The sequence below is a fragment of the Andrographis paniculata genome, unplaced genomic scaffold (assembly GCF_009805555.1).
Source record: "Andrographis paniculata isolate CXL003 unplaced genomic scaffold, ASM980555v1 Contig71END, whole genome shotgun sequence".
Classification (NCBI taxonomy): Eukaryota; Viridiplantae; Streptophyta; class Magnoliopsida; order Lamiales; family Acanthaceae; genus Andrographis; species Andrographis paniculata.
Genome location: NW_026137608.1, coordinates 4,804,822 through 4,949,000, shown reverse-complemented (window position 1 = coordinate 4,949,000; position 144,179 = coordinate 4,804,822). Strand labels below are relative to the sequence as shown.

The 144,179-nt window shown below is 32.8% G+C and overlaps 6 protein-coding genes and 1 non-coding gene across 9 annotated transcripts; 4 read left to right on the top strand and 3 right to left on the bottom strand.

Moving 5' to 3' along the window:
• Positions 1 to 54,342: 54,342 nt before the first annotated feature.
• On the top strand, positions 54,343 to 57,765 carry LOC127265090 (strigolactone esterase D14). Its single transcript, XM_051294773.1, has 2 exons — positions 54,343 to 54,866; positions 57,157 to 57,765. Exons 1-2 carry the CDS (start codon positions 54,484 to 54,486, stop codon positions 57,587 to 57,589), a joined length of 816 nt encoding a protein of 271 aa, XP_051150730.1. The 5' UTR covers positions 54,343 to 54,483; the 3' UTR covers positions 57,590 to 57,765.
• Positions 57,766 to 58,572: 807 nt separating this feature from the next.
• Positions 58,573 to 79,378, bottom strand: LOC127264687 (dnaJ homolog subfamily C GRV2). 3 transcript variants are annotated; one of them, XM_051294186.1, is made up of 22 exons: positions 78,529 to 79,378; positions 76,381 to 76,614; positions 76,091 to 76,178; positions 75,767 to 75,975; positions 74,968 to 75,069; positions 74,820 to 74,882; positions 72,340 to 74,586; positions 69,357 to 69,719; positions 68,027 to 68,167; positions 67,146 to 67,538; positions 66,498 to 66,992; positions 65,481 to 65,704; positions 65,041 to 65,385; positions 64,034 to 64,328; positions 62,568 to 62,984; positions 62,150 to 62,495; positions 61,735 to 62,075; positions 61,224 to 61,652; positions 61,006 to 61,130; positions 60,561 to 60,684; positions 59,734 to 59,802; positions 58,573 to 58,946 (listed from the first exon to the last, which is right to left on the bottom strand). In XM_051294186.1, the coding sequence occupies exons 1-22, from the start codon at positions 78,982 to 78,984 to the stop codon at positions 58,800 to 58,802; spliced, it is 7,653 nt and encodes a 2,550-aa protein (XP_051150143.1). In that variant the 5' UTR covers positions 78,985 to 79,378; the 3' UTR covers positions 58,573 to 58,799. The 3 variants fall into 3 exon arrangements, with proteins under 3 accessions (XP_051150143.1, XP_051150142.1, XP_051150144.1); XM_051294185.1 differs by having other exon boundaries at positions 61,735 to 62,078; positions 78,529 to 79,377; XM_051294187.1 differs by lacking the exons at positions 74,820 to 74,882; positions 74,968 to 75,069; positions 75,767 to 75,975; ... (1 more) ...; positions 76,381 to 76,614; positions 78,529 to 79,378 and having other exon boundaries at positions 61,735 to 62,078; positions 72,340 to 74,173; positions 74,302 to 74,492.
• Positions 79,379 to 82,694: 3,316 nt separating this feature from the next.
• LOC127264706 (blue copper protein-like) lies at positions 82,695 to 85,373 on the bottom strand. Its single transcript, XM_051294207.1, has 3 exons — positions 85,089 to 85,373; positions 83,934 to 84,347; positions 82,695 to 83,189 (listed from the first exon to the last, which is right to left on the bottom strand). The coding sequence occupies exons 1-3, from the start codon at positions 85,264 to 85,266 to the stop codon at positions 82,831 to 82,833; spliced, it is 951 nt and encodes a 316-aa protein (XP_051150164.1). The 5' UTR covers positions 85,267 to 85,373; the 3' UTR covers positions 82,695 to 82,830.
• Positions 85,374 to 97,809: 12,436 nt separating this feature from the next.
• TRNAF-GAA (transfer RNA phenylalanine (anticodon GAA)) lies at positions 97,810 to 97,883 on the top strand. The gene has a single exon. It is a non-coding gene; the product is annotated as a tRNA-Phe (tRNA).
• Positions 97,884 to 99,268: 1,385 nt separating this feature from the next.
• LOC127264893 (probable inactive receptor kinase At2g26730) lies at positions 99,269 to 104,216 on the bottom strand. Its single transcript, XM_051294472.1, has 2 exons — positions 102,673 to 104,216; positions 99,269 to 100,388 (listed from the first exon to the last, which is right to left on the bottom strand). The coding sequence occupies exons 1-2, from the start codon at positions 104,015 to 104,017 to the stop codon at positions 99,718 to 99,720; spliced, it is 2,016 nt and encodes a 671-aa protein (XP_051150429.1). The 5' UTR covers positions 104,018 to 104,216; the 3' UTR covers positions 99,269 to 99,717.
• Positions 104,217 to 128,689: 24,473 nt separating this feature from the next.
• On the top strand, positions 128,690 to 130,608 carry LOC127264944 (uncharacterized). Its single transcript, XM_051294552.1, has 4 exons — positions 128,690 to 128,804; positions 128,927 to 129,276; positions 129,809 to 129,879; positions 130,327 to 130,608. Exons 1-4 carry the CDS (start codon positions 128,727 to 128,729, stop codon positions 130,338 to 130,340), a joined length of 513 nt encoding a protein of 170 aa, XP_051150509.1. The 5' UTR covers positions 128,690 to 128,726; the 3' UTR covers positions 130,341 to 130,608.
• Positions 130,609 to 136,954: 6,346 nt separating this feature from the next.
• Positions 136,955 to 137,784, top strand: LOC127264927 (RNA-binding protein involved in heterochromatin assembly dri1-like). Its single transcript, XM_051294525.1, has 3 exons — positions 136,955 to 137,277; positions 137,396 to 137,466; positions 137,582 to 137,784. Exons 1-3 carry the CDS (start codon positions 136,955 to 136,957, stop codon positions 137,593 to 137,595), a joined length of 408 nt encoding a protein of 135 aa, XP_051150482.1. The 3' UTR covers positions 137,596 to 137,784.
• The last annotated feature ends 6,395 nt before the right edge of the window (positions 137,785 to 144,179 follow it).

Genomic DNA, 144,179 nt, shown 5'->3' with positions numbered 1-144,179 from the left:
AAATTACCTATTCGGGGTCGGGTCCTTGTTGACGTCCTAGTAGTTCCAGGGGCCGCCGGAGCTTGCTGGTCGGCCCCAGAGGTCGGAGGTGTTTGCAGCTGGGAAGCTTTCCTTTTCCGCATTGGGACGCTAGATCCGACTCCCGGGGCGGCTGTTTGTTGCTGAGTGCTGGTATGTCTAGCTGCCCCTAGAACCAATCCTTGGGGGGGAAGGAGTACGTTCAGCAACCGATCCTTATCAGGGGAAATCAGGGCCCATACAACCGACCACCATTCATTGAATGTATTTACAGTCTCAGGGTTGGAGCGGAAAGGAATATAAGAATTGGAAACTATATACGTGGTGAGCTGGGAGATATAAGAAGGGATTGAATTAGGCAGTACCCGTCGGTCAGGACTTTGAAAAATTATATGAGGACAAGCGACGGGTCCAGGGATACCTTGGCGGCAGCCGAACTGGCGCGCCATGAATTGAGGTTCGTAATTAAAGGTGTAAAAAGTTTTTTGCCCTTTTTAATCAAGTTTTTTACTGCTAAAAAGAGACCTGGGTTTGAGGGCAACGTCCCAGGCAAAAGGATAAGTGGGATGAGGACAAGGCTCAGAAGTTGGAAGAGGATTTGGTGCCGGAAAGGGCCAAAAGTGGTCGGGAGCATAACCCGCATATTTTTTATACATATAAAATCGGGAGTTATTGCGGGTATCTGTCAAAAACCAAAGTTCTAAAAACCAAAAAGGACCCGACGCGGCGGTGTCTAATTTTCTATTATCATTATCTGTTAAACGAAGGCTAACTCTAGTGAGACCTTCAAAAAGATTGGCTAAAAACAGAGTGCCGAGGGAAAAGAACCGACCTGACGCGATATGAATGGCCAGGTCGAGGTGAGAAGAAAGGACGCATTTAGAGGGGGAAACAATGATGTACCTACAAAGCCAAAAGAGAATGAAGGCAGTATGCTCCCGGTCGGTTACGGGGGTCCCTGGAGCCCCTTGCTGGTCAGTCGCGAACTTTGTCCAGCCCCATTCCTTCACGCCTTGTAAAGACCACCCTAGATGGTCTTCTGGTGGCTCCTGCCCATCTAGGGCTCCCATCACAGGGTCTACACCCACGACTGGGAGATGAGCGATCATCGCCACATCCATGAGAGTCGGACCAAAGGGGCCCGACGGTAAGAGAAGAGTCCCATTTTCTGCATTCCAGAAGGCCGACATAGCTAGGAGCACCTTCTCGTGCAGATTGATCGGCATGGTGGACAATAGAATCGCTTGGTCGATTTTTTGAGATCGCCATTGGGTCTGGAAGTGTTCTGATACCCGTCGATACCAAGAGCGATAAGGATCTTTTGGGTCTGTGAGATGGGTTTTGATGCTGTCTCGAATGCGAACTGCTTGGTAAGTAGAGTTGTTGACGGCCAAGGAATTTCGGGATTCCAAAACTTCCCTCATCCGATTTGAGTCTTCGGGAGTAGTGCAGTATGGTTGGATGGTCGGAGTTAGTACTTTCGAGGCTGAAAACGGGCCCTCTGGGAGGGTTCCGTCGAAGGGAAGGGCAGGAATGTATCGATTCGCCATGTTTAGAGTGGTTGAGATTGTGATTCACAAAGGCTCGTATTGAGGAAAGGAAGTTATTCAGGAGTGTTGCAGTAACTGGTGCAGTTGCTAAGGGAATTTTTCAAGAGGGTGGTGATTTATGAACTTCCAAACGTCGATTGATAAATGGCGTTTGAAAGTCCCTTGGCGGCGGGCAAGTTGTTACGTATGAAATTTAGAATTATGTTAAAAAGCCTAAGGAGAAAGAAAAAATGGGCCTGGCAATAGAGTTGATTGAACTGGCTGAAGGACACCGTGGGGAACTCAAGGAAAATAGGTTTATTTCTAAGGAAAATACAGGTCGGGAGGTCCTCAGGTCGGGAGGTCCTCAAGACGGAAAGTCATCAGGACGGAAAGTCCGCAGGTCGGAAAAACCTCAGGTCGGGAGGTCCTCAGGTCAGGAAGTCCTTAGGTCGGGAAGTCCTCAGGTCGGGAGGTCCTCAGGTCGAAAAGTCCTCAGGACGGAAAGTCCTCAGGTCGGGAGGTCCTCAAGACGGAAAGTCATCAGGACGGAAAGTCCGCAGGTCGGGAGGTCCTCAGGTCGGAAAGTCCGCAGGTCGAAAAGTCCTCAGGACGGAAAGTCCTCAGGTCGGACAGGTCGGGAGGTCCTCAGGTCGGGACTCTGCGGCTGGACCAATACGGTTGTAGATTGGCAGTCGGGCCAAAAGGGCGGAAGGTCTGTGGTCGGTTCAAAGAGTGAAATATAGTGATAATTTTGGTCTGCTGAGGACACGTGTCAGCAGGAGAAGGGTTGGAAGACGGTTGGAAAGGAGACGTTGTAACCGTTCGGGCGACGGTTTTCAGTACAGTTTCTTCAAAGAATATTTAAGGATTTGGATCATCATTTGGCAAGGCATCTTCAATCAACTTCAACAAAGCAAAGTCAGATTTGGGGATCACTACTTTAAATTTCAGTCTTTTATTTTCCAGTTTCTTTTCTGTACCATACAGTGTTTAGAGATTCCTAATCTCAGGCACTAATTAATCAAGTTTAAGGATATTTTCTATATCTTTGAATTTTACTTTATTTTTGTTGAAAAATTACATCAACAAAAATACAAACAAATAAGTTGAAAGTATATAAAATTTGTTTACCCACTATTTTTTTTGACACGATTTATAATATATATAGTATTCTCTCTCAAAAGTTAACATTCAACATAATATATTATTTTTTATATTGTCGATACGATTCCCTATATTTTAAATAAAAAATAAAATCAAAATAATAAACCCATAGCTAACTTGTCCAAACTGTTTAAACTGCTGATTACGATTTGTCAAAATATAAACCGAAACCAACGTTCTCAATGACGATTTCGATTACGGGATTTCAATTACTATTTATAAACCGTCGGTCGGTTATGGTTTGAAACATCGGTTTATATAAATTCATTTTTAGTATTTTTTCTTTTTTATTTTCTATTTTTTAAATTTGAATTTTATTTAATAATAATTAAATTCGATTTTAATTTTATTTAGATATATTTATTTTTTATTTATTATATAAAAATCATATATATAAATAATTAATTAGATTGTTACAATTAAAAATAATTAAATAATAAATTCAGTAAATAATTAAATTAAAAAATAAATAAAAATAATTATAAAATTATTGGTGTAATAGATAATAAAATAATTTAAATTAAACATAAGCATATAACAAAAAAAAATTACAAAATTTAAAATATAAAATAAAAATTAATACTACTATTATAGAATATTTTAGGTGTTTACCCTACTACACCCACACAGCCGCGCGTCGCACCCTGTCTTCTTCTTCTACCTTCCCCGCCACCGCCACCGCAGAATGGGGACGGCTGGTGATTCCGTTGGAGTGTAAAAAAGAAGGCCACCAACCGTCTGAATGAGATTGTCCAATAAGTCGGATCTTAATTCTGAAAGGGGATGGTTAATGGCCTCGGTGAATATAGTTTGGGCCTCCGCTGGAACCGGAACAGTCGATAGGATAGCTAAGTCCGAAGGCCCCTGCAGGTCTTACAGTTTCAATAAGTATTCCAAGGGAGGTGCAAAATTATTCAGATAAGATATGTGTCACCTCTAGGCGAACTGCTGTTAGTGAAGGGGGCAACAATGAAGTCGGTCGAGTAGGGCGGACAGCTGGTATAATAGCAGCCGACTCGTCGGCTGCTGCGAATGGTCGCTGAGGTGCCGACCTGGGTCCCTATGGAAAGTAGTATATAAAACAGTTAGTGTTTTTTAGAAAGAAACATTGTGGCATGAATTGGTTTAATCTTACCAAATTCACAGAAGTCTCCGAATCGGACGAAGAAAGATCTTCTAATTCTGGAGGTTGGGCTGCCACAGGTGGTTCTTCTGCCTGCCACTCGATTGCTGGAGGTAGCGCCGCTGCTGGCTGGGCGGCTGCAGGTTGGGCAGCTGCATCTAGGGCCACTGCAGCCGGTATCTCAGGAGCAACTGGGATAGCCGCAGCCGAGGCACTTTCGGTTTCCAGCGCAGCTGCATCCGATTGGACTATTTCGGGATCAGTAGCAGCAGGGATGTCGTCTTGAGGGTCAGCTTCGGCAAGGGCAGCTGGTTCTTCCTTCGAAATGGATGAGTCTGATGCCATGTGTGGCGGTCGACCCATCTGGGAAGTAGTCCCCTCGCTGTCTGAAGAGACCCCTGCTGCTGATGCGATTAGTGAAGGTGTCTGTGAAAAATTAGGGAAATGTTGTTGTTAACTACACCAGGGTTGATCATCAGAATCCTGAGTATTGCTGGCGAGAGGACTTACTGGTTCTATAGGCAGTGCTGGTAAAGATTGCCTCCTGGTCGGGCGCCTGGCCCGACCGCTCCTCTGTGCAGGAGGAAGAGTTTGCCTCCTTGTCGGGTCCTCCACCCGACTGCTCATTGGCAAAGTGAGAAGTGGAGTAGGGGTTTGGCGAGGAAGTGCCTGAGTCTGGACCAAAGGTATGATTGATTGGTCGGCTGGGGCTGGCGTCGTTTGTGTGGTCGGTGTTACCAAGGTCGGTTCTGGTGAATGAAATGAGTGAAATCAAAGTTACGATATAGTGAGTTGGTTCACAGTTTTCAGAAAAATTACCTATTCGGGGTCGGGTCCTTGCTGACGTTCTAGTAGTTCCAAGGTCCGCCGGAGCTTGCTGGTCGGCCCCAGAGGTCGGGGGTGTCTGCAGCTGGGAAGCTTTCCTTTTCCGCATTGGAACGCTAGATCCGATTCCCGGGGCGGCTGTTTGTTGCTGAGTGCTAGTATGTCTAGCCGCCCCTAGAACCAATCCTTGGGTGGGAAGGAGTACGTTCAGCAACCGATCTTCATCAGGGGAAATCAGGGGCCATACAACCGACCACCATTCATTGAATGTATCTACAGTCTCAGGGTTGGAGCGGAAAGGAATATAAGAATTGGAAACTATATACGTGGTGAGCTGGGAGATATAAGAAGGGATTGAATTAGGTAGGACTCGTCGGTCAGGACTTTGAAAAATTATATGAGGACAAGCGACGGGTCCAGGGATACCTTGGCAACAGCCGAACTGGCGCGCCATGAATTGAGGTTCATAATTAAAGGTGCAAAAAGTTTTTTGCCCTTTTTTATCAAGTTTTTTGCTGCTAAAAAGAGACCTGGGTTTGAGGGCAACGTCCCAGGCAAAAGGATAGGTGGGATGAGGACAAGGCTCAGGAGTCGGAAGAGGATTTGGTACCGGAAAGGGCCAAAAGTGGTCGGGAGCATAACCCGCATATTTTTTATACATAGAAAATCGAGAGTTACTGCGGGTATCTGTTAAAATTGTGGTTATTATTGGATCGGAGGATTGGAGTTTACTGCGTCCTGAGCAGAGTCGGTTGAGGGCTAATCCCAAATGTTTTTCGGATATTGGCATAGTGGGCGGAGATCCTAAGTTGAACGCGTTGGGGAAGTAAAGACGGGACCAAAGTTCTAAAAACCAAAAAGGACCCGATGCGGCAGTGTCTAATTTTCTATTATCATTATCTGTTAAACGAAGGCTAACCCTGGTAAGTCCTTCAAACAGATTGGCTAAAAACAGGGTGCCAAGGGAAAAGAACCGACCTGACGCGATATGAATGGCCAGGTCGAGATGAGAAGAAAGAACGCATTTAGAAGGGGAAACAATGACGTACCTACAAAGCCAAAAAAGAATAAAGGCAGTATGCTCCCGGTCGGTCACGGGGGTCCCTGGAGCCCCTTGCTGGTCGGTCGCGAACTTTGTCCAGCCCCATTCCTTCACGCCTTGTAAAGACCACCCTGGATGGTCTTCTGGTGGCTCCTGCCCATCTAGGGCTCCCATCACAGGGTCTTCACCCACGACTGGGAGATGCGCGATCATTGCCACATCCATGAGAGTCGGACCAAAGGGGCCCGACGGTAAGAGAAAAGTCCTATTTTCCGCATTCCAGAAGGCAGACATGGCTAGGAGCACCTTCTCGTGCAGATTGATCGGCATGGTGGACAATAGTATTGCTTGGTCGATTTTTTGAGATCGCCATTGGGTCTGGAAGTGTTCTGCTACCCGTCGATACCAAGAACGGTAAGGATCTTTTGGGTCTGTGAGATGGGTTTTGATGCTGTCTCGGATGCGAACTGCTTGGTAGTTAGGATTGTTGATAGCCAAGGAATTTCGGGATTCCAAAACTTCCCTCATCCGATTTGAGTCTTCAGGAGTAGTGCAGTATGGGCGGATCGTCGGAGTTAGTACTTTCGAGGCTGAAAACGGGCCCTCTGGGAGGTTTCCGTCGAAGGGAAGGGCAGGAATGTATCGATTCGCCATGGTTAGAGTGGTTGAGATTGTGATTCACATAGGCTCGTTTTGCGGACCAGGAAGTTAATCAGGAGTGTTGCAGTAACTGGTGCAGTTGCTAAGGGAATTTTTCAAGAGGGTGGTGATTTATGAACTTCCAAACATCGATTGATGAATGGCGTTTGAAAGTCCCTTGGCGGCGGGCAAGTTGTTACGTATGAAAATTAGAATTAGGTTAAAAAGCCCAAGGTAAAAAGAAGAATGGGCCTGGCAATAGAGTTGATTGTACTGGCTGAAGGACACCGTGAGGAAATCAAGGAAAATAGGTTTATTTCTAAGGAAAATACAGGACGGAAAGACCTCAGGTCGGAAGGTCTTCAGGTCGGTAGGTCTTCAAGACGGAAAGTCCTCAGGACGGAAAGACCTCAGGTCGGAAGGTCTTCAGGTTAGAAGGTCTTCAGGTCGGGTGGAAGTCCTCAAGGCGGAAAGTCCTCAGGACGGAAAGACCTCAGGTCGGAAGGTTTTCAGGTCGGGAGGTCCCCAAGACGGAAAGTCATCAGGACGGGAAGTCCGCAGGTCGGGAGGCCCTCAGGACGGGAAGTCCGCAGGTCGGGAGGCCCTCAGGACGGAAAGTCCGCAGGTCGAAAAGTCTTCAGGGCGGTAAGTCCTCAAGTTGGATAGGTCGGGAAGTTCTCAGGTCGGAACTCTGCGGCGGGACCAATAAGTCGGATGGTTTGTTAGTCGGGATGTCTGTAGCTAATCCAAACAAGTCAGATGGTTTGCAAGTCTGGAGGATTGGCAGTCGGACCAATACGGTTGTAGATTGGCAGTCGGGCCAAAAGGGCGGAAGGTTTGTGGTCGGCTCAAAGAGTGAAATATAGGGATAATTTTGGTCTGCTGAGGACACGTGTCAGCAGGAGAAGGGTTGGAAGACGGTTGGGAAGGAGACGTTGTAACCGTTCGGGCGACGGTTTTTAGTACAGTTTCCCAGAGAACATTTAAGGGTTTGGATCATCGTTTGGCAGGGTATCTTCAATCAACTTCAACGAAGCAAAGTCAGATTTGGGGATCACCACTTTAAATTTCAGTCTTTTATTTTCCAGTTTATTTTCTGTACCATACAGTGTTTAGAGATTCCTAATCTCAGGCACTAATTAATCAAGTTTAAGGATATTTTTTATATCTTTGAATTTTACTTTATTTTTGTTGAAAAATTACATCAACACATATATTAATATACACTTCACTTTATTCTATCACATCATTCAAATAAAAAAACAAATAATATTTCAAATTATCATACTTAATACTCTCCACCTAAATTCTTGTGCCAAACACAAATGTTACATGGTGTTTGTGACGAAATGAGTATTTATTTGATATGTTGCCCCACAACAATTCTTGTATTCTAAAAATTGAACTTGTGATCTACAATTGACAATACAAAAGCTAACCATTAGACAATACTTTTATTTTTGTTGATGTAATTTTTCAACAAAAATAAAGTAAAATTCAAAGATATAGAAAATATCCTTAAACTTGATTAATTAGTGCCTGAGATTAGGAATCTCTAAACACTGTATGGTACAGAAAATAAACTGGAAAATAAAAGACTGAAATTTAAAGTGGTGATCCCCAAATCTGACTTTGCTTTGTTGAAGTTGATTGAAGATGCCTTGCCAAATGATGATTCAAACCTTTAAATATTCTCTGGGAAACCGTACTGAAAACCGTCACCCGAACGGTTACAACGTCTCCTTCCCAACCGTCTTCCAACCCTTCTCATGCTGACACGTGTCCCCAGCAGACCAAAATTATCCCTATATTTTACTCTTTGAGCCGACCACAGACCTACCGCTCTTTTGGCCCGACTTCGTCCTTCGCCCGACCTGCTTCTTCGCCCGACCTTACTTGGGCCGACCTCCGCATCAGCCGCCCTCCGTCTTTGATCAAAGACCTCCGCGTCTGTCCAACTTCGCCTTGCCCGACCTTCCTATGACAGACCTCCGCGTCTGCCCGACTTCGTCTTCTATCCGATCTACGGTTTACCCGACCTGCGGACTTCCCATCCTGATGACTTTCCGTCCTGAGGACCTCCCGACCTGAAGACCTTCCGACCTGAGGTCTTTCCGTCCTAAGGACTTACCGACCTGAGGACCTCCCGACCTGAAGACCTTCCGACCTGAGGTCTTTCCATCTTGAGGACCTACCGACCTGAAGACCTTCCGACCTGAGGTCTTTCCGTCTTAAGGACCTACCGACCTAAGGTCCTTCCGTCCTGATGACTTTCCGTCTTGAGGACCTCCCGACCCGAAGACCTTCCGACCTGAGGTCTTTCCATCTTGAGGACCTACCGACCTGAAGACCTTCCGACCTGCGGTCTTTCCGTCTTGAGGACCTCCCGACCCGAAGACCTTCCGACCTGAGGTCTTTCCATCTTGAGGACCTACCGACCTGAAGACCTTCCGACCTGAGGTCTTTCCGTCTTAAGGACCTACCGACCTAAGGTCCTTCGGTCCTGAATTTTCCTTGATTTCCACACGGTGTCCTCCAGCCGGTTCAATCAACCCTATTGCCAGGCCCATTCTTTCTTTTTACCTTGAGCTTTTAACCTAATTCTAAATTTCGTACGTAACAACTTGCCCGCCGCCAAGGGACTTTCAAACGCCATTTAACAATCAATGTTTGGAAGTTCATAAATCACTACCTTCTTGAAAACTTCCCTTAGCAACTGCACCAGTTACTGCAACACCTCTGATTAACTTCCTTCTCCGCAATACAAGCTTTTGTGAATCACAATCCCAAAACACTCTAACCATGGCGAATCAATACATTCCTGCCCCTCCTTTCGACGGAACCCTCCCAGAGGGTCCATTTTCAGCCTCGAAAGTACTAACTCCGACGATCCGTCCATATTGCACTACTCCTGAAGACTCAAATCGGATGAGGGAAGTTTTGGAATCTCGAAATTCCCTGGCTATCAACAACCCTAACTACCAAGCAATTCGCATTCGAGACAGCATCAAAACCCATCTTACAGACCCAAAAGATCCTTACCGCGCTTGGTATCGACGGGTAGCAGAACACTTCCAAACCCAATGGCGATCTAAAAAAATCGACCAGGCCATACTATTGTCCACCATGCCTATCAACCTGCATGAGAAGGTGCTGTTGGCCATGTCTGCCTTCTGGAATGCGGAAAATGGGACTTTCCTCTTACCATCAGGCCCCTTTGGTCCAACTCTTATGGATGTGGCAATGATCGCGCATCTCCCAGTCGTGGGTGAAGACCCTGTGATGGGAGCCCTAGATGGGCAGGAGCCATCAGAAGACCATCCAGGGTGGTCTTTACAAGGTGTGAAGGAATGGGGTTGGACAAAGTTCGCAACCGACCAGCAAGGGGCTCCAGGGACCCCTGTAACCGACCGGGAGCATACCGCCTTTATCCTTTTTTGGCTTTGTAGGTACGTTATTGTTTCCCCTTCCAAATGTGTTCTTCCTTCTCATCTCGACCTGGCCATTCATATTGCATCAGGTCGGTTCTTTTCCCTTGGCACCCTGTTTTTAGCCAATCTGTTTGAAGGACTTACTAGAGTTAGCCTTCGTCTAACAGATAATGATAGTAGAAAATTAGACACTGCCGCGTCGGGTCCTTTTTGGTTTTTAGAACTTTGGTTCCGTCTTTACTTCCCCAACGCGTTTAACTTAGGATCTCCGCCCACTATGCCAACATCTGAAAAACATTTGGGATTAGCCCTCAACCGACTCTGCTCAGGACGCAATAAACTCCAATCTTCCGATCCAATAATAACCGCAATTTTAACAGAGATTCAAAGATATAGAAAATATAGAAAATATCCTTAAACTTGATAAATTAGTGCCTGAGATTAGGAATCTCTAAACACTGTATGGTACAGAAAATAAACTGGAAAATAAAAGACTGAAATTTAAAGTGGTGATCCCCAAATCTGACTTTGCTTTGTTGAAGTTGATTGAAAATGCCTTGCCAAATGATGATTCAAACCTTTAAATATTCTCTGGGAAACCGTACTGAAAACCGTCACCCGAACGGTTACAACGTCTCCTTCCCAACCGTCTTCCAACCCTTCTCATGCTGACACGTGTCCCCAGCAGACCAAAATTATCCCTATATTTTACTCTTTGAGCCGACCACAGACCTTCCGCTCTTTTGGCCCGACTTCGTCCTTCGCCCGACCTGCTTCTTCGCCCGACCTTACTTGGGCCGACCTCCGCATCAGCCGCCCTCCGTCTTTGATCAAAGACCTCCGCGTCTGTCCAACTTCGCCTTGCCCAACCTTCCTATGACAGACCTCCGCGTCTGCCCGACTTCGTCTTCTATCCGATCTACGGTTTACCCGACCTGCGAACTTCCCATCCTGATGACTTTCCGTCCTGAGGACCTCCCGACCTGAAGACCTTCCGACCTGAGGTCTTTCCGTCCTAAGGACTTACCGACCTGAGGACCTCCCGACCTGAAGACCTTCCGACCTGAGGTCTTTCCATCTTGAGGACCTACCGACCTGAAGACCTTCCGACCTGAGGTCTTTCCGTCTTAAGGACCTACCGACCTAAGGTCCTTCCGTCCTGATGACTTTCCGTCTTGAGGACCTCCCGACCCGAAGACCTTCCGACCTGAGGTCTTTCCATCTTGAGGACCTACCGACCTGAAGACCTTCCGACCTGCGGTCTTTCCGTCTTGAGGACCTCCCGACCCGAAGACCTTCCGACCTGAGGTCTTTCCATCTTGAGGACCTACCGACCTGAAGACCTTCCGACCTGAGGTCTTTCCGTCTTAAGGACCTACCGACCTAAGGTCCTTCGGTCCTGAATTTTCCTTGATTTCCACACGGTGTCCTCCAGCCGGTTCAATCAACCCTATTGCCAGCCCCATTCTTTCTTTTTACCTTAAGCTTTTAACCTAATTCTAAATTTCGTACGTAACAACTTGCCCGCCGCCAAGGGACTTTCAAACGCCATTTAACAATCAATGTTTGGAAGTTCATAAATCACTACCTTCTTGAAAACTTCCCTTAGCAACTGCACCAGTTACTGCAACACCTCTGATTAACTTCCTTCTCCGCAATACAAGCTTTTGTGAATCACAATCCCAAAACACTCTAACCATGGCGAATCAATACATTCCTGCCCCTCCTTTCGACGGAACCCTCCCAGAGGGTCCATTTTCAGCCTCGAAAGTACTAACTCCGACGATCCGTCCATATTGCACTACTCCTGAAGACTCAAATCGGATGAGGGAAGTTTTGGAATCTCGAAATTCCCTGGCTATCAACAACCCTAACTACCAAGCAATTCGCATTCGAGACAGCATCAAAACCCATCTTACAGACCCAAAAGATCCTTACCGCGCTTGGTATCGACGGGTAGCAGAACACTTCCAAACCCAATGGCGATCTAAAAAAATCGACCAGGCCATACTATTGTCCACCATGCCTATCAACCTGCATGAGAAGGTGCTGTTGGCCATGTCTGCCTTCTGGAATGCGGAAAATGGGACTTTCCTCTTACCATCAGGCCCCTTTGGTCCAACTCTTATGGATGTGGCAATGATCGCGCATCTCCCAGTCGTGGGTGAAGACCCTGTGATGGGAGCCCTAGATGGGCAGGAGCCATCAGAAGACCATCCAGGGTGGTCTTTACAAGGTGTGAAGGAATGGGGTTGGACAAAGTTCGCAACCGACCAGCAAGGGGCTCCAGGGACCCCTGTAACCGACCGGGAGCATACCGCCTTTATCCTTTTTTGGCTTTGTAGGTACGTTATTGTTTCCCCTTCCAAATGTGTTCTTCCTTCTCATCTCGACCTGGCCATTCATATCGCGTCAGGTCGGTTCTTTTCCCTTGGCACCCTGTTTTTAGCCAATCTGTTTGAAGGACTTACTAGAGTTAGCCTTCGTCTAACAGATAATGATAGTAGAAAATTAGACACTGCCGCGTCGGGTCCTTTTTGGTTTTTAGAACTTTGGTTCCGTCTTTACTTCCCCAACGCGTTTAACTTAGGATCTCCGCCCACTATGCCAACATCTGAAAAACATTTGGGATTAGCCCTCAACCGACTCTGCTCAGGACGCAATAAACTCCAATCTTCCGATCCAATAATAACCGCAATTTTAACAGATACCCGCAGTAACTCTCGATTTTCTATGTATAAAAAGTATGCGGGTTATGCTCCCGACCATTTTTGGCCTTTTCCGGCACCAAATCCTCTTCCGACTCCTGAGCCTTGTCCTCATCCCACCTATCCTTTCGCCTGGGACGCTGCCCTCAAACCCAGGTCTCTTTTTAGTAGCAAAAAACTTGATAAAAAGGGGCAGAAAATCTTTTACACTTTTAATTATGAACCTCAATTCATGGCGCGCCAGTTCGGCTGTTGCCAAGGTATCCCTGGACCCGTCGCGTGTCCGCATATAATTTTTCAAAGCCCTGACCGACGAGTCCTACCTAATTCAATCCCTTCTTATATCTCCCAGCTCACCACGTACATAATTTCCAATTCTTATATTCCTTTCCGCTCCAACCCTGAGACTGTAGAAACATTCAATGAATGGTGGTCGGTTGTATGGCCCCTGATTTCCCCTGATGAGGGTCGGTTGCTGAACATACTCCTTCCCCCCCAAGGATTGGTTTTAGGGGCGGCTAGACATACTAGCACTCAACAACAAACAGCCGCCCCGGGAATCGGATCTAGTGTTCCCATGCGCAAAAGGAAGGCTTCCCAGCTGCAAACACCCCCAACCTCTAGGGCTGACCAGCAAGCACCAGCAGACCTTGGAACAACTAGGACGTCAGCAAGGACCCGACCCCGAATTGGTAATTTTTCTTAACACCGTGAACCAATTCACTATATCGTAACTTTGATTTTACTCATTTCACTCACCAGAACCGACCTTGGTGACACCGACCACACAACCGACGCCACTCCCAGCCGACCATTCAACCGGACCTTTGGTCCAGACCAATTTGCCAATGAGCAGTCGGGCGGAGGACCCGACAAGGAGGCAAACTCTTCCTCCCGTACCGAGGAGTGGTCGGGCCAAGCACCCGACCAGGAGGCAATCTTTATCAGCAGTGCCTATAGAACCAGTAAGTTCTCTCATCAGCAATACTTAGGATTCTAATGATCAACCTTGATATATTTAACAACAAACATTTCCATGATTTTTCACAGACACCTTCACCCATCGCATCAGCAGCAGGGGTCTCTTCTGACAGCGAGGGGACTACTTCCCAGATGGGTCGACCGCCATACATGGCATCAGACTCATCCATGTCAAAGGAAGAACCAGCCGCCCTCGCCGAAGCTGACCCTCAAAACGACATCCCTGATGCTGCTGATCCCGAAATCGAAGGTGCCCCAGAGATCCCGGCTGCAGTGGCTCTAGATGCAGCCGCCCAACCTGCAGCCGCCCAACCAGCAGCGGCGCTCCCTCTAGCCATCGAGTGGCAGGCAGAAGAACCACCTGTGGCAGCCCAACCTCCAGAAATGGAAGAAGTGTCTTCGTCCGATTCGGAGACTTCTGTGAATTTGGTAAGATTAAACCAATCCATGCCACAATATTTCTTGCGGAAAACACTAACTGTTTCATATACTACTTTCCATAGGGACCCAGGTCGGCACCTCAGCGACCATTCGCAGCAGCCGACGAGTCGGCTGCTATTATACCAGCTGTCTGCCCTACTCGACCGACCTCATTGCTGCCCCCCTCACTGACAGCAGTCCGCCCAGAGGTGACACATATCTTATATGAATAAATTTGCACCTCCCTTGGAATACTTATTGACACTGTAGGACTTGCAGGGGCCTTCGGACTTAGCTGTCCTATCGACTGTTCCGGTTCCCGCGGAGGCCCAAACTATATTCACTGAGGCCATTAACCATCCCCTGTCAGAATTAAGGTCCGACTTATTGGACAAACTCATTCGGACGGTTGGTGGCCTTCTTTTCTACACTCCAACGGAATCGCCAGCCGTCCCCATTCTGCATCGGCTGATGGAAAGACTTACGGAGCTCAAGACCGAAGTTTTAGTCATTGGACTTCTGTCAGCCGAAACCCCCCAGCCTGTCTTTGATCAGACAGCACTGGAGAATTCTCTGGCTAAAACCCGAGAATCCCTTCAGCAGACTACTGAAAGGCTGGGCGGTCTCCTCAGCACGAAGGCTCAAGTCGATGATGCCATTCAGAAAAAGGAGGCAGAATTACGGGAGCTAAGGAAAGAACAGTCTACCCTGGATAAGCAAATTACCAATGAGCAGCGTCTGCTTGAGAGGTATACCAAGAATGAGGCTGAATTGGACCAAGAGCTGAAAACCCAAGCCCGATCCCAATTCATCATAAGATACCAGACGGCTGCCAATACCAGAAGGCTATCCAGGGATGAAATTAAGTGGACACATATAAAAACTGCCCTAGGGGCACTTTTGTAATACTTCCCCCTTTGTAACACCAATTGACTTAGTAATCCATTTTTTCTTTCTTCTCTCAAAACAAGGATCACCTTTAAATTTCCAATTTTGTAGGAATCGAAACAAACTCCTTCTTTAAAAGAACATTGTTTCTCACATTTTAAGAAACACATTCCAAGGCATATTTTGAAAATCAAAACACTTGAAGTGTTAACAAACATGGCGAATGACCGACCTCATGTTCCATCAAGCAACTGGGAAGGTGTCCTTCAACCCTTCTTTGTGGGTAATCACCCTATTGGAGGCCATGCAGAAGACTTGTTACATATACTCAAACAACTAGACTTCAAATTCCGATTCTCCCAACGAGGAAGAAGAACCATTCATCGCGTCATCCGCCTGATGGAAAAAGTCATTGAGGGGTACGAACCTCTTCGTGACATCCTTAGCCGCATTCCTGATCTCCATCATCACATGGAAATGATTGAAAATCATGCAGCAACCATACTTCCAGACCTTGGTTGGGATAATATATTTTCCAATCAACGAAAAGTCTTTTCAAGGTTGCGTACCATTGTTGACCGTGAACATCAAGCCATAACAGACATGCAAGCACGTACCCATCAAGATTTAGACGAAATGCAAAGCCAATGGGAGAGGTACCGACCAGATTTAGAAGATCTTATTGAAGAAGAACCAGAGCTAATATCCACTCACTGGGATGAAAAGTCTGATTCAGAGGCAGAAAATTTCTCACAAATACATGATGACTAACAGAAATGAACCTTTAAATAGGTTTGAACCCCACAAATGGGTTCCGAATAATATTTTGTTTCAGGCAGTTTTGTTATCTGAAAAGGCAGGATAATACCTCTTCAGATATTTAGCATTAATACAATCATGTACTCTTCTCCCTTCATGATTTACAATAATGAAAGCGCCATTCCCAATATCTTTTTGAACAATGTATGGTCCTTCCCAATTCGGTGACCACTTTCCCAATTGGTCAGTTTTCTTATATGTAGGAAGGATGGTCTTCCAGACTAGGTCTCCTTTTTGGAATGTCCTGTGAAGAACTTTCTTTCCGTAACTCCTTGCTCTGATTTCACTCTGTTTCACACTTCGACTTATCGCATGAAGTCGGTTAACATCCAAATCCTCCAACTGTTGCAACATAAGTTGTTGGTACTCTTTTGTAAGATCACCATCAGTAAACTCTGTTCGGCCAGATGATACTCGGATTTCGGCTGGTAAAACAGCATCTTGGCCAAACGTGAGTTGGTAAGGTGAGAACCCTGTGGCCGTATTTCTGGTATTCCTATGTGCCCATAAAGCCTGAGACAATAACAAATGCCACTTTCTTGGGTTCCCTTCAACCATCTTCTTTATAATCCCAATAATAATCTTATTTGCTGCTTCCGCTTGTCCATTGGCTTGGGGATAATAAGGTGAAGAATGATGTAATCAAACACCGAATTCTGCCAAGAAACTAGAGAACTTTTCCCCTGTGAAAACCAGACCTTGGTCGGTTGTTATAGACTGAGGAATACCATATCTGTAAATAATTTGATTCAAAACGAAGTCTATCACTTCTTTCTGATCCACATTTTTCAAAGCAACTGCTTCTACCCATTTGGTAAAGTAGTCAGTCGCGACCAATATGAAACAATGATGTTTCGATGAAGCAGGATGTATCTTACCAATAATATCCATAGCCCATGATTTAAAAGGCCATGGTTTTGCCAAGAATTGCAATTCGGTTACTGGCAGATGGTTTAAATTTCCATGTCTCTGACATTCCTGGCAGCCTTTGGCAAATTGTATGCAATCTTCAAAAATCTTTGGCCAGAAAAAACCCAAACGATGAATGGCCCATCTCATATTCAGACCTGCCCGATGAGCTCCACATATCCCACCATGTACTTCTGTCATTACCTCTAGAGCTTCTTTAGACCCCAAGCATTTCAAAAGTAGACCTTCAAATGATCTCTTATACAAAATTCCATTTATCAATTGAAAACGCAAAGCCTTCAATCGTGTCGCAACTGAAACACTTGCACCTGGATTCTGTAAATACGTGATAAGCTCTGTTCTCCAATCGGGCACTGTTTCACTGGTATCTTTGTGTCCGACTGTAACTAAGCCGTCGGGCTCCTGTCCGACAGTTACTACGCAGTCGGGCTCCTGTCCGACAGTAACTACGCAGTCGGGCTCCTGTCCGACAGTCTCCTGCCCGACCATCACTTCGCAGTCGGGCTCCTGTCCGACAGCCTCTTGCCCGACCGTTACTTTGCAGTCGGGCTCCTGTCCGATAGCCTCTTGCCTGACCGTAACTTCGCATATCGGGTCTGTCTTTCCTTCTATGCCCGATTTGACCTCCGACCACATATCCTCCAGAATTCCTTTACATGCCCTTTGAGCCAATTCACCAGCACGTTGGTTTTCTTTCCTCGGAATGAACTCAATTATTACTTCTGAGATTTTTGTCAGTAACCGACCCACAATGTCCCTGTATCTGCGAAGATGAGGGTAATTGCAAACATATTGATTGTTTACCTGGTTGACTACTAATTGAGAATCCCCCTTTATGATTACAGACTGGACCTTCCTGGCAATTAAAGCCTCCAAACCCAAAATTAAAGCTTCATATTCTGCCGAATTATGGGTCATGGCTTCCAATCGTAGTTGTAAGTTGATCTTTTGACCATCAGGTCCTTGCAAAAAGACCCCTGCCCCTGATTTGTTTCCAGAGGTAGAACCATCAAAGAACATCAACCATGTTCTGGTACTTATATAAGGCACACATCCGACCTGTAGATTATCCAGATATGATGAACAACTAAATGGTCGGACACTATCATAAAGAGAATACCCGACATGCGAGAATTCTGCTAAGAAGTCGGCTATTGCTTGTCCCTTGATTGCCCTCAAAGGGGAATGTTGAAGATCAAAAGGAGCCAATTTAATGGCCCACTTCATGAGTCTGCCCTTCATAGTAGGTCTCTGTAAAATCAATTTGATGAGATCCACCTACGATATGACCTCAATTCTTCTGGGCAGCAAATAATGCTCGAGTTTAGTGCAAGCGAAGACCAATGAATAACACATTTTTTCTGGCATAGTGTAATTCAGTTCTGGTCCTGTAAGGGTTTTACTGAGATAGTAGATTGCCCTTTCCTTCCCGTCATCACCATCCTGTGCCAATAAACAGCTAACCACTTCATATGTATTTGCCAAATAAAGTTTGAGTGGCCGACCTTGTTTAGGAGGCATCAAGACTGGAGGGTGAACCAATGCCTGCTTGATAGCATCTAAAGCCGTCTGTTGATCGGGACCCCATTCAAAAACATTTTTTCCAGCTTTCAACAATTTAGTAATGGGTCTGACCTTGCCAGCAGCATTGGAAATGAAACGCCTCAAATAGTTCACCTTACCCAAAAGACTTTGAATTTCTTTAACCGTCCTGGGTGGCCGACTGTCAAGAATGGCTTTAGCCTTATTGGCATCAATTTCGATTCCTCTCTCATGAACTAAAAATCCTAAAAAGCTCCCGGCTGATATTCCAAAAGCACACTTGGTTGGATTCATCTTCAACTTGTACTTCTTCATTCTTTCGAATGCCTCTTCAAGATTTCTTAAATGTTCGTCAAAACTGGAAGATTTAACAATAACATCATCAATATAAACTTCCATAGATCTACCAATTAAATCATGAAAGATTGAATTCATGGCTCTTTGGTAAGTTGCCCCTGCATTCTTTAACCCGAATGGCATGACAGTCCATTCATAAATACCTAAAGCCCCTGGGCATCTGAATGCTGTCTTAGGAATGTCTTCTTCTGCCAGAAATATTTGGTTATAACCTGCATAACCATCCATCAGACTAAGGATTTTATGCCCTGCTGCTGCATCTATCAGCATGTCGGCCATAGGCATCACATATTCATCCTTAGGGGTAGCTAGATTCAAATCCCTGAAATCAATGCATATCCTAATCTTACCATTTTTCTTGACCACTGGTACAATATTAGCCAACCACTCGGCATAACGGCAAGGCTGAATAAAACCCACTTTAAGAAGTTTTTGGATTTCTTCCTTGATTTGAGGCATCAGATCCGGGCTCATTCGCCTTGGAGGTTGTTTGTAAGGTTTACAACCTTCCTTGATAGGCAATCGATGCTCTATTAGACTTCTTGTCAAACCAGGCATCTCTGAATAATCCCATGCTAAACAATCAATGTTGTTTCTAATAACTTCGAGCATCATTGTTTGTTGCTCTTTAGACAAATAACCACTTAACCTGATCACTTTTGGAACCAATTCGGTTCCTAAATTAAACTCCAATAATGGGTCTTGTGATGAAGCTGTTGGTTCTGTTTTTTCTAATAAATCGGGCCAACGAAATTGTTCATCTTCTTGGAGGTGAACATCCAGAATCTCTTTACTATTTTCTGCTTTATGTAATAACTGCTTTAAATAGAACTTATTAATAAGAGAACTACATACTTCTAAACTTGTATCATCCATAACAAACAAATTATATGGGAATGGGTGTGGCTTTATCATGAGCCATACAATAAAGGTGTTCTTTTAATAGAACATCGAGTTCTGGCCAGTGACTTTATAACCCTTGTTTGGGTATTCCCTGGCCATATACAACTGAGACATTGGAGCCAAATGACTGGAATAAAACACTGACTCTTCAACTTGTTCTGTTACGTCGAATGGATTGTCATTCGCTTCCATTTTGAAGACCTGATTTCCTTCCCAGAACATTAATTGTTGGTGCAAGGTTGATGGCACACATTGAGAGGCATGAATCCAGTCTCTTCCCAGCAAGAGAGAGTATGTAGTATCTGCGTCCACAATAAAAAAAACAGTGGAGATCTTTTTTGGTCCGACTTCAATTGTGGCAACCATCATGCCTTCCGGCTTGGTCGGCTGCCCTGTAAAACTTGTCATTTCGAATTCCACAGGAGACAGATCATGAATTCCTTTCCCTAGCTTCTTGAGAGTCTTCAATGGCATAACATTAAAGACTGCTCCATTATCCACGAAAACCTTTGTGATTGGTTTCCCACAAATGTGAGCATTAACATACAGAGGTTTCAAATGGGAGATCGCACCCTCTGGTATAGGAGGAAACACTATCGAAGGTGCCTCTGGCTGAGGCTCGGAATCTGAAGTCTTTGCCCACTCTGTTTCCTCTAATTCATCATCTGCCAAGAATGCCCATAGAGGTTCGTCCATAGTATCATCTACCAGACTCGCCCACATCGGTTCATCTCTCATCTGATTAATCTCTGTCATTCGACAAGGAATTCGTGGTCCCAGACGAGATTTAACTGATCTTGAACTTTCCTCTGTAGTTACAACTTCTTCCTTTGTCTCACCCCGAGATTGAACCGTCAAAGATTCTATGCGGAATTCCTCAGGAGATGGATTGATGTTAATCCGTTCACAATGTTGGCATCTAAAACCTCTAATTATTTCGTCTGCCATTCCTTTACCTTTCCCCTGTCCCGACGAACTTCCTTTGGTATAGTCGGAAGCGCCTAATCCATCGTTCGGTTGCTTTCCTGGACAGACCCGACTGGACCGACCTTTTGGAGATTGCATGGCTGCTCCCTGCTCATTGGTCGTTTGTTCTGTAAAGACTCTAATAGACTGATCCCCTGCCAAGTGGTCGGCTGCTTTTTGTTCGTCGGTTAGTCGTTTTGCTGAAGGAACTCGTTTCCCATACTTTGCAGCATACCTGCGTTTGGCATTGCGAATCTGTGTACGATTCATACCTGGGAAACGAGGATCTATATCAACTGGTAAAGGCTTTTTATTTCGAGCCCAATTGTTCCCGACTGATCCTGTTTTTCTGGTCGGGTGGTCACGCACTAAAACCTTTTCTTTTACTTCCACATTAAAAGAACCGTCTGGACGGTCCCATTTTTCAGCGACTGGCCTTTCAACAACTTTGAGTCGTTCTTCCGGTCGGCCACTGTTTGGCCGACTTCCTTTTTTTGTTTCGGGGCTTGGCTGAGTTCGTTCCCCTGTTTGTCCATCATTGGCCGAACTTTTCCTTGTTTCCGAACTTGGTTGGATGTCAACCATTGCCGTTGTTACTTTCGGAAACGGTTGCTGGTCTACACCTAGAGTGATGTATTTGAGCCGACCTGTCTTGATGGCCTTTTGAATTTCCTTCCTGAAATGAGTACACTGACTTGTAGTGTGTGTGAAAGAATTATGCCACTTACAATATGGTCTCCCTTTGATTTCTTCTTTAGTGGCAAGTCTTTGCCCCTTTGGAATACGGATCTGCCCATCAGTCAGTAGGATATCAAAGATTTCATCAGCTTTCGAACTATCAAAGGTCGGTTGCTCCTTTCCTTCAGATCCTGGTACTGGCTTCAATTTAGGGCATACATACGGTTTTCCAGAAAGGATTTCGGCTGCCATCTCTTCTGACTGATTAAAATCAAAGTCACATGTTTCTGTTCCCATACTCGCCATATGTTGGCCTCTATTACGCCTGTTATGCTGATCTTCCTCTCTGAACAAAGACTCTAAACGTCCTGCCTTGGATGCAAGACTTGCCAAATCCTCAACGTCCAGGGCAGTGAGTGCCTTTCTTAAGCGAGTATGCATATTCCGGACCACTAAATTGGTCATCTCTTTCTCACTGATTACCGTAGGACATCGTCCCTTCATCAATCGCACCCTTTCTATAAACTGTGAAGCAGATTCTTCTGGAAACTGTCTCAATTCTAGTAAATCAGTTAAAGAAACAACTGGTAAAGGATTGAAGAATCTAGCGTGAAATGCCATCTCCAGTCCTTCCCATGTCTGAATTTGTCCAGGAGGCAGACTTACAAACCACGAAAACGCCGTTCTAGTAAGAGATAAACCAAACAGCTGTAACTTATAAAAAGGGTTATTGCCAACTTCTCCTAATTGTGCTGTGAACCGACCAACATGTTCTATGGTGGAAGATCCATCCTCCCCTGAGAATGCATGAAAATCGGGTGGTCGAAAGTTCCTTGGGAGAGGGTGTTCATTAATGATCCTTTCTGGGAAAGGTCTCTGATATGCAGGGCGGTTAGCCATCTGAGGAGTTAATCCATACTGATCCCTTAATATATGTGCAATCTCATCAGGGTCTACATGAAAGCGTTGATGATCAGGAACATGGAACGGATCCTGCACAGGAATATGAATAGGATCATGTATATATCCTTCAGGCCTGTCCTCCCTTGTATTGTTCGGCTGCGGATTGGTAACCCTTGGTCCCAGTGGAACATTGTTGGGAAAAGTCAAAGGAGATTTTCCCCTATCCATTCGGTTGGGATTTGTGGCACTTGGGAATGTACTATCCACGAATGATGGCCCTGCGAAATTTGCCTGTGGTCTGGACGGTGACACTCCTGGTGGCGTTTGAGTGGGTTGAAGACTAACCCTTGACAGTGCTTGATCTATCATGTTCTGCATCAGACTCTGTTGCTCACGCAACATGTTCGTTTGTTGCTCACGCAACATATTCTGTATAACCAAAGTATGCTGGTTGTTCATTTGTTGAACATAAGACCACCAATCAGTTGGTGGTTGTGGGATTTCCCCGGCATTTGGCACAATAGGTGGTGGAACGGATTCTCCCACCGGTGCCGAAGATGATTGTGGTTGTGAACCTGCCATATGGACCCTTCCGATGATTCGGCCGGATCTAAGACGTATGAAATTATCGCCGGAATTGGACTGAGCAATTGTGTCTTGCTCCCACTGTGGTCGCCAATTTGTTGATGTAATTTTTCAACAAAAATAAAGTAAAATTCAAAGATATAGAAAATATCCTTAAACTTGATTAATTAGTGCCTGAGATTAGGAATCTCTAAACACTGTATGGTACAGAAAATAAACTGGAAAATAAAAGACTGAAATTTAAAGTGGTGATCCCCAAATCTGACTTTGCTTTGTTGAAGTTGATTGAAGATGCCTTGCCAAATGATGATTCAAACCTTTAAATATTCTCTGGGAAACCGTACTGAAAACCGTCACCCGAACGGTTACAACGTCTCCTTCTCAACCGTCTTCCAACCCTTCTCATGCTGACACGTGTCCCCAGCAGACCAAAATTATCCCTATATTTTACTCTTTGAGCCGACCACAGACCTACCGCTCTTTTGGCCCGACTTCGTCCTTCGCCCGACCTGCTTCTTCGCCCGACCTTACTTGGGCCGACCTCCGCATCAGCCGCCCTCCGTCTTTGATCAAAGACCTCCGCGTCTGTCCAACTTCGCCTTGCCCGACCTTCCTATGACAGACCTCCGCGTCTGCCCGACTTCGTCTTCTATCCGATCTACGGTTTACCCGACCTGCGGACTTCCCATCCTGATGACTTTCCGTCCTGAGGACCTCCCGACCTGAAGACCTTCCGACCTGAGGTCTTTCCGTCCTAAGGACTTACCGACCTGAGGACCTCCCGACCTGAAGACCTTCCGACCTGAGGTCTTTCCATCTTGAGGACCTACCGACCTGAAGACCTTCCGACCTGAGGTCTTTCCGTCTTAAGGACCTACCGACCTAAGGTCCTTCCGTCCTGATGACTTTCCGTCTTGAGGACCTCCCGACCCGAAGACCTTCCGACCTGAGGTCTTTCCATCTTGAGGACCTACCGACCTGAAGACCTTCCGACCTGCGGTCTTTCCGTCTTGAGGACCTCCCGACCCGAAGACCTTCCGACCTGAGGTCTTTCCATCTTGAGGACCTACCGACCTGAAGACCTTCCGACCTGAGGTCTTTCCGTCTTAAGGACCTACCGACCTAAGGTCCTTCGGTCCTGAATTTTCCTTGATTTCCACACGGTGTCCTCCAGCCGGTTCAATCAACCCTATTGCCAGGCCCATTCTTTCTTTTTACCTTGAGCTTTTAACCTAATTCTAAATTTCGTACGTAACAATTTTTATATATATTTATTTGTTTAAATAAAAATAAAAATATTTATTTGAAAATTTTTTAATCTCCCGGTCATGGTCCGGTTTCTTGTCGTGCCGAGCTAGGCACAATCCGAAAAATTTTCGGGCCTATATTTTAGCTCTAAGCATAGTCTTTTGTGCTTAGTGTGTCTATTTTTGTCACCTCTAGCTCAAGAGATGAAATATGATGCTTACTATATGACGAACAACATATAAATTGGTATTGGTTCATGGTCATAAATAATAATCCGAATTTATTGGCATGGTCCGTGTGTGGGGATTTGTTAGACTATAAATATAGATGTATTCTCAATTTTAGGGTATGCAGTTACGTATTTCATAATAAAAAATTTTTCTGCAACGCTCTTACAAATAGGTGCTCAATTAGTTCTTCATAAGGTCATTTTTCAATACCTTTGACATCAGATTTATTATAAATATATATATTGATGTGATATTTAAATGTAAAATAAAGTTTTAATATAATATAAAAAATTTATTTGATTTGATATTTTTTTAAAAAAAAATTAAATAATAAAAATTTGATAAAAATTCGAAAAAAAAAAAAAAAACAAACAAACAAAACATAGCCCTTATCTTCTTCTAGCAGCAACATAATCTTGAAAGGATATTCCAGAAGACAGTAGTGTATTGTTTCCTTGCCGACCAGCAGACTTCCACCTCGATCCCCCCCAAGTAAAATACTTTTAGGGTGTGTTTGTTTGGGGATTTGGATTTTGATTTGGGATTTGAACAGTAAAAATTTTAAATTTGAATAGTTATACAACGTGATATAAATAGGTGTTGATGTAATGTTTTGAATATAAAATTAATTTTTAGTATAATATAAAAAATAAAAAATAGATATTTGATTTAATATTTTTTAGGGAAAAAAATGGAATGAACGGTGGATTGAAAATCCAATCCCCCAATCAAACACACCCTAAATTATTAACAAGTATAGAAATTGAATAATAAAAAATTAACTATAAAAAATGATTAAATGAAATTTAAATCAAACAAAGCCGTAATTAATGTCCAATTTAGCTGGGATACGAGATTTTAAATTTTTATAAATTACTAAGAAATATATTAATAAAAATAATTATAAATTAAAATTAAAATTATTAAATAATTTAATTAAAATAAAAAATATCTATAAATTATAAATTTTAAAATATATAATTATATTTTAAAAAAAATTATATGAAACAAATAGATATAAAAAGGATACAAATTAAATGTGATCAAAGGAGTATATTTCCGGCCGAGCTAATATAGGAGAGGATTATTACAGAAAAATAAATAAATAAATAAATAAGATGGTGGGCCCACGTGCAGAAAAGGAAGCGTCTGTACGTATTCATTTAAATAATAATAATAATAATAATAATAATACGACAAAAGGGACCTTTTTTGTCACAAATGGAGAAAAATTTTGGTTTTGAGATTTTTTTTTTTTTTTTTATTAAGGGTATGTTTTTTTTGCTTAAGTTTTCAAAATTTTATTATTTGAATCCTGTATTTTTTAAAAATATATAGTTATATATATATATTTTTTATACAAAATATTTTATCAAATATTATTTTTATATCAAATCTAAATTAAATTTTTTCGAAACTCATCAAAAGAAACACACCCTCATTTCTGTAAATAACCGTATCACTGTAAAATTATCCTTACTTTTTCATTATTATTACACAGTTATCATTATTTTTCACACAAATACACTCGCAAAGGCAAAAAAATCTTTTTACCTGTATTTATTATCCACTGCCAATATAATATCAATATTCCTTAAATCTCGTGTCAAACACCATCCAAACTATAGTTCTGGAACAGATGAAGTATAAAATTATCTTTCTTTTTCACTTTTCAAACATAGTAAAATATAATGTAAATGTGAAATAAAAAGTGTGTTTGCTTCTATTTGATTTGAAATTTATTTTAAATAATATTTTAATGTGATATTTTGCTATAGAAAATAATATATTCTAATTAAAAATCGTACGAACGGAATAATGTTGATTTTGATTTGAAATTATATGAAAAAACCCCTAAGTATGTTTGTAATGCTTTATTGTTTATTATCATTTAATATATTTATGATTGTAAGTGGTTTTATTCTTAATTTACTTTTAATTTACTATGTAAAGATAATATGAAGAATGATAATTGTAATTAGACGGAGTTATTGACTTTTATAATAAATATATAATTAATAATTTATAAATATTAATATTAATATTATAATGTTTTATATATTATGTCTTATGAACCATGATTGTGTAAAAAATCATTATACTTATTATTATTTTTTTTCCCCCAAAATATGGATTTGTTTGGTTTGGGATAAATTCAGTATTTTATAATGTAAAGATACTATTTTACTTGGGATTATTGTGCTGAAAATAATACTCTCTTTCTCCCATAACAAAGTATTTATTTTTTCATTTTAGTTCGTCCCATCACAAAGTATCAATTTTCTTTTTTAGTAATTGTACTATCTACCTAACATTGTCATTACCTTTATATCACACATACTAATAAGGTTATTTTAGTCATTTATACTTTATTCCTACTATATCCCAATATAATATTAATATTTCTAAAATTACGTGCAAAAAACAAACAGATATTTAATTTTGGAATGGAGAGAGTAATATATTATATTTAATAAAATTACATTACATTGTTATCAAAATATATATTATTTATTATATTATTATGTGCTATCACATATATATATTGTCTATCTCATATATATATATACAGGGACGGAACTATATGGCGCCAGAAGGGTCAACTGACCAGCTCTTAAAATATATGTATTTTTTAATGTAAAAAAATAAAATTATGTATTTTATAGTAATTTGTAATATAAAAAATCATAAAAATTTTATCCGTATGTTGATTTATATTTTTAATATTTAAATTTTATTTTTATAGTAAAATAATATTAAATTTTATATAATTTTATTGAATTTGTTTCTAAAACATTTAAATTTTTCAAATTTTTTTTATCTTTTGACGCAGTGTACTATGAATAAAAAAAAAAACAACATTAAATCAATAATAAAAAATTAATTTTGCTCCCTTAAACTTTTACTACTGATTCCGTCACTGTATGTATATGTACATATATTGACATGATAACCAAAGCAAATTGATTTCGTCACATAAGATAAGTCATATACAACACACCTAAAAGCATTGTCAGATAGCATATTTTTTTTTATTTAATACAATATGTGCATGTTAAATAAAAATCTACTCTGATCTCCCGTCCCATAAAAATTATATTATTTTATTTTTGTCCGTTTTAAAATAAGTGTACAATTTTCTAATTTAATAATTGTACTACCTACTTAATATAATAAATATCCTTACAACTTTTAATATATTACAAAAATGCTATTACTTTTATATTATACTATACTAATAGGGTTATTTTGTCTTTTTTTACTACAAACTAATATAATAATATTATTAAATAATCTACGTATAAAAAACAAATTGTACACTTATTGCGGAATGAATGGAGTAGAGTATCTTGTTTGTTTATTGGGTAAATTGTTTTTTTAGTCCCGTAATTGGACCCCCTTATCATTTTAGTCCTATAAGTGGAGTCTGTCGCAAATTAGTCCAATAAGTGAAATTTTCGCCGTTTTAGTTCTCCAGCGCCAGAGACGCCCGCGTGGCTCGCCGGAAGCTACGTATCCGCCAGATCAGCGACACCTGACGGACACGTAGATTTTATTTTATTTTTTTCATTTTTTTTTTTAAAAATTGATTTAAAATTTATTTTTTATTTTATTTGCGTTTTCTAATTTTTTCTATTTGGTCAAATTGAAAAAAATTTAAAATAAAATAAAATTTACGTGTCCGTCAACACTTGGCGGACACGTGGCTTCCGGCGAGCCACACGGGCATCTCCGGCGCCGGAAGACTAAAACAACGAAAATTTTTTACTTATGAGATTAGCTTGCGACAAACTTCACTTACGAGACTAAAATAATAAAACAGTCCAGTTTCTGAACTAAAGAACCAGTTTGCATTGTTTATTTTACTTGTGTTTATTACAACAAATTAACAATCAAAATAAGTATTGATTTACTCCAATCAGTGTATTGATCATTTTCATTTTTTATTTAGAAATTAATACAAACATTTCAAAAGTCGTTTTTTGTCCGCTTAGACGGCAGGAATGAGGAATATAAATAAATAAATAAATAAATAAAAACTGATGCTAATGATATAATTTAAAAATCATAACGACATGCATCATGTGGATGCCAACGGTGGACGCTTTCTAATAATGCAAATTGAATTTGAATTCATTAAAATTATGTTATTTTTAAATTCAGAAAATAAAATTAATTATATCATATAACGTAAATAAATAAAAATACATACATAATTTAAGCAATCATATTAGCAAATAATTGTGTGTATGTACGACTTATAAAATCTACATTGATTTATCTAACATGGAGTGAATCTGTATTATTTCCTCCGTCCCAAAATTATAGTTTGGGTTGTATTTGACACGGTATTTAAGGAATATTGATATTATATTGGTAGTGAGTGAAAAGTACGGCTAAAAGATTTTTTTATCATTGTGAATGTATTAGTGTAAAAAGTAGCGGTAATTGTGTAACAATAATAAGAAAGTAAGAGTAATTTTATAGTGATATGATTGATTATTTATGAAAATAAGACTATTGTTTTGGGACGGACAAAAATGATAAATAAAACTATTGTATTGGGACGGAGAGAGTATAATAAGGGTGCGTTTGGCAATTAGCTGATAGCTTTTAGTTGTTAGCTCATTCAATTAGCTATTAGCTGTTAGTTTATTCAATTAGTTGGTTTGACTAGCTGATTCAATTAGCGATTTGTATTAAAGTGTTTGGTAAAACAACTGTCTGACATTAGCTGTTTATACGTATTAAGAACATTGATATGTTATTTTTTAAAATATTTAATTTTGTTCATTTTGGTTTAAAATTTATGAGAATTTTTGTTATTAATTATTGAAAATTATAAAATATTTATTTTTAGTTTTATTATTTAAATTTGAGAAAATTATTTTTACTAAAAGATAATAATTTTTTATTAAAATGATATAAAATATAAAATAATAAATCTTTCGGATATATATTTATTATGTTAATTATTATTTTAATACATATAAATAAATTAATAACTTTTGTTTTTTCTATTTGATTTAGTTTTAAAAATTTATATATTTTACAAATAAAATAATTTATATTTAATAATTAATAATAGTAATTATTTTTAAATTTACAAAAATAAAAATATAATTTAATAAATTAAATATATTAATAAATAATTAATAAATACTGTTATAAAAATATATTTATATGTATAAAATAAATAATTAAATTTGAAGGGTAAATAAATAATAACAAAAATTAAAATAAAAAACTCTTTCAAAGCATTGGTAGATGATCTTTTTAGAAATTAGTTTTTTTGGTCCAAAAAACTCTTTCAAAAAGTTAATTTGCCAAACACCTAAATTAATGTTTTGACCGGTCAAACAGCTAAAAGCTGTTCAAGAAGCTAAAAGTCCAAAAAGCGAATTTCTAAAAAGCTAATTTACCAAACACCTAAATTAATTTTTTGACCGATCAAACAGCTAAAAGTTGTTCAATAAGCTAAAAGTTCTTCGTAACATTATTTCGCAAACACCCTCGTATAAAAATATATTTACACGACTAAATTATTTATAATAATAATAATAATAATAATAATAATAATAATAATATGCCACCCAATAAATTAAAGATGGCTCCACAGTGTGTATGCATTTATTATTCACAACTCCCACTTTGTCACTTCTGTCTTCCTTCATTAAACTCCAACCATTTTGTGACTTTTATTTTGCGTGTCCACTCGAATTTTATTTTATTTTTTTTAAAATTATTTTATTTTCATGTGTTGCTTGGATATGATGTTTCATGAGATGAAGTTATACTTCCTCAATCCCAAATTAAATAAGTCATCTGGAGTTTTGCAGTAAATTAAACAATAATAGTATTTTATTAGTTAGTGAAAATATGTAAGAATTTTTAATATTTTTGCCATTTAATTAATTTTATTTATAAAGTAATTATATGTGTAATACTATCTTTGTCCAGCTCTATGGGTCTCATTTACCTTTTACGTGTTGATCCTTAAATATTAATGATTATATGAAAACATAGTAAAAATCAAAGAAAAATGACAAAAATACCTTTATTGGTGTCTTATAATACTATTATAATGACATTTTTACAACAAATTATACAAGTAGAGACGGAACTACATTAGGGCTTGGGGGTCAATTGATCCCCAAGCCAAATTTTTTATGATTTTTTTAGTATTAAAAATATTAATTTTTATGTACTTATATACAAATTGCCCCTTACAAACTATCTAAATTCATATATAATTATGTCATTATTATTTATTTAAATTTATTTGCTAAATATTAAATAAATTATAATCCCCCCCCCCCCAAATTTAGATGCTAGTTTCATCACTGTATACACGTATAAAAATATTTTTAATGTTAATTACAATGACACAAAATGTAAATGAGACATTTAGAGACGGACGGAAGGAATAGTATATTTGTAATTAAAGTAACAATTAAATGTATTTTGATATTAATGTATGATTAATTTTTCTAAAATAGAAAATAAATACTTTGAAATGTGACAAGCGAAAAATGATATAAACGATATTTTGAATTGAAATAGAAAGAATATATTATTTTATAAATAAATTGTGATAGCTGTACAGTAAAAAAATAAAAATCGAACTCTAAAAAATAATACTCCCTCCGTCCCAATACAATAGTCTTGTTACTATTTTTTTCCGTTTCAAAATAATAGTCTGATTTTTTATAAATAATCATATTACTATAAAACTACTCTTATTTTTTTCATTATTATTACACAATTGCCACTTCTTTTTGCACTAATACACTCAAAAGGGCAAAAAAATCTTTTATATGTACGTTTTTACTCACTACTAATATAATATAAATATTTCTTAAATATCGTGCCGAACACAACCCAGACTATAATTCCAGTACGGAGAGAGAACTCTTTATTATATTTTATCTAATAAAATATGATAGATAAATCAAAATACAAGAAAAGATATTTGTAATAAATAAAATTTATAGTTGATATGATGGAATAGTCTAGATAGATGAGAGGATAGTTTGATTTATACGATTGGATAGGGAATGGTTCCTATTTATACAATTTAAATATAATTCATATATTTTGATTTATTTTTGCTTGTTCGTTTGACGTGATGTGAAATTTAAGGATGTTAAATATATATATATATATATCATTATTTTTGTATAAAATACTTTATAGTTTCTCTTTAAATAATACTTCATCTGTCGTTCAAATCTATATTTATTTTTCTTTTTGAATTATCATTAAAAAATATTTTTATTTTCTTTTTAAATAAAAAAAAACTACTACACTTTTGTACTTTTTTTACTCTAAAATAAAAAAAATAACAATTATTACTTATTTTTATTAAAACTCGTATCTGATCAAATAAGCACACATTTATATGACGGAAGGATGACGGAGGGAGTACTTAGTTTAGTTTTGATACAAAGTTTAAAGAATATATAGTATATATTTTGATATTAATTGATGGCACTCTTATATTTAAAAATTATTTTGGCTTTGATATGTAAATTAATATTGTTATATGATCATCTCATTTAAAATTTAAAAATCAAGTTATGATGTGAAATGATAATATAATGAAGTATTAAAATGGGGATGAAGAGAATGATTTTTTTATTTATTTTTCTTGAAAATATCATATCCACATTTCATTTTACTAAGGATATCAATTCTAAAATATATAAACATTCGTGGCTTAAATTTTCAATTATTTTAAATTAAAATCAATACAATTCTTTTAACCGAGTTTTGAAAAATATTATATTTTTACCTTCATTTTCGTCCCACTTGTTATGTCCATTTTTTTTTTTTTATTTCCGTACGTTTCACTTATTTTATCATTTTTTTTGAAAAAAAATTTATACACTTTAATCTCATTTTAAAAATTTTAATTTATAATTTTTTAAATTTTAATTAGGTGAATTACTTATTTTAATCTCAATATATAATTATTATTATTATACGATAATTATTTTTACTAATACATTATTAATTATTACTAATTATATCCCTTCTAAATTCTCATATCTACAATAAAGGAGATATGATAGTCAGGACGGAAAGAGTATTAATATTACTCCCTCTGTCCCATAAGTAAATATTCATTTATTTTTTGCACGTAATTTTAGAAATATTAGTATTATATTGAAATATAGTAGAAATAAAGTAGAAATGACTAAAATAACTTTATTAGTATGCGTCATATAAAGGTAATGACATTTGTGTAATATATTGTAAGTTGTAAGGATATTTGTAATGTTAGGTGGATAGCACAATTACTAAAAAAAAAAATGAAATGAATACTTTATTATAGGATGGACTAAAATGGAAAAATGGATACTTTGTTATGAAACGGAGGGAATATTACTATTTATATTGAAGATACTATTTATTATGACGGGACAAATTAAATATATTATATATATATTTTATCTATTTAAAAAATAAATAATTTATATAAAATATTAATCTTATATTCTCTCTGTCTCAATATGATAGTATTGTTTACCATTTTTGTCCGTCCCAAAGTAATAGTTTTATTTTTATAAATAACCATATCACCATAAAATTACTCATACTTTTTTATTTTTGTCACATAATTGTCACTACTTTTTACACTATTACACTCACAATGACAATTATTTTATCCATAGTTTTTATCAACTACCAATATAATATCAATATTCTTTAAATCTCGTGCTCAACTTAATTAAAACTGCTGGAGTATTATATATACAATTCAAAAAAAAACATTTAAAAACACAAAAGGTACGCACCCAAATGGTCATGCATGTGAGCTGTGGCCCATAATAATAATAAAATAATAATAATAATAATAATAATTATGAGATTCCTCCTAAATAGATTATTTACTATGGTGGATTATCCCTAAGAATTAAATAATCCTTAATAATAAACAACCTTTAAAAGTTAGGGACAATGTATACATATATTAATAAAATGATATAAACACAATATATTTGATTATTATAATTATTTTTTATTTATATATGGCAATATATGTCTTAGACTGAGTTGGAGCCATCGTGGTATATTTGGACATTTACCTAACTTGTCAATTATTGTGAGACAATTTTCTTCAATCCAAACATTTGACCACTTGATGCAAAATATACATACATATATATATATATATATGTCACATATGTGTGTGTCAAAATTGTAAGATCAATGTTATTGTTACGTACGAAATTTAGAATTAGGTTAAAAGCCCAAGGTAAAAAAGAAGAATGGGCCTGGCAATAGGGTTGATTGAACTGGCTGAAGGACACCGTGAGGAAATCAAGGAAAATAAATTTATTTATTTATTTCTAAGGAAAATACAGGACGGAAGGTTCTCAGGTCGGTAGGTCCTCAGGACGGAAGGACTTCAGGTCGGTAGGTCCTCAGGACGGAAAGACCTCAGGTCGGAAGGTCTTCAGGTCAGTAGGTCCTTAAGACGGAAAGTCATTAGGACGGAAGGACCTCAGGTCGGTAGGTCCTCAAGACGGAAGGACCTCAGGTCGGAAGGTCTTCAGGTCGGTAGGTCTTCAAGACGGAAAGTCATTAGGACGGACGGACCTCAGGTCGGTAGGTCCTCAAGACGGAAGGACCTCAAGTCGGAAGGTTTTCAGGTCGGGAAGTCCTCAAGACGGAAAGACCTCAAGTCGGAAGGTTTTCAGGTCGGGAGGTCCTCAAGACGGAAAGACCTCAAGTCGGAAGGTTTTCAGGTCGGGAAGTCCTCAAGGCGGAAAGACCTCAAGTCGGAAGGTTTTCAGGTCGGGAAGTCCTCAAGGCGGAAAGACCTCAAGCCAGATGGTTCGCAAGTCGGGAGGATTGGCGGTCGGACCCATACTATTGTAGATTGGCAGTCGGGCCAAAAGAGCGGAAGGTCTGTGGTCGGCTCAAGGAGTGAAATATAGGGAATTTTTGGTCTGCTGGGGACACGTGTCAGCATAAGAAAGGTTGGAAGACGGTTGAGAAGGAGACGTTGTAACCGTTCGGGTGACGGTTTTCAGTACGGTTTCCCAGGGAATATTTAAGGATTTGGATCATCATTTGGCAAGGGATCTTCAATCAACTTCAACAAAGCAAAGTCAGATTTGGGGATCACCACTTTAAATTTCAGTCTTTTATTTTCCAGTTTATTTTCTGTACCATACAGTGTTTAGAGATTCCTAATCTCAGGCACTAATTAATCAAGTTTAAGGATATTTTCTATATCTTTGAATTTTACTTTATTTTTGTTGAAAAATTACATCAACAAATTGGCGACCACAGTGGGAGCAAGACAAAATTGCTCATTCCAATTCCGGCGATAATTTCATACGTCTTAGATCCGGCCGAATCATCGGAAGGGTCCATATGGCAGGGTCACAACCGCAAGCATCTTCGACACCGGTGGGAGAATCCGTTCCACCACCCATTGTGCCAAATGCCGGGGACATCCCACAACCACCAACTGATTGGTGGTCTTATGTTCAACAAATGAACAACCAGCATACCTTGGTTATGCAGAATATGTTGCGTGAGCAACAAACGAACATGTTGCGTGAGCAACAGAGTCAGTTGCAGAACATGATAGATCAAGCATTGTCAAGGGTTAGTCTTCAACCCACTCAAACGCCACCAGGAGTGTCACCGTCCAGACCACAGGCAAATTTCGCAGGGCCATCATTCGTGGATAGTACATTCCCAAGTGCCACAAATCCCAACCGAATGGATCGGGGAAAAACTCCTTTGACTTTTCCCAACAATGTTCCACTGGGACCAAGGGTTACCAATTCGCAGCCGAACAATACAAGGGAGGACAGGCCTGAAGGATATATACATGATCCGATTCATATTCCTGTGCAGGATCCGTTCCAGGTTCCTGATCATCAACGCTTTCATGTAGATCCTGATGAGATTGCACATATATTAAGGGATCAGTATGGATTAACTCCTCAGATGGCTAACCGCCCTGCATATCAAAGACCTTTCCCAGAAAGGATCATTCATGAACACCCTCTCCCAAGGAATTTTCGACCACCCGACTTTCATGCATTCTCAGGGGAGGACGGATCTTCCACCATAGAACATGTTGGTCGGTTCACAGCACAATTAGGAGAGGTTGGCAATAACCCTTTTTATAAGTTACAGCTGTTTGGTTTGTCTCTTACCAGAACGGCGTTTTCATGGTTTGTAAGTCTACCTCCTGGACAAATTCAGACATGGGAAGGATTGGAAATGGCATTTCACGCTAGATTCTTTAATCCTTTACCAGTTGTTTCTTTAACTGATTTACTTGAATTGAGACAGTATCCAGAAGAAACTGCTTCACAGTTTATAGAAAGGGTACGATTGATGAAGGGACGATGTCCTACGGTAATCAGTGAGAAAGAGATGACCAATTTAGTGGTCCGGAATATGCATAATCGCTTAAGAAAGGCACTCACTGCCCTGGATGTTGAGGATTTGGCAAATCTTGCATCCAAGGCAGGACGTCTAGAGTCTTTGTTCAGAGAGGAAGAGCAGCATAACAGGCGTAATAGAGGCCAACATATGGCGAGTATGGGAACAGAAACATGCGACTTTGATTTTAATCAGTCAGAAGAGATGGCAGCCGAAATCCTTTCTGGAAAACCGTATGTATGTCCTAAATTGAAGCCAGTACCAGGATCTGAAGGAAAGGAGCAACCGACCTTTGATAGTTCGAAAGCTGATGAAATCTTTGATATCCTACTGACTGATGGGCAGATTCGTATTCCAAAGGGCCAAAGACTTGCCACTAAAGAAGAAATCAAAGGGAGACCATATTGTAAGTGGCATAATTCTTTCACACACACTACAAGTCAGTGTACTCATTTTAGGAAGGAAATTCAAAAAGCCATCAAGACAGGTCGGCTCAAATACATCACTTTAGGTGTAGACCAGCAACCATTTCCGAAACTAACAACTGCAATGGTTGACATCCAACCAAGTTCGGAAACAAGGAAAAGTTCGGTCAATAGTGGACAAACAGGGGAGCAAACTAGTCCCGGAAAAAAGAAAGGGAATCAGCCAAACAGCAGCCGACCGGAAGAACGACTCAAGGTTGTTGAAAGGCCAGTCGCTGAAAAATGGGACCGTCCAGACGGTTCTTTTAACGTGGAAGTGAAGGAAAAGGTTTTAGTGAAAGACCACCCGACCAGAAAAACGGGTTCAGTCGGGAACGAGTGGGCTCGAAATAAAAAGCCTTTACCCGTTGATATAGATCCTCGTTTCCCAGGTATGAATCGTACACAGATTCGCAATGCCAAACGCAGGTATGCTGCAAAGTATGGGAAACGAGTTCCTGCAGTGCAACAAAGAACCGACGAACAAACTGCGGCCGACCACTTGACAGGAGATCAGTCCATTAGAGTCTTTACAGAACAAACGACCGACGAGCAGGGAGCGGCCATTCAGTCTCCAATAAGTCGGTCCAGTCGGGTCTGGTCAGGAAAGCAACCGAAGGACGGATTAGGAGCTTCCGACTATACCAAAAGAAGTTCGTCGGGACAGGGGAAAGGTAAGGGAATGGCACATGAAATAATTAAAGGTTTTAGATGCCAACATTGTGAACGGATCAACATCAATCCATCTCTGGAAGAATTTCGTATTGAATCCTTGACGGTTCAATCTCGAAATGAGACGAAGGAAGAAGTGGTGCCTACAGAGGAAAATTCAAGATCTGTTAAATCTCGTCTGGGACCACGAATCCCTTGTCGAATGACAGAGGTTAACCAGATGAGTGATGAACCGACGTGGGCGAGTCTGGTAGATGATATTATGGACGAACCTTTATGGGCATTCTTGGCAGATGGCGAATTAGAGGAAACAGAGTGGGCAAAGATTACAGATTCTGAGCCTCAGTCGGAAGCACCTTCAATTGTGTTTCCTCCTATTCCAGAGGGTGCGAACTCCCATTTGAAACCCCTGTATGTTAATGCTCACATTTGTGGGAAACCAATCACAAAGGTTTTCGTGGATAATGGAGCAGTCTTTAATGTTATGCCATTGAAGACTCTCAAGAAGCTAGGGAAAGGAATTCATGATCTGTCCCCTGTGGAATTCGAAATGACAAGTTTTACAGGGCAGCCGACCAAGCCTGAAGGTATGATGGTTGCCACAATTGAGGTCGGACCAAAGAAAATTTCCACTGTTTTCTTTATTGTGGACGCAGATACCACATACTCTCTTTTGCTGGGACGAGATTGGATTCATGCCTCTCAATGTGTGCCATCAACCTTGCACCAACAGTTAATGTTCTGGGAAGGAAATCAGGTCTTTAAAATGGAAGCGAATGACAACCCATTCGACGTAACAGAACAAGTGGAAGAGTCAGTGTTTTATTCTAGTCATTTGGCTCCGATGTCTCAGTTGTATATGGCCAGGGAATACCCAAACAAGGGTTATAAAGTCACTGGCCAGAACTCGATGTTCTATTAAAAGAACACCTTTATTGTATGGCTCATGATAAAGCCACACCCATTTCTGTATAAGTTGTTTGTAATGGAAGATACAACTTTAGAAGTATGTAGTTCTCTTATTAATAAGTTCTATTTAAAGCAGTTATTACATAAAGTAGAAAATAATAAAGAGATTCTGGATGTTCACCTCCAAGAAGATGAACAATTTCGTTGGCCCGACTTATTAGAAAAAACAGAACCAACAGCTTCATCACAAGACCCGTTATTGGAGTTTAATTTAGGAACCGAATTGGTTCCAAAAGTGATCAGGTTAAGTGGTTATTTGTCTAAAGAGCAACAAACAATGATGCTTGAAGTTATTAGAAACAACATTGATTGTTTAGCGTGGGATTATTCAGAGATGCCTGGTTTGACAAGAAGTCTAATAGAGCATCGATTGCCCATCAAAGAAGGTTGTAAACCTTACAAACAACCTCCAAGGCGAATGAGTCCAGATCTGATGCCTCAAATCAAGGAAGAAATCCAAAAACTTCTCAAAGTGGGTTTCATTCAACCTTGCCGTTATGCGGAGTGGCTGGCTAATATTGTGCCAGTGGTCAAGAAAAATGGTAAGATAAGGATATGCATCGACTTCAGGGATTTGAATCTAGCTACCCCTAAGGACGAATACGTGATGCCTATGGCCGACATGCTGATAGATGCAGCAGCAGGGCATAAAATCCTTAGTCTGATGGATGGCTATGCAGGTTATAACCAAATATTCTTGGCAGAAGAAGACATTCCTAAGACAGCATTCAGATGCCCAGGGGCTTTGGGTATTTATGAATGGACAGTCATGCCATTCGGGTTAAAGAATGCAGGGGCAACTTACCAAAGAGCCATGAATTCAATCTTTCATGATTTAATTGGCAGATCTATGGAAGTGTATATTGATGATGTTATAGTTAAATCTGCCAGTTTTGACGAACATTTGAGAGATCTTGAAGAGGCATTTGAAAGAATGAAGAAGTACAAGTTGAAGATGAATCCGACCAAATGTGCTTTTGGAATATCAGCCGGGAGCTTTCTAGGATTCTTAGTTCATGAGAGAGGAATTGAAATTGATGCCAATAAGGCTAAAGCCATTCTTGATAGTCGGCCACCCAAGACGGTTACAGAAATCCAAAGTCTGTTGGGTAAGGTGAATTATTTGAGGCGTTTCATTTCTAATGCTGCTGGCAAGGTCAGACCCATTACTAAATTATTGAAAGCTGGAAAAATTGCCTTTGAATGGGGTCCCGACCAACAAACGGCTTTAGATGCTATCAAGCAGGCATTGGTTCATCCTCCAGTCTTGATGCCTCCCAAACAAGGTCGGCCACTCAAACTTTATTTGGCAAATACATATGAAGTGGTTAGTTGTTTATTGGCGCAGGATGGTGATGACGGGAAGGAAAGGGCAATTTACTATCTCAGTAAAACCCTTACAGGACCAGAACTGAATTACACTATGCCAGAAAAAATGTGTTATTCATTGGTCTTCGCTTGCACTAAACTCGAGCATTATTTGCTGCCCAGAAGAGTTGAGGTCATATCAAAGGTGGATCTCATCAAATTGATTTTACAGAGACCTACTATGAAGGGCAGACTCATGAAATGGGCCATCAAATTGGCTCCTTTCGATCTTCAACATTCCCCGCTGAGGGCAATTAAGGGACAAGCAGTAGCCGACTTCTTGGCAGAATTCTCACAAGTCGGGTATTCTCTTTGTGATAGTGTCCGACCATTTAGTTGTGCATCATATCTGGATAATCTACAGGTCGGATGTGTGCCTTATATAAGTACCAGAACATGGTTGATGTTCTTTGATGGTTCTACCTCTGGAAACAAATCGGGGGCAGGGGTCTTTTTGCAAGGACCTGATGGTCAAAAGATCAACTTACAACTACGATTGGAATCCATGACCCATAATTCGGCAGAATATGAAGCTTTAATTTTGGGTTTGGAGGCTTTAATTGCCAGGAAGGTCCAGTCTGTAATCATAAGGGGGGATTCTCAATTAGTAGTCAACCAGGTAAACAATCAATATGTGTGCAATTTCCCTCATCTTCGCAGATATAGGGACATTGTGAGTCGGCTACTGACAAGAATCTCAGAGGTAATAATTGAGTTCATTCCGAGGAAAGAAAACCAACGTGCTGATGAATTGGCTCAAAGGGCATGTAAAGGAATTCTGGAGGATATGTGGTCGGAGGTCAAGTCGGGCATAGAAGGAAAGACAGACCCGATCTGCGAAGTTACGGTCGGGCAGGAGACTATCGGACAGGACCCCGACTGCGAAGTTACGGTCGGGCAAGAGGATATCGGACAGGACCCCGACTGCGAAGTTGCGGTCGGGCAAGAGGATATCGGTCAGGAGTCCGACTGCGAGGTTACGGTCGGGCAAGAGGATAATGGACAGGAGCCCGATTACGAAGTTTTTATCGGACAGAAGTCCGATGGCGAAACAGTGTCCGATTGGAGAACAGAGCTTATCCTGTATTTACAGAATCCTGGTGCGAGTGTTTCAATTGCGACACGATTGAAGGCTTTACGTTTTCAATTGATAAATGGAATTTTGTACAAGAGATCATTTGAAGGTTTACTTTTGAAATGCTTGGGATCTAAAGAAGCTCTAGAAGTGATGACAGAAGTACATGGTGGGATATGTGGAGCTCATCGGGCAGGTCTCAATATGAGATGGGCCATTCATCGCTTGGGTTTTTTCTGGCCTAAGATTTTTGAGGATTGCATACAATTTGCAAAAGGCTGCCTGGAATGTCAGAGACATGGAAACTTGAATCATTTGCCAGTAACCGAATTGCAATTCTTGGCAAAACCATGGCCTTTTAAATCGTGGGCTATGGATATTATTGGTAAGATACATCCTGCTTCATCGAAACATCACTGTTTCATTTTGGTCGCGACTGATTACTTTACCAAATGGGTGGAAGCAGTTGCTTTGAAAAATGTGGATCAGAAAGAAGTGATAGACTTCGTTTTGAACCAAATTATTTACAGATATGGTATTCCTCAGTCTATAACAACCGACCAAGGCTTGGTCTTTACAGGGGAAAAGTTCTCTAATTTCTTGGCAGAATTCGGTGTTCGGTTACATCATTCTTCACCATATTATCCCCAAGCCAATGGACAGGCGGAAGCAGCAAATAAGATTATCATTGGGATTATAAAGAAGATGATTGAAGGGAACCCAAGAAAGTGGCATTTGTTATTGTCTCAGGCTTTATGGGCACATAGAAATGCCAGAAATACGGCCACAGGGTTCTCACCTTACCAACTTACGTTTGGCCAAGATGCTGTTTTACCAGCCGAAATTCGAGTGTCATCTGGCCGAACAGAATTTACTGATAGTGATCTTACAAAGGAATACCAACAAATTATGTTGCAGCAGTTAGAAGATTTGGATGTTAACCGTCTCCATGCAATAGATCGAAGTGTGAAACAGAGTGAAATCAGAGCAAGGAGTTATGGAAAGAAAGTTCTTCACAGGACATTCCAAAAAGGAGACCTAGTCTGGAAGACCATTCTTCCTACATATAAGAAAACCGATCAATTGGGAAAGTGGTCACCGAATTGGGAAGGACCATACATTGTTCAAAAAGATATTGGAAATGGCGCGTTCATTATTGTAAATCATGAAGGTAGAAGAGTACATGATTGTATTAATGCTAAATATCTGAAGAGGTATTATCCTGCCTTTTCAGATAACAAAACTGCCTGAAACCACATATTATTCAGAACCCATTTATGGGGGTTCGAACCTACTGGAAGGTTCATTTCTGTTAGTCATCGTGTAGTTGTGAGAAATTTTCTGTCTCTGAATCAGACTTTTCATCCCAGTGAGTGGATATTAGCTCTGGTTCTTCTTCAATAAGATCTTCCAAGTCTGGTCGGTACCTTTCCCATTGGCTTTGCATGTCATCTAGATCTTGATGGGTACGTGCTTGCATGTCTGTTAGGGCTTGATGTTCACGGTCAACAATGGTACGCAATCTTGAAAAGACTTTTCGTTGATTGGAAAATATGTTATCCCAACCAAGGTCTGGAAGTATGGTTGCTGCATGATTTTCAATCATTTCCATGTGATGATGGAGATCAGGGATGCGGCTGAGGATGTCATGAAGAGGTTCATACCCCTCAATGACTTTTTCCATCAGGAGGATGACGCGATGAATAGTTCTTCTACCTCGTTGGGAGAATCGGAATTTGAAGTCTAGTTGCTTGAGTATATATAACAAGTCTTCTGCATGGCCTCCAATAGGGTGATTACCTACAAAGAAGGGTTGAAGAACACCCTCCCAGTTGCTTGATGGAACATGAGGTCGGTCATTCGCCATGTTTGTTCACACTTTCAGTGTTTTGATTTTTAAAATATGCTTGGGAATATGTTTCTTAAAATGTGAGAAACAGTGTTCTTTTAAAGAAGGAGTTTGGTTCGTTTCCTATAAAGTTGGGAATTGAAAGGTGATCCTTGTTTTGAGAGAAGAAAGAAAAAAATGGATTACTAAGTCAGTTGTTGTTACAAAGGGGGAAATATTACAACAGTGCCCCTAGGGCAGTTTTTATTTGTGTCCATTTGTTTTCATCCCTGGATAGCCTTCTGGTAATGGCAGCCGTCTGATATCTTCTGATGAATTGGGATCGGGCTTGGGTTTTCAGCTCTTGATCCAATTCAGCCTCATTTTTGGTATACTTCTCAAGCAGATGCTGTTCATTGGTAATTTGCTTATCCAGGGTAGACTGTTCTTTCCTCAGCTCCCGCAATTCTGCCTCCTTTTTCTGAATGGCATCATCAACCAGAGCTTTCGTGATATGAATCTTCAGGAGTAGTGCAATATGGACGGATCGTCGGAGTTAGTACTTTCGAGGCTGAAAATGGACCTTCTGGAAGGGTTCCGTCGAAAGGAAGGGCAGGCATGTATTGATTCGCCATAGTTAGAATGTTTTGGGATTGTGATTCACACAGGCTTGTATTGCGAAGATGGAAGTTTATCAGGCGTGTTTCAGTAACTGGTGCAGTTGCTAAGGGAGTTTTTCAAGAGGGTAGTGATTTATGAACTTCCAAACATTGATTGTTAAATGGCGTTTGAAAGTCCCTTGGCGGCGGGCAAGTTGTTACGTACGAAATTTAGAATTAGGTTAAAAGCCCAAGGTAAAAAAGAAGAATGGGCCTGGCAATAGGGTTGATTGAACTGGCTGAAGGACACCGTGAGGAAATCAAGGAAAATAAATTTATTTATTTATTTCTAAGGAAAATACAGGACGGAAGGTTCTCAGGTCGGTAGGTCCTCAGGACGGAAGGACTTCAGGTCGGTAGGTCCTCAGGACGGAAAGACCTCAGGTCGGAAGGTCTTCAGGTCAGTAGGTCCTTAAGACGGAAAGTCATTAGGACGGAAGGACCTCAGGTCGGTAGGTCCTCAAGACGGAAGGACCTCAGGTCGGAAGGTCTTCAGGTCGGTAGGTCTTCAAGACGGAAAGTCATTAGGACGGACGGACCTCAGGTCGGTAGGTCCTCAAGACGGAAGGACCTCAAGTCGGAAGGTTTTCAGGTCGGGAAGTCCTCAAGACGGAAAGACCTCAAGTCGGAAGGTTTTCAGGTCGGGAGGTCCTCAAGACGGAAAGACCTCAAGTCGGAAGGTTTTCAGGTCGGGAAGTCCTCAAGGTGGAAAGACCTCAAGTCGGAAGGTTTTCAGGTCGGGAAGTCCTCAAGGCGGAAAGACCTCAAGCCAGATGGTTCGCAAGTCGGGAGGATTGGCGGTCGGACCCATACTATTGTAGATTGGCAGTCGGGCCAAAAGAGCGGAAGGTCTGTGGTCGGCTCAAGGAGTGAAATATAGGGAATTTTTGGTCTGCTGGGGACACGTGTCAGCATAAGAAAGGTTGGAAGACGGTTGAGAAGGAGACGTTGTAACCGTTCGGGTGACGGTTTTCAGTACGGTTTCCCAGGGAATATTTAAGGATTTGGATCATCATTTGGCAAGGGATCTTCAATCAACTTCAACAAAGCAAAGTCAGATTTGGGGATCACCACTTTAAATTTCAGTCTTTTATTTTCCAGTTTATTTTCTGTACCATACAGTGTTTAGAGATTCCTAATCTCAGGCACTAATTAATCAAGTTTAAGGATATTTTCTATATCTTTGAATTTTACTTTATTTTTGTTGAAAAATTACATCAACAGTTATATATAAAGGTTGGAGGAGTTGGTGTGATGTAATAGCTAATTTATTCAAATTTTGCCGACATTTTTTCGATCGAGTTTGTCGTACAATACTCGCCAAACATAACTTTCCCAACTAATGTAATTGCAGGTCAAATTCTTGTAGATCAAATGGTGAAATATTTTCACTTAGAACTATGACTTATGTTCCATTCTGGGTGGGCACGTGCGTGTAGGGTATAGATTTCAAAAAAAAAAAAAAAAAAAAAAAAAGAAAGAAGGTAATATTTCATTAGTTCAGTTTTAAGATTTATATTTACTTTTTGGACGTGGGTTAAGAAATATTGGTATTTTAATAATAATGAGTATATATAATACTCTCTCCGTCCACAAACTAATGTCCTACTTTCCTATTTGAGACGTCCAATAACTATTATCCTATTTTCTTTTTTTAAACACAAATTTTACATTTTTACCCTTCATTCATTTATTACTTTTAATCTCTACCATACACTTAAAGAGCAAATTTTTCCATTTATAAAAAAAAACAATCACCTAAAAAACTGTGTAAATATACTTTAGGACAATAGAAAATAGACGGAGAAAGTAGTATAAAGACCAAATTATTTTTACTTTTATATATACATCATAAGTGTATAATAAAGTAAGAGTAAAATGATAAATAAATGTTAAAAAAAATATTAGTAATTAGTGGTAGAGTCTACCGTTATTAAAAAAGGAAATATAAACTTTTGAATTGCACAGACGAAAATAGAAACATGTAAACATTATAAGTAGACAAATAAAGTAAATAAAATAATTGTTTGGTTTCTATTTGAATTTGAGCGGAGAAGTATGTCAGGTAATATGAAAAATAATATTTTTAGTTAAAACAATCATTTATATCATCTAATATTATATCATAGCCGATATTGATGGACTCTCATTTGTATAGATAAATAAATAAATGATATGTATTTCTAAAAGTTTAAACTTTTAGGTGAAACGATCATTTAAATAATTTAACAGCCGAGAAGTTAGTTTATTTTTATTGCTTTTTTTTTGGTTATTTTTCTTGTTCGTAATACTTCATCCATATTTTCCCGTCTCAAAACATCCACTTCGTTCAAGTAGTCTTTCATTCGTTATTTTGTTTCGATCAATACGATTCCTAACTTTTTCTTGAGAAAGCTAGAGAAACCCATCGTATTTTCGATTGGCTTGCACCAATAAGACGTCGAAGAAATTTTCGAGCGACAATAATTATAATATTTTTTATTATGTTTATACCGATGGTGACAGTTGATATTTTTTAAATAAAAATTAATACATATGATTAAAATAAATTTTAAAATATGTATTTAAATATTTTAATTATTATTATCTCAATAAAAAAATATATAAGTACTCCCATCTGTGTCCAATTTATCGTATTTACCTTTCTATTTTCGTTTGTCCTGTCACTTTCTTTTTTTTATAATAGAATTATATATTTTAATCTCATTTTAATTTTTTTAATATAAATTAGACTAATTAGTTAATTTAATTTTAATTTATAATTATTATGATAATTAGTTTCATTAATAAATTTTTAATTATTTACTAATTATAGTCTTTTAAAAAATTACGTATCTACAGTAAAATGGACATTATAGTAAGGACACATAGAGTAATATTTTATAAAGAATAAAATTTTATATAATATAATTAAATAAAATAATATTTTTATTAATTGATGAATAAATATAAATTAATTTTTAAAAAATAAAAAAATAAAATATAAATAAAATATTTTTTTAATAAAAAAATTATTATATCAGAATATTATATCGTATCAATTTTTGTCAACTTTAATTTAAAGCATAATATTTTTAAAAAAAAAATTAAAAAAAATAAATAAAATAAAAGCATTACATTTGAAAAGGTACAATGGAAACAATAAATGAGGGTAACTACCAAAGGCAGATGGCGGAAAAGTGATTCCACTTATTTAATTTATTTATTTAATTCAACCATTTGATATGGCACAATCATCCCAAACTCCACTTTTCGTTTATTTATTTATTTATTTATTTATTATTATATCGCATTTATTGGTCCACAAACTATTTTTATATCTTTAAATCTTAAAAAGGGATGTGCTTCAACGCTATCTAGAGCTGTTAAACGAGCCGAGTTGTACGACTCGATTCAACTCAATTAAAGCTCGTTCGCGAATGTTAATGAATTGAGTCAAACAATATTGTTGAGATATTTTAAATATTCAATTTTAAATTTAGTAGATTTATATCTAGATTTGATCTTATTCATAGATTAGATTACTTAGATTTGAGTCTATCGAGTCTGTTTTGTATTGCCTATATATAGGCTCCTTATTTTGACGATCAATAAGATAATCTCATTATTTTCCTCAAAAATTTCTAACAAATATAAACAGACTCGTTTGGTTAACGAACAAGACCAAACTTTGTTCGCAAATATTCGTTTAAATAATATACTATTTATTATAAATATTAAATATACATATAAAATTATAATTTATAAATAAATAAAATATTAATTTAAAATATATAAATAAAATAATTCTAAATTTTCTATATAATTTATATATAAATTTAAAAAATAAGACAACGAGCTCGAACGAGCTTAATCAAGCCTAAACAATTCGAACACGAACACGAGCTAAAACAATAAAAATTCTTAACGAGCCGAGCTCGAACACTACGAACGAGCTCGAATACTTAACGAATGAACACGAACCTTGTTCGCGAACGTTAACGAACACTTAAAATTTGGCTCGAGTCGGCAAGAGCTCTATCCCATCGATTCAAACATATTCATCATTACAACTTTGCCATTTCTATTTCATTAAGGCTATTTAATTTGCTCACTATTGATTATTTAATTGTAGTAAATGATAAGGCAAGAGAGGTACTCCTTCCGTCCAAAACACCCTACAATATTTTTTTTTGTTTATCCTAAACTCACTTCAACATTTTCAAATTTAAAAATAATTAATAATATTTATATACATATATTAATATATACTCCACTTTATCCAATCACATCACTAAAATAAAAATATAAATAATTATTTCTCTCTCCAATCACATCACTTAATATCCAAATTGTCTCAAATTATCATATTTAATACTTCCCACCTAAATTCTCGTGCCAAACATAAATGTTGCACGGTGTTTAGGACGGAGGAAGTATATTATACTCTTCCCTTCAGTAGATGAACTATTTTGTTAGAAATATGACATTTTAAACAGTGTAATTTAATAAGTTAATTATTATGATTATAATATCATTTTTTTCACATAGTTGGTGTTATTATTTTTAAAATAAAATTTACAATATATGATTAAAAAATTTTTAAAATAGATATTTAAATATATTTAAACATTATGTCTCAATAAAATATGTATAATATGAATATCATTTTGTAAAAAATAAATTTTTTTATATAATATAAAAATATATATATTTATTTATAATTAACATAAAATAATTTTATAAAAAATAAATAATTTTAAATATAAATAAAAATATTTATTTATTGAGAAGAGATATAAAAATAAATAAGTTTTGAATGAGTTTAATGTGCAAAATATTTAAAATTTAATTAAATTAATTTATATTTGTTAAGTATACATAAAATTGTAACCAATAAGCTTCTTTTATTATATATCATTTTCGTAGCACTTGACTATCACAATAAATAGTGCTAGAAGACGAATAATGCACACCAATATCAATGAGTAACTGATGCAAACATAATAGTTCGGATATAGAGTCGGTAAGAATATAATATTCTAACTCAGTATTTGAGTGAGAAACGAAAATATGTTTCTAAACGAGAGAATCACCAACAAAGAATAAAAAATCAATATTACAATGACGATTAATAAAATTATCAACCCAATTAACATCAAAGTAATCGCTAAATGTCGAAGAAAAACGAGTCGAAAAGTGTAAACAATATAGGAAAACACCATTTATATAGTGTAAAATATCTAAGATGTCAGAGCTACGAGAGATCCTCGAAGCAGCAATGATTTGACTCAGAATACGAAATACATAAACTATGTCAGAATAAGTGAGAATCAAATAGGTTAAACTCTCAACAAGCTAGTGATATACTCCCTCTATTTCTTAACAATCTATCTAATTTTTCATTTTCGTCAGTCTCATAACAAAGTATCTATTTCCCTTTTTAGTAACTGTACTATCTACCTAACATTACAAATACCCTTCAAATTTACAATATATTATATAAATGTCATTACCTTTATATCATACAATACTAATAAGCGCAATTTAGTCTTTTTATCTTTACTTATACTATATTCCAATATAATACTGATATTTCTAAAACACCGTGTAAAAAGTAAATGGATATATAGATACGAGACAGAGAGAGTATAGGATGTTCAAAAAGAATATCATCATGAAGAGTAAACCGAATATCATAGACAAGTGGTGTAGAAACTATCTGAGAATCAGCAAAATCAATTTGAAAAATAAGATTAAATGACCTGAAAGAGATAAAAACCATAAGAAAAAATAGAGATTGCAAGTCTAAAAAAATAGCGAAATGGACCTAAATTCTTCATTTCAACTTAGATATGTCTTTAGGTTAGATATATGTATTATCATCAATGATCTTAAATGGAATAGTAGGTGCGAGATGCTTGTTTTAACGTATACAAAATTGGGCATAAGATACTAACATTTTCAGAGAACGAGAAACCCGAGTGAGTTATATAAAATTATTTAGAAAAAAATGTTATACGGAAGATTTTTAATTTTAATAATAACTTGAATTTAATATTTTATAGAAAGAATTACTATTACCATGTAATAAATAAATTGAAACTAGTGTGTTTCTTTTGATGGGTTTGAAAAAAATTTAGTTTGAATTTGGTATGAAAATAATGTTTGATGTAATGCATTTGAGAGAAAAAATATATTTTTTTTTTCGACAAATTTGTTAAAAAAACATACCCTTAAATATTAAAATAATGCATACCGAAATATTTTGTAAAAATAATATATATTTTTCAAATAATAAAAAAATGAATTTGGGACATAGAGTTTGGGGTGAAAAGCAACAAAAAAAAAAAATTCATATACTCCCTCCGTCCCAAAAAAAGTTGTCTTGTTTGTCTATTTTTGTCAATTCTAAAACAATTGTCTCGTTTCCTTATTTAGTAATCGTGGTTTCCACTTTATAATAAAATTATTTTTATTTTTTCAAACTTACCATAAATATTTACTCTATCTTATTTTTTTAAAATTCTTAAAAAAGCAAGCGCATTTTAGTCTTTTAAATTCTATGTTATACAAATTTTTAATTAAATACTCTCTCCATCCTATGTAATATGAGTGTATTACTGTAGACACGAGAATTTAGATAAAGTATAATTAGTAAGTAATTAAGAAATGTATTAGTAAAAATAATTATTATTTGGTAAAAATAATTATAACTTAAGATGAAGATAACTAAATAGTTTAATTAAGATTAAAAAAATTAAATTTTAAATTTTAAAATATGATTAAAGTGTATAATTAATTTTCCAAAAAAAAAAATAATCAAATTATGTGGAACGGACGAAAATAAAAAATAAGAACAAATTATGTGATACAAAAAGAGAACTGTTATTCCTTAATTCTCACGCCAACACCACCCAATATGAGGTGTTTTCTCAGACCGAGGAAGTATATGAATATTAAAAATCATAGTGCAAATCATTTAAAGATCTATAAAGGCAATATGAACATGGGAAAGTTGCAGAAAAAAGCGGAATTGACCAAATTTGAATAAATAAAGTAAAGCATAAATGTGACCAAAATAATAAATGCTAAAATGTCTTTGGAAAATTATACTTTTTATTTTAAATGATGCTATTCCATGTCATTGTTCATAGTTATTACTCAATATTATCTTTATATTATATAAAAATACTCCACACTTTAATAGCACATGAAAAAATAAATAAAAAATAAATAATTAATATAATATAGATACAATATTAAAATTAACAGTGTATAACAATAGTCCATATAAAATCTTGATAGTCACGAATAAATTATGTATATAGAAATTTCACATAGTTATGACCATTTTTTACCATAAAAAAAAAGTATATATATATATATTTATTTTATCCACTATTTTTAAAATATATACAAAATACTCACTATATCCCATATGTATCTATTTGCTTTTTGCACGGAATTTAAAAATATTAGCATTATATTGTAATGTAGTAGGAATAAAGTAGAAACGATTAAAATAACCTTATTAGTATTGGTGTGATATATAGATAATGACATTTGTGTAATATATTGTAAGTTGTAAGAGTATTTGTAATGTTAGGTAGATAGTAGAATTACTAAAAAAGAAAATAAATATTTTGCTATGAAACGGACTAAAATAGAAAAATATTTCATTTATTATGGGACGGAGGAAGTATCATTTTGTCCACAATTAAGATCAATTGAGCTGCGGAAAAAACTACCAATTTATTACTATCAATCTAAAGTCGTCATCTTTGGGTGTGTTTATTTGTTTTATATTATTCACAATTTTTTTTCTTCTTCACAACATCAAATAAAATACATATAATTTATTTTTTTATACTATTACATTTATAATATTATATCAAACAATTATTTAAATTCAAATTTTTGCCACTGAAATCAAAATGCAAAATCAAATCGCCCAAACAAGCATACCCTTTGATTCTCTATGGCACAACAGACATAAAATTATAAATCAATTTTATCATTACAATATGATCCTTGCATCGATCTAAACTCCATATTCCATAAAACTACAAACTCAATTCGACATAATTTGCCATGACCGGACCTACGACCCGAAGATCCTCGAAAAATTTTGTCTCAATTCCGCATAAATTTAGTAAAAAAATTACCACGTATGCTTATAGAAATTATCAAAAGAATATATCCAAAATCAGTATTATCATGTTTGTTTGTGGGTTTTCGATTTTTTAATATTAAAAATTTGAATTTGAATAGTTATTTAATTTGATATAAATATATATTGGTTTGATCTTTTTGAATATAAAATAAATTTTTAGTATAGTAACAAACGTTCGATTATCTGAAAATAGAACTCTCTTGCAATGGATTAAAAGTATAATAAGATAATAAATTTATAATTAAGGGACAATTTAACATAATTATAAAAATATATACTCCCTCTGTCGTGTGCGCTCATTTGACCGGGTACAAGTTTTAATAAAAATGAATAATAATGATTATTTTTTCCTTTTATAGTTAAGAAAAAGTATAAAAATGTAATAATTTTTTCAAACAAGAATATTTTTCAATGACAATTCAAAAAGAAAAGTGAATATAGATTTGAACGACGGAGGAGGAACTATAATTTTTTATTCAAAAAAATGAAAAATTAGGGGCTTCCAAATATATTTACAACTAAATCAGTTATACTCCCTCCGTCCCACTTGATTTATCCCACATAATTTGTCATTTTTTTTTGGAAATATAATTCTACACTTTAAATACATTTTAAAAATTCATAATTTATAATTTTTTATTTTAATTAAATTATTTAGTCATCTTAATTTTAATCTAAAATTATTTTTATTAATACACTTTTTAATTAATTATATAATACTTAAAATTTTTTACATAATCTAAATGAGACAAATTAGTCGGAGATAATATGTAATGTATATATAATTATAATGTGTTAAAATCAATCTAACTCTATCACATGCTTAAATTATTAATGGAAAGGGGAAGTTTGGCCTTTAGTGTAGTCTCTACCGATCAGTACAAAAATTCATAGCAAATAATTTTGGGTGACGATTCAGAGTGGGGCCCATAATTTTATTTATTTTTAAAAAAATATATTAATGGGTACGAAATGTAACAGATAGGATAAGGTTAAGAATATTTGCAGATACCATTTTGGGTCTTAAAATATAAAGGATAGATGTGTTTTAATCCTCTTAGTGATATTTATTAGGCAAAATCACATTATTTTTATTTTTATTTATTTATTTATTTTTTTTAACTTTTGCAATTTGTTTAAAACTCATATTTTGAAATTTCATATTTACTCATTCGTCGTTTTCAAAATATTGTATAAAAATTTTCTTTCATTAATATTTAACAGCGATTACATTTCACGAGTACAAAGTGCGACTGTTAATAAAATGGAGCACAATTGAACAATACAACAAACTTTGCTATTACTCCACTACAGTTAGAGCTTTTAACGAATCGAACCGAGCCAAATTTTAAGTGTTCATTAACGTTCGCGAACAAGATTCGTGTTCGTTCTTTAAGCTTTCGAGCTTGACTCGATAAGAATTTTTATTGTTTTAGCTCGTGTTCGTGTTCGACTCGATTAAGCTCGTTTGAGTTTGTTCGAGCTCGTTTGTTGCATTTTTAAAAATTTATATATAATTTAAAAAGAAATTTTAAAATTATTTTATTTATATATTTTAAATTCATATTTTATTTATTAATTAATTATAATTTTATATGCATCTATAATATTTATAATAAATATATTATTTCAACGAACGTTCGCGAACAAAGCTCGGGCTCGTTCGTTAATTAAACGAGTCTGTTTATGTTATTCGGCTCGGTTCATTAACGTTCGGGAAAGAGCTTTAACCGAACCGAATCGAGTCGAGTTCACGAACGGCTCGGTTCGTTTAACAGCTCTAGCTACAGCAAGCAAGTACAACACAGGGAACAATTGTATTTGGATACGTAAATTGCAATCACTTTTAAGTATTAACATAAAGAGTTTTTCATGCAATATTTTTTAAACCACGATAGATAATATAAAATTTTAGGACTAAAACGATTTTAAGCAAATTACAAAAATCATGTAAGGATTTTATACTTATTTTTCCTATTTATTAATATTATTTTAATTATTAACTGAAATTCGTATAGAAATAGTTACAAATTTTATATATATAATTATTAAAAATGTCATTTGGTCACCAAATATTACTATGATGTTTTCGGAGATATAAGTTTACCTTTGCGACAATTTTTAATACTATCTTCATCCCTTAACCCTTAAGTAGAGATTTATATATTTTTTGATATTCATACATATTATAAATTAAAAAAATAAAAATAATTTTTTTTTATTAATATTATATAATACAAGTATGATGATATTTGTATAAAATATTATACAAATATAATAGTATTTTTAATATTAAATACAATAATATAAAAAATAAATTGATATGTTGGTAGGGGATAAAAAAATATTAAATATTGATATAAATTTTAAGTTTTTATGTTTATAAATAAACATATACTCTCTCCATCCCTTAACAATTTATCCATTTTTTCATTTTGGTCCGTTCCATAACAAAATATCCATTTCATTTTTTTTTTAGTAATTGTACTATTTACCTAACATTACAAATAACTCTTCCAATTTACAATATATTACACAAATGTCATTCATTTTATATCATACAATACTAATAGGGTTAATTGAGTCTTTTTATATTTATTTCTACTTTATCCCAATATAATACTAATATTTCTAAAGCCCGTGCAAAAAGCAAATGGATATATAAATATGAGACGGAGGGAATATTTAACAACCTAATGACATACGGTAGTGTGTTAATAAATAACACATAATATTACTACCGACAACACATAATTCATATTAATATAATACAAATACTCCCTCCGTCCCGGAACTAAATATTCATTTGTTTTTTGCACGTAGTTTTAGAAATATTAGTATTATATTGGGATATAGTAGGAATAAAGTAGAAATGACTAAAATAACCTTATTAGTATGTGTGATATAAAGGTAATGACATTGACATTTGTGTAATATATTGTAAGTTGTAAGAGTATTTGTAATGTTAGGTAGATAGTATGATTACTAAAAAAGAAAATGGATACTTTGTTATGGGACGGATTAAAATGAAAAAATTGATACTTTGTTATGGGACCGAGGAAGTATAATACATGAACCAACAAGATATAGTATAGTCTAACACATCATATGCAACAGTCGATTTTATCATATGACATACTATTATACAACATACGTTGTAATAATTATGAACAAATAACTCATATTTTTATTACAAACATACGACATGTGCTACTTTTATATTTTACGTGTTCTCATTTAAAAAATCAGCAATAGTGGCTAACCCAAATTAACACCGTAACTCTTCTCATATTTGTATACTTATTTTTAAAAATTTAAATTTACGTCAATATTTGGACTAAAAATTGACATATGAATAACCCAAGTCAGTTTTTAACTATGTTACATCAATATACGTGATTAAATATATATAAAATTATTTTTATATATGCAATTAAAGAATCAAAGAATATCACATACAAGATTAAAAATATAATAATTCCTAAAATATATGAGAATGTAATTATAAAATACATTGAATATTATCTTTATTTTGTGGGACTCTAAAATAAATAAAAAATTACATTAAAATCAATATTTATTATGATATAAAGAGATATTCAATATGTTTTTTAATATAAAAAAGTATTTAATGTATATTATTTATTTATTTTTTAAATTACTATTGATAAACATTGATTTAAAAATATTGGTTGATGTCGTAACATCACCCCCCAACCCCCACCCCCCCTACCCCCGCCCCACCAGCCTCCCTCGCTTTCTATATAACTATGGACCACGAGCATACCCAAACTGCAAAAAACTTAAGAGACAGTAAATAAATCCTCATAAAAGGAAAAAAAAAAAAAATTAAAAAAATATATATATCCACATTTCCATATTACATCACAATTAATTAATTAATTAATTTTAATTAATTAAGAAAGGTATCGTCGAAAGCAATATGGTCTCGAAGAGGGGTTTAGCCGCCGCCATGAACTGCAGGATCTACGGCGGCGGCGGCGGCGGCGGCGGGGAGACGGTGGTTCTAGCCCACGGTTACGGTACGGACCAGTCGGTGTGGGACAAGGTGGGGCCGCGGCTGGCGGCGCGTAGCCGCGTGGTGGTGTTCGACTGGTGCTTCGCCGGCAGCGTGGGTCTCTACGATGCCCAACGGTACGGTTCGTACGATGCGTTTGCCGACGACCTGATCGCCGTCATGGACGAGCTGAAGGTCCCGCCGGCGGTGTTCGTCGGCCACTCCATGGCCGGAATGATCGGATGCATAGCTTCTGTCAAACGCCCTGACCTTTTCCGGCGACTCGTGCTCGTCGGACCCTCGCCCAGGTCCTCATCTTTAATTACTTTTATAGTAGTATTTTTTTTATATTTTTTTAGTTTCATTTCAAAATACTATTTTTATTATTATTATTTTATGCGTTTATTTTAAAAATATTTATTTTCTATTTTATAAAAATAATTATATACTAATATGAAAATAGTACTTAAATTACAAATATACCATTACACATGCAATTAGTTTGGGTGTGTTCGACAATTAGTTGATAGTTATTAGCTGATAGCTGATTCGATTAGCTAGGGGTGAGCATTGGTCAGTTCAAATCGAAAAAACCGAATTTTTTTTCGGTTCGGTCCAAAACTAAATTTATAAATTTTGATTTCGGTTCAATTATGGTTTTCAATTTTTAATTTTTGTTAATAAAAAAAATCGAACTTTAAAAAAATAAATAAATTATATATTATAATTTTGAGTATTTATATTTGATTGTATATTAAAAATATATATTAATAAATAAAAGTTCGGTTTTTTCGGTTTACCTGGTTTTGAAAACTTTTGTTCGATTTTGGTTTCAATGTTTATAAACCGAAAACTGATAAAAATTGAAAGTTCGGTTTGGTTCAAACCGAACCGGCTGAATGCACACCCCTACGATTAGCTGTTAGTTATTAATTGATTCGATTAGTTGGTTTATTGAAAACTGTATTATTATTAAAATATTGATTAGTATTAATTTTTTTATTATTATTTCTAATTTAAGATGTTCTAATAATATTTTTTTACACCAAGTTTTTATTTTCTTTATTTCAATTAAAAATAATTTTAAATATAAAGAAAAGACAAATCCCTCAAAGGAATTTTTAAGATTATACTATTATAAAATTATGCAAAAAAAAAAAGAGTGTATTTACTTGTACAATTTGACATTTGATTTTGCTATTTAAAATTTTTTTTTTCTAAAAAAATATTAAATCAAATATTTATTTTAATTTATTGTATTACACTAAAATTTAATTTTATATTCAAAATATCACAACAATACATGTAAAATAAAAAGTGTTTTAATTAAAAATTTTAATATTTAAAATTAAAAATCAAATATCTTACCAGTAAACACACAAATAACAAAATTATTGAATATGTATAGAGTAATATTCATTATTTTAATTTAAGAAATTATTTCCCACTTGTAGTACTCATCTGTTTTTTTCCCCGCAGTTTCCCTAAATTTTATTATTTGGATTATGCTTTTTTCCAAAAAAAAAAAAAATACATTTTTTCCTCTTACAAAACATCCAATCAAACATTATTTTCATATCATATTCAAACCAAATTTTTTCCAAACACATAAAAAAACACACTAAATTATTGAATTTATAAAATCATCTATACTATAGATTTTGTTCTATCGAATTATACTTTTCCAAATCAAGCCAATCATTTAAAGCCACTTAATCCAATTATTATATATATATATATATATATATTTTGTCACAATAAGATGTAAGCATATACCTATTATAATTTGAACCAAAGTATAATGGAGTATATTCATTAATTTTAAAATGTAATAATAATATAATAAAAAAACCCTCACTATCATTAGTGGAAACTAATAAAATAATGACAACTTCGTAAAATAAAAATACTTACTATAAAATAAGTAGATAAAAAAAAAAAATGGAAAGAATAATAAGAAATTCATTAAGAAACTAATAGGTAAAAAGTAACTTTAATTAAAAGTGAGGGTGCAATTTAATTGTAGTAGCAAAATAATTATTAATATTGAAATAAGGTAATATAATTATAGATAAATATATAATTTCTTTGACTTAGTAAGCTTATAGCTAAAAAAAAGTGACATAATACTAGTGAATATAAGAAATATATTTTTATGAAAAACATACATAGTAAACTAAAATCAAACTTTAAATTAATAGATCATTCAATTTTGGCTAGCTATACATAGTGTTTTATTTTCTTTGGACTTTGGTTTTGCTTTAATTATTTATTTATTTATTTAAATATAGTTAACTGTAATATTTTATAAAAAGAATACTACATTCGTTCGGCTCCAAGGATCCCATTTACTTTTTGCGTGTTGATATTTGAATATTAATTATTATATCAAAACGTAGTACAAATTAAGAAAAAATTGCAAAAATACTTTCATTAGTGTCTTATAATACTAATAGAAATACATTTATATAAAAAATTATACATTTTTAATGTTAAATACAATGACCCAAAAGGTAAATGTGACCCTTAGAGGCGGACGAAGGGAATGACATATTTTTATAGAGAATTGCGAGAATTATAACATATTGTGCTAAGCAGGCTAGCGAACACGGAAGACTACGAAGGTGGTTTCGACATGTCGGGCATTGAAAAAATATTTTCGAGCATAGAATCCGACTTCGATCAATGGAGTTCGACCTTCGCCTCCCTTGTGATCGATTCGAGTGATCAAATCTCAATTCAGCTATTGGCAAACCTTCTTAAGAGAATGGGAAGGCGCGCGGCGCTTCCCTTGGCGAAGACCGTGTTCTTGGGGGACTATCGTGGCGTTCTTGAAAATGTCACGACCGCTTGTCATATAATTCACACAAGAGGCGACATAATTGTACCCGACTCGGTTCCAAGCTACATGAAGAGCAAAATCAAAGGGGATTGTGAGGTTTTAGTTATCGACACTCAAGGGCATTTTCCTCAGCTGACAAACCATGAACAGTTCATTGAGATCATCGATAGAATTTTGGATGGTTATTAGTATTTTTTCTTCGTCTTATTAGTTTGGAAATGGTTATCAGTGCTCTTTTCTTCGTCTTATTAGTTCGTAAGAAGTTGCTCGCATGGTTGTTTGCTTCTCATTTGTGAGTTTCTTTTTTTTTTTTGGATGTAAAATTTAGCGTATGAATACGATAATGTTGATGGGTTGTTTCTACAGTTATGTATCATAATTCAAACAATTTTTTTGAATAATGTTTTGTTGATTAGTATATATTTACAATGTACTAATTCTGTTTTGATTCAAAGTACAGTCTTACTATATTTTTTTTAGTAAAAATAGTATACACTAATACCAAAATACACTTTTAACTTTTATTTAAATTACAAACATATCATTACAATTACTTTATATATAAAATCAAAATAACAAAAATATCAACTTCGATGGAGGGAGTAAACTTTAGACTAGAATTCAATAGTGTACTAATGTTTTATGTACTTCAATGTATTTCGTACATAGTTCGATGAATCTTTATATTATTCTACATATGAAATTTCACCATGCAAATCCAAATACTTGAAGCCATTTTTATAAGCTCGAATACGCTATAATCTTTGATTTCCATACTATTACTCGAGTTCAATGTGGCAACTAGGTCGCTAATCTAACAAGGCCTCAAAAAGCGCAAAAATGGTTAATGTGTTGATTGAGATTGTCAATCAATTGTAATATATACTATATAGACTATTATCATGCGCATTCGAGTGATTTATACTTATATGTTGCCTATATACATTCTGTATGCTATCAGCACCATACTGAGTAATCCTAAAAGCAAGCGACAAAAACATTTGAAAAAATAAAAATAAAAGAAAATGCCAAGAATGTATGTATGTATCATGCCATAGCACAACTTGATCTCAAGTACACCATTCATCAAAAACCTTGTCCCGCCTGCCTACCAAATTATGACGACAAATGGCAATTTACAAAATCGACAATGCATGTGTGCCCGTATACTCTTGTTTTTTTTTTTTGAGTTCATAGAAATTGCAAGATGAAGCAGGAGAGCTGTACAAGTATTCTATACAACAAGGGGAAAAAAAATAAAATTGCACTCAACACGGATCGAGCTTGTATTCATCAAACTGCCTTCTCTTTTCGTTCATTCATGCAGAACAATTTTTTTGTCTACTATTATCACTGCCAACATGAATGTGATGTACCTGCGATGGGCAGTGTCTTTTGTTTAACTTGGATGTGGAGGAGGAGCTGTTAGTGCATATGTCAGTGTTGATGAGGAGTTTTCAATTAGGCCGGCAACCCCGGCAGCTGAAGTCTGGGCATTTGAAGGAAGAAAAAGATCGTGCTTCTGATCTTTGTAAGCATTCCAAACCTGCATACATATCCGAGTTGTGGAGCAAGAATGAGCATTAGTTAAGAAAAAATGTTTCAACTTTAGATTCTGCGCCTCCAGCGTCTACTATCACATTGTCTAAAATTCTCGATTCAGGAAACATAGGTTAAAGCCAACCCGGTGAATAAAATGAGAAAAATAGTTACTGTTGGAGTGATGGAATTTTACAAAAATTATACTCTCTCCATCATTGAAATGTATGCTCAAGTAAATTGACACGAATTTTAATAAAAATAAGTAATAATTATTACTTTTTGTTTTTTATAATAAAAAAGTACATAAAAGTGATAATCTTTTACTAAAAAAAAAAAAAAAAATTTGATGACAACCTATAAAGAAAAGTGACAAATAAATTTAAATGACACATGAGAGTATCATAGACAATAGTGAATAAATTTAACATGAAAGCTAGAATGCAAAACCAACCATAACTTTTTCCAAAAAGAATCATATTAAATACTTTTTTTCTCTCGCAAAAATCACTTATAATATAATTTTTTATTATTCCAAAAATGTTCCAAATTCAAAAACTTCAAAAACTTCTATATAAAAAGTGTCTAAAAATTTTGGGTTAGTAAAATAGCATATGATCAAAATATTTAATATGAACTTGGCAAACCACATAAAAGTGCATGCTTTGCAAATTTATGCATCAAACAAACTTAGTGTTATGAGAATGGTTCTCGACACCATTTTATTCTTAAGAATCATGAAAATTATCATATTCAGTAATTGTGCAGAATAAGCATGAAGGGAGTCAACTTACATCAGAAGAATTTAATATGTCGCGCACTTTGGTGCAATAGGCCCCTTCTGTGGCAAATGCATGCAAAACCTGCACGAACAAACAAAAGTGGAACATAATGCAAAAAGCATTCAGCTATTTTTGTTGCATTTGTTAGAAATAAAAGTTATTTGCAAGTTCTCAGTAGTTGTTACGAAGCATATATCTTATTCAAATAAAGGAAATGCAACAAAAATATAAACAGGAATCTCTTCACATCCTACAAGGTCAAAATGACAAGTGTTTTTTTTTAATATTTTATTACAAACTCAGTACTTATATTATATATCAAAAAATAAATCTGCCTCAACAGGACCCCCCATTAGACTTGGAATATGTATAATATTAGTAAATAGTAACAAACAAAATCTCATAAAGCTTTTAGAATATTATTAATCATAAACTTCTTCGTCCTGTTCATTTTAATATATAATCCAACTTTTAACTCTAATGAACTAAACATATAATACTGCTTTCTTAATACTCGAGAACTTGATTGATCCTGTGGTAATATATATCATAATGCAATTAAATATATTTAATTAGATGTATCAATTACATCTCAAAAATCGCTGTTCAGGAACAGTGCACGTCTTTTTACTAACTATACATCCCTTGACCAACATATTATGCCTGATATCTTTATTTGTGTTTAAAGAGTTTTTTTGTTAATATATTTATTGTAACAGGGATACGGGGTGTTTAGTCTGATAGCACAAGAATTTTTTTTATTTTTTTGTTTATCTAAAACAAAAAAAAAATTAATCTTGAAAGTAATGAAGACTATGAGTTCACACAATGGTACAAACCTCTATAGCAAGCACCCGACCAATTGATGCTTCAGATTCGTTCCAATTCATTTGCGAACGAAGCCCACTTCTTCCCCCAGTTCGCCAATCAAGAAGACCAAGAAGTACCTCCACAAGGCCAACCCTTCACCAATAGAATACAGTGTCAGATGAATGCAATAGGCAACCGTTCGAACAAGCACAACCAAATAGCATGCAGATCAAATCTCACACCATTGTTGTATGATCCAGTAATTTGAGTTAATTGCAAAATCATGTGCCAGCCAAGGAACCATTTATATCAAAAGCAAAAAAATAAAGGGAACCATCTATAGCATCTCAGAATAGATATACCACATAGATTATCTGACGCATCAACAATTGCGCACATTATTATTTCCTTGATCCTAGAATCTACAGTTCAATTGCAACATAATTATCACTCGTTTAAAAGATATATACTTACTTGAGTCCCTGAGCAACAAGTGCATCTCTGGCTCGGTTTCCAGCACCTACGACACGCTTTAGAGTTTCAAGCGCAAGGATGCTTCCTCCTTGCCAACCAATAGCTTTCATCAAAAGTGGAACCACCTGGAATAAAACCATCAGTACAGTATGATCATTACAAATGTTTAATCAAATATATTAGATATTACATGCTAAATATTGGTAAACACTGGATACCTGTGGGGTCCCAACACTAGTGGCTGCCATAGCTTCTGCACACGTAGTGCTACCTGCAAGCTGATGTAGAACTCGTAGACAGCTGAGCCGGACACGTTCTTGAGGAGTTTGTTGATGCGAACCATCCTCAGAGTCGTAGGGTTCTGAAGCCATTGTTTCTCTGCTTGCTCCAAAAGCTACGGCAGACACAAGCTTGGGTACATACCCAAGATATCCAACATGATCCGCGAGAGCAGGATACACCCTGAGTAAAGAGACCAGGGCAGCCGAAAGTAGAAGTGGAAGTTCAGTGTCAACAGCTTGGCCCTCATAATGCGAAGCTGAAATGGATGTAAGATACTGATCCAGGAGCCCTTCAAGAAATCTCTTGGGATTTCTAAGTGGAAATTTAGGATCTTTCAGGAACAACCGAACATAGATTCCTCCAACCTGAACAATAACAGGCAATCTAAGTCACAAAACACATATAAAGCTCCTCGAATGTATCCAATAAACCAAACATTAGTTAGACCTGTGGCTCATCCCTCATTTCCTGCTGTCCAGAGGCCTGTTCAGGTACATCCCAGTCAACCACACGCCCTTTCACCTGTTCCCGATACAAATCTGAAGCCATTGTTGCTATTTGCGCAGATAGGGATGCAGCCATAGCTGGAGTCCAGACAAGTTCAGGAGTTTCTGTAGTTTGTTCAAGAGCATTCACAACTGCTTCACCTGGACCGTCCCTGATTATTGAGACAAGACCATCAGGCAAAAATCTTGCAAGAGTTATTGCTACTCTAGGCCCATGCATCGTCTGTCCAATAAGCTTTCCTAACAACGAGGCGGCAGCTGCTCTCTGCTGCAAAGGGATCTCTTCTACACAATAAATTTTCATTTAGAAGTGTAACAAGCTTTCGAAGAAAGAGAATGCATGGAATTGCCTATACCTTTTACTGGCAAGAGAACTTCAAGAATGAAGACCACGCCACCATGCTTTGCAGCTGCCCAAGCAAGCTCAGGGGTGCTTGCTAAGGCATAGAGAACATGCAATGCACCTTCGCGGCAAGTCGGAGATGAATGTAGCATTTGTAATAAAATAAGCAGACTGGAGGTATCCGCAACCATTGCATCCAGGCATGGGCCATAGGTTGTCAGGCGTGATAATACAGTTAGGCAAAGCTGAGGTATATTGCTGGTTGAAGCAACAGAAAGTGAAAAGCATTCAAAAAGGGGCAACAGTTTTTCTTTCGTGGAAACCACTGATGCTAAATTCGGATTCTTCGCCAACAAGTTCTGAAATTGGAGAACAGATATTAGAACAGCCATGTACATGCTAAAAAATAAGCAACACAAAAATAGCTATACCTGAAGGGATATCAAGCCATATTGAAGATTCTTGACTAATTCAGTATTCTCCGAATTAGTGACTTTTCCATCATCAGATTCTGAAGGTTTGTCTGAAGAAGGCTGCTTCTCAGATGATTCAGAAGTTACATCACCATTCACGTAAGTATCAACGCTAGAAGCTTCTGCATTATGCACCAGGTGTGATATAAAATCAACAAGTGCAAGACAGAAACCCTCGGGTTCAGTGATTTCAAAATCTGGTTGATCATTATAGACTCTCAAGTATACATTGCCAATGTAGAGCTCTTTAGATAATGCTTCATAACCAAAAGAGTGTGCATCTTTCAGATCAAATGAACCGTCATCACCGACGTTTGCTCGCTGCTCCTCAACAAAGTTCAGCAGTTCTCCTCGTGTGGAAGAGTTCCAGATTATCTACAAGACAGACCATGATAAATCCATGAAATCAATTTAGCTATTGGTCCCCCATCTTATTTATCATTCACTATCAATACAAATACTCATTCACCATAGTCAAGCCACAGTATTAACATAGTTGGCCTTTTTGGACATCATGTAGGCATAACAATCGAACTATGTCGATTCCCCGCTTTCTCTTGCTTTTCTCACTTCATTCTCTCGACATCGTATCAACACCAATTCAAATAAGAAATGCTTCTAGCTTATTTCTTATTCATTCTATTCATGGATGTACGCCTAATAGCCAAACCACATCATACCATTCCATAGTTTTGTGTTCTTCACTGAGTTGACTCCAAATTTTAATAGTTTATTTAGTTTCCAATCTCCGTTAGAAATATAATGTATGTTAAATGAAAAATATAGAACCATCAAGTACATATAAATAAGTAAACAACAATAAGAAAGAAATCCTGCTATGCTACTCAGTAACTTCAGAAAACATGTAACAAACAATTACATCGAAGTTGGTGTTGTCATATCATCAATAAATTGAGCTTTCTCAAGTGGGATAGACCCATGGAAGAACAAATAGCTTATCCATGTAAAGATAAATGCACTATGAAAAAATTTCAGAACAAATGTTGCCCAAAAAAAATAGGGTCCACATACTGCTGAAATCCTTCACACAGCGTGTACTACTTGTTAGAAACTACTAACTCAAAAGGCAAACTCTAGCGTACAATTGGATTTTTTTCAAAGAATTGATGACCCAAACAATGCTCATCAAAATCTTGTACCAAGTAATCAAGGACTAGAAGAATTATGAATACATATTTAAGCTCTTCCAATAACACAAACATGTAAATATATGACAGGTTTGTTTCTATTTCCAATCTATTCCTTTTAACCGAAAAAAACTACGTGCAAGAAATACAGAATAACTCTAATGAGAAATGAAGCATCTTACATGATCTAAACTTTTAAGTAATAGACATGTAAGATATCTATGCAAAAAGAGTTTTAGATGCTTTATTTATACAAATAAATGTAGTCATTTTTACCTCGGGAGTCTCCAGGTTAGAGTTCAATGAGGACAAGAGGTCTTTAGGCAACTTGTCTTTCAGCATGCTAGCTAGTTTCGGAGTTAGCATATTTCTAAGAGCCTCAACTGCAGCCTGATTATAGGGTATTGGGGTTTCACAGTTGCCCAGGCCACTGAGCCTTGACAAAGCATGGAATGCATGTACAGCATGTAAGTTTTTAGCTATTTGAACACTAGTTCCAACACCATGAGTATCTGCCTTATCTGATTCCTCTGCTGTTGAATCATATTGAAGCAACAATGGTACAACATACCTGCACAAAGGGAAGAGATCCTCCAGTTTCAATATATTTACCTAGATAACTCCTTAACAATTAAGAGTGGCGTTCAAAAAGAATAGAGTAGCTTTGACAAGAAGTAAAGGGATTGAAGGAGCTGATGTCGCTTTGATAAGAGCATATTTTCACATATTACAACTCATAAAGCAATTTATTTCCAAGAACAGCCAATATAGATGAACTTCACAAGTCAGTCCAATAATTTCATTTCAAACAGAAAAATGCATTAACTTCATAAGCACAATAGAATTTTCTTACAAATTTATAGATGCAAGGAATGACCGGAAAGGAATAGTGGTGTGGACAAAGCAGCTAGAGAAAAGAACATATTCATTTTCATCTATAGTCAATAATGTTCATCTATTGCCTCCTATGTTTTTGCTCTAAACTACAAAAATGAATTTCTTCCTTCAAAAAAAGGAACGGAAGACATTTAACATTAGAAATTGAAATGATATTAAGTGCCAAAAAATGAGAAAAAGAAACACACACAAACACATAATCTCCTTTGGAGCTGGGTTGAGAGAAAACCGAAATAGGTAAAGAACAAGGTCGACTGAACATGATATAAATAATTTATAGTGTAACATTTTAGTGTTCTAAGCACTTTATAAAGCTGAAATCTAATCTCCAGCTATCAATAAATAAGTAATTACACAAATAACAATGAAATAACAATCTCACATACCACAAAACACCAGACTTCAGAAGAGCATTCTGAAATTCCGAAGACACAGAAACATGAGCAATTGTCTGTAGGGCAGAATCAACAGCAGCAGACACAAGCTCGAGCTCAGTACAATGAACAATGTCCTCAACTAAACCAGATAATTCAAGCATCTCAGTTCTTGCACTTTCAAATTGGCTCAAAACTGAAAAGGTCCGCAATATATTAGCAACAATAGTTGCTGATGGTTCATTAGCTGGAGTTGTAGGTCGAACAACAAACATGCAGCGGGAAAGAAGACCAGAAAGAAGAGGTATTCCACCATCCCTCACAAGCTCCTCGCCATTCAGTGAAGATGACTCACATCTGAAAATGGTTATATATACAGAGCATAGTTAAATGCATTTCAATACTTGTAAACAAAGAACAAAATGAATATTTGAGGAAGACAGTGAATGTACGTCAACCAAACAAGCTCTGAGGCTGCAACTAGAAGAGGTGCCCGATCAGAAGAAAGAAAATTGTTATCTTCTTTGTCAACAGTAACGGCATTTAACAGCATTGGGTAACCAGCATATTTGAATGGCCTCAGCACCTCCCCATATCGCCTATACAAAATGCATTGGCCCTTCAAGAGAAGTAACAGTCTCCAAGTTTGGGGACCTTGCAACCCTTGCATGGTTACCTAAGTGAGAAGAATCAGAAAATTAAATCAGTAGCAAATGAAGAAAGGTAAGCTGACAGATTTTACTAATTAACAGATGAAAAATCGCTTCCAAGACAAATCTCAAGGATTTCTTATATAGTTAAATTTTGGACTTGTCTTGATTAGCACAGCCATAAACCATTCACTAAATCAGTTAGAGGCAACCATATAGAGGTATTATCCATGACATTTGTGGTAGACTTTTCAAAAGACAAAACGTCCCGGAAGATCCCTGTGATTATTGTTCATACAAGCTAGTTGCTTATTTATTTTCCATTATTATTATTATTACAAAGAGAGAGATGGTTTTATTTAAAAAAGAAAAGAAAAAGAGTTGCAGAAGCCTTAGGGCCATAGGAACAAGAGAAACATAATAAAGCTGAATAGAAGCTCTTTACCACTCCAAGCACCTTGCTTTGCAAAATAGTCTGCTGCCTTGTTAACAATAAATGTTCATTATAACTAGGCTATTTTCTTAATTAGATTTTAGTATTGAATTACAATCTGCAAAATGCATCAAGGTCCCAAATATCTTGGAAATCTATATGGTAGCTGGAGATCCTAATCCATCTTAGATAAAATGCGTGATAGTCTACCCAGCATCACTATTGTGAAAACCCATAAATGTACCCACAAATTGATGAATTACATTTCAATTATGAACGAGTAGATTATGAAATTCCAGTCTAAATGTTACTTATCCTTCAACCTTAGTCATGTTAGCTAACATGTATGGACAAAATGCTACACAAGATCAAGGTGCTGCTCATACCTGCAAGCACTCGTAAGCTTTCTGCACAGCCAGGAACTTCTCCCTCCCTTCAGGGTTTTTGTCTGGATGATACTTCATTGCAAGTTTCCTATACTGTCTCTTGAGCTTTTCTTCATCAATGTACTCAATCTGCTTTGATCTATTGGGAATTTCCTCAGTTGATTCAAAGCTTGGTTTCTTAGGTGCATCGTCTCTGGATACTTCGTCAATTGAAATCTCCAGTATTTTACAAGCTTCTTCTTCAGAAAGATCCATTGGCCTTCGAGTTATCTCTTCTCGCCACATGACTAGCAATGATTGCAAAAACTCAACATGTTCAACTATAGGCCAATTAGGAAATCTAATTTCATCACACAAGTTCCGGAGATAATAACGATGACACCACATTTCATCTTTTAACTCTGGATATGTCACTGGTGGCATTGGAGCATAATCATATAAAGAGTGACAATGCTGCGACAATTTCTGAGGGAAATCGCCAAGATGCTGAAGAACCTGAAGAAAAAAGGCCAAAAAAAAGGTTTGGCCTTAACTCAGCATTAGATTTTATATTATGAGCAAGAGACACTCCCTAAATTTCAATGCAGTACATTAACAGAAAAGGGACACGGAGAGCAAAACCAAACCCGAGTGACTATTTGGGAGTACCTGGCGAATAAGATTTTCAGCACGCATCTTGTGCGTCCAGATGATCTCAGGGGTATCAGAATCAGAAACCATTGCTGCAGCAAAAGAAACTGGCCCACTACGTTCCAGCACATAGAGCAATGACTCGGGTAAGAGCCCTCCCAAAACACTTTGTTTTGCCAAAGGTAGAGAAGAGGAAACTGCTGCCTCTTCACCACCATGAAAAGCTTGATGAACATGAGTCACTGAGAAAAGCTGGGCAATCGAATTAAGATTGGAACCAGGATACGTCAAGGCGAAAAAAAATGCGCCTGTACTATATAATCTGATCATTGCCTTTGGATTCCTAGTAACAATGGCCTTCAACAAAGCAGCAGATGCTTCAACAATGGTTGGTTCACCAGAAAGCATTGCCTGTATACAAGATAACAGAATAAAGAATTCAATGCATAGGCAAAACTCTAAGCATGGTCAGTATACTTAATGGAGCTACCATAAAGCAATCAGCAAGTTCAGCTAAAAATGAGCATATAACCAAATAATGAAAACATTACAAATATCAAATTAAGATTATCCTGGCACATGCACGTTTACTTTAAGATCATTGTGAGGCCTTTGAAACCCCAGCACCACTGATCTCATTCATATAGTCGAAAGGGTAATATCAATTATATAATGGTAAAGAACAGTCAATAAGAATACTGCCAGAAATGAACAACAAAGCTCAGGACAAGAAAACAGTTATTAAAAATACTGTGTAGCTTTTTAACCAACATATGGCAGTGGATACATGAATAAGATTTAGCAATAAACCCTGCTACTACGAAAAAATAAGTATAGCTGAATCACCATCAAACTATCTCCTTCCCAGCACAAAAAAGGAAGGTATGGATGACATTTACCTGTGCTATATGTGGAAGACATCGTGGGCTTGACAAAATTCGCTTTACTCTAGGTGTTGGTGTAATGATCTCTCCTGCATCATCAATATCTGAATGTGCATCTACCATGCTGTGTAAAATAGACAAGGCTACCTCTCCAACCTATACACAGCACGCACTCATCAGTGAAACATCAGAAATCATATCCATTATGGAAGGAAATCAGGAATGCTTTACTCCCTCCCTTCTGATTATACTTTAGTCCAACAGTAGATTTTGATTTAAACAATATTTCGAAATCTAAAACAATGGAAGAAAGACACTTGTACACGGAGAAACCCAACTCATAAAATAGCAATTTTTAAAAGTTTGGCCTTCAATTTAACTATCACTAATTTACAAGAAAGCAACCGATTTGACGTGAAGGAATGAACAAGATTATGGATCTTTTTATTTATGTTTTCAACTCTTTTTTTTCACACTATTTATCATCTCTCTAAAAAACATCATATCTATTTTTTAATTTAAAATATACATAGAAAATCCTATTCTCTATTCAAAACATTACATCCTCCACTTGTATAAATCACATAAAAAAATAACTATTTATTATTCCACTTTTTACCATGTAAAAAGCAATTTAGAATATCCAAAACATAGCTAAACACACCCGAATTTTCTTTTTTCTGTTTCTTTCCCCAAAATTGAAGTTTGTTTTTTAATGTGCCTTTAGAGAATATATTTGGGATAATTACAATTGGATAGTAGTTTCTTTTTGTTTGGAGGGGGGGCGGTGGAGTAGATCCACAGTCTTACAATAGCAATTGCCAGTTAGAAGCTCCACTACCCCGAGCACCTCAATTTTTGAAGAAGTTTGCTAAATCATTAGCACCCCTAGTCTCTTAAATAGTAGCATAGAAACTCGTACAAAATACTACAAAATCAGGTCACCTAATGGTATTTTGTACCCTTCAATTGAGTGAATTTATTTTGTTCCCGTCCTAAGACAAATTTAAATTTAAATATTACAAATCACCCTTTCATCAGGATTATATCAAACAAATGTTACTATGAACAGATGTAAGCCAGTATAAATTTGATTAAAAAAAACATAACCCAGTATAAACAACACAAACCACATATTTAGCTATTACCTTGTGATACCGTGTAAAATCGTATTTCACACACACACACAACATGTATAGACTAGCTTACTGACTCTTAATATACCATGCAAATTTCATACATTCATCAATTCAATCAATGTTACTATACCATAAATGTGATATAAATGTGTGGACGGTATGAAGAATATATAGGTATTAATTTGCTTTTTCCAACTATGCAATACCTGGATGGGATTTAGAACAGGGACTCGAACAGCCATCGCCCAACGGAGTTCACGTATGTCCCGTAGCTTCTTCCAGTCTGGCATCCCAGATGCCCAACATCTCGTTGTCCAATCAATTTCTTTTATAGACCAAAGTCTTCTAAGTGCATCCTTCTCCACTGGGCCAGCTTGAGTGTTCTCCTTGCCCATGTACATCCATTCCTTTGATGGCTCCGTAAAAGCAGTAGCTGCAATTAAGTTGGACTGCAATGGTATAGCGGTTCTTTCTGCTGCTTCATGAACCACGGTTAATAAATCAACAGCAAGCACACATCCTCCAACCAAGACACAAGCCTCCACATTTGGTAATACATTCATTAAAACCTGCAAATGTACAGAACTAGCTCAATAAGCATAAACACTCATCATTAACTTGATGTTATGATTCATCCAGATCTATAAGGTGCAGGTTCACCAGAACTGATGTATTTCTAACTCACAAATCTGAAAATAGGGGCTGTAAATCTTTCAAGTAGCTAAATGAGGAGGTTCAACTTATTGAAAATCTTGATGGTCGTGGTCATGTACAAAAATATTTGTTATCGGATGTCCATGGGGAGAAATAACAGAAAGGATGACAAACAAGAACATAAATGATTCCCTCAAGTAAGTTTCCTGATAAGAAAATAAGTTTTTAAAATACAAATAACATTGCTGAAAGAAACAGTGCTGTGTAAGAAAGTCTGCCATAGAAGTAAGATCCCAAAGGCTGGAAATAACAATTTTTTCTAGTGGTACCCCTAAACTATACCATGCTACAAGCAGGGTTAGGATAAGTACGTTTTCCACTCTTTCCCCTCGGAATACACACACATAAAATTTAAAACATACAGCAACAAATTAATATAGTGTTCTCTACTTTTATATCTCCAGTAAAATACATATATATGTATACAGATATATATCCAATCATTTCCTCTATTGAAATTCAAAGTATAACATATATAAAACACTGGCAACTAAATGAATATAAATATATTTTCTATCTGTATATAGGCACCTTAGAAACCAAAAGTTACCCCCCTTTTACTATCACATCATTATCTGAGGAAGTGCCAAAAACTAAAGCATGCTTACTTCACACACTTTTCCCACAGAAATAAACAGTGTCTTCACTTGGCAATTTTTTTCACCTTTTCTACTATTCAACCCTCGGGAGTTCTTATAAAAATACACTATTTTCTCTCATAAAACATCATGTCCAAACTAATATTTAAACCTAAACACCACAACTGAAATCCAAATATTTAAATAACTATAAAAGTTGAAATCAGTAAAATAATGGGTATGGTTGCTTCGATTCTTATTCCATTTTACAGCTGTGCTTACTTGTGTTAGGCTTCCATTTTTTGAACTATTCAAATTACTATTCCTACCCTCCTCCTCCCCCTCCCCCTCCCCCAACATAACATTTTTAACACTCATTTTTCATTCAAAATATCACATAAAACAACTAAATAAAATCTTCAAAACCCAAAACACCAAAACACAAATAAACACTTTGCAGTATTCTAAATTTCATTTAGGAAAGCAAATAGCTATGATTGGTGGTTTGAAAATAATAAAATTTTGAACTGAAATAGATGATGCTTAGAAAAGAAATGAATTTTTGATGCAACATTTTTAATGGAAAATACATGATTGATGTGATGCTTTTAAGGGAAAAATGATAAGTAGAGATTAATCTCAGACCACAAACAAAGAAACCCATATTCTTCAAAAACAGATTCTCTTTCACACACAAATATCCAAATTCGGACATCACTCAAATATTACCTCACGTGGAACATTATTCGACCAACACATAATTCTTCAAAAATAACTTCATTTCACAAGGAAAAAATGATAAAAAGAAGGTAAAAATCAAAATCAAAACTCAAACATGTTTTATATATTTATTTTTGTTTGCCTGAAAGAAAGAATCAGAATCAAGTTTTGTCTCCATGCACAGGAGTAAGGTTCCAGATGATTAATGTAAATGTACCTTTGTATCAGTAAGTTTAAGATGACACATACAAATTAGAATGCACTTCCTTACATTTTATGATTATCCTCTCAATATATAAAATGGTTAGGGATTAAATGCAAAAACATGGTAGGCAAAATCAAATCTAAATGCAAGAACTAAATATATCATAAAATCTAGTATTCCAATTTGTACCCTTATAGCACACACCCACAATTTTAGGATAGGGATCTTGTTTGATCTGCCGAACTTGTTCCTGAGAGGAGTCATTTGAGATTAAGTAGGCAGAGATCAATCGTTTATGCACAATCATACACCATTCATAACAAACATTTACTTCATAATGATACACCATTCACATAAAGTTATAATGTTAGGAACAAGAACAAAGAAATAAATGTTCATAACAATAGTATTATATAACACTACCATAATTGTTGAGACCTACCAAACATAAACCATACTTAGTATATATTAATCTGGATAGAAACCTATTGTCTAAAGGCATCTAACATTTCACAACAATGGAGCTTCACAAAAATTGTAGGTTAAGCGGTTAAAGAAGAGACAAGACTGTCGGGTATAAGTTATAACCAGCTCTCACTAATGGAAGGGGAATTTGAACATGAATATACAATTAACCTTCCAAGATATTATACACTCAAGAGTAGCAGCAAGCTTCAATCTTGAAAACAAATTTCATCACCTTAGATTTAAGGATTTTAATTCAGAACTTGTAACACTTATTTCAGCCAAAATAATATTCAATGCCTCTACATCCATCCAATGCAGAACCAAAATCAACAATAAAATGATTACCAATTACTTCAATCAAACTTGCCCACAGCAAAAGGATCATATAAAGTCAACTAGAAAACGCATCAGCAATCCCACTAACCATTTAATTTGACTGCAATAACCAAATTATATTTGCTTTAATCACCCAACCAACATGCAAGGAGCAACACAGCTATTTACCTTCAAAAGGAGAAGGAGGCGATGTCGCAGAGCTCTATCATTTGTTCTGTCCAAGAGTACTGTTACATGTGCAGTGCCTTCAAATGGGCCAACTACGTTGCAATGTTGTTCATAAACAATAGCCATAGCCCTTGCACAGAGCTCCCTCACAGACGAACCTCCTCCTCCTCCAAATCCATCTAATCTTCCCATATCACACCAATCATCAGAGGGACCCATTTCATCAGGAATAGCACCATCAACTGTCAGTCCAGTATCCGCATCACAGAGGAATCGATGATAAAGTGATCTGAAAAAGGCCACTGGGTCACGTAATGGAAAGTCCTGTGCCCTACCATTGTTTCCACTCTCAAGCAGCAATCGAAGATAATATTGACCCACACAAACTTCTTTAGCCAAGCTGGGGTACCGAACAGAAAATTCTCTATAGTTCCACGATATCTGAGGCACAATTTCTTGTCCACTAATAGCTTCCTTAGATGTACCTCCAGGAACAATATCTCCAGTCCGCTCCTTCTCATGCTCAAGTTTATGAACCTCAGCCTGCAAAGCCTCCATTAACTCCTGTCTAGTTCGCTCATTCCAGATCAAGTCTGCACGGTTGTGATCAAGACCAAAAGCTCGCCAAAAATCATGCCAATTTAATAGCAATCTTCCACAACCCACTTGTGCATTCTCAGTTACCACTTGTGCTGGAGCTGGAAGATCATCAATCTGAGAACCAGATGTACCAATATTGGTGTCACATGTACTTGTTGCCTCAGTTTCAATAGATTCACCAACACGGATTGCATAGTTATCATGGGAAGCCATAAGTGAAGCATGATCATTTGGAGGAACCCCTACAGCAGAATGCTCATTAGAAAAGTTCTCACCAGAATTAGGAAGTGGGCGAACAGAAGGAACCTGTCCGCCATTTGGATCACCAGCCATGGCTTGAAAATTATCGGAACCTCGAAAGACATAACCACTTGTCTGTGCAGCTTGTGCAATGCCTTCAGAATCATTAGCAGCAGATGTACTTTGCCCTTGAGATGGTATTCCTTTAACCAGTCGATTTCTTCTCTGTTGAAGTAAACGCCGCTGTCTTCTGCTCATCAAAGAAGCCTCCGGATTAGATGTATCTTCAGCTAAACTTTCATTTGACCTTGTGTGCAAATAAGCAACCAGTCCAGGTGGAAGAACTCTAGATAACAAATCAAGAGCTGGTTGATAAGAATCCGCCCACAAAGCCACAAGCTGCCGGCTGACATCACGTCGCTCACCAGCAGGTAGGTAAAATGCATGTAACAAATGCCTCAGCAGTGCACCATCACGCAATGCAGCATCCCGCATTGATTCTGCTGCAACAGCATCTTCTTCAGCTATTGAACGCATTATTACTGCTACTGTTTCACGGACACTTTCAGCTGGATGCCCAAACAGAGCAAATAAGCGACGGCGCAATCCAGCTACAAGGCGGAGCAGTTCAACGAAGACTGTGTATTGTGTAGTTTCACTGTGTGGTTCACAAATCATAGCTTCAAGAACTTCAACGACTGCCATTGATAATAATGGAGAGACAGAGGTTGATTTTAATCTATTGACAAGGACAATTAGGTTACTTTGTTCAGCAAATAATACAGATTTGGTATGCATGATTGTTGCATGTTGTTCTCCTTTTGTATCTGATAAAACGTTTGAATCTCCCGGACCACCACCAATAAGCATAGCAATAAGTCCGGTTGTTTCAGCAGCTACTCCTTCAGAACCATTTTTAAGCAGGCCCATGATTCTTCCAACTGCAGCAGGAAATGACATCACATGGGATGCAGCACTTTTCGATGCAAGTAACCTGCGCAGGCATGCAACAAAACCAATCACAGTAGCAGCTGCTTTAGGAGAAGGTGGTGGCAAAGGAAGGGATTCTGGTGGAAGATTAGGAGCAGCAGGAAGCAATGTAATCAATGCCATCAATGTCACCTCTGGAACTTCAATAGTAGGAGGAATTCCACTAAATGGAATACATGCATTAAATTCTCTTATCCTGCGCCACAATTTAGCTCTGGAACCAGGAATAGATCCCCCTTCTGCTACAGCATCTTTAGCAGCTGCTGCCAAGTGTTTCAAATGCATTGTTCCAGTTTCCATGTCCGCAACAGGACGGTGCAGCAATTGAGGATACTGCAAATAAACTCTACCACAAGGAGGATCAATCCGATGACCAGGCATAGTTAGCCTTGGTAATATGGGCACCGGACACTGCCCCTGCACAAGCCAACATAACGCCATAACATTACACAAGATATTGTGCTAATGAGAAATCAATGTTTGCCAACCATGAATTGTACGTATATGCAAAATTAAATCATAAATCCAAATAATTTCCTGTGAATATTTGCCAAAACAACTTAACATACAGAAGTAATAGGCAGTGTATGAAGTGAGAATCAATCAAAACCATTAAAAACCAAGGTTTTCAATAAAATCATATAACATACTTCAGTTTGCAGAACATCCAAAGCTGCTGCAAGCAAGCTATCACGGGATGTGCTAGCATACACCTGTAATTGAATTATCACAAGTCAGAAACGATATTTTGAATCCTTTCTAACAAACAAAACATAATGTAATAAAAAAAACACTCACATGAATAGGACATCCATCATTAAATTCAACAGCAAACATTTGTGGTTCTTCAGCAAATCGAACAAGAGCACCAACTGAAGATAAAGGCCGGACGATAACAGCCTGCATGTAATCAAGGATAATGAAATTCACTAACTACCAATACTTCCATCATAATTCAGAGCACAATGCAGTTAACAGGATTACAAACCAACTAAAGCTGTGAATTGGGAAATTCACTGGAAGTGTCAGCTGCACAGAAATTTAGAAACTCCAGCATGCCAAATGACACCTTAATTTTTTTTTACTTTTAGCTTAACTTACCATAAAGAATCCATGTATTGTCTAGTTCAGGCGACCGTATGTATTTTTTGCCCCAAATTTAATATAAATAACCAAATTAACGACCGTATGCAAGGTAACAAATAAGAGAAACACCATCGAACATGAAAGCATGGGGCAAGATACCCCTCCACCAACCAGCAAAAGGAGTGAGAAATCAACAATTTCTTTTAAAAAAAAAGCCTCACCCACATGACAGGAATGAAGGATAAACAAACAGATGGTAATTCACAAAGGGGCTGGACCAACCTTCCTTTCACCAAGTTTGAACAATCATCCAAATTACTATTTCTTCAAGTGAAAAATCAGTTTTAAATTGTATATAAAGGTAAGTACCACAAGGTTTGGGTAGCTCATCTCTTCATGCAGGGAACAGCACCCTCCATTGGGTGAATTATGTCAAAATCAGAAGTATCTAAAGGCTTGCAAAACAACTTCCACTAAAAGTGCATTTCATAACAATTTAAAGCATGTTTACCTCATAGTTTTCTGGGCGTCTTTCCACAAGTGAAACTTTGGTAAGAATAAGCTGACGGGAGACAGCATCACCGGAATCCCCAAGACCTCCTTTGGGTCCAATTGCCAGACTCAATCCAGTAGAATGAACCATTCCATGAGCAGCTGATCGCAGCCTCGTAACAGACCACTCACCAAGAGGAGCTTCTACTGCACCCACAGCTTCCTTGGCTACAATTTAGTTGTGTTGAAAGTCAAACATGTTAAAAATGCAAAGCCCATCAGAAAAACAAACCTTGAAGCATTAAATATTTGAACAATATCTACTCCCAATGTTAAAGCTTACCCCTTTGCTTGATGTAATCGGAAACCGTAAGTGATTGACGACTATCAACAGTTAATGAAACCCCAACCATAGAAGTTGCAGTTTTAGTCTGGAACATAAAATAATGTTAACTCAGGCTGGTTTAGAGTATGATAATCAAATGCTGCAGAACAGTTTACAAAGCCTATACAAAGTAGTTCCTATAACTTAACAAATTAATTCATAGTTAGCTGTTATCAAGGACACGGCAAACTATTCTTCTCTTATTAAGAAGAGACATGATGTTAGTGCAAAGAACATAGATTGCATACTATGTTTGAAATGATGGCAGCATTTGAAGTTCCTGAAGCAGCCTGGAAAGCTTTGGATTTCCTTCCATACAAAGAACAAAGAACAAATCCCCCATGGTCAACATTCTTCCTTCCATATGCATCAGAGAGAAGAACTATAGCTGGAGAATTCATATCTCTGAAGTCCAAGCACCAACGGAGGTCTCCAGATTTCATGTCTATCACTTCAATGCCAACACAAGTAACTTTCATTTTCTGCATCAAAGACAGAAAATAAATGCTACAACAATTGCATAGATTTAACATAGAAGATCATGTCAGCTACATAAGTCAAAAATACAAGTTACAGTTGCAGTAAATAACAAATATGAACATAAGTATTTGTTTATTCATAGATGTTCTTGGTTGTGGTAAGAGTGACCAACCAGCTCCCAAAAATTATATGTTAAAAACTAAGTGACCATTAGTCGATTAAAATAATCCCCCATGACCCATGTGATAACGTCGTCATCTTTAGCATATTCACAAACACAACTATATTTAGTCCAAACCACTGTTCCCTATGCTTCAGAGTTCAGAAATGAAAGGATACATCACTGGTACACGTTTAAGGCAAAAGATACAGCATTCAACTCAGAATGCCTGTAATCTAAAAAGGACGGAAAAGGAGCAATAATCTATAGGGCCTCAGAAAGAATTCTGTGCAATATTATTTCACAAGTGTCTCTTTATGCGTCGACGAAAATGCTTATAACATAAAAAAAAATCCTATATGGATTATCACTGGGTTTCAGCAGCTACAACAGATTATACTAGTATCAAACTCCATACTCATTATCCTGCTAGGGAATGCTTGGTTAAACGCCCATATCACCAAATGAATCTAAACTAAAATTCTAATAAGGCATCTCATACATGCAAATTTGGTACTCAGACAGAAGTAATAACATATTTGCTAACATAAAATATCATCAGTCCCTATATATATATATATATATAAAGCAAGCAAGGAAATACAACGGCAAGATTTTGCTTAAAAGGGTTTTTGCACTTCCCAACAAGATAGTCACAATCAAAATAGTTAGATTAGGGACAAGAAAGCCAAATTAACAATGCAGAGATATCCACAAAACTACTCAACGCATATGCATCTGAAAATAAACACATATGAAGACAATGTGAGTTAGAACTTGTGGTTTTTTTTAATTATTATTATAATTTGAGTTAGAGCTTGTAGTTTAAGCTGAAGGAAGGCACAAAAGCTTCTAAATGCTTTATCAGACCTCAGTGGTGCAGGAACATCAAAGCAAGCAGGAAACCCAGCACCAAAAGCCGAAGAAAGTAATTCTGAGTCATACGCTTAAAAGGCATTATATATTTAACAATATTATGCTGAATTAATTGTAAAGAGATGGGAGATCATTGGAAAGCACAAACAAACCATCTTCTTTAATAACCATCACACCCCCATATCCTATCATCTATGAATCCCGAATCCAAGACATAATCTGTGCTTTCTAATCTGTTGATGCAGGTTAGTTGCCCTGAAATGGAGTACTACAGAATTTCACCCACTGGGACTCGATTTCAACAGATATAAAGATTCCAAATCAACAGTCCCCCGATAATATGAATAATCCATATCCTCTAATCCAAGATTCAAACCAATTTTCGGAAGCAAGAATAAGAAGCTCATACAAACTCCATTGCAGTTTTTCTATAATACATGAATAGTGAATTATACAAATCAGAAGGAAAGTTCCAAGTCATTCAATTATCAAACTTGATAAATATAGCCGACGAACCCAAAAACAAGAGCCCGTCAAACAAATACTACTCGTTCGTTTTCAAACCCAGTTTATAAGCATATAACAGTTATGGTCAATAATTTTCCCAGAAGGGAAAATATCCATATGTACTCTTCTCATTGTGCTGCATATCTTTCTCTGCCTGCTCTGCTTTAGACAATATGAAGGTGATAACATTCGGTCATCGAAAAGAAAGACCGAAACCAGGTTATGTCAATGTGACGGATATCCAAATAAGGATTCCTACAAACTTAAAAGTCCAGGCATCATGAACTAACTCAAAATCAGGCAAAGAAACATCATATAAAGTGAACAAGAAATCAACAGCATAAACAAGTCAGAGGAATATGAAAGCACTTACATAAGGGAGCCACTCAGAAGTTCTCCTCCGCAAATGAAGAACTGGAAACTCCGCCACAGTTGCTAACCTATTCCACCTTATTCTAAAGAGCTCAGTCAATATACTAGCCCTGTACTTCGACGAGAATTTAATGGCCTTAAACTTGCCGCGGCCATCTGTCCGGACACTGAGATTGAACTCGTAAGCATTATCATCTCTCCCAATGATCGGGGAAGCTCCTTCAAAATCACTACCGACGTCGTACGAATTAGTCACGGACAGCGTGTTGGGATCCAAAGTGATGATCGCATAATTCGAAATGCACATAATCCTCTTGTACCGACCTCGCCACGAGTGCTTGACGACCATGTATCGGGCCACATACTCGGGCTCTTCAGGGGGCGGAGCGTGCGTGGAAGGAGTTGGAGGGTTGTCAGCTGGGGGCGCCGCCGTTGTTTGCCGGCCGGCGAAGTCCATTTGTGGCTCGGGCAGAAAATGAAGAGAATGGGGCTGTGGAGCACTAGACCTTAGGAAAAACCATATCCCACCTGCCGATGGCGACGGCAGAGGTCTCTGCCTCGACTGATGGGCACCCAGAGCTCCAAATCTGAAAACCCTAAGGCGGGGTTAATGAAGCCGTCTGTCTGTCGGAATCAACTCTCAGTTCTACTGAATCGATTTTACCATCCGATTCGCCGGCCGATTCAGCAGATCATGGAGGTGAATTACAGTGAGATGGCGCCGATCAAAGGCGTAAACTTGTAAGAAATTCAGATTGGGAAGCGGAGAGAAGAAGACATGAGAGACGGATTTTACAGAAGTTCTTGAATAATTTCCAAAGATCGCTATTCTATCGATTCAAGCTTTAACTTTTTCTTTTTTTTTTTTTTTCTTTTTTTCTTTTTTCTGTTTTTTCTCCAAGAAAAATAATTGATTATATACGTGTCCAAATAAATCTAACCATTTTTATTTTTATTTTTATTTTAAGCATTAATAAAAATGACATTTTATTTGAGTATGTTTGGTTACTATTTTAAATTAAAACTAAAGTTGTTTATTTTTAATAAAAATATACTCATTACATTCAAAGAAAAATAATACATTCTTAACTCAATTAACATTCTATCACTCCTTCTGTTCCAAATATTTTTTTTTTAGACACGAGAATTTATGAAAGATATAATTAGTAAATAATTAAAAATATATTAGTGAGTCAATATTGGATCAAACAATAGGGGGCTAACCTCACCATCGGATTCAAATCCTTTTTTGTTCCCGGCTTACTCTAAGCTAGTCAACATCTTACGTGGCAATCTCTTCGTCGGATAAGTCCAACGACTCAGCAGCAGTGCGGAATGGAAGTTTCTCCGTCTGGTGGGAAGGGTGTAACTTTTTTGTGGTTTAAGGGAAGAATCAGGAACAAGTAAACAGGTATAGGTATCAGCTCTTTAGCAGCCGATTCGCCAAGCTAGGGCAAACAAAGCCGTCCGACCCGCCGCCGCCGGCCCGATAACGTCTTGACCCCGCTTCCTTCTTGCTTGATGGGGGGGCTTGTGAAGGCTAAGCTTATGTAAGTCTTTATAGAGCTCCAACTGGGGGTGGTGAAGGGAGAGCCTCAATTGGTCGAAAAACAATTGGATCAAAAAAATGAGCGGCAAAACGCACAGAGAGGTAAATCCGCTGGCAAAGCGCTTGAGACATTCCAACAAAAATTCACCTGACGCACTGAACCATGGGAGTACCTCTGTTCCCGCCACGAGAAAGACGCGCGGAAGAGGTATGCCCGCCCGGTGAGGAAATCGATCTAAACCCGGCAAGCAAGATAGGTAAGGGTAATATTCGGCTGAAGCGGATGGGGATCTCTCTTTATCCGCCTTCGTAACTTTTGTTGCCCTGGTTTATATCCCTCTGTACTCCTATGGCCGATCTGTCACTTAAAGCAGGACATGTGTAGGCCTTCCCTTGAGCATCGTCCTTAGAACAAGGCTACGTTACGGCCCTCCCCTTTTTTGCTTACCTTGAATTTCAAGCAAAGAAGAGCGAGTGAAAAAGATACTATGCCTTAACCGAGTTATATAGCCTGGATGGGAGCAACAGTGAAAATACCTCTTCTTAGTGGAGCTCCTTGTTCTAGTATACTATGTTATACAACCCACGTGTTATCGGTTCGAAAGCCATGAGGCAAATTAGAGTACGTGAGGAAGCCCTCGTGTCCCGCCTCCCCCTGAATGATCGGTGCGGCGGTTAGGCCTGGTCATCGCGGGAGAGGTTGGTGGCCTGCACCTTGCGTTTTCCTTCTTCGAACCTTTTGGTTTTGGTATGTATTGCCCTCGGAGAGCACTTATTGGGTGAAAGATTTTTTTGTTGCTAAATGTTACGGCCTAAATGCTAAACGTCAAACGAAGACTTTCTTCTATCGTTTTTCGTCTTCTTGTCTTTTTTTCTTTTTCATCAGTGGAATTCGTTGGGAGCCTTTTCCTCTTCTTATGCCATATCGAGAGGAATAAGCACCTGAGATCTGGGCAGTTGGAGCAACTGGCAACAAGTTATTGGTAGAAGTTTGCCCCACGGGTCCCTATCCTCTCTTTGACGGTCAAGCAAGCAACAAGGCTCTTTTCAGCGTATAATAAAAATAATTATAAATTAAAATTAAGATAATTAATTAGTATAGTTAAAATTAAAAAATATATATAAATTAAAGTTTTTAAAATAAGATTAAAATATATAATTTTTTCAAAAATAGAAAGTGACAAAATAAGTAGACAAGACAAAACTGGAAAAGTGAACATGAAAAGTGAGAGAGTAATATTTGTAAAAATATGTGTTTTTTTTTATTTTTTTTATTATTAAAAGAACACACTCTTAACTCAACTAGTATTATATTGTATTTAATTTATTTTATTATAATTCTATGTTAATAAATAAATAGTATTATAATGTAAATTCATCATAATTAATTTAATTGATCGAAAGAATTTTAATTAATAAATATTTTGTTTGTTCGATTAACGATAGATATATTTTGCTATTCAAAAATATATATATAATATTTGTAAAAGATATCTTTCAATATGGGTTATTTGTTTCTTTAACTTAATTCTTTTAAATTATACAATTTCAACTTTGTATTTTTTGAAAATATATATATTTTTCATTGTATATTTCAAATGTGTGTTCTTTTTTTTTTTTTTTACTCCAATTTATAGTTAAATAACGTGTTAGATATAGATTAAAAAATAATACTCCATCCGTCTCATATGTATATATCAATTTGTTTTTTACATAAAATTTTAGAAATATTAGTATTATATTGAGATAAAGTAGAAATAAAAATAAAAAGATTAAATTAATCCTATTAGTATTGTATGATATAAATGTAATGAGATTTGTGTAATATATATTGTAAATTGGAAGGGTATTTGTAATGTCAGGTAGATTAGTACAATTACTGAAAAAAAAGAAATAAATATTTTATTAGGAACCGACCAAAATAAAAAAATGAATAAATTATTAAGGGACAACTAATACTTTCATATTGATGTTTGAGTTTGTATAAGGTCAAAAAGTTTAAAGTATCATTGAGTTTAATAAGGTCAAAAGTTGAGGATTTGTTTAGAATGGAGTTTTTAAATTTTGGAAGTTTGAAAGAAAAAAAATAAAAATTTAGTATTTGATTTGATATTTTGTGAGAAAAAAATGTATTTGATGTGATTTTTTAAAAAATGAATAGTATCAAATTATTGAAACTTTCAATAATTTGATACTATTCATTTTTTAACAAAGAAAAAAAAAATTGGTGTTTCGTTATAAATTTTAAAGCTGAATTTTTTGTTTTGAATACTAAAATATGAATTTGAATAATTATTTGATATATTATAAATATGTATTAATGTGGTAGTTTTAATATAAAATTAAATTTTAAGATAATATTAAAATAAAAAATAATTATTTGATTTGATATTTTTAAAAATTTTATTTATGAATAATAAAAATCAAGTGAAAAACAATCAAACATAACCTTAATTTTGTGCTAATATGATTTTTCTACAATAATAAATACACTCAATGGGTTTAGATTTGACAAAATTGATCATAAATTTTCAAAAGTCAAATAATTTCTCCTTCAACTTCAAAATTCTGATCATTTCAAATTTTCCTTAAGTATTAAGCTAAAATGTTAAGCAACATGTATTTGTAGCTAAATTCCAAAATCAGCTTTATTAAATATAACCAAAAAGTATACAAAATGTATATATATATGAATTACACAAATAAATATCAATCATATTTTGGAAAAAAAATATAAAAGATATTCATAACTCTCTAATTATGCAAGAAAACCAAGGCAATGCAGAACAGAGCCATGGTTAAAGAAGCCGCCGCCTCTGGCAATGGGGCGGAGCTGGTTGGTGGAGGAGGGGCGGTTTCCGGCGAGGGCGTTGAGGGCCCACCGGAGTTTGGCGATGAAGCAGTGCCAGAGCCGACATTGATAGCTAGCTTTTGGCCCAATGAACAGTGCTGAGGAAATGTGCATATGTAATAGTGGTCGCCGGAGGTGGTTATAGGAACCCTGGCCGGGGCGGAAGTTATGGGCCGGGTGGTGGTCGTTGAGACAGTGCATGAATCGAATTCGGCGCGTGTTACTTCTAGGACGTCGTGTCTTCCATTACCAAAGTTGAACACTGTATAGTTGCACAAAAATAAATAAATGATTTTTAGTAGTCAAGAAAATTTAAAATTTTGAAAATTTTAAAATTTTGGGAATAATAAAAAATTAGTTATTTGATATAATATTATGTAAAAGAATAGTCATTCTATGATTTTTGGGAAAAAAAAAAAATTAATACTTATAAGTAGTATTAAAAGTTCAAAAACTTATCTCTATGTATACAAAGAGTCTAAATATGTTTCTAAAAGTGATTTGAATAATATTAGAAATAAAAAAGAAATGAAAAAAAAAAATATTAGATTCAAAATTTTGTATAGAAAACAAAATTTTGATTTAATATTTTAAATAAAAATTAAATATATAATATATTAAAAAAAAAGATAATATTAATGACAGATGTTCATTATAAAAAACTTGTAAAATTTTAATAGATAATAAAAACATATATAAGTCAAATTAACATTTTCAAATAATTTCAAACTAAAACAAAAACAAATCCTTAAACTCAATAATTCAAACTATTCTTTACTAAAATATGCAGAATTATTAAGGCATGCTTGACTCGATTTATTTGATGTTTTTTAAACTACATTGGTTAGTGGTTTTTTTAAAGAAAAAAAAAAAAAATTAATCTAAACAGCAAGTTATTTGTATATATAATATTTTTAAGAAACAAATATTTTTTGTAAAAAAAATTTATCGACAAAAATTCCTATTTTAATAATATAAATTACCATGAGTCGATTAAACAACTTACCTAAAGTATCCCCGACACCGAAGTTAATATTCCTAGCCCATGTTTGGTACGCAGCTGCACCACCCGGCGGCACGATCCAGCCAAGGCCATCACCAACGGTGTGAGTCCTAGCTGATCTAGGTGCCGGGGCTGGTGCCGCCATGGTGGGTGGCTGCGGTGCAACGGCTGGCGGAGGAGTGGCGGGTTGTGGGGCCGGGGTGGCAGATGTGGCGGCCAAAACATTTATGGATAATTTTTGGCCAAGGGCACAGTGCTGAGAGAAAGTGCAAATATAATGATGCTCGCCGGCAGTCGTTAGATTGATTCGGGCCGGCCCGGTGGTCGTCATAGAGATCGGGTTGGCCCCGCTGCACGAGTCGAACGATGCCCTATTCACCTCGGCCACGTCGTGAATGTTCGTTGTGAAATTGAACACTGGAAAAAAAAATTATATATGTTTGTATTGTTACTAATTTAATTTTAAAATAAATTTAGCAAAAAACTATGTTCGTTGTTTAACTATGAAGAATCAATTTTCGAAAAATATAATATCATATATTCATACTTTTAATAAAAAACGACCTATATATTTTTCAATAAAATAATAAATTTTATTTTATAAATTATTTCAAAATAATAAAAAAACATATTGTCCGAATAGTATCACAATTCTTCAAAATACTTTTAAATTTTAAAATAACTAACAATAAATATTCTACAAATTTAGAACACATAATGCAATTTTTATTTTTAATATATAAAAAAATTTATACTTATTCAATATTTATTTATATTATATCAAATACCTAATTTTTATTTAATATTTTTATTATTTAATAAAAGTACGTTTCTTTACCGTTTGAATTTGATATTTAAAAATAGTAAAATATTCCATTCCATAATATTTAATATGATACTTTAAAAAAATAAATAACAATGTATTATTAGAATAAACAGAGAAAAAAATAGCATATCTAAATATATAAATCATCAAATTCAAAAACTAGTGTGTATTTCTATATTCAAAATTTTTGAAGTTTTATTATTTGAATAGTAAGTTTTTCGAAGAAACATAAAAAAAAAAATCATATTAAATATTATTTAAAAACAAATTTAAATAAAAAATTTCTCAAATCAAATCCAAAGAAACACACGTAATATAACAAAGCCGCTCACCGAGCACGTCGCCAACCCGGAAGGTTCTAGTGGCGGCCCAAGTCCGGTAGGCGGCGTCGCCGCCCGGTGGGATGATCCACCCAATCCGGTCACCCACAACGTGCGTAGTCGTCGTCGTCTGCGCCGCAGCCACGGCGACGAACGCCGCAAGAAGAACTACAAGAAAGCCACCTTCCATGTATATCGATCAAATTGAATATGTTCTTAGGAAAATTAAATCTCAGGTCGCCCCTTGAAGTGAAGCACACCGTACGGTTCAGTACAGTACAGAGCTCTTCTTCCCAAATTGATCTGTTTCTGCTATTTATAGAAATATTCAGAAATTTCTAAAAGTAATAATTTATTATTATTATTATAATGGGTAATTAATTAATTAATTAATAGTCATAAATACGAATAAATTTAATGGGAGGAGAAGAAGGATGGGTTAGGTTAGGTGATATCTATGACTAAAATTACGACAATAATCAATTGGAAAAGTCAATTCGGACAAACTTTCCTTTGTTTCTCTTTGTTTTCGATTTCATTTATTTTTTATTTTAATAGAACGTTCCGACAAACTTTTAGGGTCTTATTTACCTTTTACGTAATGATATTTGAATATTAATTATTATATTAAAATGTAGTATAAATTAAAAAAAAATTATAAAAATATTTTTATTAGTATCTTATAATACTAATAGAAGGATATTTGTATAAAAAAATTATAAAATTATAAAAATACTTTTAATGTTACACAAAAAGGTAAAATGAGATCCTTAGAATATTTTTTAATTATTATATATATTTCAAAATATTATGAGTGTCTTTACTAATAAAATTTTGATTTTTGGTTTTGATTTTCAATAGTAAAATTTTGAATTGAAATAATTGTTTGATGTGATATAAATATGTACTAATGTGATATTTTGTATGTAAAATTAAATTTTAATATAATATAATAATATAAAATAATATTTGATTTGATATTTTTTTTTAAAAAATAAAATTGAAATGGTAAAATGGAAACCGTGGGATTCCAACCGCCACACCTAAGAATTCAAACTATTAGAAAACGCATAATTTATTTATTTATCCGCAAACGAGACTCGCCAACATTTATGGAATAAGAAAGACATAAATTTGGTGGAATAAGAAGTAGTAGTATTTTTAATATAAAATTTTTTTAATCTAAAATATATTTTTAATTCAAATTGTTATTATTTATAAAATATCAAAATTTTAATTTCAAATCACAATCAGTAGTAATATAAAAAAAAATAAAGAATATATGCAGTGTATTAATTTTCTCTTTAAATAGCTATTGTATGTAACATTTTCCCGTCAGCTAAAATTATGCTACCAGTCATTATTATTATTATTATTATTATTATTATTATTATTTTCATTATTAATTTCCATTTCAAAGAATTATATGTTAATTGTAATTTAATTATTAAACCAAGAATAAAGCATTATTGAAAAATTGTAGCTATTTTCTGTTTTCAAATTATAATTTGATATTCCCTCGTCCAGTTACAAAGTATACATATTTTTATTTTGGGACGTCCATATTTTATTAAATACCCCACAATTTTTTTTTTTCACAAATACATTTAATTTACATCACATCGTTACTTTTATACTAAAAAATAAAGGCAAAAATGTCATTACACTACTTTTACCTACCAACTATAATTAAAATACTATTATTTCTTAAACTCAGTGGCAAAAGTAAATATATACTTATTGTTTGGAGGGAGGAATTACTATTTATTTTATAAACTTTGTTTAATTACTTGACAAGCATTTTTACCTTTTTCCATTTTTTAAAATTTATCAATCAATATTTATGACTTTTTACAAATATATATATATGTGTATATATATATATTTAAAAAGGGTATCAAATTCAAATTACTAATTAAGCAAAAACTTAAATCCACCACATGACTCATTCAACTATTATATTCATATGGTATATTATATTTAAAAAAATATTTTAAATGTATTTTTTAAATATATATATATATATATATATATATTTGGAACACATGTGTGTATGTATTCTCATAAAATTTACTAATGATGTCATGGGGTATGAGATGTTGGACTTTCTAGAAGGTTTAGTTTGGTGTGAACCTGTGAAAATGAAGTGCTTAAACCTACTTCTTGGACTTTATGGCCATTGACTCGGTTTACTTTTTTATTTCCATTATTTTGGAGTTTTTCGGGGTTTATTTGATTTTGATTTAAAATTGAGACGAGAGTCTGAATTTTTATTTAAATAATATTTTATATAAAATATAATATTTTTTTCCGTCTTATAAAAAAAATATACTATTTTTTATTTTTGTTCGTCCAAAACAAGAATATCGTTTTCTTATTTATTAATTGTACTGGATACCTAATATAATTAATACCCTTATAATTTCTAATATATTACACAAATATCATTACTTTTATATAACACAATCTAATAGGGACATTTTTATCTTTTTTTTATTATAAACCAGTATAATATTAATATTAAATTTACGTGCAAAAAGTAAAAGTTACTCTTCTTCCTCCGGACAGAGGTAGTACATTTTTAGTAAAATCATAAAAAATAAATAATGTTTCCTCCGTCTCTTAATAATCTACCATTTTTTTTTATTTTGATTCGTCTCATAAGAAAATATAATTTTTTTTTAGTAATTGTACCTAACATTACAAATACCCTTCAAATTTACAATATATTACACAAATGTCATCATTTTTTTATCATTTAATATTTTTATCTTTATTTATAAAGCATTATAATATAATATTAATATTTTTAAAATTATGTAAAAAAAATAAATAAATATATGAGACGGAGAGAGTATAATTTTTTAATTTAAAATAAAAAATAAACACACTTTTGGTACGCAGTTAATATACTTTCTCCTCACCCCCCAATTTAGGAGAAAAAAGTCTATTTATTTATTAATATTGAAATAATATTTAATAAGTAAACGTAATTGTATTAAATGAAAATATAATAATATCTTAATTATCTCGTATGATTATTTTAAAATTTTATTAAGTGATATTATTGTAAATATGCTTAATTGTAGGGGTATAATTTATAAAAGACTAATAAAAGAATTGTACATTCTATATAAAAACTACTTTTTTTTGTCAATAATGTATAAATTAATATACAAATATTGATCTAAACAAAAATATAATTTTAAAGATACTTTTCAAATATAGCGAAGTTTCCAAGGCAATAAAACTTAAAAGGGTAAACTGTTTTTTTTGTCCAGTAACTGACCCCTTATCATTTTAGTCTAGTAAGTGGAGCTTGTCGCAAATTAATCCTATAAGTGAAAAATTTTCGTTGTTTTAGTCCTCCGGCGCCGGAGACGCCCGTGTGGCTCGCCGGAGGTGACGTGTCCGCCATGTGTCACTGACCCGGCGGACACGTGGATTTTTTATTTTTTATTTTTGTTAAAAAATTTTTAATTTATTTTTAATTTTATTTGTATCTTTTTTAGAAAAAAATTAAAAAAATGAAAAAAAAAATCCACGTGTCCGTCGTAAAAAAAAAATAAAAAAAATCCACGTGTCCGTCGTAAAAAAAAATAAAAAAAATAAAAAAAAATCCACGTATCCGTCGTAAAAAAAAAAATAAAAAAAATAAAAAAAAATCCACGTATCCGCCAGGTGTCGCCGACCTGGCAGGATACCTGGCGGACACGTCACCTCCGGCGAGCCACACGGGCGTCTCCAGCGCCGGAGGACTAAAACAACGAAAATTTTTCACTTATGGAACTAGTTTGCGACAGGCTCCACTTACGGGACTAAAATGATAAGGGTCCAGTTACTGGACTAAAAAAAACAGTTTACCCAACTTAAAATGAATACTTTGTATCCAAGGGTGTGTTTGTTTGGGGGATTTTTCCCGCTATTTATCTCCTTTTTTTTAAAAAAAAAGAAAAATATCAAATTAAACATTTATTTTTCATTTTTTATATTATACTAAAAATCAATTTTACATCAAAACATCACGTCAACACCTATTTATATCACATCATGCAACTATTCAAATTCAAAATTTTTACTATTGAAATCTCAACTCAAAATCAAAACGTCAAAACAAACATACCCTTAATGTTTTATTAGCAAACAATGAGAGTATTATTGATGGGGATTAAAATGGTTTTTTAAATTAATGGGTTATTAATATTTCAAAGGTTACGTAGGAATTCAAAGCATTGAATTGGAAATGTTCCGACATGCATCCATGTGTTTGTACCCTAACTTTTTCGATTAGTTTTTTTATGAATTGTTTGAATGGTTGTTGTGGTTTGGAATTCACTCGAGCAAGGGTGTGTTTGTTTCTAAGTTGATTTTGTGGTTGAAAATTAAGTTATAGTATCTCAGTCATAAAGAAATATGATCACTTTTTTTTATTGTTTTCTGTTCGCTCAAGATTAGTTTGGAATTACGATTTTTCAAAACTAATAATAAAGAATACAAAATAATAAAAACAAAAATTCATATACCTATTACAAAAAGTAAAAAATAAAATATTTAACTTAAAATAATATAGTTTATATTTTTAATAGAATTACTATACACTAAAAATCAGTCCATCTAAAAACATTAGTGAAACAGAACTTATATATATGTTTTCATTAAAAATAAATTTAAAATGAACCCGTGGAAATTTTTAAAACTATGGAGGTGTTCACTTTTTGTGTTTTTTGATATAAAACTTTTTTTTAAATTAATACGTATAATCGTATCGAATAATTATAAGAATAATATTTTGTATTAATATTATTTTTTATGAATGAATATTATTAATATATATCTTAAATATTGTATTTTTATATCAAAAATTGTGTCAACCAAAAAATATGTTGAATAAAAGAATCCAATATTTTACTAAAACATATTCGATTTTTTGCATAATTTATTATTTTTTTTTCTCAATTCTATAATTTACGTAATATTAATATTTAAAATGCCAAAGCATCACAACAAACATAATAAATTTTAGTACAATTTGAAACTTTTTTGTAAAGAAATAGAAACTACAGTGAGCAACCATAAATCAATCTAAAACCAAATATTCAAGAAATCATGTCCAACATTCCAAACAATAAAAGATCAAAACATCTTAATTTACAAAGCACACTAGAAACTATTACCACATAGCTGATATAGATACATTCAATAGATAACATCCAAAATATCACATATTTTTTATCAAGAAAAACAAAATTCAATGCATGAGCAAAATCATCTAACAACCTAACCATTAGTATGAGATTGTTTTTTTTTTTTTTTTTGTGTCATTTTCTTTTTATTTCTATTCTTGTCATTGTATATTGCAGTAAAGTATGCCCGAATCTAGTATTGATATTTCTTGTCCAAAATTTGGACTTTTTATCGAGATTTGAACACTTATTTTTGGGGTAATTTCTTTGTTGAAAGGGTTTAAACATCCACAATAACTATTATGAGAGAATAATTATTAAAAACTCCAACAAGTTGCAAGTTTCTAATTTGATTAGCAAATATAAAAAAGATGAACTTCATGTAGTATACTTCCATTTTGTTGTTAAATAAATATATTTATCTTTTGAATGGGGAAAGAAAATGCATACTTACATGAACTGTTTGTTTCATTGGATTTTTACATAAAAAAATTTCAAATGTTTGAGAGTGCATGTAAAGCCAGAATTATTTCTTATATAATTGGATGCAGACTATCTTACTTGATTGTAAAGCTTACATGCCAACAATTATGTACGCCCCAGTTATAAATTACGTGGACTTGGACTTTTTCTTTTTTTTTTTCCTTTATTGTGAATACGAATAATGGCATATTGCAATGACATCCTGTAAAAGTAAATTATAGGAAAAATTACTTATGATCACTTGTGGTTTGAAAAGTCTACTATTTTTTGTTATGTTTTAAAAATTGCATAAAATTTTATTGTGTTTTTATAACATTGCACAAATTCAGATAATTTTGTGCAAATATTTTTAAAAATACAAGGGAGTTTTATGCAATTTTTTATAAAATTTTGTGCAATATTTTTAAAACAAAGATCTTTGTGCAATTTCTAAATCACGACGAGTATGATGTCGATCCAAACTACATGTAGATTATAAGTAATTTTGCCTAGATTATATAAATTTTTATTATATAAATATGTAAAAAATTGAATACCTTAAAAGGAAAAAAAAAAGAACTCTTGAAGAAAAATTTGAAAAAATTGATGAATTGTTTGAAGCACATGATCATTAAGTGATATGTGAATAAATATTGAAAAATAAAGTCCAAAAAAACTCATTATTTTAAAGTACATTTGCAGAAACAATATTTAGGAACAAAATTGATTTGTTCTATAATAATATGAATACAACTTTAATGACAATGATATATATATATATATATATTAGTAGTAAAAAATTCAATTAAAAAATCGATACTTTAGAAAATACAATACATGGTTTTCTAAAAATATTTTAAAATAAAAATTATAATAATAGAAACCTAAAAAAAAAATAGCAAACATTAAATGATAGTAATTAACAATAACTTTATTAGCTCATTAGACTGTTTAGTCACCTCACATGTTTCATTATCCAACATTTAAAATGAAAGTTCATCGTAAGTAATACATTTAACATATGAAGTTGAGTCTCTCAATTCTACATATAAGAAATACATATAGAAAATATATATAGTAAAAAATCAATTATTAAATACTTTATAGCACATAGTAAAGACTAAATAATCTAATTTCACAAACTTGAACACTGGAACAACTGAAGTAGATAAAGTTGCTTTTGTCTAGTGTCATGGCGGAACTTTGGCATTTGGAGCAAACCTTATACCATAACGTCATTGATGAACTAATGTTGATTTGGAAGGAAACTTTGTAATGGACTTCTCATTAGGCAAAGAGAAAAAAGTTTGAATTTTGTACCAAAGCAAATGCATGTCTTATAATGTGATACTAACCCTTGCAGATGCAATCATATGAGAAATAAAGTTAGTTCTGCTTTTGTCAAACTTAAAGAATTTCATTAAAGTAATCTTTTTTTTTTTTTCTTTTTTCAGAATTAGAACCTTAAAGAATTCAATATCTTCAAGTTTACTACAAAAAAGTATAGATGGTAGATTGAATTGGGATGAATAAAATATATAATATGTATCATTTCGTAAATAATAATATATAATATAATATAAATAAATAAAAATATTTATTATATAATACAATTTTTTTTCTATCTCTAGTAATACTCATATCTAAAATCACTTTGGCATCACCGAACAATTTTATGTCAAAATTATCACACAAATATTTAGTCACTTGTTCAATTAGGCTTAAACATGGACGATAATCAACATATCATCAATATAAGTGAGAAAAAAAATATATATTTTAGTTTTTAATAGTTTTAAAATACAAACAATAATAAAATTTGCTCTTAGTAAATGAAAAATTTGTTTTTCATACAATTGTCAAATTTGATATTTCATTATCTAAAATATTGTTTTAAATATTATAAGGATTTATTTGACAAATGAACATGATTCATTTTATTTTTGTCAACAAAACTTTAAGATTGTTTCATATATATATCTTCTCATATATTTGGTTACATAAAAATAAAAAGTCAAATTATTTATTTATAATTAAAATAAATTAATTTTTTTTAAAATAGAATATTTTGAATATATAAAAATATATTTATGAGAAAGATAAATATAGAAAAATTTTAATAGCTCTTATATGATGTAATATTAAAAAAAAATAAAAATAGTAGAAGTATAGTGTCAACCAAAATCATGTAACCAAATACTTACGTCCAAAATATTTTTGAATTATTTTTTTTTGGCATTGTGCAAACATTGTGCAAATTTTAGTGTTTTTCAATAATTTGAAAATATTGAAATGGTCAAATATCGTGGAAAATTCAATGGTTTATTTTGATTTATTATTATTTTTTTTTCAAATGTTGGAAAAAATATTTTTATCAATATTGTAAATTTTATCATTCAATATTAGTTTTTTTCAATATTATTATATTTAACATTAATTTTTATTTAAAATAGGATATCTAACAATTGTTTTATATTAGAATATCAAGATACAAAATACAAAATAACACTATTGATATCTAATACTTATTTACAAGGATCAGTACATATGACTACATAATTTGACCATTTTACCCTTCACCCCTTACTCGTTGCGGCCTCCAGCTACGTTCATTCCTCACCCCTGCCGGTTCCTCAATCTTAGCCGCTCTAGTTCGCCTCACCACCACAAAATCCAAAACCCATTCAATTTTTAACTTCCCGTCTTGCGCAAGCCATCGTCAAGTCCATCTATCGCTGTGAAGCTTGTTAAGTTTGGATTCATCGAACAAAATTTTAGGAGGACGGGGGTCGTCGTGTGGATCTCCATCAATTTGAAATATGATACGGTGGTCTTCCAGTCAACACCGCGATTGGTACTGGTGGAGGCCACTTTTGTTGCTATCTTCTTCGTCGTGCGGTTCTTCGGCCTCATCTTCCTTGTCATGTTCATCAAACAATAATATTCGTATTTTGTGTTTATTATTCAACTGTTGTGAAAATATTGATTGAATACACAAATTTTATTTGCAAATTAGGGTTTACACACAAATTTGATTTGTTCTTAACGTTTGCTTGAGTGTTATGCAGAAATTGTGGTTTTTATGTCTTCAATCTTAATTTATGATTACTGTAAATTTTGTGTTCTTGTAAAGGTGTTGCACTGATTATTCCCTGATACTTCCTCAAATAAGTTGTCTTGTTATATCAGATAATGTATAATTGAATTAATTGCAATAGAAATGTGTTTTTTGGAGTTGATAGTTTTCCTTACTAAATATATAAGTCTCTGTACCCTCTGTTTTTATACAGCAAGAGCCTTGTAGAACAAGGAGGTATCAAGGTGATGTGGCGTGATGTAATTTTATTTTATTTTTTTTAATTTGAAATTCAGATTTTATGTTCATGCAAAATTTTGCTTGAATAATGTTTTGATATTCAAATGCACAGAGGATTCATTTGTGAAATCATGTTATCTTTTTGCATTAGTTGATAGACAATTGGAGCGCAAAGACTATTGTGTTTGAGAGGTCAAACTCTCTGGCATTTTGTGGAAGACCTGTCCAAGACGGTTCATGTGTAATCATCTCTATATTTTTTAATTATTTTATTATCTTTCATCTGAAGATACACGCACACTACGTTATATTCATTATTTCTTTGCTTGTGTTAATCAGGTTTTTGGGCTCGTTTATGATCTTGACTTATTCAACATAATGGCCGTTCCAAGTTTTAACATGTTAGATTCTACTCATTCCTTTAATAGATATTTTCATACACAAAAATATAAAGATACTAATGGAAGTTCTACTTATTGTTATTGACAGGACTGCTTTTGAAAATAAGAGTATGAATGTACGATAAAATCTGATGCACCATTATACTCTTACATATAGTGGAAGTTTATGCCTCATTACTATATTTAATATTTATTTTTGTATATATTTAATTCAAAGCTCGTTTTGGCATAACTTAAACAACAACTAATGGAGATTATGCTGCTATTTTTATTGTGATTGAGCATGAGGTAAGCCATAATTTGCATGAGTTGTGTAATTGAGTTGTTGGATTTACTTGACAAAATTTTTAAACTCCCGTGCAAGTTTTATGTATATAGTATTGTTTTCATATATAAATTTGTTGTAGTTTCACAATTGTGCATGAAACATTTTAGCAAACATATTCATTGACTCTATTAAGACGAGGTATTTTTGTCCTTATTGTGACATTGACTTTATGAATTATTGAAATTGGTGATGTATTTATATTACTACAATTTTCATAGTACTTTAGGTGGTTATATTAATATTCCTTTTATTTTTTCAAAAATACGTTTACATTTTTGTATAGCATTCACACACACATTTTTATAGGAAAAAATCAGAAATAAAAAGCAACTAAAAATTAATAAAATAATATTTTTGATCCATAGATGTAATTCTTAGAATGCCAAAGTGTGGAGATTCAAAAAATACTGTAAAACCTTCAATTTTTGTATGATAAATTTGTTTTGAATTGATACATGAATGATTATTGCTATGTGAGCGAATTCCAGAGTGACATGTTGGGATTGGTTCCAGGTTAGCTTAAGGGAAGGTATCACTATTTTTCGGGATTAGGTGAATTAGGCGTTTCATACTAAATTGATCATAAATATTTTTACATCATATAGCTGAGAGACATATTAAAATTTCATTCTTTCTTATTTTCAAGAATTTTCATATGATATGAAAATTATGCTGTAAAACAAACAACTGATGTTTTAACTCTTACAAATTATTAGTTTGCTCAGGTTTGTACAATTATATTAGTTTAACCTATATGCTTACTAATATGTGATAGCTTCATTTTGCTCGGATTCTTGAATCATACATTACTCTTTTCGCAATTTTCGAAGATGTTGGTCCTGTGACTATCTTGTTAGACCTTACTCATACATTAAGGTCAAACACAATATCCTTAAAAATATTTGTTGTTGTGCTTTTCAACTCAGTATATTATATTATTAATTTATTTTTTCCATATTTTTAAGGCATGAATCTATACTTTAAAACGCACTATGGAGAAGCCATGAAATGTGAGGACTTATTTGCTGAGAAATATATTGATCTTTAAATTAAAATAAAGTAGTTGATTAGACCTGTTTGTATGTGCAGCTTGCGCGCATTACGAGTACTAGTGTATATATATATAATTATTAATGCAAACAAAGTGGTGCAAAATATCACAAACACAAGTGTGTCACTATACTCGTACAAATATTAATAAAATATTATTTTTGCATGAAACACCACACGTTATTATTTATATGTCGTACCTTATTTTGCGGTTTTTGTCGATTTATTTAATATATATTGTTAAGGAACATTAAAGATATTATTTTTTATAAGAATTTTTTATGCGTTAAAACATAATATTGTACCAAACTTAAACTTCTTACAACTACAAGAAATTATTTTATGGGAATAATTATATTTGACAACATGATTCTTCATTTTAATTTTTTATTTAAACAATGGGGTATACAAACTCGCATCATGACTCAAAAGTTTAATTAAAGTAGAAAGCACTAGAGTACTTGTATTGCTCTAAAATCAGTCTTCACGTCATCCAATCGGTGAGATTTAATCAAGATTTCAAACCATTCAAAGAAGATCCGCAAATTATTCTTAGACCTGACATACTTTTTGATGACACTATTTATTATTCGTTTCGTTGTGTTGTATTAACATTTGCACAAAAGAACTATCGACCATATGCTAATGCCTATTTTTCTTTAACTGAAAACATTATTTTCAACTAGTTATTTTCCACAAGATCATACTTCATCAATATTTCATATCATTCATGCAAAAACTCTTATTCTTCTTCAACTTCATATATATACATTTCTTAAAGTCTCATGCAAAATTTTTAAAATTTTAAAATACAGTACTCAAATATATTGCAATCTTTTGATAAATATCCCATAAACATAATCTATAACGAGTCTCGAGCAATCTTGAAACTAATGCACTTTTGATAGTATAATCTTGATCAATCAAAATAGTAATTGGTTTTTTTCCACATGATCCTAGCAATTTTTTCAAATAACCATTCAAAAGATGGAATTATCTCATCATATAGAAGTACTGCATAAGTTTGTCTGTGATGATTAACACAAAAAAATATAATGTTTTTTCTTATTCTTTTTATACATAGTATGGAAACTAAATACATCTCTAAAGTAAACATAATCAATTTTCATTCCACCATCTACCAAAAATATATTTGTTATTGTATCATCTTCAACAATAATATGAAGAATTTGAATCTTTGTGTTGCATTTCTTGCAAATATTCAAGTACTTCTTATTATCTCTAACCTTCATACGTAGACAATTTCTGTAACCTTGACTACTATATCTTTAACTTTCTCAACTACTAGCCCTTTTAATCAAAATATAATCGTAGCTTTTGGAGAAATTTCCGCACTTTCAGTCATATCGATTTCAATAGCATGAACTTTATCTATATTTTTATGTGCTCTAAATAAATGAGTTTTGTGTGGACTAGTAAGAGGATGGGTATGCTATTTGCTGTAACATTTTGAGATTTACCTTCTATATTTTCAAAATCCAATTTATTCCCTCCGTTCAAATCATATGTAATCATTTTGCTATTTTCGTTTATTTAACTCAAATGTATCTGTTTTCATTTTTAGTAAAAATATTTTTTACTTCAATAAAATATACCCACATATATTACACAATATTATAAAAATGCTATTAAAGAATAAGTGTGTTTAAGGGAAAAATTGTTATTTATTTTTTTATTGTACTATTATCTACAAAATACTAATATACTAAAAAATCTATATACGAAAAACAAATGAATACATATGACTTGAACGAAATGAGCATATGAAGTTGAAGGTTTATTAATCATTAATTTAAAAATTAAGTGGTTCCAAAATATGCGCATGAGCGGCCGGGAATGAGTACCTATCCCTTACAGGAATCGAACCCGTGTCTTCGACATGAAAAGGATCAAAGTCAAGTTGTACAGCCTTGACCATGGATTAGATGACATCAGTAAAGAATCAAAGCCTATCGAAAGAGTAGTCAAACTGGTTCAGGTAGCTCAGATGGTTAGAGCAAAGGACTGAAAATCCTTGTGTCAGTGGTTCGAATCCACTTCTAAGCGGGCGAAGGGTCCAAAGGTCGCAACACCGGGAGCAAGCCGGATTTGGAAATTCAAGTTCAAGAGTCAGCCAGTAACATAAGAACATAAACCAATTAGAAATGAAACTTCAACCATGAAAGTGATCAAACAAAGTTTAACTATTCAATCAATTTCCATCTACCACAATTTTTGAAATATCATAAAAGCATATTACAAATATCATAAATAACCTTCCGAATTTCATAGATACATTATACAAGAATAATCAACTTCAACTCACTGGGCAATATAATAAGAATTTCAACCCTAAAATCGATTACTAAAATATAGCCTATTATTATCGAACAATGCTTCTAAGTTTAAAGAAAAACATTATAATCATGATAAAGAAACAAATATATACCTTGAGAATTTGATTCAGAAAATTTCAAACAATAAAATCAAGCATTTACAATATTTCAAAAATAAATAAGAAATAACAACACTACAAAATCAAACAAAATTTTGTAAAACAAAAATCAACTTGAGATTTTTTGTCAATTTTTGAAAAATTTAATTGAAATTTATATTTGATTGACCTGAATTTTCGTTAGAAACCTACTATAAGTAGAGGTCTTTTTCGTGCACTCTTTGTTCAAGACACCATCGTCATTGCATGTTGGTTGTCCATTGTGTTCGAAGGGCTTGTTTTGTGAGCAAAGAGAAACTGCGTTTGTACTTGAAACTAAAATATAGTTATTCAATAAATAAAATTTTCATAAAAATAAATAAATAACCTGATGATATTATATTATTAGAAGATACAAAGAATACTATATATAATAGGTCAACTTAGAAAAACCTCTAACTACCTGTATAAAAGTGACTGTCCATAAATATTTTCAAACAAAAAAAGATTACACAATGACTTCTACAATATTAAATAGAATTCTAAGGCGTGGAAACTATCTCGACTTCACGAGACCAAACGATATTACTATATAAATTAAAGTCATCGAGCATTATATTTATATTGTAAAGCCTCGGGTTATTATAGAAGCCATCTATTTATGTTTCATTATAAATGTTCTTGAACATATCTGTATTTTTATTTATTTTTTTTTATATATTTTTTAAAATTTGTTTTATTTGCACTATATATTTTATATATAAAAAAATAATATTTAGTATTGCTTAAATACAATAACCAAATGAAGATCTTCTCAACCCTAATTTCTAAAATAGTTCATAGTGATTGTATCTATGTATATGCATGTATGTTATATATAAACACCCTGTATATCTATCTATGCATCGTGTGTCTGGTCTGAACATATAACATAACACGACAAGTCGATATCCACCACAAGTAACGACTGTAATAAGACACACAAATAACAAAACACAGACATATATCCACCAAGAAATTAAACAAACAAACAAACAAACAATTTCCTAAAAGAATATATCAAAAGCCCCAACAAACAAATAATTCCACAGACTGATCGATCCATATATGTTCAATTAAATTCCATCCATCCATCCATCCACCCGATCATCATCGAATCAATCAACACAAATCATATTTCAAAACCCCAAAAAAAAAAAAAAAAATGAGAAAAGAACCATGAAAAATTACTGCAGATTAGACATCAGAAGGAAGGATCGAAAGAAAAAAAAAAAATAAAGCCGTCGAAAAATGAATATAAAAGATACCGGAACAACCCTGCCGATGCGCCGCCGCCGTCGCCGCCGCAGTTTCGACCCGGCCTTATTTATGGCGCGGCCGATACCGAACTAATTTCGCCTTCCAACTGTGTTTCCAGATCGATACAGCTGTCGTAAGTATCGTACGTATGTAGTCGAGGCCGGGCTACTACGGAGTCTGACCCGGAGGCGACGCCCGCGACTCCATTGGAGGCGTTTGGCTGTCGGAGCCTCGCTGCGCGTCGTCCGACGACTGTCGTAACGTGTCGTCGGTGTCGCCCCTGTTCATGTCGTCGATCATTTTCAGCACTTCTTGCATCGCGGGCCGTTGTTCCGGGACCGTCGCGACACAGGCCATCCCGATCTGGAGAAGCTGGACCATCTCTTCCTCTACATTGTGGTACCTCATTAGCTCGACGTCGAACACCTCCGCCGTCCATTCCTCCCGCACGACACTTTGCACCCATCGCGGTAGATCGATTCCTTCTTCGCCTAAAGAGGCCTGGTTTGGCGCTTTCCCCGTCAAGAGCTCGAGCAGCAGTACTCCGAAGCTGTACACATCGGACTTGAATGTGACTTTACGGGTTTCGAGCACCTCGGGGGCTCGGTATCCCATGATGCGATGATTGGGAGGGGTCGAATTCGAGAAGAGGGAATTGAGTCCGTAATCTGATATGCAAGAATCGGCGTTGTCCTGTCTGAGGAGGATGTTCGAAGACTTGATGTTCCCGTGGACTGTGTTGCCGTTTGCGTGGAGGTGAGCGAGCCCTCTCGCCGCGCTTAGCGCTATTCTCAATCGGTTGTCCCATTCCAGCGGTGTGCGCCCCGAACCTCGATTACCTATATATATATATATCGTTTATTCAAACTGTAAGTTAAGCTATCATCGCAATAGTAACATCCACAATTTGTCACCAAGAAGATGCGCCACAATGTGCACGGATTTAGATTGTTTCTATGAGCAAACCACAAGGGCTATCGTAAATATGTAGTAAAACCAACTTAAAATGTTCGATAAAATTTCAAGAATGGAAGGAGAGAATCACTGACCCATTTTCATTCATTTGACACTATTGATTTTTGGAAAAACATCACATCAAATATATTTTTTCTCTCATAAAATATTAATCAAATACTAACTTTTTACTTTTGCCAAAGTTCTAAAATTCCAAAACTCTTCAAAAACCTCCGTCTAAACGGAGTCGATGACTTTGCTCGAAAGAGAAGCTGTTTTCAAGGTTTCTCTTTCATGTCACAACACAGGTGTCTTGACTACTATCATGTCTAACTTAATGTAAATGAACGTAAAGATTCAATGGTACTAAATGACCATCTCACCTAAAAGCTTTAAGTTATCAAAAAATTGTATCATTAATTACACATTATATAATTTTCCAACACGCCCTTCACGTGCAAAGTGGATTTTAACACGTCCCTTCGAATAATTCACAAACAAAAATTGGAAAACGATCTTCACCATTCAAAGAAAATACCTAAACATAGAAAACTACTATACAGATTGTTCTAAGATAAGATTCCTAAATCAGATACTATGGGTTTGTTTCTTTTAACTCCAAACCCAAGCTTTTTACTATTTGAATTCTGCTGAAAAAAATAAATTTTTTTTTCTCATAAAACATCCCATCATACATTATTTTAATATCAAACTCAAACCAAAACTTTCCAAACTCCATCAAAAGAAACATACCCTACTTCTATAGTTCTTCTTCTTATGTTCGATCTATCTAGAAAAATAATACATTTTCAAATAGAGGATCTAAATGCAAGTCTATAAAAACAGGAATGGGCAGACAACTAGCTTCCTCCAGGCTCATTTATTAATTAAGAAAAAAAACATCGAATGTCTGTCGCCATGTCTACATGTGCTGTGCACAGACAATGATCACAGCTAAACATGTTTGCAATTACACACAGAAAGGTTAAAATTAGGGTTATTAAATTGGGGCAGGAGCTCGTAACCAAGAAGCAAAGCAAGAAAACAATAATATACTCACTAAAGAACTTAGAAGAAAAGGCAAGCTGTCATCATTCTTTATTACAACTAATTTTCTTTTTTTTAAAAAAAAAAACCCAAAAGAAGAATCATTCTTCATTTTGTATTTAAATTTATTTATTTCAACAGATGTAAAGTAGCTGTGGCTCAAGACGGCACAAGCTGTATCTCAAAAAAGAAAATCGAATGTAATCATACTGTATACATCACTTCCATCAAGAAAATTCATATACAGAGTTTTTTTTTTTTTTTTTTTGAATTTTGTCCTAATGGATCATAATTCGAAAAAGAACATAATGATTCGAGGGGGGCCGGCCAAGAACAGAGATGCAGTACCAGTAAACAAATACCCAATTAATTATTGTTCATTACATCACTACCAATTAATTCTTCATTGACTATTTCATCTGTTTGACAGAGAAAATCGATGATATATATTCAATTACACATTGAAAAAGATCAAAACTTTCTCTCAGGTTAAAAAGAAACGATTAATAATAGAATTTCTCAGAGAAACAACATAATGTATCAGTATTATTAACACCAAGAGATTATAGATTTGGTGAAGGAATGGCAGACCAATCACCAATGTCGAAATAATTAATGGCTCTATAAATAGTCCGAACATGGCATCACTCTAAAGAAAGCTTATCTGTAAGTCAGACCCAATTGATTGGAAAACATAGCCCACAACAGCAAAAGTGAAAACAAAGAAAGGTAGGTGGTCGGCTCCCCCAATTATTGATCTTAACAAAAAAAAGAAAAAAAGAAAAAGAATCTACACCCATTCTCTCCCCTGTAATGGCGGATTGGCATTGGCTTTTATGCCCACAGCCAAATTAATTCTCAAAATTAGTGCAGTTCACAAACACACAGAGATCAAACCTCAAAAGAATCAAAAAAACAAATTTCAGGGATCTTTAGCTCTGTTAAATCTTGAAATTGCAGGGATGAACAATTTTTAGGGTTTTGATTCTATGTTTTGAAGATTTGTGAATGTAATTGTAAATATAATTCGCAAGCAATTAAGAAAAGATGGAATGATTAATGCCCAGAAAAAATTTCAGAAGCAAAATTGAAGAAGAACAGAGAGTTTGCAGAAAGCATTACCATGGAGGAGAGCTGATAAACTGCCGGCAGGGAGGTAATCGTAGACCAGCAATTTCTCGTCCTTGGAGAAGTAATAGGCTCTGAGAGGGAGGAGGTTATGGTGGCTGATGTTCCCCAGCACCTCCATTTGCTGCTCGAACTCTCTCTTCGCGACGGCGACGTCTTTCAGCCTCTTGACGACGACGGTTGTACCTTCTTCCAGCACCGCTTTGTAGCTTGTACCTACGCTTCCCTTCCCCAGCACCTCCGCCGACGCTCTCAGCAGATCCTCCAAATCGAAGCTGTAACCGCCGCCGTGAAAGAAAATCAGTTTGTTTCTCTCTGCAGCTTCGGCGGAACCGCCGGTGACGTCGTCTTTAGATGAGGATGTGCCGCCGATGTCTGCGGCGGCTCTCGACGCAGGAATTACCGGCGGTTTTTGATTGGTGGAGCTTCGTTGTCTTCGTTTTCGGAGGAGGAGGAAAATTAGGGCGAGGAGGAGGAGTAAACCGAGAACTCCGCCGGCGATTGAGATTCCAATAATGGCGCCGGTGGAGAGCTTCTTCTTTGTGCTGCTTCCTCGAGGTGGAGTGTCGGATGGCGGTTCCTCCGGCGCCGGCGCCGGAGGAGGGAAGAAAGGATTGCAGGGCGGGAGAGGACCGCCGCACAAATCGATGTTGTTGGCGAATGCGGACGCCGGAAACCGCGCGAGCGACGCCGGAATCGAACCGTTGAGGCGGTTATTGGAGACGTTGAAATCGTTGAGATTCGGCGGAGCGATGCTCGGAATTTTACCGGAGAACTGATTGCTCTGTAGAAAAAGCCCCGAGAGATGTGTGAGATTGTTGATCGAAAAGGGGATTGGACCTGAGAAGTTGTTGGCGGAGAGATCGAGCCTGGTGATGCGAGTCAACTCGGTGAAGCTCGCCGGGAACTCACCGTAAAACTGATTATTCTGCAAGTACACATTCCGCAGAAGCTTCAATTGCGAGAAATCCGCCGGAATTTCACCGGACAGCCGATTCGACCGGAGGCTGAGCACTCGGAGCTGCGAGAGCTGTCCGAGAGTGTTCGCCGGAATTATGCCGACCAAACCGACGCCGGGAAGCCTCAAATTCAAAACCGACGTGTTGGCGGCGTCGCACTCGACGCCGACCCAGGAGCAGGCGGAGACGGACGAGTTCCATTGAAGGCGATTCTCGTGGGGAACTTGGGAGAGAAACGACAGCAGCGCCTGGCGGTCGCGGGTCGGCTCGGCGGCGGCGCGGCCGGAAATCAGAGAGAGTGCAGACAGAAGCAGCAGCGGTAGGAGAACAACAGGCGTGGCCGCCATTAACGGCCTTGAGTTCTTCTGCTTCTTCTTCATGAAACGAAATGCGGAGGAGCGGCCTGCTGCACCATTTTCAGAAGTACCTGAAAGAAGCCATGGCCATGTGGGACGGAGGAGAGAGAGGGAGAGATAAAGGTTGCTAGCTGTACAAGTTTTGTTTTGTAAAGAAGAGAGAGAGAGAGAGAGGGGAAAAAGAAAAAGGGTGGGGGGCTTAAGAATTACGCATAGCAAAGAAAGCAATGATATATGAGTGTGTGTATATATATGTATGTATGGTGGGGAGGAGAGAGAGAGTGGAGGTGGGGGTGGGGGTGGGGGTGGGGAAGGGGGTGGCATATCTTGTTACTTTTTTGTACAGTATGGTCATTTTCTGGGTCTGGTTATGTACTGACGAGTACTGACATTTTATTCATCCAGCCATCGCCATTGCAATGCATTCTCGATCTCTCCGCTCTTCTTCTCCTCCTTCTTCGCTGGTTCGTCGTCTTCATCTTCTTCTTCAACTCTGCTTTGACTGACCATTCACATTTTGGCTTTTACTCTTTTCTCCTTAATAATTGAACTATCTATCAATTTGCTAAGGGTATGTTTTGTTTATATGGTTTTGAAAAAAAAAAATTGATTTATTTTGATATTAAAATAATATACCACGTAATACTTTAGAAAAAAAAAATTGAATTTTTTTTAAAAAAAATCGCAATAGTTCAAATAGTAAAAATTTGAAGTTTTGGACAAAAGAAACATACCGCCCTATATATATCACTCGTGACGGTGAGGTCACGATTATGTAAAAATCTTATGGTCATATATCGGGGTCGTGTAGGTACACGAGTGTGTATCCATAATCACGCCTGTGTAAATCTTAACTTATATTTCCATGATCAAACTCGGTCATGTGATACGTTTACACGATCTGTTTTAAATTGTTTAATTTAATTGTCTTTCTGTTTTTAATACTTTATATTAAGTTGAGAAAAAGTACATAACAAAAAAACCAATTACATACTATCGAAAAATCATTATGTACTTCAAATAAAAAAAAAAACCACAAAGTTATTCATCTTCGTGCTTGGATGATCGGGAAACAGGCATTAGTGTCAATGGTGATGTCTTATCATATTTGGGTTGAAGAAGGCTTATCATTCTCCGGTGCGCCCTGATCATCGGAAGCTGATCACCATCATCTATTGATTCATCGGCTCTATCAACTAATACATATTTATCTACTTCTACCCTAGTCACTTTTGTAACTATACTAATCATTTGTAGCGTCCAAAAACCAAAAATCATCGTGACAAAGATCGGATCATCATTTTCTTCACAAAAAATTCTAAGGCCAAAATAATATTTTTTTCGCGTCGTATTTGAATAATGGCTTCGTACATCTACGTCGATAATTTTCATTAGTTTTTAAACGATGAAACTAAAATTAATTAAAATTATTTACAATAAAATCAAATTAATAAATTTTTATATTGAAATCAAAATCAATATATTTTAATCATATTGTAACCAAAATTGTTTGAATAGCAGACAACCGGTTGGTATCTGAGCATTTCTTCCAATTAAAAAGTTGTGCTCAGTCTAGTTTTTGTTTTGAATAATAATTAAATATGGTGTTCTATTTTTAAAAAAATATTACTCCATCGTCTTATATAAAATGTCCATTTTTTCTATTTCTGTCTCTTTCAAATAATTTATCTTTTTTTTTAAAAATATAATTATAAATTTTAATCACATTTTAAATTTTACAATTTATAATTTTTTTTTAATTTTAATTAAATTATTTAGTTATTTTAATCTTAATTTATAATTAGTTTTATTATACACTAATTATTTTTACTGATATATTTCTTAATTACTTACTAATTATATTTTACTTAAATTCTTGTGTCTACAGGAGCCTGGACATTTTTTGTTTGGACGGAGGGAATAATATTTAAGAATTTGCGATAATTGTATAGTAAAAAAATCGAAACGGGACTAAAATAAATAAATAAATAAAACCATAAATATGCTAAATGACCTTGGAAAACAATTTGATTCATTAATAAAACAAGAATCAATGTAAATATATTATTAATAATAATAATAATTTCCTAAAATCCTTCCTCTATTTATAAATCCTTTTTAATATTTTCATAAAAATTTTGGGTGTATTTCTTTGGCCACTTTTAGCCAAAATCATGGTAAGATTTTGCTTTTGAATTTTGATTTTAAATAATAAAATTTTAAATTAAAATAGTTGTTTAATGTGATATAAATATGTATTGATGTGAAAAATTAATTTTTATATAATATACTGTAATAAATAAAAAATAGGTGATTAAATTAATATTTTAAAAAAATTTGAAATAGTAAAATTGAAAATCAAATTTTACAGATAAATACATTCACGTAGTAATGCACATTAGTGGTTTGTGTCAGATTAATTTATTTTTAAAAAAAAATTAAAAAACACAATGCATAACCACATTTGTATGATTGTGCAAAATTATAATAAAATAAAATAATTTAATTTTTTAATAATAATAATTTAAGAAAATAATATATAAAATTTGTAAGAAATAAAATTTTATATAATACAAATATTTATTTATAATTAACACAACTTAATACTCAATTTATATCATTATTAATTTTATAAATTTAATTTTAATATACATTTATATCATTATAATTTTTACCTATCAAATCAATATACATCAAAACCCTAAAACCCAAACCAAACTTATAAAACTAAAAAACACAAATTTGAAACTCATTCTAAAATTCAAATACAATTCAATTTTAAACTCAATTTCTCCAAATCCTTTCAAAAATACACATCCAAATTTTTATTTTTTTATTTCAAATATTATTTATACGTTATATATATTTATATTTTCTTAAAAATAATAATAAAAAATAACTAAATAAAATAAGGGTGGAGTGGGGTGGGGTCCGGCCTGAGCTATGTTTTGTCACACATTTTGAATTTGGTAGCCCTTTATGCACGTCTCACATCTCATATTATATATTTTTATTTTATAAAATAATTATATACTTTAATCAGATATTTTTAATTTTTTAAGTTTAATTAGAACAATAAATTCTACTAATATATTTTTAATTATTTACTAATTATATCACTATAGTACAAATCAAAATAATATACAAAATTACTTTTATTAGTACCTTATAATACATGTATAATGATATTTATATATAAATATAAGAGTATTTTTAATATTAAATACAAGAAAATAAAAGATAAATGTAACTCTTATTATATAGGGAGGAAGTATATAAATACAACTTATATTTGTGTGGACCGTGGTTACCGTGTTGAACTTTAAAATTCAGCACTGTGCTGACAGCACACTACATCACACGGTGTGTTGTCTGACAGCACACGGTATTACTATCGACAACATACCATATACATTCATATAATACAAATACAATATATAGACTAACAACACATGCTATAGTATATACAACACAAACAATAGTTGATTTCAGCACATCACATACTGTTATACAACACACTTGTAATTATGAACCAACAACACAAATACAACACATGAACTGACAACACGTATTTTATTCTTATAAAACATAAACAATAGTTGATTTCAGCACACCACGTACTGCTATGCAATACACTTATAATTATGAACCAACTACACCTGTCTTTATTATACACAACATGTGTTGTGTACAATAAGATTGTGTGTTATTTGTATATATTACGGGTGCTGATTTTTTTTTATATTATATATAATAAAATTGTGTGATATTTGTATATATTACTGGTGATAATTTTTTCAATTCGGCACCATAATCGTTACCATTTGTGTGATATTTAGATTGATTAGTTCCGAGAATGGAGGGGAATAATGACTGTTTGCATGGATTAGTTTGGTGGAGAAAAAAGAAAAAAGTGAATAAAGTAAAACAAAGATTCTTGTTACGATGAGGGCAATGATATAATAAATTAATAATATACATTGCATAAATCGAGAAATTGTCCAAATTTTTTTGTCCCGGAAAGTATAAATTGGTGGTGTAGAGGTTGGATTTATAACCGTGAGATCATAGGTTTAAACCCCGATGACACATGTCATCTGCCACACATGGTTCGCCTAATGTGACTTTTCCGTCGGACTTGATTTGCAGGGTATCAAGGTCGATCGAAAATTTACCCGGTGCATATTTTCGGATAGCGACTGCGGATTCCTACATTAAAAAAAAATAATAATAAAATAATAATAATAAATTAATAAGTAATAATAATAATAAAACATGAAGCAAAACAAAGAGTAGTGTGAAAGTGAAGATGTGCTTATAGAACACCCACATTGGGTTCCTCTCCACCAGAGGAAATCCCACATCACTCAAAAAATTAAAGAATATTTAATCTGTTTATCTGTTAAATATATACTTTATTATTTTTTATTATTTAAATACAAAATATTAATTTTTTTAAATATTTGGATTCCACTGCATATTACAAATATATTTATATTTATATTTATTTATATCAAATACCGTCACATTAATTTTTATATATCATAGAAATCAAAGTGTGTTTCCTTATGAGGTTTTAGTTTTTTGTTTTGATTTTGAATAATAAAATTTTGAATTGAAATAGTTGTTTGATGTAATATAAATATGCGTTGATGTGATGTTTTGAATGTGAAATTAAATTTTAGTGTAATAAAATAAATAAAAATTGGATGTTTGATTTGATATTTTTGAAAGAAAAAAAAATTGAAATAGTAAAATTGGATTTTATGTACAGAAATTCAAAAGTTATATATATTTTAATTTTATAATAACTGCATTTAATTTATATTTTTTATATTTTTATATTATATTCTTTATGTTCTACATCTAATATCTATGTTATCAGTTCAGTCATTCTCACAGTTTTTTGTCTCATTTTTTAAAAAGAGTTATATATTTTAATTTTTTATAATTTTAATTAAACTAATTAGTTATTTAATTTTAATTTATAAATGTTTGTATTGTATTATAATTACTTTTACTAATATATTTCTTATTTTTATACTAATTGTGTTACTCATAAAATTTCGAATTTACTATACATTATAAGACACAAAAGTTGGGATGAATGTAGTATAAAATATTTACTTATTGTACAATTATATAGATATATTGTTATTTAGATTTAATTTACTAAAAATAAATAATTTTGACATAAATATAAATATATATATATATTATATATATATAGTTGTTGAGACAGAAGAAAATAACTGTGGCTTTTACGCTTTGCTTGTATGAAATTTAATTTTAAATTGTTTATTCTATAATTATTAAAAAAATTTAAATATATATATTTTTATTATAAAATATTGCATCTCAATTATACTTTAAAAAAAATTAGAATTAAAACAAAAAATCAACTTCTAAAATAATACTGTACTTCATTTGGCCCACATAAAGTGGTCACTCTTTCTATTATTGATTGTATCATAAGTATAATTTTTATTTTTTTTTAAAAAATAATTATACATATTAATTATATTTTAAATTTAATAATTTATATTTTTTTAAATCCTAATTAAATAATTAGTTATTTTAATTTTAATGTATAATTATTTTTATTTAAATATTTTTAAATGATTTAATAATTAAGTTTGTGTATGTATATCTATATCTATATTTTGTAACTAATAATACATCAAATATAAACAAGGCTATCCAACCGTAGCGTAGCCTGTCTAACTTTGACAATACGATGATAATTAGGTTTGACTTTTTAATGATATACATTCAGTCTCTATCTGCAAATTAGTATTCCATTGTAATATTCCTCTCTAATGCAATCTATCTTATTATTATTATTATTATTATTATTATTATTATTATTTCGTTTGATTCAAATTTTCTTTTTAATAATAAATTAAAAAAATAATAATATTATTGATTTGTAAAATATCTTTACTCGATAGGAGTACGAAGTGTGTTTGTTTGGGGAATTAGATTTTGAGTTGGAATTTGAATAGTAAAAATTTTGAAATTGAATAGTTGTATGATGTGATATAAATATGTGTTGATGTGATGTTTTGAACGTAAAATTGATTTTTAGTATAATATAAAAAATGAAAAATATGTGTTTGATTTGATATTTTTAGAGAAAAAAAAGAAGGATGAATAGTAGAAATTTAATCCAATCGCCCAAACGAGTTTATTGATGATTTGAATCCTTGTAACCTGGTGAAATATGATAGTGGATTGATTTCTAAATTGATATCCTCCAGAGATATGATTCCATAACCGAACCGGATCAACAAACAGTTTATGTCATTTATTGTTTTGTTTGTATTCACATTTATTACTTAGATACTAGGTTGTTTTACTATAAATTTACCATATGATAATTATTGTATTTTTTCTTATGAGATACATAACACTGTTGCATGGTTACTTGGAAGAGTTGGTCTCTTATTTGGCGATTCAAGGGGATTTTATACGTGTATTTCTCAAACATTTTTGATATGTAAACAGTGTGTTCATTCTATCAAACCGTGGTCCAAAATGAATTAAACCGCCCTTGTTTAATGTCTCAAATTATCGATTTTGAAAAACCAAAATAAAAGTATTTTTTTGATGTCTCAAGGCAATGGTGTTTGGAATGCTATTGAGATGGGTGGTTTCATCTCACAAAAATCACTGATGAGTTTACTTGTGAGGTTTTGGTTTTGAGTTTTGATTTTGAATAGTAAAATTTTGAATTGATATAGTGGTTTTATGTGATATAAATATGTATTGATGTGATGTTTCGAATGTAAAATTAGATTTTAGTATAATAAAATAAATAAAACTTTGATGTTTGATTTGATGTTTTTGAAAGAAAAAAAAAGTTAAAATAGTAAAATCAGACGTAAAATCTTGCAAGTAAACAGAGCCTTTGAGTGAATGAGTCTAGGAACTTTCAACCATAGTGCTACAACGACAAACGGATGACGATAAAACTCGAATTCAAGACCTAAAACTCTAATATTATGTTAGATGATGTAAATGACTGACTCACCTAAAAATTTAAACTATTAAAAATACACATTATTTATTTATTTATTTACAAACAAGAGTTCACCAATTATATTATTATTATTATTATTATTATTATTATTATTAATTTACTAGTGTTTGGTTGTTGTATGTATACATTATGTGTTTATGTTATTTGAGTAATCTATTAGTAAGGTCCAATAATGTGATTGATATTCCTCCTTCCGTCCATTAATTATGTCTGAGTTAGGGTTATCGTAGATATGAAAATTTAGAATAAATATAATTTGAAATTAATTAAAATATATTAGTGAAAATAATTATAGATTAAGATTAATATAACTAATTCTTCTAATTAAAATTTAAAAAATAGAAATTAAAATTTTTTAAATGAAATTAAAGGTGAGTAATCATTTTTCGAAAAGAAAAAATGATATTAGATGTGAAACGGACAGAAATAACAATATGAACACGATAGGTGTGGAACGGAGAAAATATAATTTATTACTGAATCGACTTGTTTCATCCCTAATTGATTCTATTTCATTAAAGTTGAAAATGATTAATTTTCAAATTGAACTATTCAAATTTATAATTGTGCTAAAAGCATTTAAAAAAAAATTATTTTTCAAACACCCTTTTAATATACGAAAATATGCTTGAGTCAAAAAGCTAATCTAATGTAGAAACAAACTTTAGCTGTATAAAATATAATTTGAGAACATATAAAATATAAATAAATGGTTGATGATATATATTAACATATGTTTTGGCTATCGCAACGATTGAGCAAATCAACATATATTAACATACGATTTCGGTTATTGTATTGATTTGATCAAATTAATATATATTTATCAAAAAATAGTACATATTAATATAATATATAATATATATTTTGATAACACATTATATAATTATATGTAATACGATATATTTTGATTTCATCATAATAAGTAATAGCACAAAAAAATAAAAAAAATAACACGACGCAACACAATATATAACTCATGTAACAAATATTAATATAATAATAATATATATCATAACATGTTATATAATTTTATGTAGCACAATATATATTGATTTCAACACAATATATAACTCACACAACATGTTTCTATATAACTCAAGATATGCTATCTGCATTATAATGAAATCCTAATTATTTCAAATTAGTGTGCTAATTTGGTCATATGTTTTTATGCAATGAAATGTTAATTGCTTCAAATTAGTGTGCTACCTTAGTCAAATCAGTACCATATTGATTTGATCAAATCAACATCCTAACAACCGCCATTAATTTTGTGACCGTGAGATCATGGGTTCAAACCTCCGACGTCTCAGGTCACCTGCCACACATGGTTTGCCTAATGTGACTTTTCCGTCGGGTCTGGTTTGTAGGGTATTAGGTTCAAGCGAGTGTTTATCCAGTGCAAACTTTCGGGTAACGGCTACAGGTTCCTATGTCATCCAAAAAAAAATATATAAAAATAATTTTAATACATATAATATTTTAAAATATAAACTCACAATATATTTTGAGAATAACTAGAGCTGTTAACAATCCGAGCCGAACCAAATTTTAAGTGTTCCTTAACGTTCGCGAACAAGGCTCGGGCTTGTTCGTTAAGCTTTCGAGCTCGTTCGTAGTGTTCGAGCTCGGCTTGTTAAGAATTTTTATTGTTTGAGCTCGTGTTCGTGTTCGGCTCGTTTAGGCTCAATTAAGCTCGTTCGAGTTCGTTTGAACTCGTTTGTCTTATTTTTTAAAATTTATATATGAATTATAAATAAAATTTAAAATTATATTATTTATATATTTTAAATTAATATTTTATTTATTTATAAATTATCATTTTATATATATAATATTTATAATAAATATATTATTTAAACGAACGTTCGCGAACGTTCGCGAACAATGCTCGGACTCGTTCGTTAACCAAATGACCCTGTTTATATTGTTCGGCTCGGCTCGTTAATGTTCGCGAACGAGCTTTAACCGAGCCGAACCGAGGCGACTTGTCAACACAACAGTTGCTATCTACATTTAAATCATGTCTGTATTGATAGCTTAAATGTTATCTGTTGTATTAGTAACTAGCCTAAGTTAATAAATGATGGTTTAGCTTAATAAATGATATTAAATAATTAACTATATTGATGCACAGATCACTGGACGCGTGTCGTGTCTTAACTAATGATAGTGTAGGCTAGTTTTTTTTTAATAAAGTAAAAATAATACTAATAATAATTGAATATTCTCCAAATGTAAGATAATTTTGATTTTTTAAATAAAGCAAAAATAATAATAATAATTAAATATTATCTAAATGTAAGATAATTTGGAGGTTTTTTTTTTTTTAACAAGTAATAAATAGTTTATTATAAATTGTACTAAAAGTAAAATTTGCAAATTTTACACGAATGTATTCAATCAACAGTTTGTAGAATTTTTAAAACTTTTAAATATATTTAATTCAGATTTAGAAAAAAATAAAAATAAAATCAAACGGTATTCAATCAAAAGTTTTCAAAATACATATGACCGATTGCTATTATTATTATATGATGTGAAAATCCGCATTCGCTACTTTTCGAGTACGTTCTGAGTAAATTTTCGATCAAATCTAATAATTTGCAAATTAGATCCGATATCAAGTGAACCATGTAATTTTCGCCTGAGTTTTTAAAATTATTATTGTTATTTTATTTTCCCTAAAGATGTTAACATACAATTTTTTGTATGTAAATGTAGAATTTAGGGAATTAAAAAAAAAAAAAAAAAAAGAGGATACTTGTATAATATGATCAAAATATCACTGATGAAAATGTATATTGCAAGAGTTATAATTAATCATAAAAATTTTAGAAGTCGTTTATACTATGTTCTTCAAACGATAAACATAATTCGGATGAAGAAGTCTTGAAGTCCTTGAGTTGTTTAATATAGATTTCTTCTTTGACATATCCAATCAAGAAAATTATTCTTATAATTATCTTATACAAAGTAAATTCAAGTGAGCATTAAATTAATAGAAGTAATCTTACAACTTCAATTCTTTCTACGGGACAAAATTCTCATCGTAATTTATGCCTTCAATCTGAGTGTAACCTTGAGCAACCAATATCACATTTTTTGAGTGATGTTCTCTTTCTCATCGAATTTATTTTTGAAGATTCACTTCGTAATTACATTGAGGCTGTCTAGTCGTTCTACCAATGTCCAAGCACTATTCCTTTTAAAATGAGTGAGTTCATCTCGCAGTGTGTTGATTCAAAATTCATATTTCAATATTTTCTTAATTATTTTCGGTTCAAATATAGACAAAAAAAAAAAGAAAAATTAATTATATAGAAAATAAAATCTTTCCAAATAATTCCATGAGATTCACGGGTTTATCGTGAGTTAGACGTCTACCATTAGAATCACAAATAATAGCATCAATTGGATGATTTTGAGAAATTATGAATCCAAATCTTCTAAACTCTACTTTCAATTCACTTTCAGCTAGTTGTTAGTAATGACATCGGAAGAATTCTTAGGTTTATACTAGTATAACCGAATTGAACTTTTTGCAATATTATCTTGAGTGTTACGACGTTAAAAACTTTGGGTCTGAGGGAGGTTCTGAATCACAAGCTTAGGGACAGGTAGTATCATCATTATCATCATCTAATTGATGTATCAATTTTCTCTCATCAAACAAAATATTGATTGAGTCTATAACCTTCTTGTTACGATTATTGTAAACCCTTTAAGCAATACTATTTTGAGAATACTCAAAGAAAATACCATATTCCGATCTCACATTGAAGTTGTGCAATTGGTTTCTATATTTCAAAATATAGCATCTACAATTGAACTCGTGAAAGTAAGATATGTTGAGCTTCTTACATTTTCAAATCTCTAAGGAATTTTCTTCGTACATGAGCCCAGTTATAGATGGTTGATCATGCAGCACGTTGTGTTAATTGCTTCAGCTCACAAGGATTTTGCTACAACTTTAGTTTGCATCGTCGATCTAGTCATTTCTTACAAAAGTCCTGTTCTGTTCTGTTTTTATTTTTTATTTTTTTAAACACTTCATTTTTCTGTGGAATTTTTAGATTTGAAAATTCGTATTTGAATCCCAATCTATTACAGAAAATTGTAAACCTCTTATTCTCAAATTTTTTACCATGATCGGCTCTTAGTCTCTTGATCTTCGTTTTTTTTCTCGTTCATAAGTTTAGTGAAAAGCTTTTCAAACGCATCAAATATATCACTCTTCTCACACAAGAAATCAACCCGAAAAATATTTGTAAAATCCTCAATGCACACAAGGCTACAAACATTTACTGGACCCATCAGATCTTTATATAGTAAGTCCAGGCCGTAGGTTCGACTTTGTTGTTCTAACAACAGATAAAAACCCTTATTTCATTTCTTCTTACACAATAATCATATGCATAATTCATCACTCTCAAAATATTGGACAAACTTATGATTGCACCAATCTTGCTAATTCTTACCATATTTTAGCGATTGGCATGACCTAATCTAATATGTCATATGTCATAGTTTCATCATCCTTCAATATCAATGCGGGCAGCTTTAAATTCTACATTTTGATATATTAATTAATATTTAAAGATCAGCATGTAAAAAGTAAATGAGACCCTTAGAATCGAACGAAAGTGATATTATATATTTATTTTTTATTTAATATATTATATACAAATCATTTTATTATTGAAAATATCATATTAAATATTTATTTATATTATGTCAAATAATTATTGTAATCCAAATTTTTTACTATTTTAAATACACCTAAACATAAACCAAACAACCTTTTTTGAAAAAATATATGAAATTCAATTTATATAAGTTGTAAAATCGAAAATTTCATAATTATATTTGACATTAGTTGGTAGTTGTAGATAATAAATCATATTAATTGCAAAATCCACCTATATTACTTATAGGAAAAGGACAAAGACTGAACAAAAATTTAACCAAACCAAATCATGTAGGCCACACTAAACGCAACAAATTTTAAGAGAAGTAGGGTAAGGACTTTGCGTTCTTCGAAAACAATATATATTTTTTTTCACAAAATATCATATCAAATATTATTTTTATACCAAATTCAAACCAATTTTTTTTCAAACTCATCAAAAAAAACACACCTAGTACTACTACTATTATTATTATTACCCAACTAAATTTTAAAACATAAATAATAGCTAAATATAAATATATGCATTGATAGGATAGTATAGATAAATTTGATCGTAGAATATATATATATATATATTAATTTTAAATTAAAATGTCTTATCAACCAATTACAAACCTAAAATCCAAACCATACAAATTCCAAACACACTCTAATAAAATGATTATGATTATTGTGAAAAATATTTAGTTGAATTAAATACATTGAACAGTTTGAACATAACCATGAATATGATCATATTAGAATACAATCGTGGAAAAAAAAAAAAAAAAAGTAAACATGATCATGTCATAACATGACCATGAACAAACTAGTCAATATGATTATGTTTAAACACGATCATGTTGGAACATACGTTATAAGAAATTATTAATTTTGTAACGAGATTTTTTCGTTTCTAAATTCACTTTTTCTGTTACTAATGATATTATAGACGGAATTAGAGATGGAATTACGTTAGCTACGTGAACTTTAGGAACAGAATTCCGTTACATATATTTTTTTGTAGTGCTATACGACCGTGTTGACTGGCTGTAAAATTTAGTTAAATTTTTTAGTAATCAAATATGATCGTATTCAAGTCAATACAGTCATGGTGATTGTACGTAAAGTTTAGTCAGCTTTTGAATTTTCCAACAAGATCGTATTCAAGTCAGTACGATCATGTTCATATCGTATATAATGAGATAAAAAATGATAAAAACTAATTATTATAATTTATAATGAGACTAAAAATATATTTTAAATTTTAAACTATACTAAAAATTTATTTTATATTCAAAAAATATCGTACCGATATTTATTTATATCAAATAAAATAATTATTTTTATTTAAAATTTGTTATTCAAAACTTCAAATATGACTCCCAAACTCCCGGATAAACACACTCAAAAGTTTTTTATAAAGCTCTCTGATCTAACCTAGATGGGCTGAGGCCCAATTTACACTAAAGGGCTACTTCCGAAAATGTGACATTTTGGTCCGGGCCGGGCCCAATTAGATGAAACTTTAAATGGGCTTGGCCATAGCTGAATTGCCTTTTGAGTAAAATTTAAAACCTATTATTATTCACAAACTTTCTCATTTAATTTTCAATAAATTCTTTCTAATTATAATATTTTTAATAAGAATATAAACTCTAAGAAAAAGAAATTAAGGGTTTTTTTTTTTTTTTTCTCTAAACATTTTTATTAGATATGATTCCAATATATATACAACTATATTCTTCTTTTAAAAAAAATAACATTTAATATAAAATAATTATTTTTTACATTACCTACCTATTTCTTTATAAGTCATATATATATATATATATATATATAATTCAAATAAAAACATTAAACAAACAAAATCCAATCATTTTAAAAAAATTTTTTGATTCATGTTTAACTTTAAGTTTTTATTTAATTTTTTCTAAAAGTTATATTTGGAAATAAAATAAAAATTGTGGTTTACTATCGAAAATCAAAATGAAAAGTAGAAAAATTGATTTCAAAAAAAAGTTTTGGTTTACATTTTTTATTTCAAATTTAACTTAAATATCACTTTTTTGTTTGTTGTTTTATCATACTAAACTAATATTCCTGTCCCAAAATACATGATTTTTTTTTATTATTTTATTATTTTATTATTTTTATTTTAACATATATTTCATTTTATTTGATATATTTTTTTATACTTGATAAAATTTATTAATTCAAATCATATTTAACAAATATGAATCTTTAACTTAATTACTTTCATAACATATAATATCGTACATATAATATGATATTTAAGATAATAAGGTTTAATTAATTAACAATACTAGATTTCTACATTATATTATCAATTTTCATGTGAGTGGTATTATTGGTAATTTTAAAATAAAAATTAATATATAATTAAAAAAAATTCAAATATGTATTTAAATATGCAAAATGATCGTGTGCTAAGATTAGTTATCAAAATTATATTTCAATAAAATATATACAATAATTTATAGTGTAAATAATAAAATTTTATATAATACAAACAAATAGTTAAAAAAAAAGAAAAAAGACAAACTATGTGTGTATATATATATATATATATTTTAATAATGTGGAAATTTACGGTCGCTACTTTTCGAATGTGCTCTGGATAAATTTTCAACCGAACATTTTGTGTTTATCTTTTGTGTTTGTTCTTAGGGTGTGTTCGTTTGACAAATTTGTGTCTAACTTTACTGTACAAACGTTGTACATAATTGGAATTCAAAATCCTAACCCTATATCCTACGCACGTTGCTAGACCATAGGCTTCCCTTCGCGCAGAAGTTGTTGCGAGAATCTCTGCGACCTGTCAACTCCAGCTCTGATTGATGGACTGGCGAACACATCCAACGGTAGGGTTGGTAGGTGAGACAATAAATTATCAGCATTCTTATTTACGGCAATAATAATATCTCCAAAAATTTTTTAAAAAAAATTATTTTTAAAATATCAATTCCAACATCACTTTACTTTTTTACTTTTATTTATTTTAACAATATTTAAATATCAGTCATTTCAAACTATCACATCAATACTTCACTTTTTTCAATATAATAATAATTTTTTCCAATATAATCATTACAAAATTCAAACTTTCAAACAAACACAACTTAAAAATCCTCAAAAATCCAAATTCAAAATCCAAACCCCCAAATAAAAACGCCAGAACATGTTATGGCAAAAATACCCAATAAAAAGATGGTTATGTTTGGTTACAAATTTAATTGAAATTGATATTATATTTTCAATTATTTTCATCTCAATTATTATTATTATTATTTTTCAAAATTGGACTCAATCATAATCTCTTATTTTCTCTCGTGGGTAATCAATATATTTGTATACATGTAAAGTTTTCTACTTTTATATATAAACTAATTCATATTAATTTTGTCTAAATTAATCTAAATATATATTTGTATTACATAAAATATACTTTCTATAAAAAAAAACTTACACATTAAACATATAAATATATTTTAATTAAATATATATTGCGTCATAATATAACTTACAACTAAATAATATGTTATTAATTATTTAAAATGTATAGGTATTTATAGAGTATGTTTCTTTTAATGAATTTGGAAAAAAATTAATTTGTATTTAATATTAAAATAATATATGATTGAATATTTTGTGAGAGGAAAAAATATTTTTTATTTTTGGGAAACATAGAGTCCAAATAGTAGAAATCTTAAGTTTTGTGTCATTTTAAAACAAATCCATATGTTTGGTGCAAGATATGTGAAAGAAAATATTGAAGTAATTTTTTTTTTTTATTTTGATAACGTGGGAAGCTGCTGCCGCTATTCTTCGAGTGCGCTATGGGTAAAATATTGACCGATTTAAGTAATTTTTAGTATCATGTTTAGTAAATAGTGTTGAAAGAAATAAAAAATTAATAATATAATCTTTATATGTTTCTTTATCCTTTCAAATAAAAATCAATACTATTCATTTGACACAGTTTTCAGTAAAAATATACCTTTTTTTTTCATCAAATATTACATCAAAATACTATTTAAATAAAAACTCAAATCAATACTCAATTTCAAATTCATTTTAAATCACAACCAAACAAACAAGATTGAATGAAATATCAACATCAAAATACTATTTAAATAAAAACTCAAATCAATACTCAATTTCAAATTCATTTTAAATCACAACCAAACAAACAAGATTGAATGAAATATCAAACCATATATTGTGCTTTAAAATATCATGTGTTAAAATACAATTATATATAGGTATGTATGGTTTATATTTTTTATATGAATATATTATGAGTAATATTATATCGATAATATAAAATAATATTTTACATTAAATTATTAATTTTTTTAATAAATAAAATATATATCATATATAACTATGTATATAGTATATAAACAAGCTATTTGTGTCCTCGTGGAGACTTTTTTCGGCACACTCTCATAGTATATTCCATTGTTGATACTATGGTTCATATGGATTGCTCGGAACGATGCGAAGCACCGGGGGCTTCGTGTATCTTTCGAAAAGATCATCTGGCAGATTTATTCATACTTGCATACTCTTTGACGAGTGATAGTTAGAAATCGCATGCGTTTTATATTCATATCATATGTGATATTTGAGTGATTTTGATTGAATTCTACCTAATTTATATGCGAATTGTTTATTTACTGTGTGCAGAGGGCAAATATTAAATTTGACATAATTGGCAGAAAAAAGAAATAAAATTAATTAAAGGTCCAAAAGCCCATCTACAAAATAATTAGGGCAAAAATCAAATAAAAAGAAAAAAGACACGCCTATTTAACAAGGGAGAACGGCTAGGGCAGAAACGCACAGGAGCAGGAGACTGACAGATTCATAGATCGCGCAGGAGCAAATCGACAGAGAAGATTTCCCCTCCCACTATGACTTTATCTTTCTGTTTTGTTATTTGTTATTTGATTATGGAGTAGACACTTTTCTGGTTTGAGGGGTGATAATGTTTTGGTTCTTTTGTTTTGGAGATTCTTGATTTTCTTTATAAAAGTTCTTTTTTATTATCAATATTTGTCTAATTTTGAGAATAGCGTTTGTGATTGTTAGATTGATTGAATATTTTGGTACCGATATTTAAATTAATCTGATAATCTAAAGTCAATTCAGGTAGGATATCCGTAATTGTATTCGCACTTGAATATGTGACAACCGAGTTGAATATTTCCTTCCCGGGGTTAGACAATCAAATTTAATTGCTCCTCTTAGGTAGTAATTGTTTTGAATTGGATTTTTTTAGATTAGAATGCAGTTATGCAATATTCTTATGGGCGCACCTAGCTTTATTTGCTTAATTAGGGGTAGTTAACGGTCGTACCTTAATTACTGTAAGGAAAAATTGGTTGTTAGAGCTTGTTGATAACTATAACCAATTTATTGATACTTTAATAAAAATTACTTTATTGATTTTACGATAAAACACAAGTGCCATAACTGCATCATCCTTGAGCTAGACATCCCCTTGATAGTCAGTTTCCCCTTAATTTAATTGCTTTGTTATTTTATTTTCATTAGATAATAAAAGAAAATTCCCCCTTTATTTACTGCATTAGAACACGAAAGAGTGAATCACACAATCCCCAATCCCTGTGGAGACGATCCCTTCCCCTATATTACATTAAATTGTGATCACGGATTAGGTGAAATATTTGATTGACCGCGCGACAGGTCAACGAGCTAGGATTCTCTTACGTCGACATTGGGCGGGTGTCTTTCATATAGCAGATGATCTTGGATTTCGATACCCCCTCTGATTCCTCGGCCTCCGATTATGGTGCGATGGGAGGCACCGTCTCCGGGATGGTTCAAGCTTAACACCGATGGTGCTTCGCTTGGAAATCCTGGAGCAGCAGGAGCGGCTGGTATTAGCCGAGATTCAGCCGGGGCAGTACTCATTGCATTTCAGAATCCGATTCCGCAGGCGACGAACACTTTGGCAGAGCTGACAGCGATTCAGACTGGAGTAGGGATAGCGATTGATCGAAGATTGATGTCGTTATGGATCGAGATAGACTCGGCGGTATACATCTCTCTTATTTCCACCGAGACGAGCCACTGGATTCTCCAGCGATGCCTTATATGTATTCGATTGCGGCTTAGGGATGCGATTTGGAGGATATCTCATATATATATATATATATATATATAGAGAGAGAGGGGAACCGCCTCGCAGATGCCTTAGCGACTTTGGCAATTTCTCTCCCGATTGAGCAGACACTTCTCCCTTCAAATATTCTTTCGTCGATTAGAGGCCTCATTCGAGCGATACTGATGGTCTCTCGACCTTCCGCTTCAGGTAGTTGGCTTTACCCTTTTTTTTTTTTTATTTAATTCTTGACTTAGCCTTATAGATGATATTAAAAATTGATAGCTTAATATTTGATTTCGATGCCTTAGGCATATTGCTTTAGGCCTTGATACTTAAATTACTAGCTTGTCTTGTCTGCTTTACTGAGACTTTATAGCTTGTCTATAGAACTATGTATGTTTTAATTCCATTCGAATATGCAGACAGCCTACTCTAGTGCAGCCACGGCTTAAAAAAAAAAAATGCTAAATCGGTTTATTCAATCAGCATTTTTAAATAAATAAATTTTTTTGTGTGTGATATTGAAAATTATGTTGGTAATATAAAAAATAATATTTTTTAATTAAATATTTAATTTTTTTATAAATAAATAATACATATATTATATTAATATGTATGTAATTTGTATTTTACAATAATATTTATAAGAAATTGTTCTCAAAATATTGAGTTCGGGGCACGTGGGGTTCCCACCGCTTGCATGTGTTTTGGATGCTAGTACATCACGTGGGCCCGCCTGCCCACTGTTAGGACCAAGAGAGGCATCTTTCAACACGTTTTTCTTTTCACATAGAAATATTTCTAGAATGCTCTTTTTTTTGAAAAAAAAAAAAAAATTATGTTTTTTCACTTCAAAAATTATATTTAAATGTTATATTTATATATATAAAGAAAAAAGTAATGTGATATTTGTATAAATATGTCATGTTTTTTTATTAAAAAATAATGAAATTGTAGTATAATATTTTTTTTAACAAAAAAAGAGAAAAAAAACTTAATACTATATTCTTTTGGACTATTTTTTTTTTGTTTTATTATTTATTTATTTTTATTTTTTGTTTCTATTGAATATCGATTTTGATAGTAATATTTTTTAAGAGAAAATCGTATATATTTTTAAAAAATCCTATGGTTAGAGTTAAAAAAGAAAAAAGAAAAATTAAACTTAATATTTTTTGTAAAAAAAAAGAAAAACAAAACCTATTTGCATTTATGTTTTATAGAAGTTTTAAAATATTAAAAATTTTAAAATATAAATATTAGATACTCTGATATGTATATATATGTGTATATTGAATTTGACTTTATGGATAAAAAGTTTTTTAATTTAATAATTTAGATAAGAGTGTTCTTTTGTAATTTGATTTTACTATAGAGAGATCTCAACCTTATAAAAACATATTATCTCGATAATAAAATATTGCATTCAAATTGCTATTAAAAAAAAAATAAATAAAACCAAACTTAGAAAAGAGATTGGGGAAAAATTTTAGAGAGATTTTTAAAAACATTTTCCTTTTATTTTTATTATTTTTAAATAAAATAGGCCAAAAACATGTTTTAAAACACATAAAACAGTGTAATGGCTTTGTTCTTTTGAACAAAATTTTCAATTGTGATTCCAAAAAATAATAATAAATAATATAATTTTGTTTTACAAAAGTAAAAAATAATAATATTTTATATTTTTGATACAATTTTTCGTACTACACACCAAAAATTAATTCGTTTTCAACGGAGCCATTCCTTCCCCATTCTTTTCATTTTAATTTTAATTTTAATTTTTGTTTCAATTGTTTATATTTGTATGTGTTTTTTTTTTTTTTTTAAATTATCATTATAGGTTCTATTTAATATTTACTTTTTATTCAAGCATTATATCAAACTATTATTTTTAATTTGACTTTTTTTTTTCTTTTTTAATTCAAAAAATAGTATATATTCTAATATTCGATACTAATTAATATATAGCTGGCAAAAATGCATGAATGGAGCTGCATATGCATGCATGCATACGTAATTAATGAGCCATGCATCAACTCACATTCGTTTACTTATTATATTAATCCTTACTATGCTTTATATATATATATATATATATATATATATTGAGTGTGTTTATTATACGATATTAGGTTGAATAATGTTATTTTATTCAATTTAATCTCATGATTATAATAAGTTTAAAATATGTATTTAACTATTTTAATATACATTTTAATAAAATATATACTCCCTTTATCTTAATTCAAAGGTAATAATATTTGATTAGTCAGTAGAAGTGTGTAAAATAATAGTTTTGATATTTTTGCCATTGCTGTTGAAACTTGTCACGAATTTTACCCTAAGCTCAGGATCTATTGTGTTATCATAATTGAGATAAAAATAAAGCAAAATAAATCTGACCTTATTCCATTAGCATAGTCGAATTCGGATATGCTAACAATGGAGGGTTTTGTGTTCTTTAAGCCTATGGCGCAACCCCTTCTGAGAAAACCGCTAGGGTTTCTGCCGTTACTCCCACGATGAGATATGAAACGTAATGATTGTTGCGTCTAAACCTGGGATCACAACCCTATTTATATCCCTTATTATTAATTGACCTTATCACCCAATTAATAATTTACCGGGTTTCTGCACATGGCCCGCATTTACTAAATACATTTAAACCCAATAAATTTATAGATCACTTAACATAGGCTTAATCTGACTGATAGCTCAAATAGTTACATTTAACCTACAATTGGATTTTTAATCCAACAATTGCAACTACAAAGAAATGGAAATGAATATTTTTTTATAAAAGTTATGGGTATTTTGATATTTATATATAAATTACTTTGACTATAATAGAAAATAAATATTTTTTAATGAGATAAACAAAAATTATAAAAAAAGTGATGATGTATTTTAAATGAATAATTATAATTATTTTTAATTAAAATATTTTACAATGTAAATTTAGTATTTTAACATTATAAATTATTTGAAATAACATTGTATCGAAAATTATTTTAATAATATGAAAGACAATGCATTTATATTTCTGGTTGACTTTGCATATTTAAAAACCATCGTATTTATTTTTCAAATAAAATAAATAAATCTAAGGAAGTAATATGAAATTATTTTAATCTAAATTACCGTGTACCATTATTTAATTAATTAATTAATTTATTTATTTTTATATCGTTCAATAATTTTATTTTTATTATATTGTTCAACAACATAACTCTATAGACATCATATCTAATTACTAACAGAAAAAAATCAATTAATTGATAACAAAAAATTGCGAACAACCCTCTTAAGAGTAAATCGATAAATTTGGAGTGATGAAAGCAAGACAACAAGTGCATCTTATATTCTAAAGGACAATGGCTATTCAATTATTGAACTAAAATAAAATTAAAAAAAAAGGCGAAAAGTATCCAATCCAAAGAAGCATATATGCAACAAAGAACATAAAACAATCAATAATTTATAATTCATATCAAGAATTGATTCATACATCCTTTGATATATATATATATATATAGTCCCCTTTTCTTTGATTCTAGGATGCATATTGCTCATTTTTTAATAAAAACCCCGAAATCACGTTTAAAAAACCACGTAAGCCTACTTTTCAGGACAAAATCCGTGTCTTGATCGCGTGCGCTACCTTCTTACATGGGAAGATGCCTCGGCTTATACATTACTTGTTACCTTCTTACAAGGGAAGATGCCTCGGCTTATACATCACTTGTTGGTTTATATATTCTTAGATGTTTGTTTAGTGATATAAAAATTGTCTCGCCATTTAATTAGAGTAATTTTATTCGAATGAGGGACATCTTTGAGGCAATAGTTGATAGTCAACTTCAAATTAGCTATAGCTTCTCGCCTAGTACGTAGGAAAATGACACCTTACGTGAACTTACCGAAGCATTTATAGCTAAGTCCGGTCGGGAAGAGTACCTTGTCTCAAATTCCTTTTGGATAATATCATCATTAATTAATGTAAGAAGATTGTAATTTAAACACTCTAACAATTTTTCATATCTTTATAAATTTAATATTTTAGGTGAGACGATCATTTAAAAATATATAAAGTGGGAGATGGTGTGTTTCGTGTTTATATTATAATTTATTGATTTGATATTTTATAAAATAGAAATGTATATTTTTCCTTGGAAAATGTTGTAATTTCATTGTAATAAAACAGAAAAAAAAAAAAAGAAAAAAAGAAAGATAAGAAAACTGTAATGTTTCCTTGGTTTTGGTATATTTCAATTATTTAGAATGATGTGTCACTATCTTCTTCTATTATTTGTTCCTTTATGCATATGCTAAATCCTACTAGGCAAAATTGCATCCCCAATGCAACACAATATGGTTTTCACTTTCAAAGAAAATGATAAGTTGATCCATGTTATTACTTAAAAAAGAAAGACAAATATATTGACAAAGAAACATCTACTAAGATATATATGTACATATATATATATATATGAGATCGATTACAATGTTGATTAGAGCTAATCAGTATATGGTAATAGTATATACAACACATTATTAAAATTAATACAACATGTGTTATTTGTACTATTGTCATATATTGTCGGTTAATATTATATATTGTGTTATGTGTTGAAATCGATAGACATATGTGTTGTATGGATTATTATGTAATGTTATGTTAGGATATCTACTCCCTCCGTCCATTATAAAGTATTTATTTATTTTTTGCGTCATTGTACTTAATATTTTATACAAATGTTATTACATTTGTATTATATAACACTAATAGAGGTATTTTTGTTTTTTTTTTAAATTTATACTACGTATAGATATAATATTAATATTTAAAATTCAAAACGCAAAAAACAAATGAATACTTAGTTAATGGACTAATGTAGTATTATATTTACATGCAAGCTTGTACTGAAATTACTTATGATATATATTTTTTATTAATATTTAAACTTAATCAGTACTGTAACTACCGTCGTAACCTTTATGAACAAATAACATCTTCCCCGCATGAAACCTTAGCTAGAAATGTGATGAGAATATGGAATCATATTAGCTTTGGAAACTCTTTGGATTCATTAAATTAAAATACACACATTATTGACCTACTTTTAATCTAACAATTCATTCATTCATGCATGCACTATTCCTTACCTCACTATTTTAGAATCGTCTTAGCTTCTCCGTGTCTCCTCTTATCTAAAAAAGCTAAAGAAAAAAAAAAGGCGAGGAAACATCGATAGAAACTAATTTATCTTTCTTTCTTCAACTTTCAAAGTTATCCTTTGGAATCTATCTTTTTTGAAACCATTTGTGGAATATTGTGATTGCGACCGGTCAATTTTAAGCTACTTCTATCAAAATTATCGGGCCAACGAACTCATTTGTAATGAAATCATACCTCGGATATGAAACACGATAAACTAATTTTGGTTTTACTTGATCAATGGCAAGTAAGAACTTTTTTTTTTTTTTTTCATAAACAAAATAATGTTTACATGTCTTTATCTTTTTTTATCTAAAAGGTTTTTAAGCAAAACTAATGGTGTGTTCTTTCACCTAAAAAAGAATACACGTTTTTAAAAAAATATTAATAGTTTACGTATATTAATTATTTTTATATTCTCTTACACAATCATGGTACCTCACATAAATTTTTTTTTTTCAAATTATCTTACAAAACAAATTAAAGGATTAAATGTAATAATATGATATATAGAGTATTAATTAGTAATAGATTAAATTATGAAAAAAAAAATTATAAACAAAGTCCTTCGATATTTTACGCTATTGTATTGTCTTTGCCCTTATTTTTGTGTTATGAATTGATTTGATTAAACAATATTTTAATATAGTATTTTATGAGAAAAAAATAATAATCCATTTCATATTTTTAAAATTGTGAAAGTTAACATTGCAGAATAAATGAAAAAGAAAATAACAAAATTATTATGTTGCAAATGTATTAACAGGCGATATATTATAAGTCACAAAATGCTATTTTGTATGCACACAAGGTGAAAGAGAGACAATGCTAACAATTTTACGAGATGTTTGGCAATTAGTTTTTATGCGACCACTGATGAAACCAGAAGTAAAATTCGGTGGAGGAATGCAAAATATCAGTTTATTTTTACTGATCCAATATTCTCGACTTTTTCTGGCACAACCGGGTAAATACAAAGATAAAAAAGAATAAAACTTAAATATTTAAAGATAAATTCAATAGAATTATATAAATTTTAATATTTTTTTACTTAAAAAAAATTAAAAGAAAAAGTGCAAATCAACACAACTATAAAAATTTTATTATTATTTTTTCCAATAAAAAGAAAAAATATCAAGTGAATAACTTAATAGAAAATGCATAATTTTATTATTTTTTATACTACAAATATATTCATATTTTGGGGGGGGGGTCGACTGCCCCAGCCCGTTCTGCCCTGTATAGTTAGATGATTAAACTAATTGATTTAATTAGCTATATATATATTAATTATTTGTACTAAAATATTTTGATAAAACATTATTTGAAGTTGTTTATAGATGGGTTTTTTTGGGAATTTAATTGTTTTTTTTTTTTTTTTTTTACGATATAGCTATTATAATTTCTATAAATGACATACTATATTAAAAAAACTTACTTTTCTTTCTTTGTGTAAAAAAAATAGATATGTTCTTGTTTTTAGAAACAAATAATATTATTTTATTATATATCTATATATATACATTTTACTATAAAATGTGTAAAGTAACAAAAAAGTACACAATTACTAATAAAAGAATAATTAAATCAAATTATTATACTGTAGTGAGTAGTATATATACAAGACCACCAAATCACATGAATTCTCCAAAACCACACATAATTTCTTGGATTACATTGCATCACTTCTTCCTAAATTCTCTCTCGAAGTCGAAGGTGAGTGCAAATAGATATACTTACATATATATATATATATCCAAAGAAATGGTTATTACTTATTCATAATCAATCTCCTCTGTTCTTCAATTTCTTTAATTCGATGTATATAAAATCTGCAGGAATTGTCATCGATCACAATGAGCTGCAGACCTGGAGACTGGATGTGTGCTGCATGCCACCACCTTAATTTCCAAAAGCGCGATTCTTGCCACCGATGTTGCTGTCCTAAATACGCCTCCGAGGCTGATGTCTACGCCCACTCGGCCCCAAAGACACCCGAGATGCTGCCCGGAGACTGGTACTGTGGCATGCCTAATTGTAGCGCGCACAATTACGCTAGCCGACCAATTTGCTACAGATGTGGCGTGTCGAAAGAATGTTGTGGCTATGGGGCCGGAGTGATGGCCTCCGCCGGATATCCAGATGTCGCTATCCCCGGATGGAAAGCCGGCGACTGGATCTGCAATAGGTGATTAGTACATCTTCATTAATTAATTAATTTTTTTTTTTTATAATATAAAAATCCGTCGCCGCTATTCTTCGAGTGCGCTCTGAAGTAATTATTTGCATTGGGGTTGTAATAATCCAAGGAAAAGAATATATATATATATATATAATGGCTGAACCAACCCCTGAATTATGGGGGATTGAATGTAGATTTTTCATAGCATAGTAGTGGCAGATAAAGAAGAAGAAAATATAAATAAAATAAGATAATAAATCTATTATAATTAAAAGATAATTTAATATATTTATGCAAAAATATATATTTTTTTTGGTAAGTTCAGGGGTTCAAACTTATAAATTTTTTGCATTAAGCACATCAATAACCTTCATCTATATATATATATAATAACTATTGGTAATTAATGTTGATAGCGGGTGCGAGTTCCTATTTTATAAATAATAATAATAATAATAAATGTTGGTAATTAATTAGGCATTGTAGAATGTTATGGTTGATTTGGAATGACAATATTTGTTAATATATTCACATGCAGAATGGGATGCAAAATGCACAATTATGCTTGCAGGACTGAGTGCTACAAATGCAAGACACCTAAAGATTTCGGTACCTAACCTAACCTATATATTCATACATTCTCATATACATACATATATATATATATAAGTTCTTGATTATTTATATTGGCAATCGTCGTACTGTTTATTGACAACATGGTATTGATTTGATTCAGTCAATATTCTAATTGCAAGACAGATAATATATGATTCTATATAGTATATAATTTTGTATGGTATATATATGTGCTCATTGTGGTGATATTGTATATTATTATTAGAATGTATGATATAGATTGTATAATCATTTGTTATCATTTATGTATTTTTTGCCATATATATATTAACTTAGTCAAATCAATATTTTACTGATTCGACTCATTCAATCAACTCTTTGATGTGAGCATATTATATTTCTTGTCATGGTGTTTGTGTTTTTTTTTTGTTTTTGATCAGAATGGTGTTTGTGTTCTTAATCCCATGGTTTGTGTTTCAGGAAGAGCAATGTAAGAATAATGCACCATCGAAGACGAGATTGCAAGATTGATGAGAATTGGCTTCCCTTCACCATTTAGGAGTTCCCCTCGGTTTCTATCTCTAAACATTTCGACTTTTTTTTTTTTTTTGTTTTGAGCAATCTAGATATAGGTTTGTGTCACACTTGATTTTGTCGTGTATTCGTTTCATTACCATTGTATCTTTGAAGATTTGTATTGCACGCGATGTTCCTCGCATGAAAGCATAATTGTTACTAATAAATTTTGTTCACTTTCTATCATATTTGGTGATCTATAAAATTTATTCAGCTAGGCAAGAATCTGTTAAATGATTATCTCTCACTTAAAAAGTTTAATCAATTAGAAAAATATGTTATTAATTACATATTATATAATATTTCAATATACTCTTCACATGCAAGGTGAACTTACGTCATATGAAGAAAGGATTTCCTGCCCGATACTATGTTAAACGATTCTTTCATCTAAAAATTTAAATTAGTAGGAAAAAATGCACTTACGCCACACAATATTACTCTAACATGAGATCTTTTGTTCTGATATTATGTTAAATGACTATTTTTACTAATTGAGCTTTTAGATGAAATTATCATCTCACAAGATCAATGTAGATGTCTTTCACATGAATGATTCAAAAGTAGAGACATTTAATTCCATATGTTTCTGATAAAATCTTCCGAATTGCTTGTTTTGAAAATAAGAGTGGATTGAAGTAAAAATCGGACTATATATATTTCATTTGGAATGCATGACAACTTTTTCTTTAAAAATTATAATCGCTATTTATTTTTTATTCAAAACATAGGATGTAACACCCTTTTTCATCTTAAAATTTTATAAATAACCATCAATTAAATATGATCAAGAATTGTTAAGATTGTTGACAAGAATTTGCTCGTAGAAATGAAGTCACTCCTTTTTTTTTTTTTTTTTTTTTTTTATCCTATGTTTATAATGAACTTGTTCGAGCAAGGTTTTCAAAAGAGGACTTACGAACTTTGATTCACTCTTATTTGATAAAGGCTTAAAATGGGTACAAATTCGTCGTTTATTTTATTGTTTTTTTTTTTTTTTAGTATTTTATATTGCATTGTTTGCAATTCTTGATTTTGAGGTTTTGTACAAGATAAATCCTACCTACATTGAATTGATTTGTTTTGGTTGCTTTAACTTTTCGCATTCATCTCCCGACTTTTTAGACATCATTAAAACTCACCGATTTTTTTTCTAATACTTCCGTTATTTTTCTCAATTTGGATTTGAACATAAATTCTTCGTATGTAAGTGTATTTTACTTTTCTTGCTACGTTGATTTACAACCCATAATGAACTAATCAACTTAAATGGTATTGACTCACTATTGAAGTTCAAACAAGAGTAATTAATCAATTTTTCTTCAGTAAATTTGCTCTGGTTTCTTCACTATTTTATGTGTGCTTTGAGTTTGTTCGCATTGTTGAAAGACTATATAATACTCCCTCCGTCCCACATACCATGTCCACGTTGTCGTTTCTGTCCGTCTCATATACCATATCATTTTTGGAAAATGATTATACACTTTAATCTCATTTTAAACTTTTTAATTTTATTTTTTTAAAAATTTTAATTAAACTAATTAGTTATCTTAATCTTAATTTATAATTATTTATATTATAGGATGATTATTTTCACTAATACATTCTTAATTATCTACTAATTACACCCCTTCTAAAATACCGTGTCTACCGTGTAAGAGACACTGTATGTGGGACGGAGGGAGTATATAACTAACTATGTATTTTTTTCTACTAATTAAAACTTTTAGTTAAAATGTTAAGTTAACACGGTATCGAAGGGAGATGTTTGAGTTCTACTTATACCAATTTTTGAAAAACTATCTACACAAAATTAATTTTTTTAAAAACAAATAATCGATTTGATAGTTTTAGAAAAAAAATGATAACTAAAAAAATATCAAAATTAAATAGTATTTTTTTTTCTCATAAACCCTCGTATCAAATATTTAATTCTTTATCATTTTCAAAAAAATTTAAAACTTGTTTCTTTAGACCAATTTTTTTAAATTTTACTATTTGAACTCTGAGTTTTTCAAAAAAAAAATATTTTTTTCTCTCATAAAACATTGCATCAAATATTATTTTAATAACAAACCCAAACCAAAATTTTCCAAACTCAACCAAAAGATCCAAAGCTAGGACAAGTGTATAATGGGGCTCAGAAGGTCCAAGGAATCTCATACTTGTGAATTATTGCAGTATTTCTGAACTGTTGAAGGAACTGTCAAGCATAAACAGTAGTAAAAGGTTGTCTGATCTGATTCACATCATGCTTTTATATATATATATATATATATATTATATCCACACAAATTAGCAGTAGTGTTTTTATGTTTCTACGAAGAACCTCGATTACATTTTTTTTTTTTTTTAATTATTTGGAAATAAAGGCAACTTTTGAACATACATGCATGAAGGGCTACTAATCAAATTAAATAGAGTTGGCTGCAAATGCATGCAATCCCACTTTCAATTGATCAAATGGCCATTGATGGACTCCAAAAGGAATCTGCCCATTCAATGAATTAGTATCACAAATTAATTAAATTAAATGAAACATTCCTTCATCACTTCCATAGATATATATATATATATACATAGACTCGAATATTCTGGTGTTCATAAGAAAAATTCGATATTGTATTGGTTTTGAAATATTAATTATGTATCAGTCTTTAATTCAATCTATTGAAATTGAATTCATGTTTGAGATGCATTGTATTATTGAAAGTGAAATAGTGTTGCTTCTATATATTACCCCTTCCCTCTCGAGTACTATGCCACAATGCCACGACACGGATACTTCAAATAATACTCCATTTATCATGCAAATATGTAGTCATTTGATCTGATACAAGTTTTAATAAAAGTGAGTAATAATTGTGATTTTTTCTTTTTATAGTAAAAAAAATAAAAAAATATAATATTTTTTTACTTAAAAAATGAAATGAGAATATTTTTTATGATAATTCAAAAAAAAAAAGAGCATAAATTTGAATGACGGAGGGAATAATATTTTAACTTAAAATGTGATAGGTAAAAAAAATGTGAATATTATAGAAATTTTATTGAAGGGTTAATAATAAAGTAGTGAGATAAGTAAAATAATAATAATAATAGCAATTAGTTTAATTTGTCAAAATAGAGGTAACTATATTGTAGATAGATAAAGTTATTTCCTATAAACAGATTATGCATAAATATAGGTGACAATCAAAAAAGAAAAGTAGTATAATTATTCTGAAATATATATTTTGTGTATGATGACACTTATATTATATACAAAATACCGACTAGTTAAATTAAAACTTGTTTGCTTACATATATTTTCTCGATTTTCTTATCTATTATTCCATCCGTTCCTTATCTATTTATTTGTTTATTTTTGTACGAAGTTTTAGAAATATTAATATTATATTAGGGTGCGGTATGAATACAGCAGAAAAGACTAAAATAACTTTATCAGTATTGTCTGATATAAAAGGTACTGACATTTGCGTAATATATTGTAAATTGTGAGAGTATTTTTAATATTAGTAGAAAGTATAGTTACTAAAAAAGGAAAGTATTTTTATCTTCTTCCTCATTATACCTCTTCTACCGAAATATACATGACGATACACATATGGATGATCAAGATCGAATTGATTCTCATGAGAACTTCTTTGAATGTTTTAGTTGCGGCAGCTAGCGAGGTTGAATGGAACCATAGAAAATTAAAAGTTGAGTTCTAAGTTAGATTGATGGCTCGAGCCGTCGGGTGGGAATCGAATTGTGCCATTGTTGTCATCTCCAACTCAGCTCCATGTGTTTCTATCCCAACCCCTTCATTCCTTTTTTGTTCCATTATTATTGTTATTGTTTTAGATAGGAACCTTTACACTAATATTATTCTCAAGATTGATTCTCTTTGGTATCTCTCTTTCTATCAATCAAATTATTTTAAACTTAATAGTAATGTAATGTAAAGGATGACCTCGTGGCATAGAGATGAACTTATGATCGTGAATCATGGGTTCAAATTCTGACACCGTCAGATTTTGCCTAGTCGAATGTAGTTTGCAGGCTATTAGGTTTGACCGAATTCACCCAGACGCACCCCCGATGGATAACAATTGCGGATTCCCACGTTATAAAAATATATATATATTGTAAACTTAAGTATGAGTTGGTTTGCAGGTTATTATGCTCAAGTATGAGGTTTACTTAATGCACATCGAAAGAATAGTTTTTGCGGTTCATACCATATAGTTTTAGATTGAATTTAGTTGTTTTATATGTTAATTTTATCCCTTTAAGTGTAAGTCCATCGAATATTATGCCTATTTATAATCTCTATTTTCGTTATGAAGAATAATAACTCAATTTTTGGGTTTTAATAATTTATATATCACAACAAAAACTCCAATCAACCATCTATTTCAAATTACAATTCAAGAAATCATTAAGGCAACTAGCATAAATATAATTATATATTCTAAATACTTCTTCCGTCACAGTACAATAGTCTAGTCTTATTTACTATTTTTGTCCATCTCAAAACAATAGTTTTATTTCCATAAATAACTATATCATCGTAAAACTACCCATGCTTTTTCATTTTTAATACATAATTGCCTCTACTTTTTACAATAATGCACTCACAAGGGCAAAAAAAGTTTTTTATCCATACATTTTACTAATTACCAATATAATATCAATATTCCTTAAATCTCGTGCCCAATCGAATTAAGCCTATAGTTCTGGGATGGAGGGAGTATATTTTAACAATATAAAGAAATATATAGGAAGAGAAAATTTCAACTTTATCACCTTTCTTTGAAGGTATGGATTAATAATCTTATAGTTGATTTTTTGTAACTCGTCAATATATAGAGTCGACATACAATTTTCAAAATATGATCAAATTACAATTCTATTTGTGTTAATTTGTTGCAACTCTACATAAGTAGAATGCTCTCATGAACATATAGCTCGAGCAAATTAAAAGCTTCGGCACGAGCAATGGGTTCCATTCTGATATCATGTTAAATTTTGATGGGTCGAGAAAAAAACATATATAGGAGCTCCCCCTCATAGCACCTGACCTGAAATGGCCAAGGAATACAGAATAATGTTCGATGTTCCAACTGATCATCTTGTCAATTCCAATAATGCAATAATATATAGAATCATAGAAAAAGCTAATAATTCATTCCATGTTGCCATCATCATCCTCTACGAGTCTCCACATCTCCACATGAGAGAGAGAGAGAGAGAGTTTCTCTATCTAAAAGCTTTAAGAATTATTAGCTTTTGAAATTCCATATGCCCACACAACAATCACAATCAGAAATATAAATAAAATGTCTACTAAAGGGTGTTCGAGTTGGTGTAATAGGCTGGGTGAACTATAATCCGAGTAAGGGATTAAAAGACATATAATTGTGTTCTTTCGAAAGATTTTTATTATTCAAATTTATACTACAAATATATTTTACATTCAAAATATCACATCAAAGTCAAATCAAACAACTAATCAAATTCAATTTTTTACTTTTTCGGAAATCCAAATGCAAACCTTCGAACCCACAAACAATAATGATATATATTTTAATTGTATTTTTTTCAATTGTAATGTTTTAAAAATAATGATAAATAATAAATCATAACGGTAACGTTCTTAAAAAATTACTAAAATTGTCACACTCTCACAACTAAGAGTTTAATTGTTTAGTATTTTTAATTTCAAGTATATTTATTATGAAATATAGAAAATCTTAAAAATATTAGTATAAGAGGGAATATTTTTTATGTTTAATGATTTTTATTATTATATATATATATATAATATATAAAATTCATGTAAGTTTTTAGATAATTTTTTTTAGAATATTGTAAAATTAAAACAAAGTAACATATTTTAAGATTTTCAACATTTCTTCTATTTCTTTTTTATTTTTTATTTTTCTATATATATATATATATATATATGTATGCACATATTTTAAAATAATAATAATAATATAATAAATATTAAATGGAATAGGACAGGTTGCCCCAATGTAAATCTGTCTGGAATAGGTAATTGGTGACTTTAAGGTCAATTGTTCTGATTCTACCAACACATTCTTAGTTGGAGTTTTATCACATAAGATTTGTCTAATATAACTCATCCAACTGATGTAATGTATGTCCCACGTTGTCAAAATATATAAATATACATATATATATATATATATTTATATATAAAATAAAAGATAAAAAATAAAAAATAAAAAATAAAATGGAGGGTTCTAGTAGTATATAAGACCACATCATCTTCCATTGTCCAAAATCACACATTTTTGAAGCATTGCCACTTCTTGCAGATACTGCTTTTGCTCTTTACTTCAGAGGTGAGAGAGAAAATGCTGACTCTTTAACCTCAGTTTTCTTAATACATAAAGCATTGACTCTTTTGCATGAACATTGCCATCTACAAAATCTATAAACAAAATATCTCACTACAATACTCTTTCATTTTTACAATAATAATTATTATTATTATTATCTTTTAGAGAAAGAGACAATGAGCAGCAGACCTGGGGACTGGATGTGTGCTGCGTGCCGCCATCTCAATTTCCAGAAGCGCGATTCGTGCCACCGATGTTGCTGTCCTAAATACGCTGCTGAGGGCGATGTCTCGCTGTACTCGCAGCCTGAGATGCTGCCGGGAGACTGGTACTGCGGCGCTCTCAATTGCCGAGCTCATAATTACGCTAGCCGAGCAAACTGCTACAGGTGTGGCGCGACTAAGGAGTACTCCGGCTATGGTGCTGCTTTAATGGCGTCTGCTGGTTATCCCGACATCGCCATTCCTGGTTGGAAAGCCGGCGACTGGATTTGCACCAGGTAGTCAATCTGGCAATCAGAATATAGCATCGGGATTTACATAGTTAAAAAATAAAAAATAAAACAAGAATTGTCAAATGTGTAGTAAAACTTGATCATAAGCTCAACATGTGTGCAGACCGGGCTGCAGCACGCATAATTACGCGTCAAGAACAGAGTGCTATAAGTGTAAGACAGCCAGGGAATTCGGTAAGCTATGTATATATATATATATATATATATCTATATGATCGAGATGAACACACAAAATTGAATGTTCTTAAATCTAATGTAATGGGATATTCTTATGATTCCTACTTTGCAGGAGGAGCAATGTGAGGAATGGAGAAACCTTAGCGGCATAATGATTGAGTTCGGCTAATACTTCCCTAATGACGATTTCTAACTCTCTTTCCTTCATAAATGTATCGCGCAAAGTGTTCTTAGAAATGGTTTTTGTGTTTCAGAAATTCGAATGACTATTCACTCTGTTTGTTTTATTGATCTTAATCTATCATCATGGTATTATCTCCTGTTTTTAATTACGGCAATAATCTTGAAACACAACGGTCACATATTACCATGCACGTAAATAGAATCACCACAAGATGTCTAGTTTAGATGTGACTTTTCAACCCAGAAAGGCGGAAGTTATTCCATGAAAAAAAAGCATTGTAAACTCGCTGGAAAGACAGTAATAATGAATGGATAAGAACCCGATACTCGTGGACTAAGGGAGAGTAGTCTATTTCTACTTTTGGATTCGGAATTTGTGTTTAGTATCCTCAGCTTATCAAATTATTTCCTACCTTCGAATCTCTCTGGTTTTGACTAAAAGCAATTCACTTGACAAAAGAAAATCGGTAGCAATAAAAATTCTTGTCGCGGGACTACTACACAGAAAAATTCATTCAAACTCGGCTAAGAAAGTAGAATGAAGACAGACCAATCAACATACTCTCAACGATCTTAGTAATCAACTAATCGTCGAATAAACCCGAGCCCGCCTCAATAGATAAACAACTAAGCTGCAATATAACTCAATAATCAAAAACCTCGGCCCCTTCGAAGAAAATTGGTATTAGACCATAATTAGAACAAGATCACAACTAAAGGTAGAAAAATTTTTAGACATTAATGCAAATTCAAGAGCCACTAGAGAGTTAGCTTCAGCAAAAGCCAACAATATCAGAAGCATCCTAAAAAGTATGGAGAATTCATATGCAATTTTTTCAGAGATTGAAAGACAAGAATTGGAGAGAACAGACATTGCCAAGATGGATCAAAATTTGGACAAGAGTGATCCAATTTTGACCTAAGGTCAGATTGAAAGAATGTTATGCATCAGTAATTTCTTCATCGGAGGACGACGAGTGAGCTTCTAACATATGGTAAGGACATTCGATGAGCGAAAGTGGAACTACATACAAGATCCTCAAGCATTCGAGAAATCATGGATTTTATTTAACCTACATACAGACATAACAACACCAGCCTTCATGGCTTTGTTCGACAAGTGATTAAATCCCAAAATCAGCAATCAACAACGCAGCACAGTCTCAACAGAAAAAACTCTTAAAATCAAATCATAGTCAGTAAGTTACCTCGAATTCTCAATTTATTAAACTAGGTCATTTTCACAACCACGGCGGCGCATCGTCGTCGCAAATTTGCACCCACGCGACACCGCCGAGCAGTGACCGGCATTGCTGCTTTGTTATATTACGTTGGAGCTTTAACCGACGAGATCCGCTTTTGCAGCCACCTCCTCGCCACCGCACATCACCTTAGCCAATTCCCTCTCCCTCACAGTCGCCGGAGGCCACCGCCACGGCGGCCGTCTCTTTGGGTCGCTGACTTTGCCCACTTCCTCATATGGGTCGGGTTCTGCAACCGGTTCCCAAATTTTTTTCTAGTAAAACAAATTACTGCCTCAGTGGAGATACTACGTCCACGTTGCCGATTCTGTCCGTGTCATGTCATTTTTTTTTAAATGATTACACTTTAATCTCATTTTAAATTTTTTTATTTTATTTTTTTAATTTTAATTAAACTAATTAGTTATGTTAATCTTAATTTATAATTATTTATATTATAAAATAATTATTTTCACTAATATATTCTTAATTATTTACTAATTACACCTCTTCTAAAATACCGTATCTATACTGTTGTAGCATAAACGGTATTTGGGACGGAAGAAATAATAAATTATCATAACGGTATTCCTTCTATTCCGACCATAGTATAGATTTGAAATTTTTTTAATAAATTAAAAAAATATAAGTGTTTTATTAGTTGTAAGATTATTTTTGATTTATTTTTTGATTTTTAATTTATTTTAAAATTAAAAATATTTTTATTAGATGAAATAAATAACTGTTTCAATTAAAAATTAAATCTGTAATAATCATTTTACTTAAAAGATTAAACGATTAGAATACGATACTATTTAATTATTTATTGAACATTATTTTATTATTTATTTACAAATATGAGTCAATCAAAAAATTAAATATTGATATGTAATTATTATAGTACGATAAAAATTTAATACTTTAAACAACAATAAATAAATAAAAATAACAAAGAGATATTTCAATTGAAAATAAAAGAATAATATTTATATATTGGTTTGTTTTTTTTATCATTTCAAAGGAAAATCAATATTATTCATTCTAATCAAAATAAATTATTTTATTATTACAAAATATTAGTATATCAAAATATTAATTAAAAAAATATCTTAAATTTAATATTTTATTTCAAATCAATTTCAAACAAAAAAGAATAAATCAAAATTAGAACTAGAAATATAACTTGCTAAAATAATATCAAAAGAGTAAATAATACTATCTCATACATTATATATATAAAATTTTAGAAATTACATAATTATTAAATAATTTAAAATATATTAATAAAAATAATTATAGTAAAATTTAGAAAATTATACTAATATAATTAAATATGTAACCTTTTTCGAAAAAAAAAAAAAAAGAATGAGATGCAACAAAGACTAAAACAACATATAAAAATAAGATGGATGAAACAACAACAACAATAATAATAGTAATAATAATAATAATAGAAAATTGGATACTTAAAATAAAATGTCAACTTCCTAATATATTTTAATAGAATTTATGTATGAATATGTTATTGTAATTTTTTGATAATATTTATAACAAAATATTTAAAATTTTGTATTAGGTGAAACCACCCTAACTAAATGTAGCAGGCTTTACATTTCGGGTGTGTTTGTTTGGGGTTATGAATTTTGAGTTGGGATTTGAATAATAAAAATTTTAAATTTGAATAGTTGTATGATGTGATATAAATAAGTGTTGATTTGATGTTTTGAATGTAAAATTAATTTTTAGTATAATATAAAAAATAAAAATAGGTTTTTGATTTGAAATTTTTTAGAGGAAAAAATTGGATGAATAGTGCAAATCTAATTCAATCCCCCAAACAAGCAAACTTAATATTATTGAATTTTGCACTGACAATTGCAATTGCAAGTTTCATTCATTTATGGGGACAAAATGTATAAAATTTATGGTTATCAAACTAATTTTTTATTTAATATAATATTTTATATAAAATATTAAATTTTATATTATCGATATAATATTTTATATTTAAATTTTTTTTTAAATTAAAAATACTAAACTGCTATATATATATGTGCAGTGAATTGTAATTATTAAGATATAGTCTCTTCGCCCTTAACTATCTATCTATTTTTTTTTATTTTGGTCCGTTTCATAATAAAATATCTATTTTTTTTAGTAATTATACTGTCTACCTAACATTATAAATACCTTTTCAATTTACAATATATTACACAAATGTCATTGAGTTTATATCATACGATACCAATAAGCAGTGGCCACCCCAACCCCACTTTTACCCTATTTTATTAAATCTTTTTATTTTTAAAAGAATAATATATATAATTTATAGAAAATATTTAAACTAAAAAGATAATAATAAAAACATCAAAATATTATTTTTTTTAATAAGAAAGTGCATTACTTTTTTTTTTTCCAAAATATAATATATCAATATTTACTAATAAAAAAGATTGTTTTTTTTTATTTGGACTATATTTGATGTAATAATTAATATTTAATATTAGTATGCAAAAAGTAAATATAAAATTATTAAGTGGATGATAGTAGTATTATTTTACAAATAAAAAATTTATTTTGTAAATTTAAAAATTTTGCACCCCCTCTGTTAATATTCTAGTTCGCTAATAAGGTTAATTTAGTCTTTTTATCTTTATTTCTACTTTATTCTAATATAATATTAATATTTCTAAAATTTTGTATAAAAAATAAATTGATATATAGATATAGGACGGAGGGAGTAATTTTTTTTAATTAAGACAATTTGGTGCACCAGTTGATGTTGAAATATATATTATTAAAGAAATTATTAGGTAAACCAGATTGTTGTTAGCATTTCTATCTCCACAAACATTGACAATTTTATTATCATAAGAGTTTTTTTTTTTTTTTTTAAAAATATGAAAGTGCAAAAGTTTCAATTTGTTTCTAGAGCAAGTCGATTCTCCATTTCTTCACTTCTGTAACACAATTCCATATTTGCATTTTAGTTTGACAAAAAAAAAAAAAAAAAACAAAACAAATTGCAGAAAAATTAAAATTAATCTTTTATATTTGACAAAATAAATAATTTAATATAGAAATACAATAAAGAATCAATTAATATTTATTTTTGTATATACCAATTTTGCTGAATAATATGATGACAAACGATGACAGATACAAAAGATAAAAATTAAGAGAATATACAATTAAAGAAGTTTTTGGTTTGTAATGAAAATAATTAGAATTTAAGAAAAATAATGAGACTCAAAAATATAAAAATAACTGTTTCACTTACAAATTTAAACTATTAAAAATACAAGTTATTTAAAAAATTGGCAGAAGTGAATCAATAAAAGTAATTTATTAATTTTCTGCACTGTTAGTATACGTGGACATTTTTCATGAGTACATTTTTTTCGGTGTAATATACCTATATTTATTAATTTTATACTTATATTGTTTGATATCGTATGTTACATTTTTCTGAAAATACCCTGATTTATTGGTATATACACTATTCATATATCAATCTTGGTATTTATTTTATGTGTTTATATATGGGATAATGTTAATTTTTTATACTTATGCAACGATTTTTGCCAACAATAATAAAATTTTGGAATGATTTTGCAGGAGGTTTAGGTCTATTTTTCATATTGATGGTCGATAATTGAAATAAATACATTTTTATTTTCTAGATAGACACTCGGGACTTCTTAAGTCCATTCTTGCCGTTTTTCCGGAGCTCACCATACATATTATCTTCAATACCTAGTGGACAACTTTCACATTCAGGTATATATAAAATATATGTATCGTTTATTATGATATGTACAACAAGATAATTGCATTTCATATAGGTAATGCGGAGATATCCGATGTACAATAAGAAATGATGGACGTTCATTTTCAAAAAAGCCGATTGTGCCCCATACAGAAGGATTTTGAGCAGCATATAACGTATGTTGTAGGTGACATACCACTTGCCCGAAATTTTATTGCACAGTTGCAGCGCTAGTGGCGGGCGAATGATGTATTCCAAGGGACACATTGGAGAATAATAATAACAATTTAGCCGAAACATTGAATAATTGAGTGCATCTAGCAAGGTCATTGTCTTTTGTCGGGATATAATTTGAATCACAGTAGGTGAAACAAACTAAGAAATATAATTGTTGTAGTCGTCTAGGACACAATCGACGGAGCTACAAGGATATTTTAGCATAGGTGTTTCTGACGTGTTTCTTGTAGCTGAAATTTTCTTTTATTTCTTTAAAATTGTACGTTGATGGTAGATTTGTATATGAGACAAAAATTGAATGATTGGAAAATTTAATGAGATTCTCATGTATATTACTGGATATATACGACTATTTTGTTGGGGTACATATAAATCTAAACTAATTCATTCAAAACATAAGACAATGGTATGTGAATTCACAAAGAAAATACATTACGTATTATTATAGTTATATAAAATATGATCACAAGTAAAAGTTATTAACAACGATAATACATTACACAATTATTTTTTTATTAAATTCTACGTAATATTTAAGGTCATTTATGTTCCCTAAGTACTCGTTACAATATAATATGACTCATAGTGTACCCTTATTATTTATATAAAATTATATCAACATAAATCAAATTTATTTATAAAGCTTATTCTGCAATATGAGTATATTTAATCAATTTAAAAGTATGTAATTTAGTGAAATAAATGAACAAATATCACCATTTGGGGTATGTGGTTTCCACTTAAGGGTCTCTCGACACCCAGTCATAATTGTGGCTAGCTTAGACGTCTATGGTTTGAAGATCATTGCAATTTCATCGAATATTGGTGTCTATCAACTAACACTATAGAAACAATCATTGAGATAATTTTTTCATGTATTCAAGAGTGAATCAGAATGTCACACAAAGTAGATTTGACCTAACATATGATATTGTAGATCATTGTAAGAGATATTGATGAGTTAGTACATAACTAATGAGATATGTCTCGGTTCCCACATTGTTTATTCGCTTCGAACATATCAGCATTTTGTAGACGAAAAAAAATATATCCAAAACAAACAATTGTGTTAGTAGATATGTGAAGTAAATATTATATACGAAACATATTAGGACTATTCACATAATAAGTAAGCATTTGTCAGTGAAGTGTACATTAAATGCGTTCATAAGTGCTTTCAGGACAATATGGTGAGCACACATCTTTTCATTACATGTCGAATATGTATGTAGTTACTTAGAAAGCTTATTCCTTCATAGAAGTATATGCAATCGCGTCAA

What these genes read in the sequence shown, in the direction of transcription:
- LOC127265090 (XM_051294773.1), top strand. Translation starts at nt 54,484, where the DNA reads ATGGTCTCGAAGAGGGGTTTAGCCGCCGCCATGAACTGCAGGATCTAC. An exon ending in CTCGTCGGACCCTCGCCCAG is followed by an intron (nt 54,867 to 57,156) that starts GTCCTCATCTTT and finishes TGTGCTAAGCAG; the next exon opens with GCTAGCGAACACGGAAGACT.
- LOC127264687 (XM_051294185.1), bottom strand. Translation starts at nt 78,984, where the DNA reads ATGGACTTCGCCGGCCGGCAAACAACGGCGGCGCCCCCAGCTGACAAC. An exon ending in AAGCTTACGAGTGCTTGCAG is followed by an intron (nt 65,705 to 66,497) that starts GTATGAGCAGCA and finishes CTTCTCACTTAG; the next exon opens with GTAACCATGCAAGGGTTGCA. An exon ending in CTGAAGTCTGGTGTTTTGTG is followed by an intron (nt 64,329 to 65,040) that starts GTATGTGAGATT and finishes CCCTTTGTGCAG; the next exon opens with GTATGTTGTACCATTGTTGC.
- LOC127264706 (XM_051294207.1), bottom strand. Translation starts at nt 85,266, where the DNA reads ATGGAAGGTGGCTTTCTTGTAGTTCTTCTTGCGGCGTTCGTCGCCGTG. An exon ending in CCGGGTTGGCGACGTGCTCG is followed by an intron (nt 84,348 to 85,088) that starts GTGAGCGGCTTT and finishes TTTTTTTTCCAG; the next exon opens with TGTTCAATTTCACAACGAAC. An exon ending in CGGTGTCGGGGATACTTTAG is followed by an intron (nt 83,190 to 83,933) that starts GTAAGTTGTTTA and finishes GCAACTATACAG; the next exon opens with TGTTCAACTTTGGTAATGGA.
- LOC127264893 (XM_051294472.1), bottom strand. Translation starts at nt 104,017, where the DNA reads ATGAAGAAGAAGCAGAAGAACTCAAGGCCGTTAATGGCGGCCACGCCT. An exon ending in TTTATCAGCTCTCCTCCATG is followed by an intron (nt 100,389 to 102,672) that starts GTAATGCTTTCT and finishes ATATATATATAG; the next exon opens with GTAATCGAGGTTCGGGGCGC.
- LOC127264944 (XM_051294552.1), top strand. Translation starts at nt 128,727, where the DNA reads ATGAATTCTCCAAAACCACACATAATTTCTTGGATTACATTGCATCAC. An exon ending in ATTCTCTCTCGAAGTCGAAG is followed by an intron (nt 128,805 to 128,926) that starts GTGAGTGCAAAT and finishes TAAAATCTGCAG; the next exon opens with GAATTGTCATCGATCACAAT. An exon ending in GGCGACTGGATCTGCAATAG is followed by an intron (nt 129,277 to 129,808) that starts GTGATTAGTACA and finishes ATTCACATGCAG; the next exon opens with AATGGGATGCAAAATGCACA.
- LOC127264927 (XM_051294525.1), top strand. Translation starts at nt 136,955, where the DNA reads ATGAGCAGCAGACCTGGGGACTGGATGTGTGCTGCGTGCCGCCATCTC. An exon ending in GGCGACTGGATTTGCACCAG is followed by an intron (nt 137,278 to 137,395) that starts GTAGTCAATCTG and finishes ACATGTGTGCAG; the next exon opens with ACCGGGCTGCAGCACGCATA.